Raw genomic sequence first — 144,179 nt, forward strand, 5'->3', positions numbered from 1 at the left:
GGAGATAAGACACATGTCAGACTAATTTGAAATGGATTGCCACGTCCGTGAGATAAGACACATGTCAGACTAATTTGAAATGGACTGCCACTACCGGGAGATAAGACACATGTCAGACAATTTTGAAATGAACTGCCACTACCGGGAGATAAGACACATGTCAGACTAATTTGAAATGGACTGCCATGACCGGGAGATAAGACACATGTCAGACCAATTTGAAATGGACTGCCACTACCGGGACATAAGACCCATTGCAGACTAATTATAAATGGACTACCACGACCGGGAGATATGACACATGTCAGAATAATTTGAAATGGACTGCCACTACCGGGAGATAAGACACATGTCAGACTAATTATAAATGGACTACCACGACCGGGAGATAAGACACATGTCAGACTAATTTGAAATGGACTGCCACTACCGGGAGATAAGACACATGTCAGACTAATTTGAAATGGACTGCCACTACCGGGAGATAAGACACATGTCAGACTAATTTGAAATGTACTGCCACGACTGGGAGATAAGACACATGTCAGACTAATTTGAAATTGACTGCCACTACCGGGAGATAAGACACATGTCAGACTAATTTGAAATGGACTGCCACGTCCGTGAGATAAGACACATGTCAGACTAATTTGAAATGGACTGCCACTACCGGGAGATAAGACACGTCAGACTATTTTGAAATGGACTGCCACTACCGGGAGATAAGACACATGTCAGACTAATTTGAAATGGATTGCCACGTCCGTGAGATAAGACACATGTCAGACTAATTTGAAATGGACTGCCACTACCGGGAGATAAGACACATGTCAGACAATTTTGAAATGAACTGCCACTACCGGGAGATAAGACACATGTCAGACTAATTTGAAATGGACTGCCATGACCGGGAGATAAGACACATGTCAGACCAATTTGAAATGGACTGCCACTACCGGGACATAAGACCCATTGCAGACTAATTATAAATGGACTACCACGACCGGGAGATATGACACATGTCAGAATAATTTGAAATGGACTGCCACTACCGGGAGATAAGACACATGTCAGACTAATTTAAAATGGACTGCCACTACCGGGAGATAAGACACATGTCAGACTAATTTGAAATGGACTGCCACTACCGGTAGATAAGACACATGTCAGACTAATTTGAAATGGACTGCCACTACCGGGAGATAAGACACATGTCAGACTAATTTGAAATGGACTGCTACTTCAGGGAGATAAGATACATGTCAGACTAATTTGAAATGGACTGCCACTACCAGGACATAAGACACATGTCAGACTAATTTGAAATGGACTGCCACTACCGGGACATAAGACACATGTCAGACTAATTTGAAATGGACTGCCACTACCGGGAGAGAAGACACATGTCAGACTAATTTTAAATGGACTGCCACTACCGGGAGATAAGACACATGTCAGACTAATTTGAAATTGATTGCCACTACCGGGAGATAAGACACATGTCAGACTAATTTGAAATGGACTGCCACGACCGGGAGATAAGACACATGTCAGACTATTTTGAAATGGACTGCCACTACCGGTAGATAAGACACATGTCAGACTAATTTGAAATGGACTGCTACTTCAGGGAGATAAGATACATGTCAGACTAATTTGAAATGGACTGCCACTACCAGGACATAAGACACATGTCAGACTAATTTGAAATGGACTGCCACTACCGGGACATAAGACACATGTCAGACTAATTTGAAATGGACTGCCACTACCGGGAGAGAAGACACATGTCAGACTAATTTTAAATGGACTGCCACAACCGGGAGATAAGACACATGTCAGACTAATTTGAAATGGACTGCCACTACCGGGAGATAAGACACATGTCAGACTAATTTGAAATGTACTGCCACGACCGGGAGATAAGACACATGTCAGACTAATTTGAAATGTACTGCCACGACCGGGAGAAAAGACACATGTCAGACTAATTTCAAATGGACTGCCACTACCGGGAGATAAGACACATGTCAGACTAATTTGAAATGGACTGCCACGTCCGTGAGATAAGACACATGTCAGACCAATTTGAAATGGACTGCCACTACCGGGAGATAAGACACATGTCAGACTATGTTGAAATGGACTGCCACTACCGGGAGATAAGACACATGTCAGACTAATTTGAAATGGACTGCCACGACCGGGAGATAAGACACATGTCAGACCAATTTAAAATGGACTGCCACTACCGGGAGATAAGACAAATGTCAGAATAATTTGAAATGGACTGACACTACCGGGACATAAGACACATGTCAGACTAATTATAAATGGACTACCACGACCGGGAGATATGACACATGTCAGACTCATTTGAAATGGACTGCCACGACCGGGACATAAGACACATGTCAGACTAATTTGAAATGGACTGCCACTACCGGGACATAAGACACATGTCAGACTAATTTGAAATGGACTGCCACTACCGGGAGAGAAGACACATGTCAGACTAATTTTAAATGGACTGCCACTACCGGGAGATAAGACACATGTCAGACTAATTTGAAATGAACTGCCACTACCGGTAGATAAGACACATGTTTGACTAATTTGAAATGTACTGCCACGACCGGGAGATATGACACATGTCAGAATAATTTGAAATGGACTGCCACTACCGGGAGATAAGACACATGTCAGACTAATTTGAAATGGACTGCCACTACCGGGAGATAAGACACATGTCAGACTCTTTTGAAATGGACTGCCACTACCGGTAGATAAGACACATGTCAGACTAATTTGAAATGGACTGCCACTACCGGGAGATAAGACACATGTCAGACTAATTTGAAATGGACTGCCACTACCGGGAGATAAGACACATGTCAGACTAATTTGAAATGTACTGCCACGACCGGGAGATAAGACACATGTCAGACTAATTTGAAATGGACTGCCACTACCGGGAGATAAGACACATGTCAGACTAATTTGAAATGGACTGCCACGTCCGTGAGATAAGACACATGTCAGACTAATTTGAAATGGACTGCCACGACCGGGAGATAAGACACATGTCAGACTAATTTGAAATGGACTGCCACTACCGGTAGATAAGACACATGTCAGACTAATTTGAAATGGACTGCCACTACCGGGAGATAAGACACATGTCAGACTAATTTGAAATGGACTGCTACTTCAGGGAGATAAGATACATGTCAGACTAATTTGAAATGGACTGCCACTACCAGGACATAAGACACATGTCAGACTAATTTGAAATGGACTGCCACTACCGGGACATAAGACACATGTCAGACTAATTTGAAATGGACTGCCACTACCAGGACATAAGACACATGTCAGACTAATTTGAAATGGACTGCCACTACCGGGACATAAGACACATGTCAGACTAATTTGAAATGGACTGCCACTACCGGGAGAGAAGACACATGTCAGACTAATTTTAAATGGACTGCCACTACAGGGAGATAAGACACATGTCAGACTAATTTGAAATGGACTGCCACTACCGGGAGATAAGACACATGTCAGACTAATTTGAAATGTACTGCCACGACCGGGAGATAAGACACATGTCAGACTAATTTGAAATGGACTGGCACTACCGGGAGATAAGACACATGTCAGACTAATTTGAAATGGACTGCCACGTCCGTGAGATAAGACACACGTCAGACTAATTTGAAATGGACTGCCACGACCGGGAGATAAGACACATGTCAGACTAATTTGAAATGGACTGCCACTACCGGTAGATAAGACACATGTCAGACTAATTTGAAATGGACTGCCACTACCGGGAGATAAGACACATGTCAGACTAATTTGAAATGGACTGCTACTTCAGGGAGATAAGATACATGTCAGACTAATTTGAAATGGACTGCCACTACCAGGACATAAGACACATGTCAGACTAATTTGAAATGTACTGCCACGACCGGGAGATAAGACACATGTCAGACTAATTTGAAATGGACTGCCACTACCGGGAGATAAGACACATGTCAGACTAATTTGAAATGGACTGCCACGTCCGTGAGATAAGACACATGTCAGACCAATTTGAAATGGACTGCCACTACCGGGAGATAAGACACATGTCAGACTATGTTGAAATGGACTGCCACTACCGGGAGATAAGACACATGTCAGACTAATTTGAAATGGACTGCCACGACCGGGAGATAAGACATATGTCAGACCAATTTAAAATGGACTGCCACTACCGGGAGATAAGACAAATGTCAGAATAATTTGAAATGGACTGACACTACCGGGACATAAGACACATGTCAGACTAATTATAAATGGACTACCACGACCGGGAGATATGACACATGTCAGACTCATTTGAAATGGACTGCCACGACCGGGAGATAAGACACATGTCAGACTAATTTGAAATGGACTGCCACTACCGGGACATAAGACAAATGTCAGACTAATTTGAAATGGACTGCCACTACCGGGAGAGAAGACACATGTCAGACTAATTTTAAATGGACTGCCACTACCGGGAGATAAGACACATGTCAGACTAATTTGAAATGGACTGCCACTACCGGGAGATAAGACACATGTCAGACTATTTTGAAATGGACTGCCACGTCCGTGAGATAAGACACATGTCAGACTAATTTGAAATGGACTGCCACTACCGGGAGATAAGACACATGTCAGACTATTTTGAAATGGACTGCCACTACCGGGAGATAAGACACATGTCAGACTAATTTGAAATGGACTGCAAAGACCGGGAGATAAGACACATGTCAGACCAATTTGAAATGGACTGCCACTAAAGGGACATAAGACCCATGTCAGACTAATTATAAATGGACTACCACGACCGGGAGATATGACACATGTCAGAATAATTTGAAATGGACTGCCACGACCGGGAGATAAGATACATGTCAGACTAATTTGAAATGGACTTCCACTACCGGGAGATAAGACACATGTCAGACTAATTTGAAATGGACTGCCACTACCGAGAGATAAGATACATGTCAGACTAATTTGAAATGGACTGCCACTACCGGGACATAAGACACATGTCAGACTAATTATAAATGGACTACCAAGACCGGGAGATATGGCACATGTCAGACTAATTTGAAATGGACTACCACGTCCGTGAGATAAGACACATGTCAGACCAATTTGAAATGGACTGCCACTACCGGGAGATAAGACACATGTCAGACTATTTTGAAATGGACTGCCACTACCGGGAGATAAGACACATGTCAGACTAATTTGAAATGGACTGCCACGACCGGGAGATAAGACACATGTCAGACCAATTTGAAATGAACTGCCACTACCGGGAGATAAGACAAATGTCAGAAAAATTTGAAATGGACTGCCACTACCGGGACATAAGACACATGTCAGACTAATTATAAATGGACTGCCACTACCGGGAGAGAAGACACATGTCAGACTAATTTTAAATGGACTGCCACTACCGGGAGATAAGACACATGTCAGACTAATTTGAAATGGACTGCCACTACCGGGAGATAAGACACATGTCAGACTAATTTTAAATGTACTGCCACGACCGGGAGATAAGACACATGTCAGACTAATTTGAAATGGACTGCCACTACCGGGAGATAAGACACATGTCAGACTAATTTGAAATGGACTGCCACGTCCGTGAGATAAGACACATGTCAGACTAATTTGAAATGGACTGCCACTACCGGGAGATAAGACACATGTCAGACTACTTTGAAATGGACTGCCACTACCGGGAGATAAGACACATGTCAGACTAATTTGAAATGGACTGCCACGTCCGTGAGATAAGACACATGTCAGACTAATTTGAAATGGACTGCCACTACCGGGAGAGAAGACACATGTCAGAATATTTTGAAATGGACTGCCACTACCGGGAGATAAGACACATGTCAGACTAATTTGAAATGGACTGCCATGACCGGGAGATAAGACACATGTCAGACCAATTTGAAATGGACTGCCACTACCGGGACATAAGACCCATTGCAGACTAATTATAAATGTACTAACACGACCGGGAGATATGACACATGTCAGAATAATTTGAAATGGACTGCCACTACTGGGAGATAAGACACATGTCAGACTAATTGGAAATGGACTGCCACTACCGGTAGATAAGACACATGTCAGACTAATTTGAAATGGACTGCCACTACCGGGAGATAAGACACATGTCAGACTAATTTGAAATGGACTGCTACTTCAGGGAGATAAGATACATGTCAGACTAATTTGAAATGGACTGCCACTACCAGGACATAAGACACATGTCAGACTAATTTGAAATGGACTGCCACTACCGGGATTGAAGACACATGTCAGACTAATTTGAAATGGACTGCCACTACTGGGAGATAAGACACATGTCAGACTAATTTGAAATGTACTGCCACGACCGGGAGATAAGACACATGTCAGACTAATTTGAAATGTACTGCCACGACCGGGAGATAAGACACATGTCAGACTAATTTGAAATGGACTGCCACTACCGGGAGATAAGACACATGTCAGACTATTTTGAAATGGACTGCCACTACCGGGAGATAAGACACATGTCAGACTAATTTGAAATGGACTGCCACGACCGGGAGAGAAGACACATGTCAGACTAATTTTAAATGGACTGCCACTACCGGGAGATAAGACACATGTCAGACTAATTTGAAATGGACTGCCACTACCGGGAGATAAGACACATGTCAGTCTAATTTGAAATGTACTGCCACGACCGGGAGATAAGACACATGTCAGACTAATTTGAAATGGACTGCCACTACCGGGAGATTAGACACATGTCAGACTATTTTGAAATGGACTGCCACTACCGGGAGATAAGACACATGTCAAACTAATTTGAAATGGACTGCCACGACCGGGAGATAAGACACATGTCAGACCAATTTGAAATGGACTGCCACTAAAGGGACATAAGTCCCATGTCAGACTAATTATAAATGGACTACCACGACCGGGAGATATGACACATGTCAGAATAATTTGAAATGGACTTCCACGACCGGGAGATAAGATACATGTCAGACTAATTTGAAATGGACTGCCACTACCGGGAGATAAGACACATGTCAGACTAATTTGAAATGGACTGCCACTACCGAGAGATACGATACATGTCAGACTAATTTGAAATGGACTGCCACTACCGGGACATAAGACACATGTCAGACTAATTATAAATGGACTACCAAGACCGGGAGATATGACACATGTCAGACTCATTTGAAATGGACTGCCACTACCGGGAGATAAGACACATGTCAGACTAATTTGAAATGGACTGCCACTACCGGGAGATAAGACACATGTCAGACTAATTTGAAATGGACTGCCACTACCGGGAGATAAGACACATGTCAGACTAATTTGAAATGGACTGCCACTACCGGGAGATAAGACACATGTCAGACTAATTTGAAATGGACTGCCACTACCGGGAGATAAGACACATGTCAGACTAATTTGAAATGGACTGCCACTTCCGGGAGATAAGATACATGTCAGACTAATTTGAAATGGACTGCCACTAACGGGACATAAGACACATGTCAGACTAATTTGAAATGGACTGCCACTTCCGGGAGATATGACACATGTCAGACTAATTTGAAATGGACTGCCACTACTGGGAGATAAGTCACATGTCAGACTAATTTGAAATGGATTGCCACTACCGGGAGATAAGACACATGTCAGACTAATTTGAAATGGACTGCCACTACCGGAAGAGAAGACACATGTCAGAATATTTTGAAATGGACTGCCACTACCGGGAGATAAGACACATTTCAGACTAATTTGAAATGGACTGCCATGACCGGGAGATAAGACACATGTCAGACCAATTTGAAATGGACTGCCACTACCGGGACATAAGACCCATTGCAGACTAATTATAAATGTACTAACACGACCGGGAGATATGACACATGTCAGAATAATTTGAAATGGACTGCCACTACCGGGAGATAAGACACATGTCAGACTAATTTGAAATGGACTGCTACTTCAGGGAGATAAGATACATGTCAGACTAATTTGAAATGGACTGCCACTACCAGGACATAAGACACATGTCAGACTAATTTGAAATGGACTGCCACTACCGGGAGAGAAGACACATGTCAGACTAATTTTAAATGGACTGCCACTACCGGGAGATAAGACACATGTCAGACTAATTTGAAATGGACTGCCACTACTGGGAGATAAGACACATGTCAGACTAATTTGAAATGTACTGCCACGACCGGGAGATAAGACACATGTCAGACTAATTTGAAATGTACTGCCACGACCGGGAGATAAGACACATGTCAGACTAATTTGAAATGGACTGCCACTACCGGGAGATAAGACACATGTCAGACTATTTTGAAATGGACTGCCACTACCGGGAGATAAGACACATGTCAGACTAATTTGAAATGGACTGCCACGACCGGGAGAGAAGACACATGTCAGACTAATTTTAAATGGACTGCCACTACCGGGAGATAAGACACATGTCAGACAAAATTGAAATGGACTGCCACTACCGGGAGATAAGACACATGTCAGACTAATTTGAAATGTACTGCCACGACCGGGAGATAAGACACATGTCAGACTAATTTGAAATGGACTGCCACTACCGGGAGATTAGACACATGTCAGACTATTTTGAAATGGACTGCCACTACCGGGAGATAAGACACATGTCAAACTAATTTGAAATGGACTGCCACTACCGGGAGATAAGACACATGTCAGACCAATTTGAAATGGACTGCCACTAAAGGGACATAATTCCCATGTCAGACTAATTATAAATGGACTACCACGACCGGGAGATATGACACATGTCAGAATAATTTGAAATGGACTTCCACGACCGGGAGATAAGATACATGTCAGACTAATTTGAAATGGACTGCCACTACCGGGAGATAAGACACATGTCAGACTAATTTGAAATGGACTGCCACTACCGAGAGATAAGATACATGTCAGACTAATTTGAAATGGACTGCCACTACCGGGACATAAGACACATGTCAGACTAATTATAAATGGACTACCAAGACCGGGAGATATGACACATGTCAGACTCATTTGAAATGGACTGCCACTACCGGGAGATAAGACACATGTCAGACTAATTTGAAATGGACTGCCACTACCGGGAGATAAGACACATGTCAGACTAATTTGAAATGGACTGCCACTACCGGGAGATAAGACACATGTCAGACTAATTTGAAATGGACTGCCACTACCGGGAGATAAGACACATGTCAGACTAATTTGAAATGGACTGCCACTTCCGGGAGATAAGATACATGTCAGACTAATTTGAAATGGACTGCCACTAACGGGACATAAGACACATGTCAGACTAATTTGAAATGGACTGCCACTACCGGGAGATATGACACATGTCAGACTAATTTGAAATGGACTGCCACTACTGGGAGATAAGTCACATGTCAGACTAATTTGAAATGGACTGCCACTACCGGGAGATAAGACACGTCAGACTAATTTGAAATGGACTGCCACTACCGGGAGATAAGATACGTCAGACTAATTTGAAATGGACTGCCACTACCGGGAAATTAGACACATGTCAGACTAATTTGAAATGGACTTCCACTACCGGGAGATAAGACACATGTCAGACTAATTTGAAATGGACTGCCACTACCGAGAGATAAGATACATGTCAGACTAATTTGAAATGGACTGCCACTACCGGGACATAAGACACATGTCAGACTAATTATAAATGGACTACCAAGACCGGGAGATATGGCACATGTCAGACTAATTTGAAATGGACTACCACGTCCGTGAGATAAGACACATGTCAGACCAATTTGAAATGGACTGCCACTACCGGGAGATAAGACACATGTCAGACTATTTTGAAATGGACTGCCACTACCGGGAGATAAGACACATGTCAGACTAATTTGAAATGGACTGCCACGACCGGGAGATAAGACACATGTCAGACCAATTTGAAATGAACTGCCACTACCGGGAGATAAGACAAATGTCAGAAAAATTTGAAATGGACTGCCACTACCGGGACATAAGACACATGTCAGACTAATTATAAATGGACTGCCACTACCGGGAGAGAAGACACATGTCAGACTAATTTTAAATGGACTGCCACTACCGGGAGATAAGACACATGTCAGACTAATTTGAAATGGACTGCCACTATCGGGAGATAAGACACATGTCAGACTAATTTTAAATGTACTGCCACGACCGGGAGATAAGACACATGTCAGACTAATTTGAAATGGACTGCCACTACCGGGAGATAAGACACATGTCAGACTAATTTGAAATGGACTGCCACGTCCGTGAGATAAGACACATGTCAGACTAATTTGAAATGGACTGCCACTACCGGGAGATAAGACACATGTCAGACTACTTTGAAATGGACTGCCACTACCGGGAGATAAGACACATGTCAGACTAATTTGAAATGGACTGCCACGTCCGTGAGATAAGACACATGTCAGACTAATTTGAAATGGACTGCCACTACCGGGAGAGAAGACACATGTCAGAATATTTTGAAATGGACTGCCACTACCGGGAGATAAGACACATGTCAGACTAATTTGAAATGGACTGCCATGACCGGGAGATAAGACACATGTCAGACCAATTTGAAATGGACTGCCACTACCGGGACATAAGACCCATTGCAGACTAATTATAAATGTACTAACACGACCGGGAGATATGACACATGTCAGAATAATTTGAAATGGACTGCCACTACCGGGAGATAAGACACATGTCAGACTAATTTGAAATGGACTGCCACTACCGGTAGATAAGACACATGTCAGACTAATTTGAAATGGACTGCCACTACCGGGAGATAAGACACATGTCAGACTAATTTGAAATGGACTGCTACTTCAGGGAGATAAGATACATGTCAGACTAATTTGAAATGGACTGCCACTACCAGGACATAAGACACATGTCAGACTAATTTGAAATGGACTGCCACTACCGGGAGAGAAGACACATGTCAGACTAATTTGAAATGGACTGCCACTACTGGGAGATAAGACACATGTCAGACTAATTTGAAATGGACTGCCACGACCGGGAGATAAGACACATGTCAGACTAATTTGAAATGTACTGCCACGACCGGGAGATAAGACACATGTCAGACTAATTTGAAATGGACTGCCACTACCGGGAGATAAGACACATGTCAGACTATTTTGAAATGGACTGCCACTACCGGGAGATAAGACACATGTCAGACTAATTTGAAATGGACTGCCACGACCGGGAGAGAAGACACATGTCAGACTAATTTTAAATGGACTGCCACTACCGGGAGATAAGACACATGTCAGACTAATTTGAAATGGACTGCCACTACCGGGAGATAAGACACATGTCAGTCTAATTTGAAATGTACTGCCACGACCGGGAGATAAGACACATGTCAGACTAATTTGAAATGGACTGCCACTACCGGGAGATTAGACACATGTCAGACTATTTTGAAATGGACTGCCACTACCGGGAGATAAGACACATGTCAAACTAATTTGAAATGGACTGCCACGACCGGGAGATAAGACACATGTCAGACCAATTTGAAATGGACTGCCACTAAAGGGACATAAGTCCCATGTCAGACTAATTATAAATGGACTACCACGACCGGGAGATATGACACATGTCAGAATAATTTGAAATGGACTTCCACGACCGGGAGATAAGATACATGTCAGACTAATTTGAAATGGACTGCCACTACCGGGAGATAAGACACATGTCAGACTAATTTGAAATGGACTGCCACTACCGAGAGATACGATACATGTCAGACTAATTTGAAATGGACTGCCACTACCGGGACATAAGACACATGTCAGACTAATTATAAATGGACTACCAAGACCGGGAGATATGACACATGTCAGACTCATTTGAAATGGACTGCCACTACCGGGAGATAAGACACATGTCAGACTAATTTGAAATGGACTGCCACTACCGGGAGATAAGACACATGTCAGACTAATTTGAAATGGACTGCCACTACCGGGAGATAAGACACATGTCAGACTAATTTGAAATGGACTGCCACTACCGGGAGATAAGACACATGTCAGACTAATTTGAAATGGACTGCCACTACCGGGAGATAAGACACATGTCAGACTAATTTGAAATGGACTGCCACTTCCGGGAGATAAGATACATGTCAGACTAATTTGAAATGGACTGCCACTAACGGGACATAAGACACATGTCAGACTAATTTGAAATGGACTGCCACTACCGGGAGATATGACACATGTCAGACTAATTTGAAATGGACTGCCACTACTGGGAGATAAGTCACATGTCAGACTAATTTGAAATGGATTGCCACTACCGGGAGATAAGACACATGTCAGACTAATTTGAAATGGACTGCCACTACCGGGAGAGAAGACACATGTCAGAATATTTTGAAATGGACTGCCACTACCGGGAGATAAGACACATTTCAGACTAATTTGAAATGGACTGCCATGACCGGGAGATAAGACACATGTCAGACCAATTTGAAATGGACTGCCACTACCGGGACATAAGACCCATTGCAGACTAATTATAAATGTACTAACACGACCGGGAGATATGACACATGTCAGAATAATTTGAAATGGACTGCCACTACCGGGAGATAAGACACATGTCAGACTAATTTGAAATGGACTGCTACTTCAGGGAGATAAGATACATGTCAGACTAATTTGAAATGGACTGCCACTACCAGGACATAAGACACATGTCAGACTAATTTGAAATGGACTGCCACTACCGGGAGAGAAGACACATGTCAGACTAATTTTAAATGGACTGCCACTACCGGGAGATAAGACACATGTCAGACTAATTTGAAATGGACTGCCACTACTGGGAGATAAGACACATGTCAGACTAATTTGAAATGTACTGCCACGACCGGGAGATAAGACACATGTCAGACTAATTTGAAATGTACTGCCACGACCGGGAGATAAGACACATGTCAGACTAATTTGAAATGGACTGCCACTACCGGGAGATAAGACACATGTCAGACTATTTTGAAATGGACTGCCACTACCGGGAGATAAGACACATGTCAGACTAATTTGAAATGGACTGCCACGACCGGGAGAGAAGACACATGTCAGACTAATTTTAAATGGACTGCCACTACCGGGAGATAAGACACATGTCAGACAAAATTGAAATGGACTGCCACTACCGGGAGATAAGACACATGTCAGACTAATTTGAAATGGACTGCCACTACCGGGAGATAAGACACATGTCAGACTAATTTGAAATGGACTGCCACTACCGAGAGATAAGATACATGTCAGACTAATTTGAAATGGACTGCCACTACCGGGACATAAGACACATGTCAGACTAATTATAAATGGACTACCAAGACCGGGAGATATGACACATGTCAGACTCATTTGAAATGGACTGCCACTACCGGGAGATAAGACACATGTCAGACTAATTTGAAATGGACTGCCACTACCGGGAGATAAGACACATGTCAGACTAATTTGAAATGGACTGCCACTACCGGGAGATAAGACACATGTCAGACTAATTTGAAATGGACTGCCACTTCCGGGAGATAAGACACATGTCAGACTAATTTGAAATGGACTGCCACTACCGGGAGATATGACACATGTCAGACTAATTTGAAATGGACTGCCACTTCCGGGAGATAAGATACATGTCAGACTAATTTGAAATGGACTGCCACTACCGGGAGATATGACACATGTCAGACTAATTTGAAATGGACTGCCACTACTGGGAGATAAGTCACATGTCAGACTAATTTGAAATGGACTGCCACTACCGGGAGATAAGACACGTCAGACTAATTTGAAATGGACTGCCACTACCGGGAGATAAGATACGTCAGACTAATTTGAAATGGACTGCCACTACCGGGAAATAAGACACATGTCAGACTAATTTGAAATGGACTTCCACTACCGGGAGATAAGACACATGTCAGACTAATTTGAAATGGACTGCCACTACCGAGAGATAAGATACATGTCAGACTAATTTGAAATGGACTGCCACTACCGGGACATAAGACACATGTCAGACTAATTATAAATGGACTACCAAGACCGGGAGATATGGCACATGTCAGACTAATTTGAAATGGACTACCACGTCCGTGAGATAAGACACATGTCAGACCAATTTGAAATGGACTGCCACTACCGGGAGATAAGACACATGTCAGACTATTTTGAAATGGACTGCCACTACCGGGAGATAAGACACATGTCAGACTAATTTGAAATGGACTGCCACGACCGGGAGATAAGACACATGTCAGACCAATTTGAAATGAACTGCCACTACCGGGAGATAAGACAAATGTCAGAAAAATTTGAAATGGACTGCCACTACCGGGACATAAGACACATGTCAGACTAATTATAAATGGACTGCCACTACCGGGAGAGAAGACACATGTCAGACTAATTTTAAATGGACTGCCACTACCGGGAGATAAGACACATGTCAGACTAATTTGAAATGGACTGCCACTACCGGGAGATAAGACACATGTCAGACTAATTTTAAATGTACTGCCACGACCGGGAGATAAGACACATGTCAGACTAATTTGAAATGGACTGCCACTACCGGGAGATAAGACACATGTCAGACTAATTTGAAATGGACTGCCACGTCCGTGAGATAAGACACATGTCAGACTAATTTGAAATGGACTGCCACTACCGGGAGATAAGACACATGTCAGACTACTTTGAAATGGACTGCCACTACCGGGAGATAAGACACATGTCAGACTAATTTGAAATGGACTGCCACGTCCGTGAGATAAGACACATGTCAGACTAATTTGAAATGGACTGCCACTACCGGGAGAGAAGACACATGTCAGAATATTTTGAAATGGACTGCCACTACCGGGAGATAAGACACATGTCAGACTAATTTGAAATGGACTGCCATGACCGGGAGATAAGACACATGTCAGACCAATTTGAAATGGACTGCCACTACCGGGACATAAGACCCATTGCAGACTAATTATAAATGTACTAACACGACCGGGAGATATGACACATGTCAGAATAATTTGAAATGGACTGCCACTACCGGGAGATAAGACACATGTCAGACTAATTTGAAATGGACTGCCACTACCGGTAGATAAGACACATGTCAGACTAATTTGAAATGGACTGCCACTACCGGGAGATAAGACACATGTCAGACTAATTTGAAATGGACTGCTACTTCTAATTTGAAATGGAGATACCAGGATACATGTCAGACTAATTTGAAATGGACTGCCACTACCAGGACATAAGACACATGTCAGACTAATTTGAAATGGACTGCCACTACCGGGAGAGAAGACACATGTCAGACTAATTTGAAAAATGGACTGCCACTACTACCGGGAGATAAGACACATGTCAGACTAATTTGAAATGGACTGCCACGACCGGGAGAGAAGACACATGTCAGACTAATTTTAAATGGACTGCCACTACCGGGAGATAAGACACATGTCAGACTAATTTGAAATGGACTGCCACTACCGGGAGATAAGACACATGTCAGTCTAATTTGAAATGTACTGCCACGACCGGGAGATAAGACACATGTCAGACTAATTTGAAATGGACTGCCACTACCGGGAGATTAGACACATGTCAGACTATTTTGAAATGGACTGCCACTACCGGGAGATAAGACACATGTCAAACTAATTTGAAATGGACTGCCACGACCGGGAGATAAGACACATGTCAGACCAATTTGAAATGGACTGCCACTAAAGGGACATAAGTCCCATGTCAGACTAATTATAAATGGACTACCACGACCGGGAGATATGACACATGTCAGAATAATTTGAAATGGACTTCCACGACCGGGAGATAAGATACATGTCAGACTAATTTGAAATGGACTGCCACTACCGGGAGATAAGACACATGTCAGACTAATTTGAAATGGACTGCCACTACCGAGAGATACGATACATGTCAGACTAATTTGAAATGGACTGCCACTACCGGGACATAAGACACATGTCAGACTAATTATAAATGGACTACCAAGACCGGGAGATATGACACATGTCAGACTCATTTGAAATGGACTGCCACTACCGGGAGATAAGACACATGTCAGACTAATTTGAAATGGACTGCCACTACCGGGAGATAAGACACATGTCAGACTAATTTGAAATGGACTGCCACTACCGGGAGATAAGACACATGTCAGACTAATTTGAAATGGACTGCCACTACCGGGAGATAAGACACATGTCAGACTAATTTGAAATGGACTGCCACTACCGGGAGATAAGACACATGTCAGACTAATTTGAAATGGACTGCCACTTCCGGGAGATAAGATACATGTCAGACTAATTTGAAATGGACTGCCACTAACGGGACATAAGACACATGTCAGACTAATTTGAAATGGACTGCCACTACCGGGAGATATGACACATGTCAGACTAATTTGAAATGGACTGCCACTACTGGGAGATAAGTCACATGTCAGACTAATTTGAAATGGATTGCCACTACCGGGAGATAAGACACATGTCAGACTAATTTGAAATGGACTGCCACTACCGGGAGAGAAGACACATGTCAGAATATTTTGAAATGGACTGCCACTACCGGGAGATAAGACACATTTCAGACTAATTTGAAATGGACTGCCATGACCGGGAGATAAGACACATGTCAGACCAATTTGAAATGGACTGCCACTACCGGGACATAAGACCCATTGCAGACTAATTATAAATGTACTAACACGACCGGGAGATATGACACATGTCAGAATAATTTGAAATGGACTGCCACTACCGGGAGATAAGACACATGTCAGACTAATTTGAAATGGACTGCTACTTCAGGGAGATAAGATACATGTCAGACTAATTTGAAATGGACTGCCACTACCAGGACATAAGACACATGTCAGACTAATTTGAAATGGACTGCCACTACCGGGAGAGAAGACACATGTCAGACTAATTTTAAATGGACTGCCACTACCGGGAGATAAGACACATGTCAGACTAATTTGAAATGGACTGCCACTACTGGGAGATAAGACACATGTCAGACTAATTTGAAATGTACTGCCACGACCGGGAGATAAGACACATGTCAGACTAATTTGAAATGTACTGCCACGACCGGGAGATAAGACACATGTCAGACTAATTTGAAATGGACTGCCACTACCGGGAGATAAGACACATGTCAGACTATTTTGAAATGGACTGCCACTACCGGGAGATAAGACACATGTCAGACTAATTTGAAATGGACTGCCACGACCGGGAGAGAAGACACATGTCAGACTAATTTTAAATGGACTGCCACTACCGGGAGATAAGACACATGTCAGACAAAATTGAAATGGACTGCCACTACCGGGAGATAAGACACATGTCAGACTAATTTGAAATGTACTGCCACGACCGGGAGATAAGACACATGTCAGACTAATTTGAAATGGACTGCCACTACCGGGAGATTAGACACATGTCAGACTATTTTGAAATGGACTGCCACTACCGGGAGATAAGACACATGTCAAACTAATTTGAAATGGACTGCCACGACCGGGAGATAAGACACATGTCAGACCAATTTGAAATGGACTGCCACTAAAGGGACATAATTCCCATGTCAGACTAATTATAAATGGACTACCACGACCGGGAGATATGACACATGTCAGAATAATTTGAAATGGACTTCCACGACCGGGAGAGAAGATACATGTCAGACTAATTTGAAATGGACTGCCACTACCGGGAGATAAGACACATGTCAGACTAATTTGAAATGTACTGCCACGACCGGGAGATAAGACACATGTCAGACTAATTTGAAATGGACTGCCACTACCGGGAGATTAGACACATGTCAGACTATTTTGAAATGGACTGCCACTACCGGGAGATAAGACACATGTCAAACTAATTTGAAATGGACTGCCACGACCGGGAGATAAGACACATGTCAGACCAATTTGAAATGGACTGCCACTAAAGGGACATAATTCCCATGTCAGACTAATTATAAATGGACTACCACGACCGGGAGATATGACACATGTCAGAATAATTTGAAATGGACTTCCACGACCGGGAGATAAGATACATGTCAGACTAATTTGAAATGGACTGCCACTACCGGGAGATAAGACACATGTCAGACTAATTTGAAATGGACTGCCACTACCGAGAGATAAGATACATGTCAGACTAATTTGAAATGGACTGCCACTACCGGGACATAAGACACATGTCAGACTAATTATAAATGGACTACCAAGACCGGGAGATATGACACATGTCAGACTCATTTGAAATGGACTGCCACTACCGGGAGATAAGACACATGTCAGACTAATTTGAAATGGACTGCCACTACCGGGAGATAAGACACATGTCAGACTAATTTGAAATGGACTGCCACTACCGGGAGATAAGACACATGTCAGACTAATTTGAAATGGACTGCCACTTCCGGGAGATAAGACACATGTCAGACTAATTTGAAATGGACTGCCACTACCGGGAGATAAGACACATGTCAGACTAATTTGAAATGGACTGCCACTTCCGGGAGATAAGATACATGTCAGACTAATTTGAAATGGACTGCCACTAACGGGACATAAGACACATGTCAGACTAATTTGAAATGGACTGCCACTACCGGGAGATATGACACATGTCAGACTAATTTGAAATGGACTGCCACTACTGGGAGATAAGTCACATGTCAGACTAATTTGAAATGGACTGCCACTACCGGGAGATAAGACACGTCAGACTAATTTGAAATGGACTGCCACTACCGGGAGATAAGATACGTCAGACTAATTTGAAATGGACTGCCACTACCGGGAAATAAGACACATGTCAGACTAATTTGAAATGGACTGCCACTACCGGGAGATAAGACACATGTCAGACTAATTTGAAACTGACTGCCACTACCGGGAGATAAGACACATGTCAGACTAATTTGAAACTGACTGCCACTACCGGGAGATAAGACACATGTCAGACTAATTTGAAACTGACTGCCACTACAGGGAGATAAGACACATGTCAGATTAATTTGAAATGGACTGCCACTACCGGGAGATAAGACACATGTCAGACTAATTTGAAATGGACTGCCACTACCGGGAGATAAGACACATGTCAGACTAATTTGAAATGGACTGCCACTACCGGGAGATAAGACACATGTCAGACTCATTTGAAATGGACTGCCACTACCGGGAGATAAGACACATGTCAGACTAATTTGAAATGGACTGCCACTACTGGGAGATAAGACACATGTCAGACTAATTTAAAATGGACTGCCACTACCAGGAGATAAGACACGTCAGACTAATTTGAAATGGACTGTCACTACCGGGAGATAAGACACATGTCAGACTAATTTGAAACTGACTGCCACTACCGGGAGATAAGACACATGTCAGACTAATTTGAAATGGACTGCCACTACCGGGAGATAAGACACATGTCAGACTAATTTGAAACTGACTGCCACTACCGGGAGATAAGACACATGTCAGACTCATTTGAAATGGACTGCCACTACCGGGAGATAAGACACATGTCAGACTAATTTGAAATGGACTGCCACTACTGGGAGATAAGACACATGTCAGACTAATTTAAAATGGACTGCCACTACCAGGAGATAAGACACGTCAGACTAATTTGAAATGGACTGTCACTACCGGGAGATAAGACACATGTCAGACTAATTTGAAATGGACTGCCACTACTGGGAGATAAGACACACGTCAGACTAATTTGAAATGGACTGCCACTACCGGGAGATATGACAAATGTCAGACTAATTTGAAATGGACTGCCACTACTGGGAGATAAGTCACATGTCAGACTAATTTGAAATGGACTGCCACTACCGGGAGATAAGACACGTCAGACTAATTTGAAATGGACTGCCACTACCGGGAGATAAGACACGTCAGACTAATTTGAAATGGACTGCCACTACCGGGAAATAAGACACTTGTCAGACTAATTTGAAATGGACTGCCACTACCGGGAGATAAGACACATGTCAGACTAATTTGAAACTGACTGCCACTACCGGGAGATAAGACACATGTCAGATTAATTTGAAATGGACTGCCACTACCGGGAGATAAGACACATGTCAGACTAATTTGAAATGGACTGCCACTACCGGGAGATAAGACACATGTCAGACTCATTTGAAATGGACTGCCACTACCGGGAGATAAGACACGTCAGACTAATTTGAAATGGACTGCCACTACTGGGAGATAAGACACATGTCAGACTAATTTAAAATGGACTGCCACTACCAGGAGATAAGACACGTCAGACTAATTTGAAATGGACTGTCACTACCGGGAGATAAGACACATGTCAGACTAATTTGAAACTGACTGCCACTACCGGGAGATAAGACACATGTCAGACTAATTTAAAATGGACTGCCACTACCGGGAGATAAGACACATGTCAGACTAATTTGAAAATGACTGCCACTACCGGGAGATAAGACACATGTCAGACTCATTTGAAATGGACTGCCACTACCGGGAGATAAGACACATGTCAGACTAATTTGAAATGGACTGCCACTACTGGGAGATAAGACACATGTCAGACTAATTTAAAATGGACTGCCACTACCAGGAGATAAGACACGTCAGACTAATTTGAAATGGACTGTCACTACCGGGAGATAAGACACATGTCAGACTAATTTGAAATGGACTGCCACTACCGGGAGATAAGACACATGTCAGACTAATTTGAAACTGACTGCCACTACCGGGAGATAAGACACATGTCAGACTCATTTGAAATGGACTGCCACTACCGGGAGATAAGACACATGTCAGACTAATTTGAAATGGAATGCCACTACTGGGAGATAAGACACATGTCAGACTAATTTAAAATGGACTGCCACTACCAGGAGATAAGACACGTCAGACTAATTTGAAATGGACTGTCACTACCGGGAGATAAGACACATGTCAGACTAATTTGAAATGGACTGCCACTACTGGGAGATAAGACACACGTCAGACTAATTTGAAATGGACTGCCACTACCGGGAGATATGACAAATGTCAGACTAATTTGAAATGGACTGCCACTACCGGGAGATAAGTCACATGTCAGACTAATTTGAAATGGACTGCCACTACCGGGAGATAAGACACGTCAGACTAATTTGAAATGGACTGCCACTACCGGGAGATAAGACACGTCAGACTAATTTGAAATGGACTGCCACTACCGGGAAATAAGACACATGTCAGACTAATTTGAAACGGACTGCCACTACCGGGAGATAAGACACATGTCAGACTAATTTGAAACTGACTGCCACTACCGGGAGATAAGACACATGTCAGACTAATTTGAAACTGACTGCCACTACAGGGAGATAAGACACATGTCAGATTAATTTGAAATGGACTGCCACTACCGGGAGATAAGACACATGTCAGACTAATTTGAAATGGACTGCCACTACCGGGAGATAAGACACATGTCAGACTCATTTGAAATGGACTGCCACTACTGGGAGATAAGACACGTCAGACTAATTTGAAATGGACTGTCACTACCGGGAGATAAGACACATGTCAGACTAATTTGAAACTGACTGCCACTACCGGGAGATAAGACACATGTCAGACTAATTTGAAATGGACTGCCACTACCGGGAGATAAGACACATGTCAGACTAATTTGAAACTGACTGCCACTACCAGGAGATAAGACACATGTCAGACTAATTTGAAACTGACTGCCACTACAGGGAGATAAGACACATGTCAGATTAATTTGAAATGGACTGCCACTACCGGGAGATAAGACACATGTCAGACTAATTTGAAATGGACTGCCACTACCGGGAGATAAGACACATGTCAGACTAATTTGAAACTGACTGCCACTACAGGGAGATAAGACACATGTCAGATTAATTTGAAATGGACTGCCACTACCGGGAGATAAGACACATGTCAGACTAATTTGAAATGGACTGCCACTACCGGGAGATAAGACACATGTCAGACTCATTTGAAATGGACTGCCACTACCGGGAGATAAGACACATGTCAGACTAATTTGAAATGGACTGCCACTACTGGGAGATAAGACACATGTCAGACTAATTTAAAATGGACTGCCACTACCAGGAGATAAGACACGTCAGACTAATTTGAAATGGACTGTCACTACCGGGAGATAAGACACATGTCAGACTCATTTGAAATGGACTGCCACTACCGGGAGATAAGACACATGTCAGACTAATTTGAAATGAACTGCCACGACCGGGACATAAGACACATGTCAGACTAATTTGAAATGGACTGCCAATACCGGGAGAGAAGACACATGTCAGACTAATTTGAAATGGACTGCCACTACCGGGAGATAAGACACATGTCAGACTAATTTGAAATGGACTGTCACTACCGGGAGATAAGACACATGTCAGACTCATTTGAAATGGACTGCCACTACCGGGAGATAAGACACATGTCAGACTAATTTGAAATGAACTGCCACGACCGGGAGATAAGACACATGTCAGACTAATTTGAAATGGACTGCCACTACCGGGAAATAAGACACATGTCAGACTAATTTGAAATGGACTGCCACTACCGGGAGATAAGACACATGTCAGACTAATTTGAAACTGACTGCCACTACAGGGAGATAAGACACATGTCAGATTAATTTGAAATGGACTGCCACTACCGGGAGATAAGACACATGTCAGACTCATTTGAAATGGACTGCCACTACCGGGAGATAAGACACATGTCAGACTAATTTGAAATGGACTGCCACTACTGGGAGATAAGACACATGTCAGACTAATTTAAAATGGACTGCCACTACCAGGAGATAAGACACGTCAGACTAATTTGAAATGGACTGTCACTACCGGGAGATAAGACACATGTCAGACTCATTTGAAATGGACTGCCACTACCGGGAGATAAGACACATGTCAGACTAATTTGAAATGAACTGCCACGACCGGGACATAAGACACATGTCAGACTAATTTGAAATGGACTGCCACTACCGGGAGAGAAGACACATGTCAGACTAATTTGAAATGGACTGCCACTACCGGGAGATAAGACACATGTCAGACTAATTTGAAATGGACTGTCACTACCGGGAGATAAGACACATGTCAGACTCATTTGAAATGGACTGCCACTACCGGGAGATAAGACACATGTCAGACTAATTTGAAATGAACTGCCACGACCGGGACATAAGACACATGTCAGACTAATTTGAAATGGACTGCCACTACCGGGAAATAAGACACATGTCAGACTAATTTGAAATGGACTGCCACTACCGGGAGATAAGACACATGTCAGACTAATTTGAAACTGACTGCCACTACCGGGAGATAAGACACATGTCAGACTAATTTGAAACTGACTGCCACTACAGGGAGATAAGACACATGTCAGATTAATTTGAAATGGACTGCCACTACCGGGAGATAAGACACATGTCAGACTAATTTGAAATGGACTGCCACTACCGGGAGATAAGACACATGTCAGACTCATTTGAAATGGACTGCCACTACCGGGAGATAAGACACATGTCATACTAATTTGAAATGGACTGCCACTACTGGGAGATAAGACACATGTCAGACTAATTTAAAATGGACTGCCACTACCAGGAGATAAGACACGTCAGACTAATTTGAAATGGACTGTCACTACCGGGAGATAAGACACATGTCAGACTCATTTGAAATGGACTGCCACTACTGGGAGATAAGACACATGTCAGACTAATTTGAAATGAACTGCCACGACCGGGACATAAGACACATGTCAGACTAATTTGAAATGGACTGCCACTACCGGGAGAGAAGACACATGTCAGACTAAATTGAAATGGACTGCCACGACCGGGAGATAAGATACATGTCAGACTAATTTGAAATGGACTGCCACTACCGGGAGATAAGACACATGTCAGACTATTTTGAAATGGACTGCCACTACCGGGACATTAGACACATGTCAGACTAATTTGAAATGGACTGCCACGACCGGGAGATAAGACACAAGTCAGACCAATTTGAAATGGACTGCCACTACCGGGACATAAGACACATGTCAGACTAATTATAAATGGACTACCACGACCGGGAGATATGACACATGTCAGACTAATTTGAAATGGACTGCCACGACCGGGAGATAAGATACATGTCAGACTAATTTGAAATGGACTGCCACTACCGGGAGATAAGACACATGTCAGACTATTTTGAAATGGACTGCCACTACCGGGACATTAGACACATGTCAGACTAATTTGAAATGGACTGCCACGACCGGGAGATAAGACACAAGTCAGACCAATTTGAAATGGACTGCCACTACCGGGACATAAGACACATGTCAGACTAATTATAAATGGACTACCACGACCGGGAGACATGACACATGTCAGACTAATTTGAAATGGACTGCCACGACCGGGAGATAAGATACATGTCAGACTAATTTGAAATGGACTGCCACTACCGGGAGATAAGACACATGTCAGACTAATTATAAATGGACTACCACGACCGGGAGACATGACACATGTCAGACTAATTTGAAATGTACTGCCACTACCGAGAGGTAAGATACATGTCAGACTAATTTGAAATGGTCTGGAACCTATTAGACACCCTAGGTCAGAGATGGAGATTCAGGTCTGGATCCCATAAGACACCCTAGGTCAGAGAGGGAGATTCAGGTCTGGAACCCATAAGACACCCTAGATTCTGACCCCAGTCGACCGTAGAGAGGTATTCTGACCCCAGTCGACCGTAGAGAGGTATCCTGACCCCAGTCGACCGTAGAGAGGTATTCTGACCCCAGTCGACCGTAGAGAGGTATCCTGACCCCAGTCGAACGTAGAGAGGTATCCTGACCCCAGTCGACCGTAGAGAGTTATCCTGACCCCAGTCGACCCTAGAGAGGTATCCTGACCCCAGTCGACCGTAGAGAGGTATCCTGACCCCAGTCGACCGCAGAGAGGTATCCTGACCCCAGTCGACCGTAGAGAGGTATCCTGACCCCAGTCGACCGTAGAGAGTTATCCTGACCCCAGTCGACCCTAGAGAGGTATCCTGACCCCAGTCGACCGTAGAGAGGTATCCTGACCCCAGTCGACCGTAGAGAGGTATCCTGACCCCAGTCGACCGTAGAGAGGTATCCTGACCCCAGTCGACCGTAGAGAGTTATCCTGACCCCAGTCGACCCTAGATAGGTATTCTGACCCCAGTCGACCGTAGAGAGGTATCCTGACCCCAGTCGACCGTAGAGAGGAATTCTGACCCCAGTCGACCGTAGAGAGGTATCCTGACCCCAGTCGAACGTAGAGAGGTATCCTGACCCCAGTCGACCGTAGAGAGTTATCCTGACCCCAGTCGGCCCTAGAGAGGTATCCTGACCCCAGTCGACCGTAGAGAGGTATCCTGACCCCAGTCGACCCTAGAGAGGTATCCTGACCCCAGTCGACCGTAGAGAGGTATCCTGACCCCAGTCGACCGTAGAGAGGTATCCTGACCCCAGTCGACCGTAGAGAGGTATCCTGACCCCAGTCGACCGTAGAGAGTTATCCTGACCCCAGTCGACCCTAGATAGGTATTCTGACCCTAGTCGACCGTAGAGAGGTATCCTGACCCCAGTCGACCGTAGAGAGGTATCCTGACCTCAGTCGACCCTAGAGAGGTATTCTGACCCCAGTCGACCGTAGAGAGGTATCCTGACCCCAGTCGACCGTAGAGAGGTATCTGAACTTGTTGGAGTTGAGCATCACCAGAAACGACTTTGAGTTCAATGGGAAGTACTCCAGATACATGGTACTGCCACGCCCTGACCTTAGAGAGCCATTTTATTTCTCTATTTGGTTAGGTCAGGGTGTGATTTGGGTGGGCATTCTATGTTTTCTATTTCTTTGTTTGTGGCCGCGTGTGGTTCCCAATCAGAGGCAGCTGTCTATCGTTGTCTCTGATTGGGAATCATACTTAGGAAGCCTTTTTCCCACCAATGTTGTGGGTAATTATTTCTATTCTGTGAGTGTTTGTGTGCGCGCCATGGTTGGTTTGTTGGTTTTGTGAAGGTTTCACTTGGATTAAAAGATGTGGAGTTACTTGCACTCTGCGCCTTGGTTCATTTATGACAGGGAGTTTGAAGACAGCGAATGTGACAGGTACAGCCATGGGAAAGAATGTTTTGCAAATGTGTATACATGTTTTTGGGAAGAAACTGCTTTCATCAAATGTAAGGCCTTACCATTGCTGTACCTTAGGTATCTTGATGATATTTTTGGACTGTGGGGAGGCTCCACCTCTGAATTCAGGGAATTATTAAACATTTTAAACTCGCATCACAGAATCTGTTGTTATAGAGGAGGCCACAAGAACACTCTTCTCAGTCTTAAGGCCCAGGGGTTACTCCAGGAGGTTCCTGAGAGAGCTTAGGGTTGAGGTCAATCAGACCTTCCAGACCCATGGAACATAGAAGGTAGAGCGGGATAACCCTGTGGTTCCATTTGTGGGGACTTATTCTCAGGCTCTGGTGCGGTTCAACTCTGAACTTAAATCTCATTTTCAACAGACTCAGAATGATTGTGAGGCCTTGAAAAATGTCAGGGTAATCTCAGCCTTCAGGAGAAATAAGAACGTTAAGGACATTCTAGTCCATTCAAGCCTGAAAAAGAAGAAACTGATATAGAATAAATATTTTACTCAAAGTTTCTGTCCAATATGTATTTGGGCTTGGGGGCTCCAATCAGGCATAAAATCCAACTGGATACTGGAAATGTGTTTTTTGTGATTGAGTGCCTTGTTTGTCATAAACTCAATATTGAAGAGACACAAAACACACTAGAATGCAGACTTAAACAACATCTATACCACACTCAGAAGGGTGATCGATCCACTATGTTGTATGTCCACTTTTGGCCTCATACAGAGAAGAACCTTATAATTTTTGTCCTGGAGACCAATATGGGGTGGTGGAAAACTCAAAGACAGAGATGCCTGAGCGACAATGGATTACAACAGAAGGAACCATTAATCCTCTCTAGGCCTTAATGGGAAATACTAAGCCACCGAGTAATTTGTCTCCATCTTGTGGCTGTTTTAGACACTTGGCGTCTGGGATTTCTGAATTGGTTTAGGATAAAGCTGCAGATCTAGTGTACCTATCATGATGATTATTATCATTATTTTTAATGAGCTGGATCCTTGTATAATTATGTGTTATAAATGGTGTGATGGAAACCATTCTTTATATACCTTTTTTAGTTTAAATCTGAATATTTATAGGAATTGAAATGTTCCTCCCTCTTTTAGGGATTGAAAGCACTTCTGATTCATCATTCTTATTTAATATTTGTTGGTGTGTTTCTAAACATACATGTATAGGTCTTGTAGCTATCACTGGCCTAGTAGATAGAACTCTCCTTTTGATGGACTGTTGTCTGGAACTATTCTAACCCTACTCATTCCTGAGGCCTGAGTCCTAACCCTAACCTTTCTGGCAACTATACCAAACCCTACCAACTATACCAAACCCGACTCATTCCTGAGGCCTGAGTCCTAACCCTAACCTTCCTGGCAACAATACCAAACCCTACCAACTATACCAAACCCGACTCATTCCTGAGTCCTAACCCTAACCTCCTTGGTTCTCATGCCTAACCCTAACCCCTTGGGAGATCCAGTCCCCTTCCCCACATGATACATTTAATTGATGCTTTTATTTTATATATTTTTTGTATAAACATTTTTAATATATGGCTGTTTTGTTACAGTAACCCTCCCCCTCCCACTTTTATTTTTCTTGTCTTTATTTCATTTTTTTCATTTTGAAGGGATGGTCATGATATCAAATCAAATCAAATCAAACTTTATTTGTCATGTGCCGAATACAACAAGTGTAGACTTTACCGTGAAATGCTTACTTACAAGTCCTTAACCAACAGTGAAGTTCAAGAAGAGTTAAGAAAATATTTACCAAGTAAACTAAAGTAAAAAGTAATAGTAAAAAGTAAGACAATAAGAATAACAATAACGAGGCTATATACAGGGGGTACCGGTACAGAGTCAGTGTGCAGGGGTACCGGTTTGTTGAGGTAATTTTTACATGTAGGTGGGGGTGATGAGGTGACTATGCATAGATAATAAACAGTGAGTAGCAGCAGTGTACAAAAGGGGGGGTCAATATACATTTTCCGGTGGTGATTTTATTAATTGTTCAGCAGTCTTATGGCTTGGGGGTAGAAGCTGTTAAGGAGACTTTTGGTCGTAGACTTGGCGCTCCGGTACCTCTTGCCGTGCGGTAGCAGAGAAAACAGTCTATAACTTGGGTGACTGGAGTCTCTGATAATTTTATGGGCTTTCCTCTGACATCGCCTATTATATAGGTCCTGGATGGCAGGATGCTTGGCCTCAGTGATGTACTGGGCCGTTCGCACTACCCTCTGTAGCGCCTTAAGGTCAGATACCGAACAGTTGCCATACCAGGCGGTGATGCAACCGGTCAGGATGCTCTCGATGGTGCCGCTGTAGAACCTTTTGAGGATCTGGGGACGCATGACAAATCTTTTCAGTCTCCTGAGGGTGAAAAGGTTTTGTCGTGCCCTCTTCACGACTGTCTTGGTATGTTTGGACCATGATAGTTCGTTGGGGATGTGGACACCAATGGAACTTAAAACTCTCAACCCGCTCCACTACAGCCCCGTCAATGTTAATGGGGGCCTGTTCGGCCTGCCTTTTCCTGTAGTCCACGATCAGCTCCTTCTCCACTCCTCCTGTGTGTGTGTGTGTGTGTGTGTGTGTGTGTGTGTGTGTGTATTGTGTGTGTGTGTTCAGTGCGCCAATGAATCCCAACTGAAGATGACCTCTTCACTTAAACCTAACCCTCTACTCATCAGCCTTAAACCTAACCCTCTACTCATCAGCCTCATCAGTCTTAAACCTAACCCTCTACTCATCAGTCTTAAACCTAACCCTCTACTCATCAGCCGTAAACCTAACCCTCTACTCATCACCCTTAAACCTAACCCTCTACTCATCAGCCTCATCAGCCGTAAACCTAACCCTCTACTCATCAGCCGTAAACCTAACCCTCTACTCATCAGCCTCATCAGTCTTAAACCTAACCCTCTACTCATCAGTCTTAAACCTAACCCTCTACTCATCAGCCGTAAACCTAACCCTCCACTCATCACCCTTAAACCTAACCCTCTACTCATCAGCCTCATCAGCCATAAACCTAACCCTCTACTCATCAGCCGTAAACCTAACCCTCTACTCATCAGCCTCATCAGTCTTAAACCTAACCCTCTACTCATCAGTCTTAAACCTAACCCTCTACTCATCAGCCGTAAACCTAACCCTCTACTCATCACCCTTAAACCTAACCCTCTACTCATCAGCCTCATCAGCCGTAAACCTAACCCTCTACTCATCAGCCGTAAACCTAACCCTCTACTCATCAGCCTTAAACCTAACCCTCTACTCATCAGCCTTAAACCTAACCCTCTACTCATCAGCCTTAAACCTAACCCTCTACTCATCAGCCTCATCAGCCTTAAACCTAACCCTCTACTCATCCGTTTTAAACCTAACGCTCTACTCATCAGCCTTCCCAACGTGCTGATATGTATGGTGACCTGTGGGATGAGATTTCATTTTGAAGGAATGTTCATGATATTTACAGTGCCTTGCAAAAGTATTCATGCATTCCAACCTGTAATTTAAATAGATTTTTATTAGGATTTCATGAAATGGACAAACACAAAATAGTCCAGATTGATGAAGTAAAAACAAAATAATTGTTTAATAATAAAACTGAAAAGTGGTGCGTTCATATGTATTCACCCCTTTGCTATGAAGCCCCTAAATAAGATCTGGTGCAACCATATCTGTCCATAGGACCACTTTAAGCCGTACACTCCACAGAGCTGGGCTTTACAGAAGAGTGGCCAGAAAAAAAGTAATTGCTTAAAGAAGAAAATAACCAAACACGTTTGGTGTTCGCCAAAAGGTATGTGGGAGACGGTACTCTGGTCAGATGAGACTAAAATTGAGCTTTTTGCCCATCAAGAAAAACACTATGTCTGACTCAAAACCAAAACCTCTCATCACCCTGAGAACACATCCCCAAAGTGAAGCATGGTGGTGACAGCATCATGCTGTGGGGAAGTTTTTCATCGGTAGGGACTGGGAAACTGGTCAGAATTTAAGGAATGATAGATGGCGCTAAATACAGGGAAATTCTTGAGGGAAACCTGTTTCAGTCTTCAAGAGATTTGAGACTGGGACGGGGGTTCACCTTCCAGCAGGACACTGACCCTAAGCATACTACTAAACCAACACTTGAGGGGAAACATTTAAATGTCTTGGAATGGCCTAGTCAAAGCCCAGACCTCAATCCAATTGAGAATCTGTGGTATGACTTAAAGATTGCTGTACATCAACGGAACCTATCCAACTTGAAGGAGCTGGAGCAGTTTTGCCTTGAAGAATGGGCAAAAATTCCAGCAGCTAGATGTGCCAAGCTTATAGAGACATACCCCAAGAGACATGCAGCTGTAATTGCTTGGGGCGGCAGGTAGCCTAGTGGTTAAAGCGTTGGACTTGTAACCGAAAGGTTGCAAAATAAAATCCCAGAGCTGACAAGGTTCTGCCCCTGAACAAGGCAGTTAACCCACTGTTCATAGGCCATCATTGAAAATAAGAATTTGTTCTTAACTGACTTTCCTAGTTAAATAAAGGTAAAATAAAAAAAAGTGGCTCTACAAAGTATTGACTTTGGGGGGTGAATAGTTATGCATGCTCAAGTTCAGTTTTTTTGTCTTATTTCTTGTTTGTTTCACAATAAAATATTTTGCATCTTCAAAGTGGTAGTCATGTTGTGTAAATCAAATGATGCAACCCCCCCCCCCCAAAAAAACTATTTTAATTCCAGGTTGTAAGGCAACAAAATAGGAAAAATGCCAAGCGGGTGAATACTTTCGAAAGCCACTGTGGGATGAGTTTTAATTTTGAAGAGAGGGTCATGATATGTACGGTGTGCTGTGCCAGCTGGACATCTACGGATGTTAAGTGTACAGTCCACTAACCTAACACTCTACCAAGGTCTAACCCCTAATACTGACCACTACAAAGGTCTAAACCCTAACCCCTGCCAAGGTTTAACCCCTAACAAGGTCAAACCCCTAACCCTAACCTCTACCAAGGTCTACACACAGCTAGCCCACTTGTGTGTATGTATGTATGTATGTATGTATGTATGTACAGTGCCTTGCGAAAGTATTCGCCCCCCTTGAACTTTGCGACCTTTTGCCACATTTCAGGCTTCAAACATAAAGATATAAAACTGTATTTTTTTGTGAAGAATCAACAACAAGTGGGACACAATCATGAAGTGGAACGACATTTATTGGATATTTCAAACTTTAACAAATTAAAAACTGAAAAATTGGGCGTGCAAAATTATTCAGCCCCCTTAAGTTAATACTTTGTAGCGCCACCTTTTGCTGCGATTACAGCTGTAAGTCGCTTGGGGTATGTCTCTATCAGTTTTGCACATCGAGAGACTGACATTTTTTCCCATTCCTCCTTGCAAAACAGCTCGAGCTCAGTGAGGTTGGATGGAGAGCATTTGTGAACAGCAGTTGTCAGTTCTTTCCACAGATTCTCGATTGGATTCAGGTCTGGACTTTGACTTGGCCATTCTAACACCTGGATATGTTTATTTTTGAACCATTCCATTGTAGATTTTGCTTTATGTTTTGGATCATTGTCTTGTTGGAAGACAAATCTCCGTCCCAGTCTCAGGTCTTTTGCAGACTCCATCAGGTTTTCTTCCAGAATGGTCCTGTATTTGGCTCCATCCATCTTCCCATCAATTTTAACCATCTTCCCTGTCCCTGCTGAAGAAAAGCAGGCCCAAACCATGATGCTGCCACCACCATGTTTGACAGTGGGGATGGTGTGTTCAGCTGTGTTGCTTTTACGCCAAACATAACGTTTTGCATTGTTGCCAAAAAGTTCAATTTTGGTTTCATCTGACCAGAGCACCTTCTTCCACATGTTTGGTGTGTCTCCCAGGTGGCTTGTGGCAAACTTTAAACAACACTTTTTATGGATATCTTTAAGAAATGGCTTTCTTCTTGCCACTCTTCCATAAAGGCCAGATTTGTGCAATATACGACTGATTGTTGTCCTATGGACAGAGTCTCCCACCTCAGCTGTAGATCTCTGCAGTTCATCCAGAGTGATCATGGGCCTCTTGGCTGCATCTCTGATCAGTCTTCTCCTTGTATGAGCTGAAAGTTTAGAGGGACGGCCAGGTCTTGGTAGATTTGCAGTGGTCTGATACTCCTTCCATTTCAATATTATCGCTTGCACAGTGCTCCTTGGGATGTTTAAAGCTTGGGAAATCACAACAGTATCTCGGACCTGCCTGGTGTGTTCCTTGTTCTTCATGATGCTCTCTGCGCTTTTAACGGACCTCTGAGACTATCACAGTGCAGGTGCATTTATAAGGAGACTTGATTACACACAGGTGGATTGTATTTATCATCATTAGTCATTTAGGTCAACATTGGATCATTCAGAGATCCTCACTGAACTTCTGGAGAGAGTTTGCTGCACTGAAAGTAAAGGGGCTGAATAATTTTGCACGCCCAATTTTTCAGTTTTTGATTTGTTAAAAAAGTTTGAAATAGCCAATAAATGTTGTTCCACTTCATGATTGTGTCCCACTTGTTGTTGATTCTTCACAAAAAAATACAGTTTTATATCTTTATGTTTGAAGCCTGAAATGTGGCAAAAGGTCGCAAAGTTCAAGGGGGCCGAATACTTTCGCAAGGCACTGTATGTATGTATGTATGTATGTATGTATGTACTGTATGTGTGTGTGCTCAGTGCACCAATGAAACCCAACTGAAGATGACCTCTTCACTTAAACCTAACCCTCTACTCAAATTTCAAAAACAAGAAAATGGTGCCGTCTGCTTTGCTTAATATAAGATATTTTAAATGATTTATACTTTTACTTTTGATACTTAAGTGTCAAGAGTAAATTTAATTGCTAAAAGATACTTAAGTATATTTAAAACCAAATACTTTTAGACTTTTACTCAAGTAGAATTTTACTGGCTGACTTTCACTTTTATTTGAGTAACTTTCTATTAAGGTATCTTTACTTTTACTCAAGTATGACAATTGATGATATAGCATAGGACATATACACTTTTATCAAATAAAGTACACATTATTCAAGTACACATTACTTTACCCGTGCAGTGTAACGCCTGAAAGCTAAAGACATGTTGTGTGTTGATGGGCAACATTTAAAAGATATTACAAAACTTTCTTCCAAGCATAATGGCAAACGACAAAGAGAGGAGGATACTGCTAACTTTAAAGACGGTACTTGGCGAGAGTTGTGTATCTGTTTTTGCAAAAAGGTTCATCTTAGCTACGCGGCTGAAAGTAGGCGACCGCTAGAGTCCCCTTTCAGACACAACAAATATCTCCCTCGTTCTTTTATTTTAAGACTTATATTGGAACTTTCAATGAAGTTACAATTAAATATGGAAGTTTATTTTGTCAAATCTTATAAATATATTTAAAATGTTGACTTCTATGGCAGTACAACAATATTTTTATTCAGGCATCTGATAACGCACCAACATCGACGCCATCTATGTTCTTAAAGGCCCATTTCCAGTTTGCAAGAAGTGAAAGTAAATGGGAATTTATTACAACCAAAACACTCTGAAAGTGGTTGATTGAACATTAATTAAGCTGTTTCATTCTCAACACACATGATGTTTGTCGCGGCAGAATGCACCCCAACGTCTTTTAAAGGCTTTACCCTGATTATGGTGAGTTAACTGCCATGCTTACTCTGTATTTATGCTCTATCATTGTGTCTAATTGGTTTCAACGTGTGCTGCACGCTTCTACTACAGTGTCTATTCTACTGTATTGTATCTAACCAAATGCCACATTGTCTGTCTACAGCCAGCAATCTCTGTTGGAAATGTGGGGCAGCTGGCAGTGGACCTGATTGTTTCTACGTTCAACATGTGTCGAGTCGGATACATCCACACTGACTGTCTCATCCCTATGGCAGGGAACAACCCTTATGCTACATTCGCTGAGAACGCCAACGACCTCAGTACCAATGCAGAAGGTACACTAAATATACAAAACAGTGGAGGCTGGTGGGAGGAGATATGAGGACAGGCTCATTGTTATGGCTGGAATGGATTAAATGTAAAGATATCAAACATGGAAACCACATGTTTGACTCTTCCATTGATTCCATTCCAGCCATAACAATGAGCCTGGCTTCCTATAGCTCCTCCCACCAGCCTCTGCTAAAAAATATGTGGACACCCCTTCAAGTTAGTGGATTTGGCTATTTCAGGCACTATAAAATCGGCACACAGCCATGCAATCTCCATAGAGAAACATTGGCAGTAAACTGGCAGTAAACCGTCATAGGATGCCACCTTTCCAACAAGTCAGTTCATCACATTTCTGCCCTGCTACATCTGCCCTGGTCAACTGCATCCCACTGCTGGCTTGCTTCTGAAGCTAAGCAGGGTCTTGGTCAGTCCCTGGATGGGAGACCAGATGCTGCTGGAAGTGGTGTTGGAGGGCCAGTAGGAGGCACCCTTTCCTCTGGTCTAAAAAAATATCCCAATGCCCCAGGGCAGTGATTGGGGACATTGCCCTGTGTAGGGTGCTGTCTTTTGGATGGGATGTTAAACGGGTGTCCTGACTCTCTGTGGTCACTAAAGATCCCTTAGCACTTATTGTAAGAGCCCGGTGTCCTGGCTAAATTCCCAATCTGGCCCTCATACCATCATGACCACCTAATCATCCCCAGTTTACAATTGGCTCATTCATCCCCCTCCTCTCCCCTGTAACTATTCCCCAGGTTGTTGCTGTAAATTAAAATGTGTTCTCAGTCAACTTATCTGGTAAAATGAGGGTTAAATAAATAAAAAGTGCTGTTATTGTGGAGTGGAAATGTCTAGGAGCAACAACGGCTCAGTGGCAATGTGGTAGGCCACAACTTCCACCGAGTGGTGAAGCGTGTAAAAATTGTCTCTCATCGGTTGCAAACCTCCCTACCGATTTCCAAACTGCTTCTGAAAGCAACGGCAGCACAATAACTTTTCATCAGGAAAAGTTATTGAAATGGGTTTCCATGACCAAGCAGCTGCACACAAGCCTAAGATCACCATGCGCAATGCCAAGCGTCGGCTGGAGTGGTGTAAAGCTCGCCGCCATTGTACTCTGGAGCAGTGGAAACATGTTCTCTGGAGTGATGTATCACACTTCACCATCTGGCAGTCCGACAGATGAATCTGGGTTTGGCGGAGTGCCAACTGTAAAGGTGGAAATAATGGTCTGGGACTGTTTTTCATGGTCCGTGCTTGGCCACTTAGTTCCAGTGAAGGGAAATCTTAATGCTACAGCATACAATGACATAGATGATTCTGTGCTTCCAACTTTGTGGCAACAGTTTGGGGAAGGCCCTTTCCTGTTTCAGCATGACAATGCCCCTTGCACAAAGCGAGGTCCATACAGAATTTTTTTGTCAAGATTGGTGTGGAAGAACTTGACTGACCTGCAGATAGCCCTGACCTCAACCCCATCAAACATATTTGGGATGACTTGGAATGCTGTCTGCGAGCCAGGCCTAATCGCCCAACATCAGTGCCCGACCTCACTAATGCTGTTGTGGCTGAGTGAAAGTAAGCCCCCGCAGCAATATTCCAAAGTAGTGGAAAGCCTTCCCAGAAGAGTGGAGACTGTTATAGACGCAAAGGGTGGACCAGCTCTATATTGGGGCTCCCGAGTGGCGCAGTGGTCTAAGGCACTGCATCTCAGTGTTAGAGACGTTACTACAGATACTGGTTCGATTTCAGGCTGTATCACAACCGGCTGTGATTGGGAGTCCCATAGGGCGGCGCACAATTGGCCCAGCATTGTCCGGGTTTGGCTGGGGTAGGCCGTCATTATAAGTAAGAATTTGTTTTTAACTGACTTTCCTAGTTAAATTAAAGGTTAATGTCCATGATTTTGTTCGACAAGCAGGTGTCCACATACTTTTGGTCTTGTAGTGAAATAGGGTAGTTGTCTATGTAACACTACTGTTAATGATCATAATGTACAATAGTCATCGCTTCAGTCACATTGACATGGAATGAGATTCTCTCCTCTCTTGAACAGTGTACTCTTCTCCAGAGTTGAGGTTGGCAGTTCTTCAGATCAGAACCCCAATTATCCAGGTAATGTAACAGAGGTCGGCTTCATTTAACCCATTCTATTTGTAACCGAGTTAAGCCTTAAAGGAGAAGCTCACCCAAAAACACTTCTGGGCCCTTTATAACACTTGCCTGGCTGTTTGTCAGTACCCCAGACTGTTTTTAGGTTCATTGTTTGAGTATTTAGATTTCTGTATTTTTATATCAACATGCTGAATTTCTACAATCACCTAAAATGCTTTGAATACTGTGTATTTATTGTTACATAAATAACGATTGGTGTCTCAGCATTGAATTGCCAAATAAATGTGTATAATGTAAGAATTATTTAAAAAAACAAAGACCTACTTTGTGCGCAAAAGTCTTCCATATAAATCTGGTAAAAACTCTTCTTCATGGTTCTAAAATTGATAATTATAGGAGGCGGGACGAAGGAGTGTCTTACTATTGGTCTTCAAGAAAGGAAATCAGAACGAAGGGAAGTTAACGAAGATGGTAGCTAGCTAGGCTAGCGGTTAGTAGTCTGATGTAAAGTAAGGCTAGTGGTTAGTAGTCTGATGTAAAGTAAGGCTAGTGGTTAGTAGTCTGATGTAAAGTAAGGCTAGTGGTTAGTAGTCTGATGTAAAGTAAGGCTAGCGGTTAGTAGTCTGATGTAAGGCTAGCGGTTAGTAGTCTGATGTAAAGTAAGGCTAGCGGTTAGTAGTCTGACGTAAAGTAAGGCTAGCGGTTAGTAGTCTGATGTAAAGTAAGGCTAGCTAGGCTAGCGGTTAGTAGTCTGATGTAAAGTAAGGCTAGTGGTTAGTAGTCTGACGTAAAGTAAGGCTAGCTAGGCTAGCGGTTAGTAGTCTGTAAAATAAGGCTAGTGGTTAGTAGTCTGATGTAAAATAAGGCTAGTGGTTAGTAGTCTGACGTAAAGTAAGGCTAGCTAGGCTAGCGGTTAGTAGTCTGACGTAAAGTAAGGCTCGTGGTTAGTAGTCTGACGTAAAGTAAGGCTAGCGGTTAGTAGTCTGACAAAGTAAGGCTAGCGGTTAGTAGTCTGACGTAAAGTAAGGCTAGCTAGGCTAGCGGTTAGTAGTCTGATGTAAAATAAGGCTAGTGGTTAGTAGTCTGATGTAAAGCTAGCTGGGCTAGCGGTTAGTAGTCTGGCGTAAAGTAAGGCTAGCTAGGCTAGCGGTTAGTAGTCTGATGTAAAGTAAGGCTAGTGGTTAGTAGTCTGACAAAGTAAGGCTAGTGGTTAGTAGTCTGACAAAGTAAGACTAGACTAGTGGTTAGTAGTCTGACGTAAAGTTTTTTATTATTTTTATTATTTTTTTTATTTTACCTTTATTTAACCAGGCAAGTCAGTTAAGAACAAATTCTTATTTTCAATGACGGCCTGGGAACAGTGGGTTAACTGCCTGTTCAGGGGCAGAACGACAGATTTGTACCTTGTCAGCTCGGGGGTTTGAACTCGCAACCTTCCGGTTACTAGTCCAACGCTCTAACCACTAGGCTACCCTGCCGCCCCAAGTAAGGCTAGTGGTTAGTAGTCTGATGTACGGCTAGCGGTTAGTAGTCTGATGTAAAGTAAGGCTAGCTAAGCTAGCGGTTAGTAGTCTGATGTAAAGTAAAGCTAGCGGTTAGTAGTCTGACGTAAAGTAAGGCTAGCGGTTAGTAGTCTGATGTAAAGTAAAGCTAGCGGTTAGTAGTCTGACGTAAAGTAAGGCTAGCGGTTAGTAGTCTGATGTAAAGTAAGGCTAGCGGTTAGTAGTCTGATGTAAAGTAAGGCTAGTGGTTAGTAGTCTGACGTAAAGTAAGGCTAGTGGTTAGTAGTCTGATGTAAAGTAAGGCTAGCGGTTAGTAGTCTGATGTAAAGTAAGGCTAGTGGTTAGTAGTCTGACGTAAAGTTAGGCTAGCTAGGCTAGCGGTTAGTAGTCTGATGTAAATTAGGGCTAGTGGTTAGTAGTCTGACGTAAAGTAAGGCTAGCTAGGCTAGCGGTTAGTAGTCTGATGTAAAGTAAGGCTAGTGGTTAGTAGTCTGACGTAAAGTAAGGCTAGCTAGGCTAGCGGTTAGTAGTCTGACGTAAAGTTAGGCTAGCGGTTAGTAGTCTGATGTAAAGTAAGGCTAGCGGTTAGTAGTCTGATGTAAAGTAAGGCTAGCGGTTAGTAGTCTGATGTAAAGTAAAGCTAGCGGTTAGTAGTCTGACGTAAAGTTAGGCTAGCGGTTAGTAGTCTGATGTAAAGTAAGGCTAGCGGTTAGTAGTCTGATGTAAAGTAAGGCTAGCGGTTAGTAGTCTGATGTAAAGTAAGGCTAGTGGTTAGTAGTCTGACGTAAAGTTAGGCTAGCGGTTAGTAGTCTGATGTAAAGTAAGGCTAGCGGTTAGTAGTCTGATGTAAAGTAAGGCTAGCGGTTAGTAGTCTGATGTAAAGTAAGGCTAGCGGTTAGTAGTCTGATGTAAAGTAAGGCTAGTGGTTAGTAGTCTGACGTAAAGTTAGGCTAGCTAGGCTAGCGGTTAGTAGTCTGATGTAAAGTAAGGCTAGCGGTTAGTAGTCTGATGTAAAGTAAGGCTAGTGGTTAGTAGTCTGACGTACAGTTAGGCTAGCTAGGCTAGCGGTTAGTAGTCTGATGTAAAGTAAAGCTAGCGGTTAGTGGTCTGACGTAAAGTTAGGCTAGCGGTTAGTAGTCTGATGTAAATTAGGGCTAGTTATCGGTTAGTAATCTCTGAAGTAAAGTAGTCGAATGACATTAGTAGTCAAGTAGCTGAGTGACGTTGGTCAAAATGAAGTGCATTAATGTTCCAGGTCTGATACAAATGCATTACACATTTTCCAATCTTTTCCTGATCTCTGGAGCTTTGTGTCAGGCATGGCAGCAGGCCATCCCACATCCTATGCTTGTTCTGGTTGGTAAGTTGTCAAGGAGGGTGGTCATGTGTGTTTGATTAGACAGCCACCGGTTGGAGCCCACACCCTATGCAAACATAGCAACGGAGCGTTGTATACAGTCCGCTCCAAAGTAGGTAAACAATGCTGCGTAAAGGGAACAGTGTAGCAGCCTTAAGGGAACAGTGTAGCAGCCTTAAGGGAACAGTGTAGCAGCCTTAAGGGAACAGTGTAGCAGCCTTAAGGGAACAGTGTAGCAGCCTTAAGGGAACAGTGTAGCAGCCTTAAGGGAACAGTGTAGCAGCCTTAAGGGAACAGTGTAGCATGAGAAGCTGTTTGGATATGGTTATGCTGTTATGGTTTTTAACTTGGGAGAGGAGAACTATCATATAGGTCCTTTCTGTTGCAGACAAAGTCCAAGAAGTTCTGTAAGCTGATGGTGTCTTGGATCAAAGCCAGTGGTTTCTCCAGGACTGTCGTGCTGTCCAGCAGTCATGCTTACCAGAGGGATGACCAACAGCTACTGGGGTACAGAACTGCTGTCTACCAGAATTACTATGTTCAACTAGATTTTTTTGTTCCATTCCACTTGTCACATAAATGGCAGAGAGCTCTGACTGACAAATCATACATAAAATATATAAAAAGTATTTTGCTATCATTGTCCATGTTCCGATATTCCACTAATGAACGTGATGACAGATGAACGTGATGACAGATGAACGTGATGACAGATGAACGTGATGATAGATGAATGTGTTGATAGATGAACCCCTTCCTTGCTCGCAGGTCTCCCCTGCGTTACCTGCAGACTCCCTCCATGCAGAAGGTGACTGGTGACCGGCTGAAGGAGATGGATTGGAAGGAGATGGAGACAGTATCTACCTTCCCTGGGGTTACTGACTCAGAGCAGCGCCTCTATATACCTGGAGGGGGCGCCACTAAAGGCCTCTTCACTGACAGGTACAGGAGACTGACAGTGGGTGTAGGTAGAAGTCACCTCTGAACACTGATACAGGATCATATTTGTTTTTACTGGCTATATTATCCTCACACATGCAGTGTGGAACGCTGAACACTACATCTGATAAAGAGGAATATGTTTACCTTGCACAAAAAGTTCACTTAGGTGCACTATGCAGAAATCGCCATTTCCTGGTTGCTAAAATTCTAATAGTTCTCATAATTTCAGTTTGTGTCAAAACAAGCGAATACGGTGTAGAGAATCATTGTACCATCTAAACCGCTGTGAAATTGCTTTTCCATATCCATATTGTATTTTCAGATGTTTGAGGCTGGTGTACCAAACAGAAAGTAAAAGATGCAAAAACTACATTTAAGAATGGGAAGTATAGAGATCTGTACCGCGTCTTAGACTGGCTTTCAATGAGGCTTTAAGGTTTTCTCCATGGTGTTGTCTCTGTGTTCCAGCTGTGCTGAGGACATTCCTCTTCGTGGTTTTGTCTCTGTGTTCCAGCTGTGCTGAGGACATTCCTCTTCGTGGTGTTGTCTCTGTGTTCCAGCTGTGCTGAGGACATTCTTCTCCATGGTGTTGTCTCTGTGTTCCAGCTGTGCTGAGGACATTCTTCTCCATGGTGTTGTCTCTGTGTTCCAGCTGTGCTGAGGACATTCTTCTCCATGGTGTTGTCTCTGTGTTCCAGCTGTGCTGAGGACATTCTTCTCCATGGTGTTGTCTCTGTGTTCCAGCTGTGCTGAGGACATTCTTCTCCATGGTGTTGTCTCTGTGTTCCAGCTGTGCTGAGGACATTCTTCTCCATGGTGTTGTCTCTGTGTTCCAGCTGTGCTGAGGACATTCTTCTCCATGGTGTTGTCTCTGTGTTCCAGCTGTGCTGAGGACATTCTTCTCCATGGTGTTGTCTCTGTGTTCCAGCTGTGCTGAGGACATTCTTCTCCATGGTGTTGTCTCTGTGTTCCAGCTGTGCTGAGGACATTCTTCTCCATGGTGTTGTCTCTGTGTTCCAGCTGTGCTGAGGACATTCTTCTCCATGGTGTTGTCTCTGTGTTCCAGCTGTGCTGAGGACATTCTTCTCCATGGTGTTGTCTCTGTGTTCCAGCTGTGCTGAGGACATTCTTCTCCATGGTGTTGTCTCTGTGTTCCAGCTGTGCTGAGGACATTCCTCTGGTGGTGGTGCTGATCTTCTGCTCTGAAGGAGACAACATCCCAGACGCCTTCACTCTCCTCAACCACCTCAACACCTGGCTCCACCTAGTGGACGCACCTGTAAGTGCTACTGTATGAGTACAGCCATATGATGTTATTGCTTGTGTATGTATTTACATTTGAGTTGTTAAGAAGACACTCTTGTCCAGAGCAACTTAGTCAGTGCATTCAACTAAGTTAAGTAGGGAAAACAAGTACATGTCACATTCATTACAAGTACACCCTTTGAAATAGTCACTAACCTCTAGTTGCATGTGACATGCTGGTAGAAATTACGTATAAAAATTGAAGTTTCCCTGAATTAAAGTCCCCGGCCTCTAGGAGCACCGCATCTGGGTGAGCATTTTCTTGTTTCCTTACGGCCTTATACAGCTGGTTGGTGGTAAATAGACAGCTACGAAGAATCTAGATGAACTCTGTTGGTAAATATTATGGTCTGCAGCTTATCGTGAGGTACTCTACCTCAGGTGAGCAAAACCTTGAGACTTCCTTTATATTAGAGATTGTGCACCAGCTGTTGACAGAGATGCACACCACCCCCTCCCTGATCTTACCGGAGGCTGCTGTTCTGTCTTGCCAAGGCACAGAAAAAACAGCTAACTGTATATAATCCATGTCGTTGTTCAGCCATGACTCTGAAACACAGGATGTTAGTTATTCATGTCCCGTTTATACATGCCTATTCCATCCTTCATAGGCCCAGACGCAGCCAAAGTGGAGGATACCAGCATCATGGAGGCTTCTCTTTGGCAGTGGCATCCCCCCTGCACTCTTCTAAATCACCCAGTGGAATTTCCCCTGCCCCAACTCTCCTAAATCACCCAGTGGAATCTCCCCTGCCCCAACTCTCCCCTGCCCCAACCGGTGTTATGAGTCCAGGTTTATAGTCCTGAAGTGTGCCTAGTGGTTATCATTACCTACCCTGGTGATGAGAATCAATATTTACTCTACGGTTATTAAAATTATTAAATCATCTCTGGTGTTCAGTGTCAGTTAATGCAGTCTTTGTAGAGAATGTGTGAACCCCTATATACAGTGGGGCAAAAAAGTATTGTCAGCCACCAATTGTGCAAGTTCTCCCACTTAAAAAGATGAGAGGCCTGTAATTTTGATCATAGGTACAATTCAACTATGACAGACAAAATGAGAAAAAAAATCCAGAAAATCACATTGTAGGATTTTTTTATGAATTTATTTGCAAATTATGTTGGAAAATTATCTCAATACTTTACTATATACCCTTTGTTGGAAATGACAGAGGTCAAATGTTTTCTGTAAGTCTTCACAAGGCTTTCACACACTGTTGCTGGTATTTTGGCCCATTCCTCCATGCAGATCTCCTCTAGAGGAGTGATGTTTTGGGGCTGTAGCTGGGCAACACGGACTTTCAACTCCCTCCAAAGATTTTCTATGGGGTTGAGATCTGGAGACTGGCTAGGCCACTCCAGGACCTTGAAATGCTTCTTACGAAGCCACTCCTTCGTTGCCCGGGCGGTGTGTTTGGGATCATTGTCATGCTGAAAGACCCAGCCACGTTTCATCTTCAATACCCTTGCTGATGGAAGGAGGTTTTCACTCAAAATCTCACGATACATGGCCCCATTCATTCTTTCCTTTACACGGATCAGTCGTCCTGGTCCCTCTGGATCATCCAAATGCTCTCTAGCAAACTTCAGACGGGCCTGGACATGTACTGGCTTAAGCAGGGGGACACGTCTGGCACTGCAGGATTTGAGTCCCTGGCGGCGTAGTGTGTTACTGATGGTAGGCCTTGTTACTTTGGTCCCAGCTCTCTGCAGGTAATTCACTAGGTGTGGTTCTGGGATTTTTGCTCACCGTTCTTGTGATCATATTGACCCCACGGGGTGAGATTTTGCGTTGAGCCCCAGATCGAGGAAGATTATCAGTGGTCTTGTATGTCTTCCATTTCCTAATAATTTCTCCCACAGTTGATTTATTCAAACCAAGCTGCTTACCTATTGCAGATTCAGTCTTCCCAGCCTGGCGCAGGTCTACAATTTTGTTTCTGGTGTCCTTTGACAGCTCTTTGGTCTTGGCCATAGTGGAATTTGGAGTGTGACTGTTTGAGGTTGTGGACAGGTGTCTTTTATACTGATAAAAAGTTCAAACAGGTGCCATTAATACAGGTGGAGGACAGAGGAGACTCTTAAAGAAGTTACAGATCTGTGAGAGCCAGAACTATTGCTTGTTTGTAGGTGACCAAATACTTATTTTCCACCATAATTTGCAAATAAATGTATTAAAAATGCTACAATGTGTCATAGTTGAAGTGTACCTATGATGAACATTACAGGCCTCTCTCATCTTTTTAAGTGGGAGAACTTGCACAATTGGTGGCTGACTAAATACTTTTTTGCCCCACTGTATATAGGGGTTCACACATTGTCTACTGTAGGGCACTACTTTTGACCTGGTCTATAGGGAATATGGTGCTATGTGACCTGGTCTATAGGGAATATGGTGCTATTTGACCTGGTCTATAGGGAATATGGTGCTATTTGACCTGGTCTATAGGGAATATGGTGCTATTTGACCTGGTCTATAGGGAATATGGTGCTATTTGACCTGGTCTATAGAGAATATGGTGCTATTTGACCTGGTCTATAGGGAATATGGTGCTATTTGGGATAGATCCTTTGTTCATTCGTGAAGCTCGTGTTGACACCCATGAAAAATGATATAACAAATAGGTTGAAAAAAAGAGATTCATTGGCCTTGGTTCATTTTCATGGAGTGTACATTTACACATTTATATTGTGTGTGTGGGTGAAAACAAGTCAAATGGAACAAAGGTTTGCTGTGTTCCTTCACTGTCTTCCTCCTCCCTGGAGGACTGTTTCAACACAGCACCAAGAACCTGTGTCTCCCTCTTTTCTCCCGCTCTTTACCCTTTTGCAGTGTGTGAAACTACACAATGTCTTGCAGGAACCTGCAATGTTATTACAATACATTTTTTGATACATAAAAAAAGCAGTATTTTCCCAGACTACCCTAGCCATGTACAACAAATAAATAGCTTTCCATGTGTAGCTCTTTACCACACTCAATCATGGCAAAAATAATCTCTACTCAGAGGGCCTTAGAAATATTTTTTGCAGAGCGACGCTACTGTGGAAGGAGCATCATCCACTTTGGAAGATTAAGAAATTGGTCTTCTTGCCAAAGGAATGAGCCAGGATGCAACCAGGGCCGACACAGATGGTGGGTACTCATGTGCAGGACAGTCTTCTTTTGTACTGTTCATCCCAGACACCATCCAGAAAATCATTCTGCACTAATTTGGAGGGTGTGTTTTTGGAGAGAGATGGACCATACTTTTGGGTTCTTATCCTTGCTGGTGTTTTCAGATCCAATGGGTAATCTCCAGAATCCCTGTGAGATGCAGAAACTGTCATAACTTTTCTGTGCAAAAAAGCTTCCACATTATTTCCAGGATTATCCGCATCGATAAGACACCAGCTCGGCGAGATGAGCTACCTGTAATCAGGTCAGTGCAGAGAGACAAGCTAGCTGCAATCAGATCACTGCAGAGACAAGCTAGCTGCAATCAGACAAGTAGGTGGACTGCCTGCCCGTTTTACAACCCTGGGCCCAACGTTAACGTTACTGTTGATGAGAAGCTTATGCCATTTAGGGGCCGCGGCTTCTACAGCCGTCATTAGGAGGGTTCAGGAGGATGCTGGTGCTCCATCTGCCCGACCCACAGGACCAACAACTCCAATACCGGAAGTGTGAGTGATGTTGCATGTGTGTGTGTGTGTCTGACTCTCCTACCTTGGCCTGATGAAACTATATATGTGAGTGAGATGTTAGTAAAATTCCTGAACTGTTTATCATTCTAGATTGCAGCCGGTAGCAACAAGAAGAAGCACTGTGATGTGTGTGGACCCAAGAAGGACATGAAGACAGTGCACATGCATCAAGTGCAATAAATACATTTGCAACACACACAGTAAAACTCTGTCCCTCATGTGGTGTGAAGACCGGCCTTAATGTGTTCAATGGGGCTCATTTATCATTTCCATAATATACTGTATGTAAACTCTGTCCAGTTCAGTTCAAAGCAATAAACATCAATAGAGATGAACACCTTGTTTCATTTATATTTGTTCAAGATAAACATGATTTATTCCACCCATGTCTTGATTATAATTGATTTCTGTTTACAACACGAGCCACGGTAAATTTCAAGTATTAACTATGTATGCTGTCTATATTGCTTGTAACGGATCTAAGCATTTTTTACATACATTGTTATGGCTGTATTGTTTTAAAAAATCAATGTTGTGGGTCCATCAGACCTGCGGACATTGGGTGAATAACAAAAAGACCACACAAGGGTTAAGAGAAAGGGCTTGGCCAGTTGCTACTGTGTTCCGGGCAGCATTGTAACCCGACACAGTCCTAGATTGCAGGGTTTATGGGGAAAGACAGCATTGGAATTCACTGATGCATGCATGGTAAGCCAAGGTGTTTCCCAGATTCTGGTCATGGATGTGAACGTTACTAAAACATTTGAACCCTGGAGTGTAGTCTGATGGTTGAAATAGACATTTAAAAAAGCTTGTTGCTGTGTAGCCAATACAAGAGTAATTTAACTTAAAACAAAGTCAAATGTTATTAAATCATTTAAGGAAACTACATAAAACCAGTTTATTCTTAGATTACACTTTTACATAAAGGAATTGTATACTTGACAATTTCATTCAAAATAAACTGGTCATGAAATTTTGTTTTGTTGTTTAAACCAAATACAATGCCTGTTTCCATTTTTGTACAATGAAAAATATTTTTCCACTTCTTAAAAAGTACAGTATGTACATCATGGAAACATTTCAAGTCATTTCTTATAAAAAATATAACATTTAATTTTGCCCTCTGAAAACAGATGAACAGCATTACAGATTGGCAATGCATAGCAGGCCTAGTTCAGATCTCTGCCTTTTCAACGTGGATGCAAAGCAAAATAGAATGGACAACGTAACAAGAGGCTAAAACTATAAAACAACCAAACTGCTGATGCATTATTGTGACTCCATTCCACTATGGGGTAGCGGAGGCTGTCATAGCTGGTGTTTTAGAGGGGAGGATAGAGAGGGAGGGGGAGAGGGATATAGAGAGGGAGGGGGATATAGACAGGGAGGGGGAGAGGGATATAGAGAGGGAGGGGGAGAGGGATATAGAGAGGGATGGGGATATAGACAGGGAGGGGGAGAGGGATATAGAGAGGGAGGGGGATATAGACAGGGAGGGGGAGAGGGATATAGAGAGGGAGGGGGAGAGGGATATAGACAGGGAGGGGCATATAGACAGGGAGGGGGAGAGGAATATAGAGAGAGAGGGGGATATAGAGAGAGGGAGGATATAGAGAGAGGGAGGATATAGAGAGAGGGAGGATATTGAGGGAGGGAGGATATAGAGGGAGGGAGGATATAGAGGCAGGGGGATATAGAGGGAGAGAGGGGGGATATATAGAGGGAGGGGGATATAGAGGGAGAGAGGGGGGATATATAGAGGGAGGGGGATATAGAGGGAGAGAGGGGGGATATAGAGGGAGGGGGATATAGAGGGAGAGAGGGGGGATATATAGAGGGAGGGGGATAGAGGGAGAGAGAGAAAAGGGGGATATAGAGGGAGGGGGATAGAGGGAGAGAGAGAGAAGGGGGATATAGAGAGAGAGGGAGATGTGGGGATTTAGAAGGAGGGGGGTATAGAGAGAGAGGGAGGGAGGGAGGGAGCTATAGTGGGGGGGGGGGGGGGGGGGGGGGGGGGGATTCCTGTCAACGTCATCTCAGCAGCCAGATCAGGAGGAGGCTGGAGCCACGGTGGAGTCAGTTAGCGGTCACTGGTTCTCGGCCTGTCACAACAGAGAGAGGATGTTGATTTCAGAAGAACACAGTATAAGGACATGCCATTTGACAGACCACAAGAACAGATGTACTGGATGTAGAACCAATGTGCCTGCTTTAGTTCCACAACCACAGACTGCTGTGCTTACAGGTGATGTAATACTGGGATTGAAATGAGAGCTCTGTTACAACCAACCAGGTACAGTAGTTCTATAGCCTGGCTCCAGATCTGTTGATGTACTCTTACCAACTCCACCGCTGTCCTTGGCGTGACAATGAGGGATAGCACAAACAGACTGGCACTCGGGCTAGTAGTTTGAGGGATTTGAAATGGAAGTACATGTATAGGTCTACTGTCATCATCATCATCATCATCATCATCATAGATGAAACAGGGAGCAGTAAGCAGCTGTTCTGGTTTAAAAAGCAGGTACTACCGTCTGGAGTAGCCTGGTTTGGTGATATGGGGACCCAGATAAGTAACTGATGTCTGTTTGTCTATCCACATTTCCACAACTAAAACAATACTTTTTTACCTTTTTACCCAAATGACTTGTAGCTGACGTTTGTAACGGTAACAAGTTCTAACGGCACACAGGTTGCGTAAGACATGATGACCAGGCTTTATCCTGACAACATCCATGCTGAACAACAGAAACCTGCAGGCCTTTGAGGGAAGAAGTCACATGATGCTGAACAACAGAAACCTGCAGGCCATTGAGGGAAGAAGTCACATGATGCTGAACAACAGAAACATGCAGGCCATTGAGGGGAGAAGTCACATGATGATACATTGCAGTGTCTCTTTCTATAATCAAGTCATTACACTCAGTCACGCAGAGTAGAGGAGCACAGATCTGGAACCAGGCTAGGATGACTAGGAAGAGTAGAGGAGCACAGATCTGGGACCAGGCTAGGATGACTAGGAAGAGTAGAGGAGCACAGATCTGGAACCAGGCTAGGATGACACATGCCCACCTCTGGAGTAACAGCAGACCAACTGACAGGCACAAACACAGTGACACAGCATGCAGAGGTAACTCCACAAGACATACCAACAGACCGGCATAAACAAACTCCACAAGAAAAGCAATCACAGAAACCTGATGTTACATAAAACCAAACCAGCACTGTTGACCTGAACAGATCAGACACAAGCTGGGATCTTTACAATGACGTACAAGTTGGGGTGTTCTTTTTACATCTGGTAGTGAACTTCTTTGTGTTATAGAATCATCTTATCGGTAGGTACGGAAGTGGGGGTTGCTGTCACAAGAGGACAGTTACAGCGCCCCCAACAGGCCAGCACAGCAGCAGCCTGCACCACTTTGATGTCATGTACAGCAAATGCAGCCAAAACGGTCCAATAGAGGTTTAGGCCAGACATAAGGAAATACAGTGCCTTTGGAAAGTATTCAGACCCCTTGATTATTTTCACATGTTGTTGCGTTATAGCCTTTTTCTAAAATGCATTGAAAAAAAATAATATCTTCAGCAATCTACACACACTACCCCATAATGACATCACACTACCCCATAATGACATCACACTACTCCATAATGACATCACACTACCCCATAATGACATCACACTACCCCATAATGACATCACACTACCCCATAATGACAAAATGAAAACAGGTCTTTAGAAATTTGTGCACATTTGTTTTTTTAAATAAATGTAGTTAAATAAGTAGTCAGACCCTTCGCTATGAGACTCGAAATTGAGATCAGATTAATTCTGTTTCCATTGATCATCCTTGAGATGTTTCTACAACTTGATTGGAGTCCACCTGTGGTTAATTCAATTGATTGGACATGATTTGGAAAGACCTGTCTATATAAGGTCCCACAGTTGACAGTGCATATCAGAGCAAAAACCAAGCCATGTGGTCGAATGAATTGTCAGTGGAATCCGAGACAGGATTGTGTTGAAGCACAGATCTGGGGAAGGGTACCAAAATATTTCTGCAGCATTGACGGTCCCCATCATTCTTAAATGGAAGAAGTTTGGATCCACCATGACTCTTCCTAGAGCTGGCCGCCCGGCCAAACTGAGCAATCGGGGGACAAGGGCCTTGGTCAGGGAGGTGACCAATAACCTGATGGTCACAAAGACAGAGCTCCAGAGTTCCTCTGTGGAGATGGGAGAACCTTCCAGAAGGACAACCATCTATGCAGCATTCCACCAACCAGGCCTTTATGGTAGAGTGGCCAAACGGATGCCACTCCTCAGTAAAAGGCACATGACAGCCAACTTGGAGTTTGCCAAAAGGCATCTAAAGGACTGTCAGACCATGACAAACAAGATTCTCTGGTCTGATGAAACCAAGATTGGACTATTTGGCCTGAATGCCAAGCGTCACGTCTGGAGGAAACCTGGCACCATCTCTACAGTAAAGCATGGTGGTGGCAGCATCATGCTGTGGGGATGTTTTTCAGCGGCAGGGACTGGGAGACTAGTCAGGATCCAGGCAAAGATGAACGGAGCAAAGTACAGAGTGATCCTTGATGAAAACCTGCTACAGAGCGCTCAGGACCTCACACTGGGGCGAAGGCTCACCTTCCAACAGGACAACGACTCTAAGACCAGGCTCTGTCGTAACCGGCCGCGACCGGGAGGTCCGTGGGGCGACGCACAATTGGCCTAGTGCCGTCCGGGTTAGGGAGGGCTTGGTCGGTAGGGATGTCCTTGTCTCATCGCGCACCAGCGACTCCTGTGGCGGGCCGGGCGCAGTGCGCACTAGCCAAGGTTGCCAGGTGCACGGTGTATCCTCCGACGCATGGTGCGGCTGGCTTCCGGGGTGGATGCACGCTGTGTTAAGAAGCAGTGCGGCTGGTTGGGTTGTGTATCGGAGGACGCATGACTTTCAACCTCCGTCTCTCCCAAGCCCGTACGGGAGTTGTAGCGATGAGACAAGATAGTAGCTACTACAACAATTGGATACCACGAAATTGGGGAGAAAAAGGGGTAAAAAAAAAAAAAAAAATTTTTTTTTTTTTTTTTAAGTCTTTGAATGTCCGTGAGTGGCCCAGCCAGAGCCCGGACTTGAACCCGATCGAAACATCTCTGGAGAGACCTGAAAATAGCTGTGCAGCGACACTCCCCATCCAACCCTACAGAGCTTGAGAGGATCTGCAGAGAAGAATGGGATAAACTCCCCAAATACAAGTGTGCCAAGCTTGTAGCGTCACACCCAAGAAGACTTGAGGCTATAATCGCTGCCAAAGGTGCTTCAACAAAGTACTGAGTAAAGGGTCTGAATATTTCTGTAAATGCGATATTTCCGATTTTTTTATGCAAAAATGTTCTGAAAACCTTTTTTTTATTTGTCATTATGGTGTATTGTGTGTAGATTGAGGGGAAAAAACGATCTAATCAGTTTTACAATATGGCTGTAACGTAACAAAATGTGTAAAAAGTCAAGGGGTCTGAATAGTTTCCAAAGGCACTGAAATCTGTCAGACACTGTACAGTCATGGCCAAAAGTTTTGAGAATGACAAATATTAATCTTCACAAAGTCTTCTGCCTCAGATGGTATAATTGCAATTTGCATATACTCCAGAATGTTATGAAGAGTGATCTGATGAATTGCAATTAATTGCTTCAGGGCCCCAAGAAAGTCCAGCAAATATCAGGACCGTCTCCTAAAGTTGATTCAGCTGCGGGATCGGGGCACCACCAGTACAGAGCTTGCTCAGGAATGGCAGCAGGCAGGTGTGAGTGCAGTGAGGCAAATACTTTTGGAGGATGGCCTGGTGTGTCAAGAAGGGCAGCAAAGAATCCACTTCTCTCCAGGAAAACCATCATTCACAGACTGATATTCTGCAAAAGGTATAGGGATTGGACTGCTGAGGACTGGGGTAAAGTCGTTTTCTCTGATGAATCCCCTTTCCGATTGTTTGAGTAATCCGGAAGAAAGCTTGTCCGGGCGGAGAAGACAAGGTGAGCGCTACCATTAGTCCTGTGTCATGCCAACAGTAAAGCATCCTGAGACCATTCATGTGTGGGGTTGCTTCTCAGCCAAGGGAGTGGGCTCACTCACAATTTTGCCTAAGAACACAGCCATGAATGAAGAATGGTACCAACATCCAGGAACAGTTTGGTGACGAACAATGCCCTTTTCCAGCATGATGGAGCACCTTGCCATGAGGCAAAAGTGATAACTAAGTGGCTCTGGGAACAAAACATTGATTTTGGGTCCATGGCCAGGAAACTCCCCAGACCTTAATCCCATTGAGAACTTGTGGTCAATCCTCAAGAGGCGGGTGGACAAACAAAAACCCACAAATTCTGACAAACTCCAAGCATTGATTATGAAAGAATGGGCTGCCATCAGTCAGGATGTGGCCCAGAAGTTAATTGACAGCATGCCAGGACAGATTGCAGAGGTCTTGAAAAAGAAGGGTCAACACTACAAATATTGACTCTTTGCATCAACTTCATGTAATTGTCAATAAAAGCCTTTGACACTTATGAAATGCTTGTAATTATACTTCAGTATTCCATAGTAACATCTGACAAAAATACCTAAAGACACTGAAGCAGCTAACTTTGAGGAAATTTATATTTGTGTCATTCTTAAAACTTTTGGCCACGACTGTATAGTCAGTCAGACACTGTAGAGCAAGAAATATATTCTGGTTTAGGCTTAGACTACACGCCCTTCAGGCTACACGCCCTTCAGGCTACACGCTGACTGAAAGTCGCTTTGGATAGAATCATCTGCTAAATGGAATATATTATATATACATACAGTAGATATACACTGAGGATACCAAACACTAGGAAGCTGCTATCTGGAGACATTATACCAAACACTAGGAAGCTGTTGTCAGGAAACATAATACCAAACACTAGGAAGCTGCTGTCTGGAGACATTATACCAAACACTAGGAAACTGCTGTCAGAGACATTATACCAAACACTAGGAAGCTGCTGTCTGGAGGCATTATACCAAACACTAGGAAGCTGCTGTCTGGAGGTATTATACAAAACACTAGGAAGCTGCTGTCTGGAGGCATTATACCAAACACTAGGAAGCTGCTGTCTGGATGTATTATACAAAACACTAGGAAGCTGCTGTCTGGAGACATTTATACCTTTTAACCACGGATCTTATTTATGTTCCAGTAACAGGAATAAACTGGAGGCTTCATGTGTGTATAGTACAGTGGGGCAAAAAAGTATTTAGTCAGCCACCAATTGTGCAAGTTCTCCCACTTAAAAAGATGAGGCCTGTAATTTTCATCATAGGTACACTTCAACTATGACAGACAAAATGAGGGAAAAAAATCCAGAAAATCACATTGTAGGATGTTTTATGAATTTATTTGCAAATTATGGTGGAAAATAACAAAAGTTTCTCAATACTTTGTTATATACCCTTTGTTGGCAATGACAGAGGTCAAACGTTTTCTGTAAGTCTTCACAAGGTTCACACACATTGTTGCTGGTATTTTGGCCCATTCCTCCATTCAGATCTCCTCTAGAGCAGTGATGTTTTGGGGCTGCTGCTGGGCAACACAGACTTTCAACACCCTCCAAAGATGTTCTATGGGGTTGAGATCTGGAGACTGGCTAGACCACTCCAGGACCTTGAAATGCTTCTTACGAAGCCACTCCATTGCCCGGGCAGTGTATTTGGGATCATTGTCATGCTGAAAGACCCAGCCACGTTTCATCTTCAATGCCCTTGCTGATGGAAGGAGGTTTTCACTCAAAATCTCACGATACATGGCCCCATTCATTCTTTCTTTTACACGGATCAGTCATCCTGGTCCCTTTGCACAAAAACAGCCCCAAAGCATGATGTTTCCACCCCCATGCTTCACAGTAGGTATGGTGTTCTTTGGATGCAACTCAGCATTCTTTGTCCTCCAAACACGACGAGTTGAGTTTTTACCAAAAAGTTATATTTTGGTTTCATCTGACCATATGGCATTCTCCATATCTTCTTCTGGATCATCCAAATGCTCTCTAGCAAACTTCAGATGGGCCTGGACATGTACTGGCCTAAGCAGGGGGACACGTCTGGCACTGCAGGATTTGAGTCCCTGGCGGCGTAGTGTGTTACTGATGGTAGGCTTTGTTACTTTGGTCCCAGCTCTCTGCAGGTCATTCACTAGGTCCCTCCGTGTGGTTCTGGGATTTTTGCTCACCGTTCTTGTGATCATTTTGACCCCACAAAGAATCTTGCGTGGAGCCCCAGATCGAGGGAGATTATCAGTGGTCTTGTATGTCTTCCATTGCCTAATAATTGCTCCCACAGTTGATTTCTTCAAACCAAGCTGCTTACCTATTGCAGATTCAGTCTTCCCAGCCTGGTGCAGGTCCACAATTTTGTTTCTGGTGTCCTTTGACAGCTCTTTGGTCTTGGCCATAGTGGAGTTTGGAGTGTGACTGTTTGAGGTTGTTGTTACTGTAATTTAGTTATTCCAATATGTTTTCATTAATTGAAAACCCTTAATCTATTTTATGAGAATTTGTAAGAGTCTTGTTTGCATAAAATAGACGGAGACCAGTCTTATCAATAATAGGTAACAGAATTTATTCTCGGAGCGCGCTGCCACGTTACCACGAGCAACAGTTTACTTACAATAACATGACGTCATTTAATTGCTTCTGGAATGAATCCCCTCCTCCCGACCTAGAATTAAGTGAGTTTAAAAGTTCATTCCAACTCATTAACACACTCACAGGTCACAACATAACTGAATTAACTCTTGACCCCTCACCATTATCGATCACCACTTAGCTGACAGTTCTAATTAACAGAAAATCTAGGAATGTACTCACTGCCTTATCTAAAACACCCCAGAGCTCTGTTTGGTTTTCGTTATATTGAATTACTCCTTGTTCATGCCACATAATCCCTTCTTATGAACTCATATTGTTAATCAGATATAATAAAACAGAGTATAAGTTTACTTAGTTATTACAGTTCCATTTAAAATGAGAATATTGTTTAGTCATTTATTCCTAACAGTTGTGGACAGGTGTCTTTTATACTGATAACAAGTTCAAACAGGTGCCATTAATACAGGTAACGAGTGGAGGACAGAGGAGCCTCTTAAAGAAGAAGTTACAGGTCTGTGAGAGCAAGAAATCTTGCTTGTTTGTAGGTGACCAAATACTTATTTTCCACCATAATTTCAAATAAATTCATTAAAAATCCTACAATGTGACTTTCTGGATTTTTTTCTCATTTTGTCTGTCATAGTTTAATTGTACCTATGATGAAAATTACAGGCCTCTCTCATCTTTTTAAGTAGGAGAACTTGCACAATTGGTGGCTGACTAAATACTTTTTTGCCCGACTGTATATAATATCATTGTGTATGTGTGCCATTCAGAGGGTGAAGGGGCAAGACAAAAGTTTTAAGTGCCTTTGAACGGGGTATGGTAGTAGGTGCCAGGCGCACCAGTTTGAGTGTGTCAAGAACTGCAAAACTGCTGGGTTTTTCATGCTCAACAGTTTCCCATGTGTATCAAGAATGGTCCACCACCCAAAGGACATCCAGCCAACTTGACAACTGTGGGAAGCATTGGAGTCAATACGGGTCAGCATCCCTGTGGGGCGCTTTCGACTCCTTGTAGAGTCCACGCCCCAACGAACTGAGGCTGTTCTGAGGGCAAAAGGGGGAGATGGGCATGTGTCTGTCTGTCTGTGTAGGGTGAAGATCCCCCTAGATGCTGAACTTCAGTCAGTTTTGTATTTTCCCCACTAATGGTTATGGTTAGGATATGGGGAGGGGAAGCTGATCCTAGATCTGTACGTAGGGGAAACTGGAGAAGTGGGTGGTTGTTTAGCTATCAGATGAAGCAGCAGCTTACAGAGTAATAAGAAGTAGTATTTTACCATCTCATCTCCCCAGCACCTAGTCTGCTTGTTGGAGCCATTCCAGAACTAGCACACCTGATTCCACTACTAAGGGATTGATGGTTAGTTAGTTGACCAATTAAAATCAGGTGATACTCGTCCAGAAATAGATCAGATATGTGGGATGGCTCATGGTACTGGAGGAGAGGTTTGGGAAACACGACAAGAGAAATTACATTTATTATCCCAAAGAAGCAGCTACGTTATGTTGAGGTGATAGTAGAAATATAGTCTACATGTTTTACACACAAACTATTACCCTTTAACACAGGAAGTTCTAGCGAATAGAAAAACAATAAAACAAATTAATCACCTTTCAATACAGACATGTTTGGATCCAAAACGATATCCTGGTTATTTCATGTGATAAAGATCATTTAGTTAATGGTACAGTGAGTGTAATGATTATGTATTTTAAAGGTGCAGTGGACAGATGAATCCTCACCTTTTTCTTTTCTTTTCAGAGTCTGTTATGCTGGGCTTCGTCTGCTTGGGGTCTGTGATCTTGGGGGTCCAGTTAGACACCCTCTCATCGCGCGGTCTCTTGCGAGCACTGTGACAAAAGCAGCAAAAATGGATGCAAGTCAATCAAACCTTTTTGCCACTAAGTTTAGCACCAGCACTCTGATCAGAAAAGAGGCAATCAATAAAGGAAGCTTCTCCTTACATCCCCAGACTCTTTGGGACAGTTTCCGGTATAAAAAATTAATTCATGTCAAAAAATGATTGAATATGTTTTAGTCAAGGAATACACTTAATCTGTGTCCAGGAAACCAGCCCTTAGAGAAGAGAAACACTGCAAATACAACCAGCTAAAAGTAGCAGTATCTCTTCTCTTACAGCACCTCGTCCCCCCACAACCAGACAGACAGTCTCTCTCCACTATATCCCCCACTACCAGGCAGCCCGGCCTCCACACTACCAGGCAGCCCGGCCTCCACACTACCAGGCAGCCCGGCCTCCACACTACCAGGCAGCCCGGCCGCCACACTACCAGGCAGCCCGGCCGCCACACTACCAGGCAGCCCGGCCGCCACACTACCAGGCAGCCCGGCCGCCACACTACCAGGCAGCCCGGCCGCCACACTACCAGGCAGCCCGGCCGCCACACTACCAGGCAGCCCGGCCGCCACACTACCAGGCAGCCCGGCCGCCACACTACCAGGCAGCCCGGCCGCCACACTACCAGGCAGCCCGGCCGCCACACTACCAGGCAGCCCGGTCGCCACACTACCAGGCAGCCCGGCCTCCACACTACCAGGCAGCCCGGTCGCCACACTGCCAGACTGCCCGTCTCCACACTACCAGACAGTTTGTCTCTACTACACCAATACTCACTTAGCTGTGCTCTCGTCCACATCCTGTTCCTTATTTGGTGACTCTGTCCCCGTCGTTCTCTCCCCCAGCTCCGCGTCCCCTCCCTCTTTCCCCAGGGACACCCGGCTGCCATTGTATTTCTCCAGGGGACACTTGGAGGGTGGCTGGGTAGGAAGAAGGGATTCAGAATCAGACACTGGGTCCTGGTCCTCTTTAGATAGCTCACGCCACATTTTCTGGAGGAAACAGAGAAAGAGGGGAGAGAGAGAGATTAACTAAAATAGAACTTTAATGAAATGACTTGGACTCTGAGCCAGCCGCCCCACAGGTGCTCTACTTGTACTAGAGAGGAGTCCCACATGATGTACTTGGCTCCTTACAGCTAGATAGGTGCGTTAGCCGCCTGTAGCTAGGTGCGTTAGCCGCCTGTAGCTAGGTGCGTTACCCGCCTGTAGCTCGGTGCGTTACCCGCCTGTAGCTCGGTGCGTTACCCGCCTGTAGCTCGGTGCGTTACCCGCCTGTACAGAGCAGTCTCCCATGATGTTCTTGGCTCCCTCCAGCTAGCTAGGTGTGTGGTTAGGGTTAGCTTTGTTACCTGTACAGAGCAGTCCCCCATGATGTACTTGGCCCCCTCCAGGACGGCCCTGTAGGAGAAGCGTAGCTGGTCAGGAGTCTGGATCAGACCCATACGGTACTTCCTCATGTCCAGCAGCACAGCTTTGATGTCCACAGACGATGGGTCTTTCCTCTTGTCCATCTGACACCACAGAGACAGACAAAGACACCACAGGTTCAGTGGTTGAGAGCTGAAGACGTATTTGTTGGCTGTGAACATTCCTTTTGCTAAAAAAAATCATCATGCTTATTCCATTTAATATAATTCAATACAACTATTTATTCCCCAATTGGCAATTAAGAAAGGCAATTTAGGTTAGAAAAATATCCACATATAATACAGTACAGAGACATCACTCTCACATAGTGTTTATAGCATGGGTGTCAAACAAGAACATGTGTAGAAATGATAATGAACCTACATGTTGTCTCTTCACTCTCCCCAGCTAGCTAACGGACCTACACTCTCCCCAGCTAGCTAACGGACCTACACTCTCCCCAGCTAGCTAACAGACCTACATGTAGTCTCTTCACTCTCCCCAGCTAGCTAATGGAACTACACTCTCCCCAGCTAGCTAACAGACCTACATGTAGTGTCTTCACTCTCCCCAGCTAGCTAACAGACTGACATGTAGTCTCGTCACTCTCCCCAGCTAGCTAATGGAACTACATGTAGTCTCTTCACTCTCCCCAGCTAGCTAACAGACCTACACTCTCCCCAGCTAGCTAACAGACCTACATGTAGTCTCTTCACTCTCCCCAGCTAGCTAACAGACCTACACTCTCCCCAGCTAGCTAATGGAACTACTCTCCCCAGCTAGCTAACAGACCTACATGTAGTCTCTTCACTCTCCCCAGCTAGCTAATGGAACTACACTCTCCACAGCTAGCTAACAGACCTACATGTAGTCTCTTCACTCTCCCCAGCTAGCTAATGGAACTACACTCTCCACAGCTAGCTAACAGACCTACATGTAGTCTCGTCACTCTCCCCAGCTAGCTAACGGACCTACATGTAGTCTCGTCACTCTCCCCAGCTAGCTAATGGAACTACACTCTCCCCAGCTAGCTAATGGAACTACACTCTCCCCAGCTAGCTAACGGACCTCCATGTAGTCTCGTCACTCTCCCCAGCTAGCTAACAGACCTACATGTATTCTCTTCATTCTCCCCAGGTAGCTAATGGAACTACACTCTCCCCAGCTAGCTAACGGACCTACATGTCATCTCTTCACTCTCCCCAGCTAGCTAACGGTCATCGTAACAAACAGTCAGGGAGAATCTAAAATTCCAAAAGGGATGCATAGAGGATTATTATATATGTTTTTTTATTTTAATAGCAAAGATATACAGTGCAGTCGGACCCCTTGACTTCTTCCACATTTTGTTATGTTACAGCCTTATTCTTTCTTTGGGGAAAAAAACAAATCTAAACACAATACCCCATAATGACAAAGCAAAAACAGGCTTTTAGACATTTGAGAAAAAAAATGAAATATCACATTCACATAATTATTCAGACCCTTAACTCAGTACTTTGTTCCAGCACCTTTGGCAGCGATTACAGCCTTGAGTCTTCTTGGGTATGACGCTACAAGCTTGGCACACCTGTATTTGGGGAGATTCTCCCATTGTTCTCTGCAGATCCTCTCAAGCTCTGTCAGGTTGGATGGGGAGCGTCACTGCACAGCAATTTCCGGGTCTCTCCACAGATGTTTGATCGGGTTCAAGTCTGGGCTATGGCTGGGCCACTCACGGACATTCAGAGACTTGTCCCGAAGTCACTCCTGCATTATCTTGGCTGTATGCTTAGGGTCGTTGTCCTGTTGGAAGGTGAGCCTTCACCCCAGTCTGAGGTCCTGAGTGCTCTGGAGCAGGTTTTCATCAAGGATCTCTGTACTTTGCTCCGTTCATCTTTGCCTGGATCCTGACTAGTCTCCCAGTCCCTGCTGCTGAAAAACATCCCTACAGCATGATGCTGCCACCACCATGCTTCACCGTAGAGATGGTGCCAGGGTTCCTCCAGACGTGACGCTTGGCATTCAGGCCAAAGAGTTCGGTCTTGGTTTCATCAGACCAGAGAATCTTGTTTCTCATGGTCAGAGTCCTTTAGGTGTCTTTTGGCAAACTCCAAGCAGGCTGTCATGTGCCTTTTACTGAGGAGTGGCATCCGTCTGACCACTCTACCATATATGCCTGATTAGTGAAGTGCTGTAGAGATGGTTGTCCTTCTGGAAGGTTCTCCCATCTCCACAGAGGAACTCTGACTCTGTCAGAGTCATCATTGGGTTCTTGGTCACCTCCCTGTCCAAGGCCCTTCTCCCCTGATTGCTCAGTTTGGCCGGGCGGCCAGCTCTAGGAAGAGTCTTGGTGGTTCCAAACTTCTTCCATTTAAGAACGATGGAGGCCACTGTGTTCTTGGGGACCTTCAATGCTGCAGAAATGTTTTCGTAATCTTCCCCTGTGCCCTGACACCATGTCTCGGTGCTCTACGGACAATTCCTTCAACCTCACGGCTTGGTTTTTGCTCTGACAGGTTCTGTCACTCTGGGACCCTATATAGACAGGTGTGTACTTTTCCAAATCATGTCCAAGCTATTGAATTTACCACAGGTGGACTCCAATCAAGTTGTAGAAACATCTCAATGATGATTAATGGACATGATGCACCGGAGCTCAATTTTGAGTCTCATGGCAAAGAGTCTGAATACTTATGTAAATAATGTATTTCAGCTTATTTTTAATAAATGTGCAAACATTTCTGTAAGGCTGTTTTCACTTCGTCATTATTGGGCATTGTGTGTAGATTGATGCAATTTTTTTTTTTAAGATAAGGCTGTAACGTAACAAAATGTGGAAAAAGGGAAGGGGTCTGAATACTTTCCGAACACCTGGACCTTGGTGAAGACCGAATGTGGTCCACGGGGAAAAAGTTTGACATCACTGGTTTATAGTGTTAACTATAAGTGTGAGGGGGCAGGGCTTACCAGGACCAGACAGGTGTCAACCAATGAGAGGGTCCCTGAGCGGCCAATTCCAGCGCTGCAGTGCACTACCGCCGGTCCGTGATCCGCCCCCAACGAGCCAGACTCCCGCACCTTGAACAGGAAGTTGAGGAAGGACGCCGGCGATTCTGGGACACCAAAGTCAGGCCAGGTGGTGTAATGAAAGTGATAGATCTCTCTCTTCTCCCCTGTCTGGAAGACACAAGAGAGGACAAAACACATTGCTTGTGTCCCAAATGGCACCCCTATTCCCTAGTACATTACTTTTTGTCCGAAATGGCACCCTATCCCCTAGTGCATTACTATTGACCAGAGCCCAGTGGGCCCCGGTCTAAACTGCACCATAAATGGAATAGGGTGCCAGGTCCTACAGTACAAATGGACAGGAGCAGGATTGGACTCAATTCCATTTAAATTCAGGAAACAAACTGAAATTCCAATTCTCATCCTTGAAAATAATAGTGGACCACTGCATTGACCCTAACCCTGGAGATAGTAGAACACTGTACTTCCCTGGGGAGGAAGGGAGGGGATAATAGATAGAGATTGAAGCTTGGACGATAAACTGAAAGTTACCGACACTGACATTTCCCTCTTCTAACCAAAGCAATTTTACTGACGTCCGTAATTTCGATGATTAGGCTACACAACGTTCCTGCAGACATTTTTGGTTCTAAAACCATTATTTGCCCTAAACCTGCTTCTTGCATCAAAAGTATCTGCCCTCACTCCCTCTCCCCCTTTGCACACGGAGTGAAGGGAGGGCTGCATTTACTGTTGTTAAAAAAAGAGGAGTCTCTAAGCTTTATGAGAGTATAGAAAGTATTTCTCAACTCTCAATGTTAAGGAAATAACACCACTTTACTGAGTATGTAATTGAGATGATGCGCCAGCAGTACGAAGTGTAGCCATTTGTTTATTTGTTGGACAATACATGTACTGTTAGATGAATTGCATGGCTATTTAGCAACAGCTATATGCTACACAATTCACCACCTGAGGAAGTGGGAACTCAAAACACATGAGTTCTCACTTCCTCAGGTGATGAATTATGTAGTATATAGCCTTGGCCAGCAATATGCACAGAAACAGGCAGGCACATGAAATAGCTAACTTAGGGTAAGTTCCTAGCTAGCATTCAACTTATCTCATAAAAAAAACAATCAATCTTAACATAATCACTAGTTAACTACACATGGTTGATGATATTACTAGTTTATCTAGCTTGTCCTGCGCTGCATATAATCGAATCACAGCCTACTTCGCCAAACGGGTGATGATTTAACGGCATTCGCGAAAAAAGCACTGTTGTTGCACCAATGTGTACCTAACCATAAAAATCTGTCTTTCACAATACACAAGTATACATTTTTAAAACTGCATATTTGGTTAATATTGCCTGCTAACATGAATTTATTTTAGCTAGGGAAATTGTGTCACTTCTCTTGCGTTCTGTGCAAGCAGTCAGGGTATATGCAGCAGTTTGGGCCGCCTGGCTCGTTGCGAACTGTGTGAAGACCATTTCTTCCTAACAAAGACTAATTCATTTGCCAGAATTGTACATAATTATGACATAACATTGAAGGTTGTGCAATATAAACAGCAATATTTAGACTTAGGGATGCCACCCATGAGATAAAATCCGGAACGGTTCCGTATTTCACTGAAAGAAAAAATGTTTTGTTTTCGAAATGTCCGTTTCCGGATTTGACCATATTAATGACCCAAGGCTCGTATTTCTGTTTTATTATATTATAATTAAGTCTATGATTTGATAGCGCAGTATGACTGGGCGGTGGTAGGCAGCAGCAGGCTCGTAAGCATTCATTCAAACAGCACTTCCTGCATTTGCCAGCAGCTCTTCGCTGTGATTCAAGCATTCCACTGTTTATGACTTCAAGCCTATCAACTCCTGAGATTAGACTGGCAATATTAAAGTACCTATTAGAACATCCAATAGTCAAAGGTATGTGAAATACAAATCGTATAGAGAGAAATAGTCCTATAATAACTACAACCTAAAACTTCTTACCTGGGAATATTGAAGACTCATGTTAAAAGGAACCACCAGCATTCTCATGTTCTGAGCAAGGAACTTAAACGTTAGCTTTTTTACATGGCAAATATTGCACTTTTTACTTTCATCTCCATCACTTTGTTTTTGCATTATTTAATCCATATTGAACATGTTTAATGATTTATTTGAGACTAAATAGATTGTATGTATTATATTAAGTTAAAATAAAAGTGTTCATTCAGTATTGTTGTAATTGTCATTATTACAAATATATATATAAAAATAGGTAGATTAATCGGTATCGGATTTTTTTGGTCCTCCAATAAATCAGTATCGGTGTTGAAAAATCATAAATCGGTCGACCTCTAGTAACAGCAGAGGTGTACAGTAGGCATCCTGATAAATAAGAATATGCCTTTCCCCTTATATCCCAGCACATAAACCAAGAAGGCAATTTTCTTATGTTGAATTGTACTTTACATGGTGAAAAATACACATTGATTTCATTGTATCAGGGGCAAATCTAGATCACATCCACACAGGAAGTATTATTTTAGCAGGTGACCTAAATCATACATTCGATAAGATTAACAGACGTAGCAATGAAAAAGGCCCATTTAGGGAGCCTCCAAAGAGGCAAAACATGTAATCTCTACAAATAATTTATAGGACACATAGAGATTACTATTCCCAACTCCAAAAGACTATTCCTTCTTTTCTCAAAAGGTAGAAAAACTATTTAAGAATTGACTAAATTTTTTCCTCTCCAAAAATTCACTCAACAATTTACTGGATAAAAAAAAAAAAATAGATGATATAGTGATATCGGATCATTCTCTAGCATCGTGCTTAATTACACCAGGAGAAAATAATCTCCTGGACCCAAAATTGTATAAATAGATAAACAAATGTAGACAGAGAAAAGCCGACCCCTGATACAATTTGGGATGCTTTTAAGGTGTACATTAGGGGAATGATCATTTCATACTCGCCAAAAGTTAAATCTGATTTAGAAATTGAAATGAAAGAAAATCACTATCTTAGAAAAAGCCCATAAATCTTTACAAGGTAAAGAAGAAAATACAATTTCTGAACTTAAGCAGGAATACAATCTTTTACTTTTGAAGACAGCCAACAGGTTAAACTCAAATAAAGCATACTACTTAATGGAAAATAAACCTGGTAAATATCTCGCAGCTCTCATGAAATTAACACATGGTAAACAAATTAGATATATTTTTAAACTAAGATACAAAAGTGGTCATTAGAAACAGTGCGATTAATTACTATTTTAAAAGCTTCTATGAAAATGTATATAAATCAGAATTAAACAGTTTGACGGATCCTATAACCTTCTTAGACTCAACAAGTCCGAAGCAAATATCAGCCGACAAAAAAAAAAGATTAAAACTGTAAACACCCAAGAAGAAATATTAGATACTGTTAAAACATTTGCATGGAGGAAATCACCAGGAATGGATGGCTTCCCAAAGAATTCTATTCAACATTTTGGGACAATGTAGCCCCCCCTATTTACACAAATGACAACACACACGTCACACAATTCAGTACTTCCTAGTTCCATGTATCAAATAGTTATTTTCAGTTAAATTGAAACCAGGAAAATCTGGAGAGTCCCCTGCTGATTATAGACAAATTCAATAAATTGTGACAAAATTATAACAAAGCTTATAAGCAATAGAATGGCAAACGTCTTACCAGACTTGTTATATATCAAACAAATGTTTCAGTTTAATACAATATGCAAAAAAACCAGGACATATATTATTCAATTATGGCTGTTGATGCCAAAAAGGCTTTTGATCGTCTTGAATAGCCTTCTGTATTCAAAACTTTTGACACTTTCAACTTTCCAGCTGAAATATTACATTTAATAAAACATATTGAATAAATGTTCTAAAGGAAAAATATACACAAATAATATATTATCTGATGAATGCTTTAGAAAGGGGGACAAGACAGGGATGTCCTCTCTCCCCCTTCCTGTTTCCACTGGCAATTGAACTGCTTGCAGAAATAATTAGACAGGACACAAACTTAACAGGTATCAGTATTGGTAAACATGAAAATAAACTAAACTTATTTGCAGATGATCTCCTGAAATACCTGACAAATATTGAAAACTTAATGTCCAACATTGAAAACCCAATGCCCAACATTGAAAACCCAATGCCCAACATTGAAAACTCAATGCCTTGCTAAGAATATTTTCAGAATACTCAAATCTCAGGATACAGAAAAAACAGCAATCCTTTCAGGAGACCACAAAAAATATGAACTACATAGGATGCTTAATAAGTGACAAACAACAATTATATCAGATAACTTTACTCCATTACTCAACAATATGAAAGCAGATCTAACTAAATTGAATAATCTTCCCATAAATCTTACAGGTACAATAAACCTCTAGAATGGCTGCTAAAGTTTTGGTATTTATTTTCGATATTACTAATTACCCCACAAAGACATCTAATTAAATGGAATCACCTTCCCATACATCTACAGGTAGAATAAATGTATTTATAATGGCATTGCTGCTAAAGTTTTGGTATTTATTTTCGGTATTACTAATTACCCCACAAAGACATTCTTTAAAAAAGTTTACTTGGTCATAAGACTTTATATCGGACAAATAAAATTCATAGAATAAAAGAGGGAAGTTTAACATCTTCCTATGTCTGAGGGTGGTTTTAACCTTCCAGATTGTAATTGTATCAACTCACTACCCAAGGCTTTTACTTGTGACATATAGTTAAATGTCCTAAATAGGAAGAATGGGTACATAATTCAAGATGCGCATCCCCAAAATCTTTTTCTGTGTCTATTTTCAAAAGATAAAGCTAAGAACATTAACAATTACATAGTTAAGAACACTATAAACATGTTCTACAAGAACCAATATCAGTCCCTATGGAACAACCCTTGGATAGCTTTCCAGAATTCACAGATACATTGGAAAACAGATTTCTTTACATGATAGTTTCAAATACATACAACTTAAAAGTTACATTTTGATTTGAAATATGTTAGACAGAGCATCCTCAAAGAAATCTTATTTGAGTCAGAAAAGGATGTTCATATGATAGGGAAGATATACAAATCCTTGAAGAGAGCATATCCAACTGACAATCTTTTAGAAAAAAATCTTGGAACCAGGACTTAAAAAGAACTGATGTTTGGACAAGATGGAGGGAAAGTTGGAGAATAACTAACGAAATTACAGTTAAGAAAAATGTACGTTAAATCCGGTATAAACTAATGTATAGAATGTATTATACAAGAGACAAAATGCATACATTCTACAGCACAATGGCAGTCATGTCTTAAGTGTAAAACTAAAAATTACCTTCTGGGAATGCGACAAAGTCCCAAAGTTATGGGCGGAGCTAGAAAGTTGGCTGTCAGACGTTTTACAACGTAAATGTACTTTAAATACATCTGTCTGTATATTTCAAGACGTGGCATATGGGGGCGTAGTGAGATACCCAATGGACTGGACGATTCTCTTATCACTCATCTTGGAAAAAAAGTATGCTAAAAACTTGGACATCAATCATGGAAAATTGTCAGTCTAGAGCCCTGCCACAAACGGAAAAGTCTGTATTTTATCACAATATCGCAATTATTGTCCATATCGCCCAGCTCTAATAGAGATGTGTGGAAATAATCTCTAATGCATCATATTCACACCATTTTAGATATATGGCTCGTTAGCATTCTGCTACCCCAGCACCTTGATCAAGCATCAATTTTAAATCACACTGAATAAGATCACAGAGGAGACCTGAGACAAAGCATTACATGGGCTTGCTCCTACCCATCTTTCTTATTTGGTCCTGCCGTACATACCTACATGTATGCCATGGTCACAAGACGCAGGCCTCCTAATTGTCCCTAGAATTTCTAAGCAAACAGCTGGAGGCAGGGCTTTCTCCTATAGAGCTCCATTTTTATGGAATGGTCTGCCTACCCATATGAGAGACGCAGTCTCAACCTTTAAGTCTTTACTGAAGACTTATCTCTTCAGTAGGTCATATGATTGAGTGTAGTCTGGCCCAGGAGTGTGAAGGTGAACGGAAAGGCTCTGGGGCAAAGAACCGCCGTCGCTGTCTCTGCCTGGCCGGTTCCCCTCTCTCCACTGGGATTCTCTGTCTCTAACCCTATTACAGGGGCTGAGTCACTGGCTTACTGGTGCTCTTCCATGCCATCCCTAGGAGGGGTGTGTCACTTGAGTAGGTTGAGTCACTTACGTGATCTTCCTGTCTGGGTTGGTGCTCCCCCATGGGTTGTGCCGTGGCAGAGATCTTTGTGGGCTATACTCGGCCTTGTCTCAGGATGGTAAGTTGGTGGTTGAAGATATCCCTTTAGTGGTGTGGGGGCTGTGCTTTGGCAAAGTGGGTGGGGTTATATCCTGCCTGTTTGGCCCTGTCCGGGGGTGTCCTCGGATGGGGCCACAGTGTCTCCTGACCCTTCCTGTCTCAGCCTTCAGTATTTATGCTGCAGTAGTTTATGTGTCGGGGGGCTAGGGTCAGTTTGTTATATCTGGAGTATTTCTCCTGTCTTATCCGGTGTCCTGTGTGAATTTAAGTATGCTCTCTCTAATTCTCTTTCTTTCTCTCTCTCTCTCTCTGAGGACCTGAGCCCTAGGACCATGCCTCAGGACTACCCGGCATGATGACTCATTGCTGTCCCCAGTCCACCTGGCCGTGCTGCTGCTCCAGTTTCAACTATTCTGCCTGCGGCTATGGAACCCTGACCTGTTCACCAGACGTGCTACATGTCCCAGACCTGGTGTTTTCAACTCTCTAGAGACAGCAGGAGTGGTAGAGATACTCTCAATGATCGGCTATGAAAAGCCAACTGACATTTACTCCTGAGGTGCTGACTTGCTACACCCTCGACAACTACTGTGATTATTATTATTTGACCCTGCTGGTCATTTATGAACATTTGAACATCTTGGCCATGTTCTGTTATAATCTCCAACCCGGCACAGCCAGAAGAGGACTGGCCACCACTCATAGCCTGGTTCCTCTCAAGGTTTCTTCCTAGGTTTTGACCTTTCTAGGGAGTTTTTCCTAGCAACCGTGCTTCTACACCTGCATTGCTTGCTGTTTGGGGTTTTAGGCTGGGTTTCTGTACAGCACTGAGATACAGTGCCTTGCGAAAGTATTCGGCCCCCTTGAACTTTGCGACCTTTTGCCACATTTCAGGCTTCAAACATAAAGATATAAAACTATTTTTTTGTGATGAATCAACAACAAGTGGGACACAATCATGAAGTGGAACGACATTTATTGGATATTTCAAACTTTTGTAACAAATCAAAAACTGAAAAATTGGGCGTGCAAAATTATTCAGCCCCCTTAAGTTAATCTTCATTCTACCCCCTCCTTTTTCGAACATTCTGTTAAAAATCGCACAACTTTTCAGCGTCCTGCTACTCATGCCAGGAATATAGTATATGCATATGATTAGTATGTGTGGATAGAAAACACTCTGAAGTTTCTAAAACTGGTTAAATCACGGCTGTGACTATAACAGATCGTGTGTTTCATCGAAAAGCGCAAGAAAAACTGCTCACTGAAAGCTAAAAATAATATCCATGCGTCAATTTCATGGATTGTTAGAAGGGCACAAAATTAATTATGGACCTGCATGCAATTCCTACAGATTCCACACGATGTCGCCATTGTCGTCATTTTCCGGGAGTTTTTTGTTGGTAAATCCAACTAACTGGATTCAATTTCTTCCGGTCTCCGCCAGGATGTTTTGAAGTGCACATTTTCAGCCATTGATTTGAAGACGAGGAGCTATTGAATACACATCGCCCTGTAATCATTTTGATAGATTATAAACGTTTACTAATACCTAAAGTTGGATTACAAAAGTATTTCGAAGTGTTTTGTGAAAGTTTATCGTCGACTTTTTTAATTTAAAAAAATGACGCTGCGTTTTAAAACTATGTTTTTTTCTGAATTACACAGCTTCCATAGAAAGCTATTTTGGGTATATATGGACCGATTTAATCGAAAAAAAGACCCAATAGTGATGTTTATGGGGCATATAGGAGTGCCAAGAAAGAAGCTCGTCAAAGGTAATGAATGTTTTATATTTTATTTCTGCGTTTTGTGTAGCGCCGGCTACGCTAAATCTTTGTTTACGTCAAATTCAGGCATTTTGGGGTGTTGCATGCTATCAGATAATAGCTTCTCATGCTTTCGCCGAAAACCATTTTAAAAATCTGACTTGTTGGCTAGATTCACAACGAGTGTAGCTTTAATTCAATACCCTGCATGTGTATTTTGATGAACGTTTGAGTTTTAACGAGTACATTTAGCATTTAGCGTAGCGCATTTGCATTTCCAGGTGCCTACTTGAGACATCTGCGTCTCAAGTAGGAGCAAGAAGTTAATACTTTGTAGCGCCACCTTTTGCTGCGATTACAGCTGTAAGTCGCTTGGGGTATGTCTCTATCAGTTTTGCACATCGAGAGACTGACATTTTTTCCCATTCCTCCTTGCAAAACAGCTCGAGCTCAGTGAGGTTGGATGGAGAGCATTTGTGAACAGCAGTTTTCAGTTCTTTCCACAGATTCTCGATTGGATTCAGGTCTGGACTTTGACTTGGCCATTCTAACACCTGGATATGTTTATTTTTGAACCATTCCATTGTAGATTTTGCTTTATGTTTTGGATCATTGTCTTGTTGGAAGACAAATCTCCGTCCCAGTCTCAGGTCTTTTGCAGACTCCATCAGGTTCTCTTTCAGAATGGTCCGGAATTTGGCTCCATCCATCTTCCCATCAATTTTAACCATCTTCCCTGTCCCTGCTGAAGAAAAGCAGGCCCAAACCATGATGCTGCCACCACCATGTTTGACAGTGGGTATGGTGTGTTCAGGGTGATGAGCTGTGTTGCTTTTACGCCAAACATAACGTTTTGCATTGTTGCCAAAAAGTTCAATTTTGGTTTCATCTGACCAGAGCACCTTCTTCCACATGTTTGGTGTGTGTCCCAGGTGGCTTGTGGCAAACTTTAAACAACACTTTTTATGGATATCTTTAAGAAATGGCTTTCTTCTTGCCACTCTTCCAAAGGCCAAATTTGTGCAATATACGACTGATTGTTGTCCTATGGACAGAGTCTCCCACCTCAGCTGTAGATCTCTGCAGTTCATCCAGAGTGATCATGGGCCTCTTGGCTGCATCTCTGATCAGTCTTCTCCTTGTATGAGCTGAAAGTTTAGAGGGATGGCCAGGTCTTGGTAGATTTGCAGTGGTCTGATACTCCTTCCATTTCAATATTATCGCTTCCACAGTGCTCCTTGGGATGTTTAAAGCTTGGGAAATCTTTTTGTATCCAAATCCGGCTTTAAACTTCTTCACAACAGTATCTCGGACCTGCCTGGTGTGTTCCTTGTTCTTCATGATGCTCTCTGCGCTTTTAACGGACCTCTGAGACTATCACAGTGCAGGTGCATTTATACGGAGAATTGATTACACACAGATGGATTGTATTTATCCTCATTAGTCATTTAGGTCAACATTGGATCATTCAGAGATCCTCACTGAACTTCTGGAGAGAGTTTGCTGCACTGAAAGTAAAGGGGCTGAATAATTTTTCCACGCCCAATTATTCAGTTTTTGATTTGTTAAAAAAGTTTGAAATATCCAATAAATGTCGTTCCACTTCATGATTGTGTCCCACTTGTTGTTGATTCTTCACAAAAAATACAGTTTTATATCTTTATGTTTGAAGCCTGAAATGTGGCAAAAGGTCGCAAAGTTCAAGGGGGCCGAATACTTTCGCAAGGCACTGTATCAGCTGATGTAAGAAGGGCTATATAAATAAATGTGATTTGATCCTAGATTACACTCCTGCATTACTCAGACTTCCACTATGTGAAAGAGACTCACCTTATCATTTTGCAGCTCCAGCACTCTGGTTGTGTAGTAGGACTTGACGTCTTCTGAAACCAGCGTTATCAGGAAATGTGTATCTCTGAACGACATCTCATGCTCATCCTGCGTTGGCCAATACTGAGCACACTTTTCCTGTCAGGCGGGAAATACAGAAGACAGTCAGTCAGCCAGCCAGTCAGTCACCTTAGTTGAACGGTGAAGTTATGACAGAAAAGAGAAGTGTTTCCAGTCTTAATAATATTCTGAATAAGCACTATCAGTCCCATGTTTTATGATTATGATTAATATTATCAAAGTATGTGTAGCCCAGCATTCTACTTAATGCAGTGACAGTCCCTATAAAGACTAAAGCTACAAGGTTTCACTACATTTGATAAAGTTAATCATTCATTTTCTACAAGTCCCTCTAAAATATGGACAACCAGGTTACGTAATGTCATGCTATTAAAAGGCATCTGTTGGCCGTAACAAGACTGAATAGAACCTCATGACACCAATATTCACCCCTGGCTCCTCCTCTTCCAGGAAGGGAAACTAAACTCATGATCCAACACCTACTGCTGCTACTTTGACACAAGATGACATGAAGGGGAGGTCGGCTCAAGTAGCATCTGAGGCATAAAGCCTGTGCTTGGGGAACTGTCAGGTCCCCTCTCACAGACCTACAGTAGTACAGACCTAACTGCCATCTCAACACCTCCCACCACCAAGCATCACCAGACCAGGAATTCACTCTCTAAACCACACAGAGTAGGAGGAAATACCCCTCCACAGAAAGTGGCTTTTCACTCCCCCACCTTAACAAAAATAGTGTGATCTGTGTACCACATGCAGGCAATACTAGAAGATAGTAGTTATGTACTCACTGATCCCTTCTCTATGACTCTGTTCAGCATGATGACAGCCTTGGTATTCTGTTCCCAGATCATCAACCAGAAGTGACCACAGGTGTTCCTCAGAGGACCCTGTGGATGACGCACAGACACAAGCCCATTAGCTAACCAAGATTACACATTGGGAAATGTAAGTGCATTTGGGGGTTAGTAAAGTAATAAATAATACAAGATATCAACAGTTCTATTTGTAACTTTTCAGGCTTAGAAACATCATTCATATAATATCAAACCACCAGGTCAGAGTGCAAACAGATTGTTTTAGTCAATGTGGTAACATTTAGTTCCTCCCATCAAACCCTTCATCCATTTCCTGTTTTCCAGTCATTGCTCTGTAACACCACCACTGTGGCTGTTGTTAAACAGAACCTTCATAACAACCAGTAACAACACCCCTGTGGTTAACCAAAACCGTCATAACAACATCACTGTGGCTAAACAGAACCTTAACGTGTGTGTTCTGTGATTTACTCACTATTAATCAAGTGTTCTATTAATCAGTGTTTTGTTAACAAAGTGTTAGTAATGTTAAATCCGTGTTTTGTTAACCTTTCTAGGGCAGGCGTTCCGCTAGCGGGACCCCTCGACAACATTCGGCTGAAAAGGCAGCGCGCAAAATGTAAAAATATTTTTTTGAAATATGTAACCCTAACCCAAGTCCAATACAGCAAATGAAAGATAAACATCTTGTTAATCTACCCATTTTGTCCGATTTCAAAAAAACTTTACAGCGAAAGCACAACATATTATGATTATGTTAGATTATAGATTATGTTAGGTCAGAGTCAAGTCAAAAACACACAGCCATTTTCCAGCCACAGAGAGGAGTCACAAAAATCAGAAATATAGATCAAATGAATCCCCAACCTTTGATGATCCTCATCAGATGACACTCATAGGACATCATGTTACACAATACATGTATGTTGTGTTCGATAATGTGCATATTTATATAAAGAAATCTCAGTTTACATTGGCACGTTACGTGCAGTAATGTTTTGATTCCAAAACATCCAGTGATTTTGCAGAAATACTCATAATAAACACTGATAAAAGATACAACTGTTATTCACAGAATTAAAGATAGACTTCTCCTGAATGCAACTGCTGTGTCAGATTTCAAAAGCATAATCTGAAAACGGGGCTCAGAACCCAAAACAGCTAGAGGAATATCCGCCATTTTGGAGTCAACAAGGTTAGAAATTACACCATAAATATTCACTTACCTTTGATGATCTTCATCAGACGGCACTCCCAGGAATCCCAGTTCGACAATAAAATGACTGATTTGTTCCATAAAGTTCCATAAAGTCCATACATTTTGTCCAAATAGCCACTTGTTGTTAGCGTGTTCAGCCCAGTAATCCATCTTCATGAGGTGCAGGCACTTCGTCCAGACAAAAACTCGGAAAGTTCCGTTACAGTTCTTTAGAAACATGTCAAACGATGTATGGAATCAATCTTTAGGATGTTTTTAACATAAAACATCAATAATGTTCCAACCGGAGAATTCCTTTGTCTGAAAAAAAGCATTGGAACGAAAGGTAATTCTGTCGGGAGCGCGCGTCATGAGACCAAGGCACTCTGCCAGACCACTGACTCAGAGGTCTCATGAGCCCCTCCTTTATAGTAGAAGCCTCATTCAAGTTTCTAAAGACGGTTGACATCTAGTGGAAGCCGTAGGAAGTGCAACTTTATCCATCTCAATGTGTATTCGGTAGGCCAAGCTTTGAAAAACTACAAACCATAGATGTCCCACTTCCCGGTTGGATTTTTCTCAGGTTTTCACCTGCCATATGAGTTATGTTATACTCACAGACATCATTCAAACAGTTTTAGAAACTTCAGATTGTTTTCTATCCAATACTACTAATACTATGCATATATTAGCATCTGGGACAGAGTAGGAGGCAGTTCACTCTGAGCACGCTATTCATCCAAAAGTGAAAATGCTGCCCCTTATTCCAAAAAGGTTTTAACCAAGGGTTCTGTTATTTAAGGGTTCTGTTAATCAAGTGTTCTGTTAATCAAGTGTTCTGTTAATCGTTAGTTTGGTTAATCAAGTGTTCTGAGAACCAAGTGTTCTGAGAAGCAAGTGTTCTGTTAATCGTTAGATTGGTGAATCAAGTGTTTGCTCTGTTAATCATGTGTTACATTTTTCAAGTGTTCTGTTAATTGTTACATTGGTTAATCAAGTATTCTGTTAATCAAGTGTTAGTTCTGAAATTCTTCGGGAACAGTGTCCCTTCCATGGGAAAGTTGAGCTAACATAGGCTAATGCGATTAGCATGAGGTTGTAAGTAACAAGAACATTTCCCAGGACATAGACATATCTAATATTGGCAGAAAGCTTGACACAAAAGTTGGAACAGAAATGCAATGATTCATTGGATCAGTCTAAAACTTTGCACATACACGGATGTCATCTAGTGGCCAAAATCTAAATTGCATCTGGGCTGGTATAATACACTATGGCCTTTCTCTTGCATTTCAAACATGATGGTACAAAAAGATACAAAAGAACGGTTCATTTTTTCTTTGTATTATCTTTTACAAGATCTATTGTGTTATATTCTACTACATTCCTTTCACATTTCCATAAACTTCAGTGTTTCCTTTCAAATGGTACCAAGGATATGCATATCCTTGATTCAGGCAGTTAGATTTGGGTATGTAATTTTATGGGAAAATTTAAAAAAAGGGTCTTGTTCTGTTAATCAAGTGCTTGTTCTGTTAATCAAGTAATCTGAGAATCAATTATTCTCTTCATCAAGTGTTCGTTGTGTTCATCAAGTGTTACTTCGGGTTCATCAAGTGTTCTGTAAATTAGTGTCCATTCTGTTAATTAGTGTCCATTCTGTTAATCAGTGTCCATTCTGTTAATCAAGTGTTCTTTTCATCAGTGTTAGTGCTGTTCATCAGTGTTGCTCATCAAGTGTTGGTGCTGTTCATCAAGTGTTGGTGCTGTTCATCAAGTGTTGGTGCTGTTCATCAAGTGTTGGTGCTGTTCATCAAGTGTTGGTGCTGTTCATCAAGTGTTGGTGCTGTTCATCAAGTGTTGGTGCTGTTCATCAAGAACTGATATAGAAGTTAGACGTAGTTGGAAAGAAACAATACAAAGAGGAAAACATACTAGAGGGCTGTAGATGGGTGCAATAAAAACAAAATAGGCAAAAACTGAACGGACAATAAGAAGAGAACAGACAACAATAACAACAGAATGGACAACAATAACAACAGAATGGACAAGTCACCTGAGTTAAAATGTAGCTCCTCTGGGCCTCCTCCATGACCACCAGGCTGGCGTTGATGTAGTCGTTCTCTGTGTTCTCCAGTTTAACTCTGCTGTGATCAACTACACAGTCAACAACAGAGGAGAGAAGTAATATATGAACAACATATCCAAGTGAAAGACAAGTTCATGTATGTATTGTATTGGTGCAAAATTAACTGCCTCATTGAGGACAAAGTTTTCTGAATCTGAAGTTGGTATCATACTGCAGTCAATGTGGTACGGTTCAAGACAACAACGAAACCTTTTAAAGAACAAGATATAAAGGAGTATGAAGTCACTTACATGGACTGACATCTCTGTATCGGTTCCGGTTGCGATTTTCTGGATATTTAGCAACTTTTAAAGGACATTCATGGGACTGATTCCGTATTTCCTGCAAACAAACGGTTTAGTCATCACGGACTAATAGACTATGAATTGGTCCTCTATATACCTACTGTACCATGAGGTTTCTGAAGACACACAAGGTCAGACTACTTTAGATATTCACAGAATCAGACCATGTTTAGCTACTGTAGATCCTTTGGTCACACTTGCTGATAGGGTGGAGGATGCTGTGGGAACTCAATGGAGCCTTGTGTATTACTGGTAGGATAATGGTTTAGGTTTGGGGGACTATTTTAGTAGTTTATGAACAGTGGATGACAGAAGAGCAGAAATTCCTTATGGATCAGGAATAATCTCATCCCTAAAAATGATCATGACATAAAGGCAGGTTTCATCAGCACAACTGACTGGTCTGTAACAAGGAGGGGAAACAAACTTACGGAGAAAGGCAGTTCATCTTTAGGAGTGTCGTTAAACAAATTAAACACAGCGGATTACGATCAAATCATGATAACACAATTTGCCACACTAGGCAGCAACCAATGGATGTTAAAAAGGTTAAACCCGTTGACCAACAAATGCAGGAAATAGTTGTAATCTGCGATTCCCCAAATAAACACTTGTGTTAACTAGTTGGCACCACCAGCAAGGGTTTGAAGCTGTTGACAAACGATGTGTTTGTAGCTGTCAATCTAATCTTACTATGGATAAGAGAACAACCGTCAGCCAAATAGCTAGCTAGATAAACCTCTTAGCGAGGATATCGTTAGTAACCGCATGTATGAGCACGCTAAAAACTCCGCTGGCACTCGGCTTTGGAGTCTGGCTGAGTATTGTTGTGCGCCATCGCCGAAAAGACATGTCTAAAGACAGCAAAGTAAAAGGCAACAAGATAACTAAGCAATAAACATCTGTGCGTATTTCTACAAATAGCTGCTATTTGCGTGCGTAAATAGCAGCTGACACTGGTGCTGCTAGCTGCATCAGCTAAGCTAACAGACAGGCCAACAGCTAGCTAACTTACTATGTATAAATTCTGCCACCGGCCCTCTGAATCCATGTCCTTAAAGTCCTGGTCCATTTTTAAACTGTTCTTTTATCAATATGGATGATAACTATAAATTATTTAAGTCATTACTTGTTTTAAAACAAAGCCATTCGCCCCAAAAAAAAAAAAAAAAAACCCGATTACAGACTTTGTCAGTGGAGTTGACGTCTTATACGGGCGTAATGTGCGCGTGCGCCAAACAGGGTCCTTCGGTATCGGGTTTCCCTACTTACCACAGTCATAAACTCCGCCTATTTCTTCAACTACTCATTTTAAACTGTGATTTTGAATCTAGCCTAAACCAAACTGCTAACATTATGCCTAACCGGAAATTAAGACCGGAAATATATTTATTTGTATGCATTTTTACGTTAAAGACTTTGTGGCTGTGGTAACTAGAGGAAACCTTCGGTATCTTTCAAAAACAAAGATTTTTTATGTCATTCGAGATAATAAATGCTCACTTTTAAGGCACATAGTGACTGCGACCTGGTTTCGAGAGAATAATTAATTCATATAGTTTGGGACTATGATATAGTTTGCATCGGCACAATTGGGCAGTCAAATATTATGAAGATAGAGGTGGCGTATTTCAACGACTTTTTATAAAAATGGCGTCGACCAATGCAACCTGTCCCATAGTATAGTAAACTCACATGTAACGTGGTATATTTGTTGCTACATTTATCGAGCAGACTTTACCCCAAACAGAAATGTTTGTCGCTCGAAGTATTGCAGCGGACCACAAGGATCTTATTCATGATGTTTCATATGATTTCCATGGCCGGAGAATGGCAACTTGCTCTAGTGACCAAAGTGTCAAGGTAAAGTAAAGAAAGCTCTGAACTAGTTAGCCAGCTAACAACAACAAACCAATCCTTTTGAATCCCCTGGTCTTACGTTTACTTTATAAGAACAAGCCAGCTAGTTAGTTCTTCCTGGCAAAGCCATCTGTTTGAAATAACCCTGTCTCTTCTATCCATCATTTAAGGTGTGGGACAAGAGTGACAACGGAGAGTGGAACTGCACTGCCAGCTGGAAGGTAATGTTTCTATTCTCTTTCACTACCAGTTGGAAGGTAATGTTGTATTCTCTTTCACTGCCAGTTGGAAGGTAATGTTATTTTCTCTTTCACTGCCATCTGGAAGGTAATGTTTCTATTCTCTTGCACTGCCAGCTGGAAGGTAATGTTTCTATTCTCTTTCACTGCCTGTTGGAAGGTAATGTTTCTATTCTCTTTCACTGCCTGTTGGAAGGTAATGTTTATATTCTCTTTCACTGCCTGTTGGAAGGTAATGTTTCTATTCTCTTTCACTGCCAGCTGGAAGGTAATGTTTCTATTCTCTTTCACTGCCAGCTGGAAGGTAATGTTTCTATTCTCTTTCACTGCCAGCTGGAAGGTAATGTTTCTATTCTCTTTCACTGCCTGTTGGAAGGTAGCTAGCTAACGCTTCTGTTCATTTTCAGTTTATCAGTATGACCATCACTATTAGACTAGGGATGCACCAATATGACATTTTGGCCGATACCGATACCCAATATTTTGCTTGCCAAAAAAACGATACCAATAACTGATTTGAATTTTATTTTTATTTTTTAATGTGTGGCCTTTTAAGCATTGTCGTACAGTTAAATAGTTGAAACACACAGGGACCAAAAAGTTATTTTGTTGGTCATTTATGCATGTCCCCATTACCAGTAAAACTGTCACTGTGTCCGTTTCCATATTGTCCAGCTATGTCTAACATTTCATGTAAACCCTGTTTCTTGTCTGCATCAAAGTAGCAGTCCTTGTACCTAGCATCGAGCATGGTGGCGACCCAGTAAAGAGGCTCAGAGAGAATGCCACCAACTCGCTTGTTCACAGCCTTCAGTACTTTTGCAAGTTTTAACCCCACGGTCTGTGTGGGCAGTTTTGTTGAGCAGGCGTTTTAATGCCATGACCGAGGGTATCACGTCTGCTGCAGAAGCAGCTCATGAGCTTATTTCTCCAGTCAGTTGTTCAAATGGAGCTAGGTGTGTGTTCCTGTTTCCAATGAGAGTCCACTGGTTTGTGCTGATTGTTGCAGGTTGCGTAAATGCCAAGCACTCGTTTTTGTTCCAGCAGGCTCTCCATGTAAAACGTACTGTTCCAGCAGGCTCTCCATGTAAAACGTACTGTTCCAGCAGGCTCTCCATGTAAAACATACTGTTCCAGCAGGCTCTCCATGTAAAACGTACTGTTCCAGCAGGCTCTCCATGTAAAACGTACTGTTCCAGCAGGCTCTCCATGTAAAAAGTACTGTTCCATCTGTTGGAAACGTCTCGCTTAAGCCTTTTGGTTTTCACTCCAAGCTGCTCCTGTATACAGTGCCTTGCGAAAGTATTCGGCCCCCTTGAACTTTGCGACCTTTTGCCACATTTCAGGCTTCAAACATAAAGATATAAAACTGTATTTTTTTGTGAAGAATCAACAACAAGTGGGACACAATCATGAAGTGGAACGACATTTATTGGATATTTCAAACTTTTTTAACAAATCAAAAACTGAATAATTGGGCGTGGAAAAATTATTCAGCCCCTTTACTTTCAGTGCAGCAAACTCTCTCCAGAAGTTCAGTGAGGATCTCTGAATGATCCAATGTTGACCTAAATGACTAATGATGATAAATACAATCCACCTGTGTGTAATCAAGTCTCCGTATAAATGCACCTGCACTGTGATAGTCTCAGAGGTCCGTTAAAAGCGCAGAGAGCATCATGAAGAACAAGGAACACACCAGGCAGTTCCGAGATACTGTTGTGAAGAAGTTTAAAGCCGGATTTGGATACAAAAAGATTTCCCAAGCTTTAAACATCCCAAGGAGCACTGTGCAAGCGATAATATTGAAATTGAAGGAGTATCAGACCACTGCAAATCTACCAAGACATGGCCGTCCCTCTAAACTTTCAGCTCATACAAGGAGAAGACTGATCAGAGATGCAGCCAAGAGGCCCATGATCACTCTGGATGAACTGCAGAGATCTACAGCTGAGGTGGGAGACTCTGTCCATAGGACAACAATCAGTCGTATATTGCACAAATTTGGCCTTTATGGAAGAGTGGCAAGAAGAAAGCTATTTCTTAAAGATATCCATAAAAAGTGTTGTTTAAAGTTTGCCACAAGCCACCTGGGAGACACACCAAACATGTGGAAGAAGGTGCTCTGGTCAGATGAAACCAAAATGGAACTTTTTGGCAACAATGCAAAACGTTATGTTTGGCGTAAAAGCAACACAGCTCATCACCCTGAACACACCATCCCCACTGTCAAACATGGTGGTGGCAGCATCATGGTTTGGGCCTGCTTTTCTTCAGCAGGGACAGGGAAGATGGTTAAAATTGATGGGAAGATGGATGGAGCCAAATACAGGACCATTCTGGAAGAAAACCTGATGGAGTCTGCAAAAGACCTGAGACTGGGACGGAGATTTGTCTTCCAACAAGACAATGATCCAAAACATAAAGCAAAATCTACAATGGAATGGTTCAAAAATAAACATATCCAGGTGTTAGAATGGCCAAGTCAAAGTCCAGACCTGAATCCAATCGAGAATCTGTGGAAAGAACTGAAAACTGCTGTTCACAAATGCTCTCCATCCAACCTCACTGAGCTCGAGCTGTTTTGCAAGGAGGAATGGGAAAAAATGTCAGTCTCTCGATGTGCAAAACTGATAGAGACATACCCCAAGCGACTTACAGCTGTAATCGCAGCAAAAGGTGGCGCTACAAAGTATTAACTTAAGGGGGCTGAATAATTTTGCACGCCCAATTTTTCAATTTTTGATTTGTTAAAAAAGTTTGAAATATCCAATAAATGTCGTTCCACTTCATGATTGTGTCCCACTTGTTGTTGATTCTTCACAAAAAAATACAGTTTTATATCTTTATGTTTGAAGCCTGAAATGTGGCAAAAGGTCGCAAAGTTCAAGGGGGCCGAATACTTTCGCAAGGCACTGTAGGTTGCAGGTGGCTGTATGCGAGCTGTGAGTGTTTAAAATGACCCACTATCTTCCTACCTGTTGCCACTGTGTCAGATATGCTGCGTTGGGCCAAAACACCTTCATTCACAGCCAGTTGCAATGTGTGTGTCATGCATGGCAAACTAGCCACTCCGCATTGTTCCAAAGCCTTTGTCATGTTCCATGCATTATCACGTAGCACAGCGTGTACTTTGTTCTTGAAGATTTTCCAAGTTTTAAACATGTTCTCAAATGCCATTGAAATGGCAGCAGCGGTATGAGAACCAAGCACATTCTTGAGCAATACGGCTTTCCTCAGTATGAAATCCTGGTCGACCCACTGTGCTGTCAGTCTCGGCATGCTCATGGGGCTGACATCGCTGGTCCAAATGTCATTCGTGAAGCTAATAGCAGTGATGCCCATAGCAAGTAGCTCACGGATGTGCGTTTCAACAATACTGTGTAACTCTATTAGGGTAACATCTGAAAAATAGCGCCTACTTGGTAGTGTGTACTGGGGCCCGAGGTGCTCAACCAGTCGGCTTAAGCCAACATCATCCACGACAGAGAACGGTTGATTGTCAAGGGCAATGAATTCCATTATCTTGCCGTTAATGGATTTTGCCTTAAAGTTGTCCTGCTGAAATTTTCTTTCGCTTTCAAATGACTGCTCGACTTGAACTTGTTTAGTTGTTGGAAGTGTGCGCTTTTGTTATAAGTAGTTGCTGAATGTCTGGATGGGATGCACTTTCAAATGAGTAATTAGGTTTGTGGTATTGAAATATTTCATTTTCTCCCCTCGTGAAATAATAGCAGCACAAACGTTGCATATGGCCTTTTTGTTATCTTCCTTTGAAATTAACAAAATATCCCACTATGTCTGCTGTATGGATCTAAGTTAGGAATGCTGTGCAGCGTCATTATGTCATCTACCTACGTTATACAGGTATGCATGTCAGCTTCAACATCGGTTTTGCACATCGGCGTTAAAGAATACAGGGAGCCGATGCCGATTTTGGCATTGTTAGTTAATATCGGCCAATTCCGATATGCTTACCGACTATATCGTGCATCCCTAAATTGGACACATTTCACAAGAGACAAACGCAGTATAATTTTTCTGCTGAAGAAAAGTCTGAACTAATTAGACTACATAAAGACAAATGCTTTTGCTTTATTGTATGTTCAAAGCGGAGGTGGTGGAGGTAGAGCTGTTGATGACATCTTTATTCTCTCTGTCCAGACCCATAGTGGATCAGTGTGGAGGGTGACCTGGGCCCATCCAGAGTTTGGTCAGGTGCTGGCCTCCTGCTCCTTCGACCGGACCGCTGCTGTGTGGGAGGAGATCGTTGGGGAGTCCAATGACAAACAACGAGGACTCAGTCACTGGGTGAGAATTGAGAAGGAAAGAGCCAGTTAGAGGACAAGTTTACCCAAAATCCAGAAACTGCAAAGTGATTCCATACATTTAAACTAGTTTAAGTGGAGTTTTCACCCTCTTTATTTTATTTAACCATCCGGCCAGTTGAAAACAAGTTCTCATTTACAACTGCGACCTGGCCAAGAGAAAGCAAAGCAGTGCGACACAAACAACAGAGTTACACATGGAATAAACAAACGTATAGTCAATAACACAATAGAAAAATGTATTTACAGTGTGTGCAAATGTAGTAAGATTAGGGAGGTAAGGCAATAAATAGGCCGTGGATGCAAAGTAATTACAATTTAGGATTAACACTGGAGTGATAGATGTGCAAGTAGAGATACTAGTGCAAAAAAGAGCATAATAAATAACAATATGGGGATGAGGTAGTTGGGTTGGCTATTTACAGATTGGCTGTGAACATTGATTGGTAAGCTGTTCTGACGGCTGATGCTTAAAGTTAGTGAAGTCTCCAGCTTCAGTGATTTTTGCAATTCGTTCCAGTCATTGGCAGAAGAGAACTGGAAGGAAAGGCGGCCAAAGGAGGTGTTTGCTTTGGGGATGCCCAGAGTTTTCCCTCTCTCTCCCTGTAGTGCTGTATTGAAACAGCTGATGTTGCTGGATGTAGGCCTCGCTCTGCTCCGTTGCCAGTGATTTCATGATTCAGAAATCCGTGAAGTATGGACAAATTGTTGTTTTATTGAAAGCATACGGCCGAATTAGCTATTTTTGTCAAAAGTACTATCAGTTTGGAGTCAGGAAATGTGTACTTCTCCACCTAAAACATTTGTGGTTATTTGATATCATTATTTTATGTAGCCGACTGCTACGGTAGCAGAAATGAAGTGTGTATATGCACCCTCGTGGGGGTAAGCCTGTTGCGGAGATCTTTGGGGGGAGAAGGAGCTGGTGCAAAAGTTGATAGTTAGGCATATAGCAGGTAAAGTTAGATACCCGTGGTGGAGAAAGAGATGACAGTAAGAACTAGCTAGTTTCCTGGTCCCTGCTGCACTTTATACAGGACAATAAGGGAAGAAGGCACCGACTTGCACTGTTTTCCGATAAAAGATACACAGAGATGCAGAAGATGGTTTGGAGCAATTAGAAATGGTAATTATGATGTAAATACTCCTGCAGCCAACCTTGCATCGCTGCGTGTGAAGCAAGCACTTGAACGACGAGGCATATGAACGAGCTATGCAATCTGAAATGACCAAAAAACGAAGGATACTGAAAGATACAGCTGTTGCTACTGTATGTCCATGTCTGGATCTGGAGCAGTGATACTATATGTCTGGATCTGGAGCAGTGTTACTATATGTCTGGATCTGGAGCAGTGATACTATATGTCTGGATCTGGAGCAGTGATACTATATGTCTGGATATGGAGCAGGGATGCTATAAGTCTGGATCTGGAACAGTGATACTATATGTCTGGATCTGGAGCAGGGATACTATATGTCTGGATCTGGAGCAGTGTTACTATATGCCTGGATCTGGAGCAGTGTTACTATATGCCTGGATCTGGAGCAGTGATACTATATGTCTGGATCTGGAACAGTGTTGCTATATGTCTGGATCTGGAGCAGGGATGCTATAAGTCTGGATCTGGAGCAGTGTTACTATATGTCTGGATCTGGAACAGTGTTACTATATGTCTGGATCTGGAACAGTGTTACTATATGTCTGGATCTGGAGCAGTGATACTATATGTCTGGATCTGGAGCAGGGATACTATATGTCTGGATCTGGAGCAGTGTTACTATATGCCTGGATCTGGAGCAGTGATACTATATGTCTGGATCTGGAACAGTGTTACTATATGCCTGGATCTGGAGCAGTGTTACTATATGCCTGGATCTGGAGCAGTGATACTATATGTCTGGATCTGGAACAGTGTTACTATATGTCTGGATCTGGAGCAGGGATGCTATAAGTCTGGATCTGGAACAGTGATACTATATGTCTGGATCTGGAACAGTGTTACTATATGTCTGGATCTGGAACAGTGTTACTATATGTCTGGATCTGGAACAGTGTTACTATATGTCTGGATCTGGAGCAGTGATACTATATGTGCTGATCTGGAGCAGTGATACTATATGTCTGGATCTGGAACAGTGTTACTATATGTCTGGATCTGGAGCAGTGATACTATATGTCTGGATCTGGAACAGTGTTACTATATATCTGGAGCAGTGATACTATATGTCTGGATCTGGAGCAGTGATACTATATGTCCATGTCTGGATCTGGAACAGTGATACTATATGTCTGGATCTGGAGCAGTGCCAAAATTCAAAGGTTTGCTTGAGAAGGCAACAAAGCAAGCGGACACTGCAGGGGTATGTTTCCCATCCTGATTCTTGATGTTGAGGTATGTAGCCTTGCCTGATTCTTGATGTTGAGGTATGTAGCCTTGCCTGATTCTTGATGTTGGAGGTATGTAGCCTTGCCTGATTCTTGATGTTGGAGGTATGTAGCCTTGCCTGATTCTTGAGGTTGAGGTATGTAGCCTTGCCTGATTCTTGATGTTGAGGTATGTAGCCTTGCCTGATTCTTGATGTTGAGGTATGTAGCCTTGCCTGATTCTTGATGTTAGAGGTATGTAGCCTTGCCTGATTCTTGATGTTAGAGGTATGTAGCCTTGCCTGATTCTTGATGTTAGAGGTATGTAGCCTTGCCTGATTCTTGATGTTAGAGGTATTTAGCCTTGCCTGATTCTTGATGTTGAGGTATGTAGCCTTGCCTGATTCTTGATGTTGGAGGTATGTAGCCTTGCCTGATTCTTGATGTTGAGGTATGTAGCCTTGCCTGATTCTTGATGTTGGAGGTATGTAGCCTTGCCTGATTCTTGATGTTGAGGTATGTAGCCTTGCCTGATTCTTGATGTTGGAGGTGTTATTACCATTACACCATATCATGTACACATAGAGGCCTAGGATTTTTAAGGGCCTAAGGTGCTGATTCTATGTAGCAGGGATTCCCCCCAGAGGTTGCACATTAGCAGTTGTTACCCATCTCCACTGCTGTGGCTGTCGGCTACATAAAACATTTCTATAAAATAATCACACATGTTTTAGGTGGGAAAGTACACGTTTTCTGACTCATAGTACTTTTCTTATTTTTTTGACAAAAATAGTTCATTCGGCTGTACCCTTTCAATAAAACAACAATTTGTCCACACTTCAGGGATTTCTGAATCATGAATTCACTGGCAACGGAGCAGAGCGAGGCCTGCATCCAGCAACAGCAGCTGTTTCAGTACAGCACTACATGGGGGAGGGCAAACTCCACTGAACTAGTTTCAATGTATGGAACCACTTAAGAGTTTCTGGATTTTGGGTCAACTTCTCCTTTAACAGAGAGGACTCAGTCACTGGGTGAGAAATGTGGAGAAGGAGAGAGTAGCTCGGTGAACAGAGAGGACTCGGTAACCGGGTGAAAGGTGGAGTCTAGATCAGTTAAGAGACAACCCAGCCCAGAGTGTCGACTGGCCCGGCCCCGGGGGGCAACTAATCCTTACCCAGCACTGGTGTCCCTCTCCCTGTGCGTCTCCCCCTCACACTCCTGTCTCTTTCCAGATCAAGAGGACCACTCTGGTGGATAGCAGAACGTCGGTGACTGACGTGAAGTTTGCCCCTAAACACATGGGTCTGATGCTGACCACGTGCTCAGCAGATGGGGTTATGAGGGTCTACGAGGCTCCAGACGTGATGAACCTCAGCCAGTGGTCCCTGCAGCAGGAGATCTCCTCTAAACTCAGCTGCTCCTGTATCTCCTGGAGCCCCTCCAGGTTGAGCCCTCCTATCATTTAGCAAACCATACTCAGATTTATCAGAACTAACTTGCATTCAACACATGGGTATGTTCAAGATATGTGGGCAGTACCGACCCAACAGACCCATTGTTTCTCTGTGTAGACCTGTGTGGAAATGAGGACAGTAGTGAGTGGTCTGAGCACAGAACATTGTTCTGACCACTAGGTGGTGGTCAACACCACAGTAGTTCTGTTTCTTGTTGCTATGTTAAGAAGCAGGAAGGAGTGGAAGTTCCCAGGCTCCATTGTGGCTGCATGTTGAAACACAAAAGTGCTTGAGCCAATCATCAGAGGTGATTGTTAGTTTATAGAGTATAACTGTGTGGCTGCATGTTGAAACACAAGGAAGAGACAAACCTGCTGTACCTAGAACATCATCATCATCCAATGGTTGTGCTTGCAGCTCCCGTGCCCACGCCCCCATGATAGCAGTGGGCTCTGATGACAGCAACACAGCATACAGCGGGAAAGTTCACATCTATGAATACATTGAAAACACAAGGTTTGTATCATGGTAGCACCACCTCTCCTCATCCCATTTCACACATCTGTGCCTAACCTAATGGCATTGCTATCTAACAGCTACCTACACCTTGCCCTGACGCATGGCTGGAGACCTAGGCTGTGTCTCAAATTTCACCTAGTGTCCCTATGGACCCTGGTCAAACAGGGTGCCATTTGGTACTCCACTATAGGAGCCATGTCTCAGGATAAACAACCCGAGACTCCACTATAGGAGCCATGTCTCAGGGCAGACTGCCACCATGTTGTGATTGAATACATGGAGTCTGAATAGCTTCTTCTTATGGTCTGTTGTAGAAAGGAAGTAAATGAATCCCATGTTTTATTGATTATTCTCTTTTATCAGGAAGTATGCTAAGGCAGAAAATCTGATGACGGTGACAGATCCAGTCCATGACATTGCCTTTGCTCCCAACTTGGGACGCTCTTTTCACGTGCTCGCCATCGCCACCAAAGACGTACGCATCTTCAAGCTGATACCACTGAGGTGAGTTTATTTAAAGGACATGCTCCTACACGCATCCAGTAGCAAGATCTCTTCTAAGACAGGATTCACAACCAGCCAGGTCACAGTGGAGCATCTTCATGCTGGTTAGTGTTTGCAGTGCAAGTCATTTCCAGGCTGACTCGGTGTGAGTTCTTAACTGATGTTTCGGAAGTGACCATTGTATCTTTTGTCACCCCTAAACATATATCCTACTTGATTGTCTGGTGTCCCGATCACATCCCTGTTCTACAGGAGAGAGGTCACAGCATCCTCCGATCCCACTAAGCTGGAGGTCTTGGCCCAGTTTTACCCTATCTTCTAACCCTATCCTGCTGGTCTCTGTGTTTCTACAGGAAAGAGTCTGCAGCGGGGTCGTCTGGTCCCACTAAGCTGCAGGTTCAGATTCTGGCCCAGTTTGACAACCACAACTCCCAGGTGTGGAGAGTCTCCTGGAACATCAGCAGCACCCTGCTTGCCTCCTCAGGGGATGATGGCTGTGTCCGGCTCTGGAAAGGTAGAGTGGATAGACCTGGTGTAGACCTGGTGTTAGTGTAGACCTGGTGTTAGTGTAGACCTGGTGTTAGTGTAGACCTGGTGTTAGTGTAGACCTGGTGTTTAGTGTAGACCTGGTGTTAGTGTAGACCAATTTATCCGTGGAGCTACAATCCAATTTTTTGTTGTGTATCGTCTGCATAGCAGTAAATCAATGCTGTGCTTTCTGATAACACAGCCAAGGGGTAACATGTATAAACTGAACAGAACCGGACCCCAAATCAAACCTTTTGGAACGCCACTTGTGATATGTATTTTCTCTGAGTTATGTTCAGCATGGGTGACAAACTCTCGACCTGTTAAATTGGTCCTAAACCAATTTAGAACTGGACCGCGTAGGTCAACTCACTTCTCAAGTCTGTCCAGAACGACATTATGGTCAACTGTGTGAAAGGCAGGACTTAAATCCAAGAGTACAAGGACAGAGAGCTGTTTGGAATCTGTGTTGGCTCAAATAATTGACCACTTTAACTAAGGCTGTCTCTGTGCTGTGGCGGGCACGTAAAACTGATTTTGAAATGTTTCTAATATACAGGTGGCACTTTAAAAAAAAATGTAGCTTTTTGAACACCAATTTCTCCAGAATTTTGCTTAAGAATGAAAGGTAAAAAATGTCTAAGCGCTAAAGAATCTAGATGACTTTTCTTCAGGAGTTTCACCATAGCAGTTGTTAGTGCAGAAAATTCCTGTGGACCGGGAGGGATTAACAATGATTTGCACTGCTTCATATATGCAATAAAAACTGTTTTGCAGAAGGTGGTGGGGATAGGATCAATAAGGCAGGTAGAAGTCTTAAGTTGTGATGTCACTTTCCTGAGCATGTCAACCAGGGAAAATAAATCCATAGTGCCTTTGTGGTAGGCTAGGGCACATATCAAACTTCTCATCAGGTCTTGCTTGACTGATACACAGCCTAATGTTTGTTATCTGATCTCTGAAATATGCCGCAAATTCATCACATTTTAATGTGGAGTAAAGTTTACATATGTTTGAGGGGGTATGATTTATCAGGCCATGAATGGTCAAGAAGAGCACTCTAATTATTCTGATTTAATAGTAATGAAGGTAGAAATGCAAGACATGCTCATGTTGCTCTAAAAGAATATCAAAATGGACCTGCAACTTTGACTTTCTCTACTTCTGCTCTGCCTTTCTGAAATTTCTCTTTAAATGATTAGTTTCCTCACTCATCCAATGGGCTCTCTGTTTGGATGTGTCCTTTTTCAACCGTACTGGAGTTATGGCATCAATGGTTGCCCTTAATTTAATACTAAAGTTGTTTACTAAATCATCACAAGAGGAAGGCAGAATAGGTGGTGGAGTATTGTTCATACACTCAATAAAATCTGCAGCAACTTCAGAGGTCAGATGGTGTTTCTTAATATTGCGTTCAGTATTACCCTGAGCTAAGGTAGTACAAGGTAGTAAAACATCCACAGTGGTGATCAGATAAAGCAACATCAACAATAGAGGATATGTCAATAGAAAGCCCCTTGGTAATAACCAGGTCCAGTAGAAAGCCCCTTGGTAATAACCAGGTCCAGTAGAAAGCCCCTTGGTAATAACCAGGTCCAGTAGAAAGCCCCTTGGTAATAACCAGGTCCAGTAGAAAGCCCCTTGGTAATAACCAGGTCCAGTAGAAAGCCCCTTGGTAATAACCAGGTCCAGTAGAAAGCCCCTTGGTAATAACCAGGTCCAGAGTATTTGTTTGGTTATGGGTGGGCCCAGTAGAAAGCAGTATAAGCAGTATATAGTATAACAGTATAATTTTAGACCGTCCCCTCGCCCATACCCGGGCGCGAACCAGGGACCTTCTGCACACATCAACAACTGACACCCACAAAGCATCGTTACCCATCACTCCACAAAGGCCGCGGCCCTTGCAGAGCAAGGGGAACTACTACTTCAAGGTCTCAGAGCAAGTGACGTCACCGATTGAAACGCTATTTAGGGCGCACCGCTAACTAAGCTAGCCGTTTCACATCCGTTACACTCACCCCCCTTTTGACCTTCCTCCTTTTTCCGCAGCAACCAGTGATCCGAGTCAACAGCATCAATGTAACAGTACAACGTTAAACCGTCCCCTCGCCCATACCCGGGCGTGAACCAGGGACCCTCTGCACACATCAACAACAGTCACCCACGAAGCATCGTTACCCATCGCTCCACAAAAGCCGCGGCCCTTGCAGAGCAAGGTCTCAGAGCAAGTGACGTCACCGATTGAAACGCTATTTAGCGCGCACCGCTAACTAAGCTAGCCGTTTCACATCCGTTACACATTGGTGGCCTATACAGGGATATGGCCAGCACTGTAGTCTGGAGGGAGGCTTCAATAAGAGCGGCATTACAGTATGAAGACAGCCATGTTTCAGTGAGAAACATGAAATCAACTTCGCGCTCAGCAATGATTTCATTCACGGGAAAGGTTTTATTACATTTTAAAATATTCAATGTGTGGGCCACCCTGCCCCTGGGGCATCTGCCTAGATGTAACCAACGGAATAACAAAAACATAATTAATGTTACGACCACATTTTCTGACCGTATCGAATCGAACAACAGTTTGTATAGACTCACCAGAAGGAAGAGTTAAAGGAACAAACATTAGGGTATTAGTCCTCTGTTGGTTATTCTGACACTGGAGCACTACCTGACCCTGTCTGTCAATCTCTAAAACAGTTGTGATGTTGATGGACATAATCCTGGAGCCCCTGTGGTTATGGTGTATCCTGTCTCTTAAAAAGTGCTGGTTGTTCCCACCGCAAATCAATTTTGTCACTAAAAGAGACTTTCCTGTCGTTGTAAAGTTTCTTTGGGTACTCGGTCAGGGCAAAGAGTTAGCTGAAACGTTCCGAACCCCTTATTTTTCGCTGTGCTAGCGAGGGTGTTTAAAAATAATATTTGTCGTCCTCCCTCAGTTCCTCAGATTGCATAAAATGAAGGTTGTTTAAACCTAATTGAGTGACAATGGTGTCAATATTGGAGTAGTTGACCAGAACCGTGGGCAGGGGGGGGCTGTGTGTGTGTATATATACTGAACAGGTGTGTGTGTATATATACTGAGATCATGTGACACTTAGATTGCACACAAGTTGACTTTATTTAACTAATTATGTGACATCTGAAGGTAATTGGTTGCACCAGATCTTATTTAAGGGCTTCATAGGAAAGGGGTGAATACATACACACACCACTTTTCAGTTTTTTGTGGTTTTTTTTAAACTTTTTTTTTCAATTCACTTCTTCACGAATTTGAACTGTTTTGTTTTGAAATCCAAATAAGTAAATAAAAAACATTTAAATTACAGGTTGTAATGGAACAAAAAGGAAAAACGCCAAGGGGATGAATACTTTATATACTTAGTAGTGTACAGTTAAAGACTGAAGTTTACATACACTTATGTTGGAGTCAGGGGGCACGGGGTCGATACAGCCCTGGGGGCGCAGATTTCATATAAGTGTAGCTCAGTTGGTAGAGCATTGTACTTGCAACAACACAATCGTGGGTTTTATTCCCAGGAACATCCATACTTTAAGAAAAATGTATGCCCACATGACTAAATTGCTTTGGATTAAATTGTCTGATAAATGGCATATATTATATAAGACAAAAAAAGTGAATAGTTTACATTCACAGTATACAGTAGTTCTCATATAAACAGTATACAGTAGTTCTCATGTATACAGTAGTTATCATATAAACAGTATACAGTAGGTGTCTCAGATGTCAGCCTTCTCATCCATCCTTTTGACTCTGCTCTCTCTCTTTCTCCCTGTCCTTCTTCATCCATCCTTTTGACTCTGCTCTCTCTCTTTCTCCCTGTCCTTTGTCATCTCCGTGTCTATCTCTCTCCCCAGCCAACTACATGGATAACTGGAAGTGTACAGCCATCCTGAGAGGAGATGGTAGCCCAGTGACGGGCTCTTCCAGTCAGGCTGCAGTCCCCAGCACAGCAGGGGGACCACAACATGTCCTGCTGCAAGCGTCCTCCGCTGGAAGGTAGGGTCTGAATGATTTGATTTGGAGAAGGCTGCTCCAGCCTGAGACAACACATTGCTTAAAAAAAATCCTGGAGGATAAAAACACAATAGAGCTGGAAGGGTTATTTCCATTGTGGTCCTCTAGGTTCATCCAAGCATATTACACAATATTAACAGTAATAAATTAATAATTTATATAAATGATCAGAGCATTCTAGGAAGTCCTTGAGGCTTTCCAAGAACTGACATTTGCATTCTGTTTGGTTTCCTCTGTTGTGAGTCATTTGTATGGAGAGGAATGTACCGTGTATAGATCTAGAGTAATGAATTATGAAGGTCTAGTTTGGATAATAGACAACTGTGAAGTGTCTGGTCATTAGTTGCGTCAATTCTTTGACTATAGACTCTCATTGTTTAATTTTTTATTGACACGTTCAAGTAATACTTGGAATTAATCTCTGTTAGTAAAATACCTGTGAGTCAGAACATGACTTTCCTGTGTAAAACCATGTCTGACTGATAGATGATTGGTTTGCTTTTCTTGTGTTTCCTTTAACAGAAAGAAAGCTCAGCTGATACCTGGCTAACAGAGTGGCTTGATGCTGCTGCTTGTTGCATGAACACACACACACACACACACACACACACACACACACACACACACACAGGAATGGAAAGGGAACTCCCTCACCCTGCAGACCAACCTCCCAGAAACACCTCTGAACCCTTTTTTATGCTAATCAAGAACCACACTGACTCCTAGATCAGGGTTCTAGATCAAAGTTCCAGGGTGGGTTTTATGTCAATATTGACTGTTATGCTACTGAATGAAGTATCCTTTTGGGGTGTATCTGACTGGTTGGGGCATTATGGGGGGTCTGATATTTTGCTGTAGAACTACATGGGAGTATGGGTTTAGGTGTGGTGAGAGAGAGAGAGAGGGAACCACTGGTGACATTGCGGTGGGTTCTAAGACATAATGGGTGGGTTTAGGTGTGGTGAGAGAGGGAACCACTGGTGACATTGCGGTGGGTTCTAAGACATAATGGGTGGGTTTAGGTGTGGTGAGAGAGGGAACCACTGGTGACATTGCGGTGGGTTCTAAGACATAATGGGTGGGTTTAGGTGTGGTGAGAGAGGGAACCACTGGTGACATTGCGGTGGGTTCTAAGACATAATGGGTGGGTTTAGAGTAACTTTACAAAAATGTCTCGGTTTCCCAGAAATCCAGGTTGGAACATTCCTGGAATTAGGAGAGAATAAGCAGGAAATCCCAGAACCTTTTTTTTCCTTGAAAACCAGGGAACTTGCAACCCTAAGTTTTGGAACCCCAGAGTTTTGCAACCCTATGTGGGTTCTAGTGAGTTCTAGGTAATATTTTGGAGGGTTCTGCATAATGTAAATTACCCTGTGGTTCTGCCTGGTGGATAAGGTAGTTCTGCCTGGTGGATGAGGTAGTTCTGCCTGGTGGATGAGGTGGTTCTGCCTGACTGACTGACTGACTGGTGGATGAGGTGGTTCTGCCTGACTGACTGACTGACTGGTGGATGAGGTGGTTCTGCCTGACTGACTGACTGACAGGTGGATGAGGTGGTTCTGCCTGACTGACTGGTGGATGAGGTGGTTCTGACTGGTGGATGAGGTGGTTCTGCCTGGCTGACTGGTGGATGAGGTGGTTCTGACTGACTGACTGACTGGTGGATGAGGTGGTTCTGCCTGACTGACTGACTGGTGGATGAGGTGGTTCTGCCTGGATGACTGGTGGTTGAGAAGACGACGTCTGAGACTAACGTTAAAATCTTTGGGGCGATGAATAATTTATGAAAAACTATTAATTCTGTATAATAAAGTTTGTTTAATCCAGTGTTTTCACAGTCTCTTGGTGCATGGTGTTCAACTGGGTTGGTGGTCAAGTGTACACTGATGTTTCATACTCATTTGCATTTAATTTTTCATTCACCTATTCATTCAATCTTTTTTATAAAAACGTGAGAAGTGGGCATTGGTCTGAAACTGTTTTTTTTTTCAGCAGCTTTGACCTACTACAGTAGCTATGTTGATCTAATGTACTCCAAACTATGTGTAGGCAGGTTGCTTAGGTTTCAAACCTTCTCAAACAGCCTAATTCATAGTCTTAGAGGAGGTGCTCCCACAATCATGTGATTTGTTCCCCATACAAGGTAAAACTGCACTATGACCCAGTAAAGACTACCACCACACTGTGACTGCACTATGACCCAGTAAAGACTACCACCACACTGTGCCTGCACTATGACTCTGTAGACTCCACCAACACACTGTGACTGCACTATGACCCAGTAGACTACCACCACACTGTGACTGCACTATGACCAAGTAAAGACCACCACCACACTGTGCCTGCACTATGACTCTGTAGACTCCACCAACACACTGTGACTGCACTATGACCCAGTAGACTACCACCACACTGTGCCTGCACTATGACTCTGTAGATTCCACCACCACACTGTGACTGCACTATGACTCTGTAGATTCCACCACCACACTGTGACTGCCCTATGACCCAGTAAAGACTACCACCACACTGACTACACTATGACTGTCGACTCCACCACCACACTGTGACTGCACTATGACCCAGTAGACTACCACCACACTGTGACTGCACTATGACTCTGTCGACTCCACCACCACACTGTGACTACACTATGACCCAGTAAAGACTACCACCACCACACTGTGACTGCACTATGACCGAGTAGACTACCACCAGACTGTGACTGCACTATGACCCAGTAGACTACCACCACCACACTGTGACTGCACTATGACTCTGTCAACTCTACCACCACACCGTGACTACACTATGACTCTGTAGACTCCACCACTACACTGTGACTACACTATGACTCTGTCGACTCCACCACCACACTGACTACACTATGACTCTGTCGACTCCACCACCACACTGTGACTGCCCTATGACTTTGTCGACTCCACCACCACACTGTGACTGCACTATGACTCTGTCGACTCCACCACCACACTGTGACTGCACTATGACTCTGTCGACTCCACCACCACACTGTGACTGCATTATGACTTCGCTGCATTATGCCACAATTAGTAACAGAAGTGTTAATTACATTTTGCTAAGGAGAAAGCTTGATGGTGTCTACTCTCTCCTCATATTCACCATCTTCTGCTGTATTATGTTACTGTTTTGTCTGAGTGGTTCAAGATTTGTCTTCTGGGTCGATTGGTCCTTGCCCTCTTTCCCTCCCCTCTCTTCCTTAATACCTCCTTCCCGCTCTCTCTCTCTCCCTCCCTCCTTCCCTCCCAGTCTTCCTCTCTCTCTCCCTCCCACCTTCCCACTCTCTCTCTCTCTCTCTCTCTCCCACTCTCCCTCCCACCTTCCCTCCAGTCTCCATCCCACCTTCCCACTCTCCCTCTCTCTCCCTCCCACTCTCCCTTTACCTGTCTCTTCCTCACCCTTCCCCCGCTTCCCATCTCTGATGTTGGGAAATTAGGCCTGGGTCAGTCTTCTTCTCAATTCATCCAAAAGGTGTTAGATGGAGTTGAGGTCAGGGCTCTGTGCAGGCCAGTCAAGTTCTTCCACACCGATCTCGACAAACCATTTCTGTATGGACCTTGCTTTGTGCACAGGGGCATTGTCATGCTGAAACAGGAAAGGGCCTTCCCCAAACTTTTGCCACAAAGTTGGAAGCACAGAATCATTTAGAATGTCATTGTATGCTGTAGTGTTAAAATTTCCCTTCACTGGAACTAAGGGGCCTAGCCCGAACCATGAAAAACAGCCCCAGACCATTATTCCTCTTCCACCAAACTTTACAGTTGGCACTATGCATTGGGGTAGGTAGCGTTCGCCAAACCCAGATGATTCGTCCATCGGACTACCAGATGGTGACGAAAGATTCATCACACCAGAGAATGCGTTTCCACTGCTCCAGTGTCCAATGGCGGCGAGCTTTACACCACTCCAGAAGACACTTGGCATTGCACATGGTGATCTTAGGCTTGTGTGCGGCTGCTCAGCCATGGAAACCCATTTCACAAAGCTCCCGAGGAACAGTTCTTGTGCTGATGTTGGAACTTGGTTGTGAGTGTTAGTGATGATTTTTATACGCTTCAGCAGTCCTGTTCTGTGAGCTTGTGTGGCCTACTTCACGGCTGAGCCTTTGTTGGCCTGAGACATTATCACTTCACAATAAAAGCGCTTACAGTTGACCAGAGCAGCTCTAGCAGGGCAGAAATTTGACAAACTGACTGGTTGGAAAGGTGGCATCCTATGACAGTACCACATTGAAAGTCACTGAGCTCTTCAGTAAGGCCATTCTACCGTGGTGTAGAAATTCTATCCAAAAGGAAGAGATTGCAGATTCTTCAAAACAACTTTTTATTATAAGATGTGCAAATCTGGAGCTGGTGAACAATCACTCAACAGTGCAGCGCTAAGAGCCCAACGAACAGAGTTGGGTCTCAGCTTTTATAACCTTTGTCAACATGTCAGTTTAGCAGGTGTGTGAGATCATGATGGGAACAGAGCGTACAAACAGGTGATAACGCCAGTTTTGTTACTCCTTTCTGCTGATAGAATTCTCGCTGGTGCTCAAGCTAGCCTCTTCTCTTTTCTCCACACAGCTTTTTCTGAAAGAAACGAAAAGAACAGGATGGGCCAAAAACTGGTCTCAGACGGCCCTTTGTCTTTAGCCACGTGACTAAGTTACTCAGAAACAAAAGAGGAAAAACACAAAGTGGAAATGTACAGCTTTAAGGCTCATGTGCATAAGTATATTTTTTTCCACCATAACTGTCAATGTTTGTCTATGGAGATTGCATGGGTGTGTGCTCGATTTTATATACCTGTCAGCAACAGATGTGGCTGAAATAGCTGAATCCACTCATTTGAAGGGGTGTCCACATACTTTTGTATATACAGTGTACCTTCCACACCCGTCAACACACAGCCAGACTATGATTTGGCCTGTCATTCCAAATAATGCCCCTCAGCCAAAAAGTCCCCACCCGCATCACAATGGGATTTGATAAACTATTAGCGTCCGTTGCTATATCAATGGTGTGATGACCTAATGACTTGAATTTTGGAGCTCATTCTTTTCATCCCCACTATGCAAAAAAGGCTGATTTCTGTGACAATTTCGCTGTTTAAACACGTTTTGTTTAGCTAATCGAATTTAAACATGGCTTCGTACTACTTCTGGGTAACTTGTTGACATTACAACATCAAATCCATGTCTTAAACATTGCAAAGAAAACAGCTTGACACATTATTGTTACTTACCTTACAGATCAGGAAGACCTCTAATCTCCGCTCCATTCATATGCAAATGTATTTGATTCATACACTGCCTTGTCTGGCTGTCATGTAACCTACCCTTCCCTTATCTACACTGACATAATATAATTTCAGTAGTCCTCAATTTGGATTTATTTTTATTTTTATCTCGCATAGCTCATTAGTACACCCTTGTGGTTGAATATATATGTGCAGTAACTATTGTAGATCCTCAGATACAACAATGAACTATGTGGAACTAATAAATAGACAGACCGTTCTCTCTGCTACCTCACAGCAAGCAGTACCGATGCACCAAGTCTGGAACCAACAGGACCCTGACCAGCTTCTACCCCCAAACCATAGACTGTTCTCTCTGCTACCTCACAGCAAGCAGTACCGATGCACCAAGTCTGGAACCAACAGGACCCTGACCAGCTTCTACCCCCAAACCATAGCAGAGAGAACAGTCTACCGCACAGCAAGCAGTACCGATGCACCTTGTCTGGAACCAACAGGACCCTGACCAGCTTCTACCCACAAGCCATAAGACTGCTACATAGTTAGTCTGGGTAGCTATTTGTTAACTACTTAAATATCCATACTGAACAAACATTTATTCTGGATCCAAACTAGCTGCTGCCAAAGCAAAATTAAGGCAGTTTATACAATTTTAAAAACATTACAATACATTCACAGATTTCACAACACACTGTGTGCCCTCAGGCCCCGTCTCCACCACTACCACATTTCTACAGTACTAAATCCATGTGTATGTGTGTGCATAGTGCGTATGTTATCGTGTGTGTATGCATGTGCCTGTGCCTATGTTTGTTGCTTAACAGTCCCCGCTGTTCCATAAGGTGCTTTTTTAATGTTTTTTCAATCTAATTTTACTGCTTGCGTCAGTTACTTGATGTGGAATAGAGTTTCATGTAGTCATGGCTCTATGTAGTACTGTGCGCCTTCCGTAGTCTGTTCTGGACTTGGGGACTGTGAAGAGACCTCTTGTGGCATGTCTTGCGGGATATGCATGGGTGTTTGAGCTGTGTGCCAGTAGTTTAGACAGACAGCTCGGTGCATTCAACATGAAAATACCTCTCATAAATGAAACTAGTGATGAAGTCAATCTCTCCTCCACTTTGAGCCATGAGAGATTGACATGGATATTATTAATATTAGCTCTCTGTGTACATCCAAGGACCAGCCGTGCTGCCCTGATCTGAGACAATTGCAATTTTCCTAATTCCTTTTTTGTGGCACCTGACCACACGACTGAACAGTAGTCCAGGTGCAACAAAACTAGGGCCTGTAGGACCTGCCTTGTTGATAGTGTTGTTGAGAAGGTAGAAACTAGGGCCTGTAGGACCTGCCTTGTTGATAGTACTGTTGAGAAGGTAGAAACTAGGGCCTGTAGGACCTGCCTTGTTGATAGTACTGTTGAGAAGGTAGAAACTAGGGCCTGTAGGACCTGCCTTGTTGATAGTACTGTTGAGAAGGTAGAAACTAGGGCCTGTAGGACCTGCCTTGTTGATAGTGTTGTTAAGAAGGTAGAAACTAGGGCCTGTAGGACCTGCCTTGTTGATAGTGCTGTTAAGAAGGTAGAAACTAGGGCCTGTAGGACCTGCCTTGTTGATAAGAAGGCAGAGCGTCGCTTTATTATTATCGACAGACTTCTACCCGTCTTAGCTACTACTGCGTCAATATGTTTAGTCATCTCAATTTCCGCATTATTTATTACAAGATTTAGTTGAGGTTTAGGGTTTAGTGCTTTTAGTTTTAGAAATATTATTAGGGCAAATGTATTTCTTGCCACCTACTCTGAAACTAATTGCAGCTCTTTGAGTGTTGCAGTCATTTCAGTCGCTGTAGTAGCTGATGTGTATAGTGTTGAGTCATCTGCATACATAGAAACTCTGGCTTTACTCAAAGTCAGTGGCATGTCATTATAAATGCAACATGCAACAATTTCAAAGGTTTTACTGAGTTACAGTTCATATAAGGAAATCAGCCAATTGAAATAAATTCATTTGGCCCTAATCTATGGATTTCACATGACTGGGAATACAGAAATGAATCTGTTGGTTACCGATACATTAAAAGAAGGTAGGGACATGGATCAGAAAACCAGTCAGTATCTGGTGTGACCACCATTTGCCTCCTGCAGCATGACACATCGCCTTCACATAGAGTTGATCAGGCTGTTGATTGTGGCCTATTGTCCCACTCCTCTTCAGTGGCTGTGCGAGGTTGCTGGATATTGGCGTAAACTGGAACAAGCTGTTGTACATGTCAATCCGTAGCAGCCCACACATGCAATTGGTGACATTTTTTTAGCCATTATTTTACCAGGTAAGTTGACAGAACACGTTCTCATTTACAGCAACAACCTGGGGAATAGTTATAGGAGGGGGATGAATGAGCCGATTGGAAACTGGGGATGATTAGGTGACCGTGATGGTTTGAGAATTTAGCCAGGACACCAGGGTTAACACCCCTACTCTTACCATAAGTGCTATGGGATCTTTAAAGAGTCAGGACACCCGTTTAACATCCCATCTGAAAGACAGCACCTGACACAGAGCAGTGTCCCCAATCACTGCCCTGGGGTATTGGGATATTTTTTTAGACCAAAGGAAAGAGTGCCTCCTACTGGCCCTCCAACACCACTTCCAGCAGCATCTGGTCTCCCATCCAGGGACTGACCAGGACCAACCCTGCTTAGCTTCAGAAGCAAGCCAGCAGTGGTATGCAGGGTGGTATGCTGCTGGCTATAAATGACAGGTTAGTATGCAGGCCAGTATGCAGGCCATGAAAGAACTGGGACAGTTTCAGCTTCCAGGAATTGTGCACAGATCCTTACATTTTAGAGTGGCCTTTTGTTGTCCCAAGCACAAGGTGCAGCTGTGTAAGGATCATGCAGTTTGATTAATCAACTTCTTGATATGCCAACCCTGTCAGGTGGATTGATTATCTTGGAAAAAGAGAAATGCAAACTAAAAGGGATGTAAACATATTTGTGCACAAAATTTGAGAGAAATAAGCTTTTTGTGTGTATAAAACATTTCTGGGATTTTTTTTCAGCTCATGAAACATTGGACCAACACTTCACATGTTGTGTTTACATTTGTGTTGATACTTTTTGCACTAACTCTTGACTCATCACATACGCTGCTGTTACTGGTTATGATCTATCCTGTTGCCTAGTCACTTTATCCCTACCTATATGTACATATCTACCTCAATTACCTCGTACCCTTGCAAATCGACTCAGTACTGGTACCGTGTGTATACAGCCATGTTATCATTGACTCAGTACTGGTACCCCGTGTATACAGCCATGTTATCATTGACTCAGTACTGGTACTCCGTGTATACAGCTATGTTATCATTGACTCAGTACTGGTACCCCGTGTATACAGCAATGTTATCAGTGACTCAGTACTGGTACACCGTGTATACAGCCATGTTATCAGTGACTCAGTACTGGTACACCGTGTATACAGCCATGTTATCAGTGACTCAGTACTGGTACACCGTGTATACAGCCATGTTATCAGTGACTCAGTACTGGTACACCGTGTATACAGCCATGTTATCAGTGACTCAGTACTGGTACACCGTGTATACAACCATGTTATCGTTACTGATTGCATATTTATTCCTTGTTATTATTTCTCTCTGCAATGTTGGGGAAGGCCCGTAAGCATTTCACTGTTAGTCTACATCTGTTGTTTTAAGAAGCATGTGACAAATAATATTTGATTTGAATGTAATGGTGGTGTACTAAAAGCAAAAGAAAAGATCAGTTTGACATTAAGGCTTCCTACTCCAAACGTCACCATCATGGTTAAGACTGTACCAATAACACATTTATATTTGAGTATTTCAGCTGAAATCAAACCTAGAAAACCATGTAGCACATCTTACTGTGAACAGTTCAGTTTTAATTGGAAAGCCAATGGACGACAAGTACTTTTTAATATTTCAGATACAGCTCTCAATATAACATTGTAAAAACAACAATAACCTTCTTGTAACATGAGCCAGTGTGAATGTTGTGGTTGTGACTGACTGGGGACATTAAGTGTTTAATAGTCTACTTCTGCAGTGAAACAATTCAAAGCCCACTCCTCTACCACACATACCATGTTCTTCTGGAATCACTCCTTCATCCAAATATTTCCCAGAAAATATAGCACCCATTTTTCAACATATGTATTTTTCCTACTTTTAACTTCATTTAACTTTTTCTCTTTACTTACCAGATGCATTGTAACCTTTGCTATTTGAGCAGGTGCAGCAGCCTACTATTTGCAATCAAGCAGACGTGGAGGTGAGAAGAGAAATGCTTAGATGTTATGAGTATGTGGTGTCTGATGAAGTCAGTTTAGGGCGATGTGTCCACCCATCCTTTTGAAGGGCTATAGTGGCCATATGAACATCTACTTAATTATATCCAGGAATTAACATGATATCTACTCCGGCTTCTTTCTGAAAGACACTTTGTCTTTGGTCTCTTGGAGTTTCTCTGCCAACTTGTCCTTGTTATCCCCAATCCTCCCCGACAGACGATCTCTGGTCTCTTCCATCTTCTCAGAGAACCTGTCCTTGGTCTCCTCCATCTTCTCAGAGAGGCGTCCCCTGGTCTCCTCCATCTTGTCCTGCAGATACTCCTTAACAGGCGGTGGGGTGGTCATGTGGCCATGTTTACGGAGGTACCTGATCGAGAGGGATGTCCCCCCTAATGTCACGGTGTACCTGGCTGGGGTGGCAATCTGGCAATAAACAACATGGACATTGTGTTTAATGTGATTTGTATGATGCGTTTAGATGAATGTGGTGATTTAGCTCTGGGCCAACACTCAAAAGAACTGCCATAGTTCAACATGCAGTCCAAACGTGTAATGAGATGAGCATTCTTACCTTGTACATGGCATACGCAGTCAGTGCATAGCCACTCTGGGAATGCTCCAACAGCTTAACAAGCTTCTCCGGGAATCCAACATACTCCAGAAACGGAACCACATTTATACCCCTAAATGGTTAATTTAATATGGTTAATTTTCTATGACACATCAAGTCAGTCAAGTGTCAACAACTAAAATAATGACCATCACTGGGCCCAGCCTAGTCTGAGCCAAAATAAAGCAGGCCAGGTATACACTATTCTGATTAAACAATCAGGGTTGTCTATCTAAATGAGACTCAGCTGTGTCTGTGTCAGCCAGTAACCTCAGGTTGACCGGGGGATGGAGAAAAGCCCATTATCACTACTGCCCATATAGAGAGGAGTAACAGAAACAGCCTCAGAAAAACATCTCACATTGTACATGAATGTTTATGGGTTTGTCTTTGTCCCTTCCTCTCATTTCAGTTTGCAAAGTAATATTTTGATATTGCTGTACAACTTTATTACTCGTAACTTTCTGCATGGCAGCGTAGCATAGAACTGTTTGTTATAATATCGTGTTCCTTATTATGTACTTTGAATTTCATGCTGCATTTTTGTGATACAGAGCTCCCTTGCAAAAGAGACATTGGGACTTCCCTACATAGATAAAGATTAAATCAAACTTACTGCATGGCAGCATAATAAAATGTCCCGAACCACATGGAAGAGGTGATGAGGTGAAGGGGAATCATGACCTTCCCATACTGCTTTAGAGTTCTCCTGAACCTCTGGACCAGCCCAATGGACCGGTCCCCCAGGATATCCTCCTGGCCTGGGTCAGCCTGGCTATGGCCTTCTTCCGTGGTGGACTTACGGGGTGCTGTGGTCCACACTGCTCCTGATGTGCTCACCCAGCGTGGGCTGGGGATGAGGCAAGAGTTCCTGAGGAAGTAGGAGGCCATCCGTGGACCCAAGATAGTGGACGGCTGCAAGGTAACTGGGCCCAGAAGCATGGAGCGCAGGGCAGCTGATTGCCACAACGCTCTCTGGTTAAAGAGATGCTGCATCTTCTTACTGTTGCTGCCAAGTCCACCCTCTGTAGCAAAACAACACACACTTGGTTCCAATGAGCGTTTTTGTATTCACACGTTTTATTCAACAACATAGCTAAAAACCAATCATTATTGATGGATGACATTAACGCGACTAGTGTAATACTTGGTGCATGTTGAATGTGTAAAACAGAACAATGCCATAGCTACCTTAGTTGAATAACGGTTCAGTAAAGTTGATCCAGTTGCTGAAATGGAAGACAAGCAAACTTAAGCTAGTTATCTAGGATAACCATCCAACTCAATGTTCTATCACTCACTCATGTTCAATGAACTTCTTTCTATCTTGGTATTGAACCACAATTTAATGTAGCTAGCTCGCTGATCGCTACACAAATCAAAGCATGGATTGCATTAATAGTTTAAAGATAAGCAACACCTTGACCAATTCTGCAATCAAACTTTTTTATTTGTGCAACAACAGTTCATCATTCACCATTTTCTACGATTTCTGTTCAAGTCTACGCCTACAATTGGATGCATACTTCCGATTACACAGAACGCACTGCAATTGCTTCTGCAACCCAATACTGCAAGGCGAACGCAGCGTTCCATTGGACTTGTGTACCAAAACTCAATGATCGAGGTACGCACGTCGTTGGCTAACTAGCCGTAGGGGTTAGTTAGCAACATTTTAATTTCATTTAACCTTTACTTAACTAGGCAAGCCAGTTAAGAACTAATTATTATTAACAATGAAGGCCTACCCGGGCCAACCTCTCCCATAACACGGACGACGCTGGGCCAATTGTGCTATGTCCTATGGGACTCCCGGTCGGTTGTGATACAGCCCAGGATCGAACCAGGGTCTGTAGTGACGCCTCTAGCACTGAGATGCAGTACCTTAGATCGCTGTGCCACTCGGGAGGCCCCAAACATCGCACAACGTTGATGGCAACACACAATGTAAGCCACCAACAAAACGTACATTTATCATCATATACTTAAATGAACGTACTTGACAATCCGACATGGTGTTTCGTTCTTTCAACCCAGGCTAAAGTTTCGATTTGTCCTTCTGGCATTCAGCAGAAAATCCTCACGTCGCATAAATATTGCGTCAAGTGATAGGCCCGCAAGGATTTGTGGGAAGAGTAGTCCAGACATCCGGCAGCTCTGCACCACCAAACACGCCACTGACGTTTGTTGCGTTTTCTACAAAAATTGAAAGCATCACTTGATCACACAAAACACAATGAAAGCATGTTGATTTTCTTCACCTATTACATCATGTGTTCCCCTATAGCTAACAGATAATGTGAGAAAAAGTAATGTTACATAACAGCAGTCAGTCATCAAAAAGCATCCATCACACTCCGGGCCAGTAGGGTGCGGGATACCGTATATTTTGGTGTTGGAAACTACAAAATGACGACCGTCGCAAACGCTTAATGGCGGAAAACTCAAGTGAGTGTGAACACTGTGGTTTTTAACATTGTTATGCGGTCTTGTAGCTAAATGTACAGTGCCGTTCGTTAGCTAGCTTTTTTTCCCCATAATGTTTTCAACACGTTTAAATAATTACATTGTACTTTGCTCTTTGCACCAAGCGACTTGTAAAGTGTGTTTTTCATATGTGCAAATGATGCTATCCAGGATGAAATATTCTTAGCCAGTTAGCTTGCTACTGTAACCAGCTAGCTGGTGCTACTTCCACTCAAACTAAGTTACACATTGTTGTTATTGATCTTTTTCCAGTTCAGAAGCTGCTCATCTCATATACAGAACACAAACAGCTTTCAACTGGCACTTTCATACTGTCTAACTAGCTAAATAATTTAGATACATTTGAAAAACCAAGTACCAGTAATGTTAGCTTAGAAGATGCATTTCACTAGCATATAACCTTAGCTACCTTGTTCTGTGAAAGTAAATAACATCTCTTGATTTTACAAATTATTTGCAGAAATTTACTGAAGTTGAACGTGCCATTGCAATTATTTTGACAAAACACTCCTGCCAAAGTTGACTCTTCTCTGACCAGTGGAGATGGCAGAGGTTGATCAGGCTGTGGACCTGTCCAAGACAGAGACAGGAGAGGGTGGGAATGGGCATCTGTCTTCCAGTGCAGACCGAAACAGTGGGTCCAGTACAGGACAGAAGTCTACCACCAAGAGGAAGCATGACGATGAGGAAGAGGATGACTGCTCTCCAACTAAGACACAGGTAAGAAATGGATGAATTAGAAAGGATCTGAACTGATTAATTAGATAACTATTGAATGAGATATCAGTGAATCATCTCCCTCTCTCGATCTCTCCCCCCCACCCCATTTACCAGCATGGTCATGGAGAGAAGGTGGCGACCCACTACAACACGCTCCAGGAGACCGGCCTCGCTGCCAGGAGCCAGAGCAGAATATTCTACATGAGGAATTTCAACAACTGGCTTAAAAGTGTTCTAATTGGTGAGATTCTAAATTACTATTAAAAATGTTTCCACTGTTCATCTGCTAGCTGATTTAAATACAGAAGATTCCTCCGGGCGAGTTTGCACTCAGTTAGTCTTTATCTTTGTGGTTATGATATCTTGTAAACTAGTGGTCCCTCCCATCCTCCCAGGTGAGATCCTGGACACGGTACGTCAGAGCCGCAGAGAGCTGTCTGTTCTGGATCTGGGCTGTGGGAAAGGTGGAGACCTGCTCAAGTGGAGGAAAGGACACATTAGCCGGTTGGTCTGTGCAGGTAGGGACAGGACAATATTTAGCCATTTTTTTCTGTCTGAGTAACAGTCAGCATGATTACAAAAAGCTTGTTCCCAACCACATCTAAGATCTTTCTCAGTCTTCCCTCGATTGCTTGTGTCCTCTCCTCGCTGGTGTTCTGAGCAGTAGGTACAGAGGACATGAGAAATGGGGGAAGGCCTGTTGAAAAGAAGCCTTGGGGTGAACTACTGTTTATTTTTCATGTTGTGTTCTCAGACATAGCAGCAGTGTCAGTGGAGCAGTGCCAGGTTCGTTATGAGTATATGAGGAAGAGGGGTCATCCTAACGAGCGTATCTTCTCTGCAGAGTTCATCACAGCCGACTGTACCAAGGTACACACAGACACAGCCTCTCTCTACACATACAACACAAAGTGGTCATTTGTTTTGGTCTGTAAAAACTAGAAAATCAGAATATCACAATGTTCTGTGTGCAGAAATAAATGTAACTTTCACTCATACATTATCCCAGTGTAGAGGCACCGTGTCACATTGCCCAGTGTAGAGGCACCGTTTCACATTGCCCAGTGTAGAGACACCATGTCACATTGCCCAGTGTAGAGACACCATGTCACATTGCCCAGTGTAGAGACACCATGTCACATTGCCCGGTGTAGAGGCACCGTGTCACATTGCCCGGTGTAGAGGCACCGTGTCACATTGCCCGGTGTAGAGGCACCGTGTCACATTGCCCGGTGTAGAGGCACCGTGTCACATTGCCCGGTGTAGAGGCACCATTCATTCACAACATTCTTCCAACCTCTTGATACCACCAACATTGCATGGTGGTATTTAATCTGTTTCCCCTCTTTCTTCAGGAGCTGCTGACAGACAAGCTGAAGGATCCTAAGATGGAGTTTGATGTGACCAGCTGTCAGTTTGTGTACCACTACTCCTTTGAGACTCAGCAGCAGGCGGACCTGATGTTGAAGAACGCCTGTGAGAGGCTGAGACCAGGAGGATACTTCATAGGCACCACACCAGATGCATATGAACTGGTGTAAGTAGATACTTCATAGGCACCACACCAGACATATTTGAAATGGCTGTGCGTGATGACATAGTGCACATAAAAAATTACTTTTACGTTTAATTTCAGTACCAAAAACAAATGTTATGGGTTTCCATTGCATTTTCAAATTGAGACAACTGATGCTTTTGTCACAAATTTAGTTTGATTATATAGCGTGTGTGCCAACGGCTGGCAGAGGTTGGGAAGGATACCTACATGATATTATGGCCATTTATATTAGTCAAACGGCAGTCAAGCATCGCTCATCATGTCACCAGAATAAGACCCTCAATATTTATTGGAAAGAAGCATCTAGCTCATCACCAGGAACTTTCACCACCCTGTGAAGTTCATCTCAACTTGTTTCATCTGTAGCCTTGTAAACTGCATGGTTTCCTGACGAGTCATAGTGGGAGGACTACACAACATATCCCGTGACTCCCAAGTTTACTTCAATTAAATGCTTATTATCAATGTTTGCCCGTAAAAGCAGTTCCACCACTATTTCTCGCATAATTCATTTTAGAGACAAAAAGTGTATTTTGTTTGGTCGACATTTGGAAAGTTTACCGACGTGCTCTTTCTGAGGCCTATCGTGACATTTTATTCTTCCAACATACTTTACTCGCATTAAAGGGTTGGTGGAAACCTGGTTAGTAGTGTGTGTGGTGTGTTTTAAAAAAAATATATATATATGGGCATTTGCACCATATACATGATACCAATTTCAGCTTCAAGATGCCGGCAATTTGAAAAAAACTAAAAGGTAGCTTGTGCTGATATATTGGCACATTTGAACCATGTCGCACACTGTAGCTTACGAACTCGGTGGGTAGTGCTAAAACAATGGCATCTGAATTCTGACTTTTTTTTGCACGTTCACCATTGAGCCATTCTGCGTAGATTATTAGATCTCTCAATGCCTTGAGCAGTGTTTAATGTCTCAGGAACCACTTTACTGTATGTAGTGATACTCACAGCCTTTGACTGAGGATATTGTCAGTGGCTTGATGACATATCTACCTGCTGGTCTGATGGTTACTGTCAGTGGCTTGATGACATCGTATCTACCTGATGGTTACTGTCAGTGGCTTGGTGACATGATATCTACCTGATGGTTACTGTCAGTGGCTTGGTGACATGATATCTACCTGCTGGTCTGATGGTTACTGTCAGTGGCTTGATGACATCGTATCTACCTGATGGTTACTGTCAGTGGCTTGGTGACATGATATCTACCTGATGGTTACTGTCAGTGGCTTGGTGACATGATATCTACCTGATGGTTACTGTCAGTGGCTTGATGACATGGTATCTACCTGATGGTTACTGTCAGTGGCTTGGTGACATGATATCTACCTGATGGTTACTGTCAGTGGCTTGATGACATGGTATCTACCTGATGGTTACTGTCAGTGGCTTGGTGACATGATATCTACCTCATGGTTACTGTCAGTGGCTTGATGACATTTCAACCTGCTGATCTGATGGTTACTGTCAGTGGCTTGATGACATGGTATCAACCTGCTGGTCTGATGGTTACTGTCAGTAGCTTGATGACATGGTATCAACCTGCTGGTCTGATGGTTACTGTCAGTGGCTTGATGACATGGTATCAACCTGCTGGTCTGATGGTTACTGTCAGTGGCTTAATGACATGGTATCTCCCTGATGGTTACTGTCAGTGGCTTGGTGACATGGTATCAACCTGCTGGTCTGATGGTTACTGTCAGTGGCTTGATGACATTTCAACCTGCTGGTCTGATGGTTACTGTCAGTGGCTTGATGACATGGTATCAACCTGCTGGTCTGATGGTTACTGTCAGTAGCTTGATGACATGGTATCAACCTGCTGGTCTGATGGTTACTGTCAGTGGCTTGATGACATGGTATCAACCTGCTGGTCTGATGGTTACTGTCAGTGGCTTAATGACATGGTATCTCCCTGATGGTTACTGTCAGTGGCTTGGTGACATGATATCTACCTGATGGTTACTGTCAGTGGCTTGATGACATGGTATCAACCTGCTGGTCTGATGGTTACTGTCAGTGGCTTGATGACATTTCAACCTGCTGGTCTGATGGTTACTGTCAGTGGCTTGATGACATGATATCTACCTGCTGGTCTAATTGTTACTGTCAGTGGCTTGATGACATGGTATCGACCTGATGGTTACTGTCAGTGGCTTGATGACATGATCTCTACCTGCTGGTCTGATGGTTACTGTCAGTGGCTTGATCACATGATCTCTACCTGCTGGTCTGATGGTTACTGTCAGTGGCTTGATGACATATCAACCTGCTGGTGTGATGGTTACTGTCAATGGCTTGATGACATGATATCATCCTGATGGTTACTGTCAGTGGCTTGATAACATGGTATCAACCTGATGGTTACTGTCAGTGTCTTGATCACATGATCTCTACCTGCTGGTCTGATGGTTACTGTCAGTGGCTTGATGACATATCAACCTGCTGGTGTGATGGTTACTGTCAATGGCTTGATGACATGATATCATCCTGATGGTTACTGTCAGTGGCTTGATAACATGGTATCAACCTGATGGTTACTGTCAGTGTCTTGATGACATGATATCAACCTGACGGTTACTGTCAGTGGCTTGATGATATGGTATCAACCTGCTGGTCTGATGGTTACTGTCAGTGGCTTGATGACATGGTATCTACCTGCTGGTCTAATGGTTACTGTCAGTGGCTTGATGACATGATTGATAGACTTGATGGCTTGTGTTCTTTTCCCCTTCAGGAAGCGTGTGGAGACCTTAGACTCTAACTCCTTTGGTAACGAGGTGTTCAGCGTGACGTTTCAGAAGAAGGGAGACTACCCTCTGTTCGGTTGTCAGTATGACTTTAATCTGGAGGGGGTGGTCAATGTCCCAGAGTTCCTGGTTTACTTCCCTCTGTTTGAAGAGTAAGTGTTGTGACATTTTGGTCAAGTGAATCCACTTGCTTGTGAAAATTGAATGTCTTTACCAGGGGTTGGAACTGATTCATTTCCAATCGTTTCATTCTGAACAGAACCACCATTTGGTTTGGCCTTTACACTGTTCCGACCAGCAAAATAAAGTTCTGGACCTGTTCAAACCCCCCCCAAAAAGTACTGGTGTATATTAACCTGTGAAATTACGTTTTTTACAGTTACCTTGTTAAATTACTTCACCAATCAGTGCGGATAGAGAAGGCAAGCTAGTTGTTTACATGTGTGTTGAACAGAAGTGTAGCCTATGGCGCAAGATGCGACTGAAACTTTGCGGATGGGAAGAGAGTGAGAGCGTGTTGAGGAGGAGGCTTGAAGTGCTGGGCATGTTATGACATGCATTATCTGAATTAGGACCTACAGAGGAGCAGCTTCTTTGGAGGAACTTTGAATGTCCTTTGAGCTAGCTATCTAACAAGCTACAGCTATCTAACAAGCTGCAGCTATCTAACAAGCTACAGCTATCTAACAAGCTACAGCTATCTAACAAGCTACAGCTATCTAACAAGCTACAGCTATCTAACAAGCTACAGCTATCTAACAAGCTACAGCTATCTAACAAGCTACAGCTATCTAACAAGCTACAGCTATCTAACAAGCTACAGCTATCTAACAAGCTACAGCTATCTAACAAGCTACAGCTATCTAACAAGCTACAGCTATCAAACAAGCTACAGCTATCAAACAAGCTACGGCTATCAAACAAGCTACGGCTATCAAACAAGCTACGGCTATCAAACAAGCTACGGCTATCAAACAAGCTACGGCTATCAAACAAGCTACGGCTATCAAACAAGCTACGGCTATCAAACAAGCTACGGCTATCTAACAAGCTACGGCTATCTAACAAGCTACGGCTATCTAACAAGCTACGGCTATCTAACAAGCTTGTGTATGCAGAGCGGCACCAGAATTAAAAACACGTCTTACCTTTTTAATAATAATAATCCAACATAAAATGTGAACTAGGCCTATAGTATCTTTAACTAACATTGAAAAAGTGAATCCATTCTACTCTAGCTAATACTCTAGCTAATAATGAAGCTTGTAACGTCAGTACAGTAGCCTGGGCTTCAGAGGGGGGGGGGGGGGGGGCTACAGTAGCCTTAACACCACACATACTAGAGCAGATGTTCAGACTGCGGACACTAGAATATGTTTCTCAGTGAGACGGCGAGGGCTTTTTTGGGGGGGACTAGAAAAACATTTATGGAATGTAAAATATCGGAATTAACAGGTTCCCATGCTTGTAAAATATCGGAATTAACAGGTTCCCATGCTTTTAAAATATTGGAATTAACAGGTTCCCATGCTTTTAAAATATCGGAATTAACAGGTTCCCATGCTTTTAAAATATTGGAATTAACAGGTTCCCATGCTTTTAAAATATTGGTATTAACAGGTTTCCATGCTTTTAAAATCACGGTATGGATGACTTTCATTCCAAGTTCTGTTTCACTTCCTTAAACATTTTATTTTTCGTTTTTCTGTTCTGTTCCCTGAACTGGTAACCGGTTCCAACCCCTGGGCATAACATTTGTTTTTAACATTTTGTAGGAAGGCAGGGAACTGTCTTGACTTGGTATTTTAGTCATATTGTAATATTAGAAGATACCAGAAGATGGTGGACAAAGTATGACATGGAATCAGTCATGCACCTGGCAAAACTTGACCTCACAAAAATAATGCTTACATTGATAACGTCTTTATATTCAATGGTAAATAAATGTTGTAGTTGTTCTATGTTATGATCCCAAGTGTCACAATGTCTGAGATTCTTGTAAATATACTTTGTAATATCACCAGAGAGCTAAACTAGTGTGTTCTATTGACAGGATGGCCAAGAAGTACAACATGCGTCTGGTGTTTAAGAAAACGTTCTCCCAGTTCTTTGAGGAGCACATAAAGAACGACCAGCACAAGATGTTGATGCAGAGGATGCAAGCGCTGGAGGTGGGGATCAATATACACTACCAGTCTAAAGTTTGGACACCTAGTCATTCAAGGGTTTTTCTTGACTTTTTCTTGACTATTTTCTACATTGTAAAATTAATAGTGAAGACATCAAAACTATGAAATGGCACTCATGGAATCATGTAGTAACCAAAAAACTGTTAAACAAATGGAAAATATATTTGAGATTCTTCAAAGTAGCCACCTTTTGCCTTGACAGCTTTGCACACTCTTGGCATTCTCTCTACCAGCTTCACCTGGAATTATTTTCTAATAGTCTTGAAGGAGTTCCCACATATGCTGAGCACTTGTTGGCTGCTTTTCCTTCACTCTGCGGTCCAACTCATCCCAAACCATCTCAATTGGGTTGTAGGGTGACTGTGGAGGCCAGGTCATCTGATGCAGCACTCCATCACGCTCCTTCTTGGTAAAATAGCCTGGAGGTGTGTTGGGTCATTGTCCTGTTGAGAAACTGTTGAAAAACAAATGATAGTCCCCCTAATCGCAAACCAGATGGGATGGCGTATCGCTGCAGAATGATGTGGTAGCCATGCTGGTTAAGTGTGCCATGAATTCTAAATTAATGACTGACAGTGTCACCAGCAAAGCACCATCACACCTCCTCCCTGCTTCACGGTGGGAACCACACATGTGGAGATAATAATTTAAACTTCTCTGCTTCTCACATAGACATGGCTGCTGGAATCAAATCCCAAATGTGGACTCATCAGACCAAAGGACAGATTTCCACCGGTCTAATTGCTTGTGTTTCTTGGCCAAAGCAAGTCTCTTCTTCTTATTGGTGTCCTTTAGTAGTGGTTTCTTTGCAGCAATTTGACCATGAAGGCCTGATTCACGCGGTCTCTTCTGAACAGTTGATGTGTCTCTTACTTGAACTCTGTGAATCATTTATTTGGGATGCAATCTGATGTGCAGTTAACTCTACTGAACTTATCCTCTGCAGAGGTAAATATGGGTCTTCCTTTCCTGTGATGGTCCTCATGAGAACCAGTTTCATTATAGCGCTTGATGGTTTTTGCGACTGCACTTGAAGAACCTTTCAAAGTTCTTGATATTTTCCAGATTCACTGACCTTTTTCCTAAAGTAATGATGAACTATAGTTTCTCATTGCTTATTTGAGCTGATCTTGTCATAATATTTTACCAAATAGACCTATCTTCTGTATACCATCCCTACCTTGTCACAACGCAAATGATTGGCTCAAACGCATTAAGAAGGAAAGAAATTCCACAAATGAACTTTTACCAAGGCAGACCTGTTAATTGAAATGCATTCCAGGTGACTACCTCATAAAGCTGGTTGTGAGAATGCCAAGAGTGTGCAAAGTTATCAAGACAAAGGGTGGCTACTTGAAGAATCTCAAATATAAAATGTATGATGACTCTCAGGTACAGACACACCAGTACCTCTGTTAATGATATGGCTCTCTCTGGTACAGACACACCAGTACCTCTGTTAATGATATGAAGTGAAGGTAACACAGTTCCAATCTGGACAGAAAAGCTGTACTTTAGGTGAATGCAATACAAAGGTCACACTAATTTATTAAAGCAAACTTTTTATGTTTCAATGATGTCCCATAGCTGTTGACATGAGGATTAGTTCGTTCTTCAGATAGCGTGTGTCTGTGTAGCATCTGGAAACAAGATCAAGTCTTCACTAGCCTGGAGCGACAGCCTTCAAATTGATCATGTCCCTGTTTAGGACCTCCGCAGAGAAAGAGGTGTTCTTAACATCAGTAACCAAGGACAAGTCTCTTCATGTATCCGGAGTGTATTATAGACCCGCAGAGTCTACGGCCACACGTTGTGACTCAACCTGGCTCAATAGAACTTGGAAGTTGCTGTAATTGTGTTGTTGTGTCAGTCTTTCCCGACAGACAACAAGAACAAGTCATCCTCAGACAACCTTGATGATTATGATCACGCCAAGGAGAAGGCTGACAGCCCTAATGTCAGGCTGCCGTTGGTAAGAGAATGAATGTCTGGGGACCTGTTTTCATATTGACAAGCACAACTCCATGACTACAATAGATATTTAGATGCAGTGTTTTCAGTGTAAACTTAAACCACCAAAGTATGTAGAAAAGATAACGGAACAATATATTTTTCAATATGATCATCTTCAAGAACTAACAATCACCAAAATAAAAGACAGTCAGGGAGAGTCTATAAAACACATTTCATGGCATCCATTGATTTATTGAAAATGTTTGAGTCACTCAGACAGCATAAGAACACTGCAAAATGTGTACAATTGCAGTAAATTTGTTTTAAAACATTACAATTTCATCTCCGCAGCCAAGAGGGCCTCTAAAACCATGCCATTCCCCCCCCCCCCCCCCCCCTCCCCTACGGCAACTATGTCTCTGCTGCTAAAATAAATCTTAGGGGAAGCTAAGATTACCATGAGATATCACTTTGAACCTTTTAGCTTTTGTGAAACTACTTTATTTAAAGGGGCAATCTGCTATTTAAATACATATTTGGACTGTTAAATTAATGCTATAACCATTGATTCTTGAAGAATATAACATATAAATGCCTCATGAGATTAGTTCAACTGTCCTACCCCATCAGAACCCAAAATACTGCCTTGTTTTCTCTAAGGTAAATAATGAAATTGTCAACAAACACACTATAGCCCCCAAACCTGGTTAAAACTATACTTTTGATCTCATGGATGATCAGCCCTTGGATCCATAGATCTGTCTCTTTTTGTGGTTACTTTTCTCCAGCCCCATCCCTCATATTTTTACCAAAACAAGTGGAGGGATGGGCTTTGTTGTTGTTGTTGGAAGTGCAGATTGCCCCTTAAAGAAATGTTAATGATGCAGTCAGTGAAAGTTTACACACATTTAATAGATGCATTTCTAATCAAGAGTCTTTCATGGTACCTAAGGACAGTGTTTTAGAATGAACATTATACTATCTAATACTTGACCATGTTCAGAAACATTAGAATATTCAATACTTGATCATGTTCAGAAACAGCCGTGTGACCATTCTGTATTGCCTCTTGTCTGTTCTGTACAGGGAACATTGAGCAAGTCTGAGTGGGAGGCAACAAGTATGTACCATGGGTTTGGTTTCTAACCTGTCCTGTTAACTGCTTCTACTAACAGTATTAGTCATTAGTTCAGGATATAATTCTAAGTATTAATCTACTGTTTCTAATCTAATTTTACAGTGTAATAAATGTCAGTAAAGGCTGAAATGTATTGTTTCACAGCTAGAGATGTAAAGATGAATGTATATTACATAATGTTTACTTCAATAGTCTTTCTGGTTTAGAGACAACGCAGTGGTGTTATTAATTGTTAGCTTGGTCGTGGATATTAGGCATAGTACTGTCATAATGATTTCTCTACAGAATCTCGTATAGGACAATATAAAACTTTAAAGGCCCAGTGCACTCAAAAATGTCACTTTCATATATATGTCCACACTGAGGTTGGAGTGATACTGTGACATTGTGAAAAGTATATGGTATAAGAGCTGTTTGAAAAGACTGCTTGAAATTTCAGCCTGTTTTGGCGGGGTGGCATTTTGGCCTGGTGATGTAGTGGGGTCATCTTTGATATGTGTATATTATATAACTCACATATGACCCATGAATCGACTATCCAATTAATATAATTAAAGTCTATCTGATTCCTTTTAACATTATAGTAAAACCATGCGCATTCAAGTATTATGCTTTTGCCGACAAAGATCAAGAAATGGTCATGAGAAGCAAATATCAAAGCTTTGTATTATTTAATAACTTAGTCAAATGAATGGATACACATACAAAGCATATTTATAGACATATACACTGAACAAAAATATGAACACAACATGTAAAGTGTTGGTACCATGTTTCATGAGCTGAAATAAATTATCCCAGAAATGTTCCATATCCACAAAAAGCTGATTTCACTCAAATTTTGTCCACAAATTAATTTACATCCCTGTTAGTGAGCATTTCTCCTTTGCCAAGATATGACACACCTGTCAGCTTCTTGATAATCCATCCACCTAATTAAACAGAATGATTATTACACAAGTGCACCTTGTGCTGGGGACAAGGCCACTAAAATATACAGTTTTGTCACAACACAATGCCACAGATGTCTCAAGTTTTGAGGGAGTGTGCAATTGGCATGCTGACTGCAGGACTGTCTACCAGAGCTGTTGCCAGAGAATGGAAGGTTAATTTCTCTTCCATAAACTGCCTCCAATGTCTTTTTAGAGAATTTGGCAGTACGTTCAACCGGCCTCACAACCTCAGACAGTGTGATTGGCGTTGTGTGGACGAGCGGTTTGCTGATGTCAACGTTGTGAATAGAGTGTTCCATGGTGGCGGTGGGGTTGTTTTATGGGCAGGCATAAGCTACGGACAACAAACACCTTTGCATTTTATCGTTGGAAAAGTGAATGCTCAGAGACACCGTGACGAGATCTGGCCATTCATCCGCCGCCATCACCTCATGTTTCAGCATGGTAATGCATAGTCCCATGTTGCAAGGATCTGTACACAATTCCTGGAAGCTGAAAATGCCCCAGTTCTTCCATGGCCTGCATACTCACCAGACATCTCACCCATGTTTGGGATGCTCTGGATTGACGTGTAAAACCGCTTGTTCCAGTTCCTTTCGCACATTAAAGAGGAGGGGGACAAGAGGCCACAATCAACAGCCTGATCAACTCGCTATGTGGAGATGTCACGCTGCATGAGGCAAATGGAGGTCACGCCAGATACTGACTGGTTTTCTGATCCACGCCCCTACTTTTTTTTTAAGGTGTCTGTGACCAACAGATTCATATCTGTTTTCCCAGTCATGTGAAATCTATAGATTAGGGCCTAATGAATTTATTTCAATTGACTGTTGAGTGTAACTCAGTAAAAAAAAATCATTGTTGCGTGTTGTGCTTATATGTTCAGTATAGGTCCTAGGTTAACTTACAAGACCAAGCATGAAAAATGAGATGCCTAATAGGCCAAAAGACCTAGGAAATGAGAATTCCTGGATGGATACGATAAGAGACAGAACACTGGGGTTTCATTCCATTTAGAACATTTGAAGGTGTAACTTTTCAACCCAAATAGAAGTGTATGAAACAAACCTAGGCTACTGTATATAAATAGCTATATGGTGGTAGTCAAGCTGAGGTTAATCAATGAACATTTTTGATTAGCTAGGTTGGCTAACGTCAGAGGGTGGGATGGCTGACTGGTCCTTGGCCATGCGGCCAGAGGTGACCGAGAGCACTTAAATTAGGGCTGAGCCAACAGTAACATCACCAGCCGGTAAATTAATTTATAGACCAATAAGAGTTCCAAACCTCTCTGCCAATAACAGCTAGTTTTTGGTTTTCCCCTCCCCACTCAGATCACTAACAGACAGTCATAGCAAAATTCTTGCTTGAGAAATTGCTCTTGCTAAGAAGCTATTTTTGTTTCTTTGTTTTCAATTAAATTGGTCAAAATCGCAGTAAGGTACACTATATATACAAGTATGTGGACACCCCTTCACATTAGTGGTTTCTGCTGTTTCAGCCACACCAGTTACTGACAGGTGTATAAAATCGAGCTCACAGCCATGCAATCTCCATAGACAAACATTGCCAGTGGAATAGTCATCTGTAAGTGCTGTTATTGTGAAGTTGAAACGTAAAAATGGTCTGTCCTCGGTTGCGACACTCACTACTGAGTTCCAAACTACCTCTGGAAGCAACGTTAGCACAAGAACTGACATCGCCGCCATTGCACTCTGGACCAGTGGAGGCGCGTTCTCTTGAGTGAAGAATCACGCTTCACCATCTGGCAGTCCAATGGATGAAGCAGGGTTTGGCGGATGCCAGGAAAATGCTACCTGACCAAATGCATAGTGCCAACTGTAAAGTTTGGTGGAGGAGGAATAATTGTTTGGGGCTGTTTTTCATGGTTCGGGCTTGGCCACTTAGTTCCAGGGAAGGGAAATTTCAACGCTACAGCATACAATGACATAGACGATTCTGTGCTACCAGCTTTGTGGCAACAGTTTGGGGAAGGCCCTTTCCTGTTTCAGCATGACAATACCCCCATGCACAAAGCGAGGTCCATACAGAAATGGTTTGTCGAGATCGGTGTGGAAGAACTTGACTGGCCTGCCCAGAGCCCTGACATCAACTCCATCGAACATCTTTGGGTTGAATTGGAAGGCTGACTGCGAGCCAGGCCTAATTGCTCAACATCAGTGCCAGACCTCACTAATGCTTTTGTGGCTGAATGGAAGCAAGTCCCTGCAGCAACGTTCCAACATCTAGTGGAAAGCCTTCCCAGAAGAGTTGAGGCTGTTATAGCAGCAAAGGGGGGACCAACTCCATATTAATGCCCATGATCTTGGAATGAGAGGTTCGATGTGCAGATGTCCAGATACTTTTGATCATGTAGTGTACTTAATCGTTACCCAGAAATTATTTGCTATTGAGATTAAAGCGGCTGCAATGAACCTTTTTAATATTGTTGCTTTTTTAAATTCTACGATGTAGGACAGGGTAAAAATAAAAAGCCTTGATTGAGGTTAGTGTCCAAACCTTTGACTGGTACTGCATATCTACAGAAATAGGACCCAACCTGCTTCTGTTTGAGTGAGTGTTTAATAGCCTACTGATTCTGTGAGCCTCAAGCAACCACATGTCAGATGAACAATTTCACAAATTGGTCTGTTGTTTTAATATTTTCTGTAGTAAAGGCTTCACACGTTTTGTTTCTGCTACTCTGTTTACAGTTTGACAATACATGTATGTGGTAGCTAACTGGCTTGTTAATTGGATAATCTTTGAGGCTTTGAGTGTTCTTCTACTATGATCTCAAAGAAAGAAAGTTGATATGAAAACCAATAGAACAGGAGATAAATGCTGGGATTGTCTTTTATAAATGAATCGCTTTAATTATGAGTTGAGCTTGAGAAATAAAAATAGTACCTCTTAAATCGTGACCATCAAAACAGTTTTTAACATACATTTAGAATTATTTGTTGTGCATTGACTGTGCTTAAAAGCACATGTTTAACACCAGTACCAGCATTTTAAGGAGTTGCTATCACGCTGTCTGACAGGTGCTCCTCAAACTAGGCTGTGTATGCTGTTTGATAAACAAGAATCATGAAGACTAATGAAAATACACGCGCGCCAATTTAATTCCACTAAATTATGCAAATGAACACTATAGACTGACCGGTGTAATGTATTTTCAGCAGCTAACCAATTAACGGTTAAACGTTAACATCCCATAACCTTACTGTGATTGTTACTTCATGACCATTTGAATAAAAACTAAAAATAGTTTCTTAGCAAAGAGCAATTTCTCAAGCAAGAATTTAGCTAGGATTGTTTGGGAGTGGTCTGAAAACTGAAAACTAGCTGTTATTGGCAGAGGGGTTTGGAACTCTCTTATTGGTCTATTAACTAATTCACTGCCAGGTGATGGCACCAGGCAGGTCAAAACTCCATCCCACCTAAACAGGCTGAAATTATAGGCAGTCTTTTCAAACAGCTCCTAAACTAAAAGGGCCTTTATCATTTTCGCAGTATTATTCCATCCTCAGTGTGGACATACAGTGCAATCGGAAAGTATTCAGACCCCTTCACTTTTTTTTCACTTTCTTACGTTGCAGCCTTATTTTAATATGTATTAAATTCATGGTTTTCCTTCATCAATCTACACACAATACCCCATAATTACAAAATCGAGAACAGATTTTGGGACATTTTTGCACATTTATTACAAATAAACAGACCTTATTTACGTATTCAGACCCGTTGCTATGAGACTCCAAATTGAGCTCAGGTGCATCCTATTTCCATTGATCATTCATGAGATGTTTCTACAACCTGATTGGAGTCCACCTTTGGTAAATTCAATTGATTGGACATGATTTGGGACACCTGTCTGAGGTTCCACAGTTGACAGGTCATGTCAGAGCAAAAACCAAGCCATGAGATTGAAGGAAATGTCCGTAGAGCTCCGAGACATGATTGTGTCGAAGCACAGATCTGGGGAAGGGTACAACAAAATGTCTGCAGCATTGGCCAAGGATGTGTCTTGGAACCCGATCATGACAGAGGTCCTCTGTGGAGATGCGAGAACCTTCCAGAAGGACAATTTCTGCAGCACTCCATTAATCAGGCCTTCATGGTTGAGTGGCCAGACTGAAGCCACACCTCAGTAAAATGACCGCACGCTTGGAGTTTGCCAAATGGCACATAAAGGACTCTGACCATGAGAGACAAGATTCTCTGGTCTGATGAAACCAAGTTTGAACTCTTTGGCCTGAATGCAAAGAGTCACGTCTGTAGGAAAACAGGCACCGCTCATCACCTGGCCAATACCATCCCTACAGTGACTCATGATGGTTGCGGCGTTATGCAGTGGGGATTTTTTTCAGTGGCACGGACTGGGAGACTAGTCAGGATGAGGGAAAGATGAATGGAGCAAAGTACAGAGGTCCTTGATGAAACCTGCTCCAGAGTGCTCAGGACCTCAGACTGGAGTGAAGGTTCACTTTCCAACAGGACAATGACACTAAGCACACAACCAAGAGAATGCAGGGGTGGCTTCGGGACAAGACTCTGAATGTCCTTGAGTGGCCCAGCCAGAGCCCGGACTTGAACCCGATCAAACATCTCTGGAGAGACCTGTAAAAAGCTGTGTCCAACCCTACAGAACTTGAGAGGATCTTCAGAGAAGAATAGGATACACTCCCCAAATACAGGTGTGCCAAGCTTGTAGTGTCATACCCAAGAAGACTTCAAAGTACTGAATACTTGTGTAAATATAATACTTACGTTTAAAAACAACAACAAAAATCAATTTACAAACATTTCTACAAACCTGTTTTTGCTTTGTCATGATGGGGTATTGTGTGTAGATTGATGAGGGGGAAAAACAATGTAATCCATTTTAGAATAAAGCTGTAACGTAACAATGTAGAAAAAATGAAGCAGTCTGAATATTTTCTGAATGCACTGTATAAATAAAACACAGCTAAATCATGTTTTTGACTGCACTAGGCCTTTTAATCAAGAACATGTAAGTCAATATTTTTGGTTGGACCAAATTCTTCTGCTCTGAGTTGAGGTTGTGACACTGCAGTGGCCTGTCTGCTAATGAGTTGTTTTAATTATGTTTGATTAATATCTCTCTTTAATACTCTTCCTGCACTAGCTAATGAGGACCCTGTTAAATTTAACTCTTTCTTCCATCTCTCTCTCTTCATCTCTCTCTCTAAGGCATATACCTGGTGTTTGCATTTGAGAAAATGTCCTGAATGCCAGAGAAGAGAACCCCAGGTTGACTCGTCAATATTACACTGTTTTTTTGTTTGGTATGTTTGGGGGGGGGATTTTTTTTAAGAAATGACTTGCTGCCCACTGCAGAGCATGGTAAAAAAAATGTAGTTTTAATGTTTTCCTGTTGTGAAATATTATTGGTTTGAGTAAGCTTGTCTTGCCTATCCATCCATCAATCTATCCTCTGGTTCTTATTATATCAGCTACAGCCAGACTGTTGTCGTCATCTGTAGCTCATATCTGTCCAGTTTTTACTTCACCTTTATCCTGGTCATTTAACCTAGTGATGTCTTTTAACTGGAGTGATGTGTATTATACAACGGGTGGGTCTAATCCTGAATGCTGATTGGTTAAAAGCGCATTCCAGCCGGTGTCTATTCCACAAGTTACCACTGGCTAAATCTATGACGTTAAAATGCTTATTTACTCCGTTCCATCTGACTGCACAATCCTGTCTCATCAGCCCAGCCAGGCCATTTATAACCTTGATCTCCACTATAAAAAGTATCTAGACATTATCTCACTTTTTTTAGACTAACTTTTAGTTTTCAACAGTCCTTTAAGAGTTTCAATAACATCCTATTTATTATTTAAGTGATAATGCCCTTAAAGCTGGTATTTTGAAGGTATATTGGCACGGTTTGCTGGCCTGAGACAACACACTCATGCCAATATATCCTCCAAACACTGCCTTTGAGGGCATTATCACTTAAATAATAAATAGGGTGTTACTTACTCTTAAATGACATTTAAGGATGCATAGCACAGGCATCAAAGTAGTCATACATTTTCACATTTCAGAATTGCAAATGATGGGCAGCTTTGGGTACTGGCTCCAACACACATTTCTACCAGATTTGGACTATTTCCAGGTAGAAGCCTATTTCTCTGCAGTCCAGTCTCACTGCTGAATTGATTCTTCAAGAGGATTAGATCAGTGGATCAATGCATGTTCGAAGTAAGATGACCTTGTAGAGGTATTTTAAGGCTCAACTAGGATTCAGGTAATCACCCTGATCAACACATCAAACCTTTATGTAACCCTATGTTGATTACCTGGTGTATGTGTTCTGTCTATTCTCTATCTTGTGCACTACTATTGACCAGGGCCCATTGGCCCCCCCAAGGAATTTACCTAAAATGAGTTGAATTGAGGAAACCTGTTCCAAAGTATTCCCACAAATAAAATAACATGTGATCGTCTCTCAATGTAATCAAGGTATGAAATGATTGTCATGTTCAATTACAATGTATTTTTGGGCCCGCGGCTAAATCTAGTTGTCTACCCCTGATGATGCAGTATATTGCGACATCAGAATTTGAAATTGTGAAAGGAGTTCGCTATTCATGTTATCATATTAATTTAGCGGTCAATATTTGACCAAAGCACTGGTTCCAGTCCAAGTACCTATGCGATCTAGCAAACCCCAGACATTTGTTGGATGACATGAAAATAGAGCCCTTTGGCCACACACACTAGTGGCGGGTTTGTCGTCAAAATGAGAATGCATGAGCATAAAATAATCCCATACCTATTGGAAAATATGGTGGGGTGGATCTTTGATTTTAAGGGGTTATTTTGCTTCTGCTGGTCCTGGGGCCCTTTTTAAGATCAACTATATAATGAACAGCATCATGAACTTTACCCAGTACACGGACATTTTAGCCAAAAAACCTGGTTGCCTCTGTCAGGAGGCTGAAACTTGGCCGCAAGAGGATCTTCCAGCAAGACAAAAACCTCAAGCTCACAAAATACACAAAGAAATTGTTTATTGGCCACAAAATCAACAGCAATTGACAACTTAGTCTCCAGACTTGAACCCCATTGAAAACCTGTGGTTTGATTTGAAGGGGGCAGTCCATAAGTACTGACGAAGGACATCAAGGACCTGGAAGGAGTCTGTAAAGAGGAATGGTCTCAGATCCCTCCCAATGTGTTCTCCAACATAAAACATTTTAGAAAAAGGCTCAGGGCCGTTATCCTCCCACGGCGAGGTATTGAAAACGGGTGTTTCCTTGAATGCTCTTCATGCATCCATGAACCAACCATGAAAGCCCTCTGTAATAGTCACTGCATTCCTCATCTACTTCAAACATAGACATAAACATTTACAGTGCATTCGGAAAGTATTCAGACCCCTTGACTTTTTCCACATTTTGTTACATTACAGCCTTATTCTAAAATCGATTAATAAAAATATCTTCCTCAATCTACACACATTTCCTCATAATGACAAACTGAAAACAGGTTTTTAGAAATGTTAAATTAAAAACAAGTATTCAGACATTGCTATGAGACTCTAAAATTAAATATATCAAATGTATTTATACAGCCCTTCTTACATCAGGTGATTTATCAAAGTGCTGTACAGAAACCCAGCCTAAACCCCAAACAGCAAGCAATGCAGATGTAGAAGGCAGGAACCTAGGAAGAAATGTAGAGAAGAAGCAGGCTATGAGGGGTAGCCAGTCCTCTTCTGGCTGTGCCGGTTAGAGATTATAAGAGTACCTCGCCATTTAAGGCCAGATTGTTCTGGACTCAATAAAACTATTTTTTTTCAACCACTCCACAAATGTCTTGTTAACAAACTATAGTCATTTTTCCAACAATTGTTTACAGACAGATTATTTCACTTATAATTCACTGTATCACATTTCCAGTGGGTCAGATGTTTACATACCCTAAATTGACTGTGCCTTTAAACAGCTTGGAAAATTCCAGAAACGGATGGCTTTAGAAGCTTCTGATAGGCTAATTGACATCATTTGAGTCAATTGGAGGTGTACCTGTGGATGTATTCCAAGGCCTACCTTCAAACTCAGTGCCTCTTTGCTTGACATCATGGGAAAATCAAAAGAAATTAGCCAAGACCTGGTTCATCATTGGGAGCAATTTCCAAATGCCTGAAGGTACCACATTCATCTGTACAAACAATAGTACACAAGTATAAACACCATGGGACTATGCAGCCGTCATACCACTCAGGAAGGAGACATGTTCTGTCTCCTAGAGATGAACGTACTTTGGTGCGAAAAGTGCAAATCAATCCCAGAACAACAGCAAAGGACCTTGTGAAGATGCTGGAGGAAACGGGTACAAAGTATCTATATCCACAGTAAAATGAGTCCTATATCGACATAACCTGAAAGGCCACTCAGAAATGAAGAAGCCACTGCTCCAAATCCGCCATAAAAAAAAGCCAACTGCACATGGGGACAAAGATCGTACTTTTTGGAGAAATGTCCTCTGGTCTGATGAAACAAAAATAGAACTGTTTGGCCATAATGACCATTTATGTTTGGAGGATAAAGGGGGAGGCCAAATGGACAATGACCCCAAGCATACTTCCAAAGTTGTGGCAAAATAGCTTAAGGACAACAAAGTCAAGGTATTGGAGTGGCCATCACAAAGCCCAATCAATCCTATAGAAAACTTGTGAGCAGAACTGAAAAAGTGTGTGCAAGCAAGGAGGCCTACAAACCTGACTCAGTTACACCAGCTCTGTCAGGGGGAATGGGCCAAAATTGACCCAACTTATTGTGGGAAGCTTGTGGAAGGCTACCCAAAACGTTTGACCCAAGTCAAACAATTTTAAAGGCAATGCTACCAAATACTAATTGATTGTATGTAAACTTCTGACCCACTGGGGATGTGATGAAATAAATAAAAGCTGAAATAAATAATTTTCTCTACTATTATTCTGACATTTCACATTCTTAAAATAAAGTGGTGATCCTAACATACCTAAGACTGGGAATTTTTTACAAGGATTAAATGTCAGGAATTGTGAAAAACTAAGTTTAAATGTTTAAATGTAAGGTGTATGTAAACTTCCAACTTCAACTGTATATATACACACAGTACCAGTCAAAAGTTTGCACACACCTACTTATTCAAAGTGTTTTCTTTATTTTGACATATGGAATCATGTAGTAACCCAAAAAGTGTTTAACAAAAAAATTATATTTGAGATTCTTCAAAGTAGCCACCCTTTGCCTTGATGATAGCTTTGCACTTTCTTGGCATTCTCTCAACCAGCTTCATTAGGTTGCCACCTTGAATGCTTTTCTGACAGTCTTGAAGGAGTTCCCACATATGCTGAGCACTTGTTGGCTGCTTTTCCTTCAGTCTGCGGTCCAACTCATCCCAAACCATCTCAATTGGGTTGTAGGGTGATTGTGGAGGCCAGGTCATCTGATGCAGCACTCCATCACTCTCCTTCTTGGTAAAATAGCCCTTACACAGCTTGAGGTGTGTTGGATCATTGTTCTGCTGAAAAACAAATGATAGTCCCACTAAGCACAAACCAGATGGGATGGCGTATTGCTGCAGAATACTGCAGTGTGCCTTGAATTCTGAATAAATTACTGCCAGGGTCACCAGCAAAGCACCATCACACCACATCCGCCATACTTCAGAGTTGGAACCACACATCTGGAGATCATCCATTCACCTATGCTGCGTCTCACAAGGACACAGTGGTTGGAACCAAAATTCTCAAATTTGGACTCATCGACCAATGGACAGATTTCCACCAGACTAATGTCCATTGCTCGTGTTTCTTGGCCCAAGCAAGTCTCTTCTTATTATTGGTGTCCTTTAGTAGTGGTTTCTTTGCAGAAATTTGACCTTGAATAGGAAGTCTAGAGCTCTGTCAGAGTGACCATTGGGTTCTGATTGGACATGATTTGGAAAGGCAGACACCTGTCTATATAAGATCCCACATTTGACAGTGCATGTCAGAGCAAAAACCAAGCCATGAGATCGAAGGAAGTCTGTCGAGCTCCAAATCATGTCCAATCAATTGAATTTACCCCAGGTGGACTCCAATGAAGTTGTAGAAACATCAAGGGTGATCGATGAAAACAGGATACACCTGAGCACGATTTCAAGTCTGAATACTAAGTTTATTTATTTTTAATTATTATGTTTAAACATTTATTTTTAAACATTTGCAAAAATGTCTACAAACCTGTTTTCGCTTTGTCGTTATGGGGTATTGTGTGTAAATTGATGAGGAATAGAGGCGGCAGGGTAGCCTAGTGGTTAGAGCGTTGGACTAGTAACAGAAGGTTGCAAGTTCAAGCTGACAAGGTACAAATCTGTCGTTCTGCCCCTGAACAGGCAGTTAACCCACTGTTCCTAGGCAGTCATTGAAAATAAGAATTTGTTCTTAACTGACTAGTTAAATAAAGGTAAAATAAAAAAATGTTTTTATTTAATCCATTTTAGAATAAAGCTGTAACGTAACAAAAAAAAACAATTTTAAGTAAAGGGGTCTGAATACTTTCCGAATGCACTGTATATAGGTTGATACACGTGTATTCATCCAGGACATGAGACGTTAATAGATTTTTTTGAACTTTTGAATCAAACTCTGTGTTGATAAGGTCTGCTTGTTTAAGTGACCACGGTAGTTAGCCTGTTCTTAACATTTTTACCATGAAAAAGTTCTTATTTTGTAACACTATTTTTTATAAACGTTTAGCATTCTTAGTTCTTCTGTCTGAAATAACGTCATTGAGAACTGGATCGATTTGTGGGGATTTATTTGCCACCTACAGAGTTGACAAAAACAGATTGCAGTGTCAGCTCTTGTGCACATGCTCTGGCGCAGTTGTCAGCAAACCACTAAGTACATGGAAACAATGCACCACCATACTCTACAGGCTGCGCTGCTAACCTAGCTAGCTAGCTAAATAAATGTTTTAAAATGCTCTTGTGCATGGCAAATATAATTCTATACAAAGACAATTACTACAACATATATTAATACAAATGAAAATTAATATAAAATAACATATTGACATGTTTCACAGTTAAAAATAGAGGAGCAACAGGACAACATACCATCTCTCGGGGATAGGCAGATGAGAGAGGACGATAAAAGGTGAAGCAACAAGTTACCAAACAATTGGACCAAACCAACCAAGGGTGCACTATCAAACCTGACAATATAAACCTGACCTGACTTTTTTAAACATGAGATAATACAGTTTTACATACATTTAAATGACAGCAACCTAACTGATGAAATAATATGCATACATTGGAATGTAAATTAATACAGAAATAAGTGTATCACCCATTGCCCAAGTCCTCTCTGCTCTATCAAACTAAGTGCTGAACTGACATGTGGAATTGTATTAAGGTGGTCATACTAATGATCATTTAGCATTTGATATTGAATTTTAAGGCCCCTTCAGGTGTAAAACATTGAATTTTGGCATTTACTAACAGAGAAACACATTGAATAACACTTCCAACACTGGAACTCTTCTAAGTCAAGGTAAGCTTTTGGTTTTATTGATTTATTGCCACCTGGGCCCGCCAGTGTAACTGCTAAACTGCTAGCTGACTACACTGTACTGTGGTTTTACTAACACATTAGTCTTAATAGCTATGTTGATTTTGTTAGCTAATATGACGACAATGATGTAGGCTGTGTGTAGCGGTTATGATATGGTTATTTTTTTCCTGGTCACAGACATCTGATGTGACAGAGTTAGATGCGAGAAGGAATTATACAACAAGCAAGTGATCATGCTGTTTGTATGTGGCTGCTATGAAAGTGAACTGTGTTTGCGTGTGATCAAGGGTATATTTATTCCGCCAATTGTATTGAAAAGCATTTCTTAAACAGAAGCAAATGGAATGAAACAGGCAAACTGTCATTTGCAACTGTTGGACTAATGATTACACCCTAGATCAGCTAGATGCAGGCAAGAGTGTATAAGGTGGTATTGAATGTCACTGTCTGTCACCTTGATTACTGACATTTTTCTCTCGACCTGTGCACCTACATTGTAAAATGTAATTCCTATGCCAGATTGTAGCAACCTCATGATGGGTACAGGGAAAAGTCGAGGATCATGTAGTAGCATAAACCTATTGATGTTACATTGAGCTGGTGAATGGAATATGAATGTCATCCAATATGCAGTAATAGAAGTAAGGCCATGCTCATAAAAAAATGTATCGTCCTCCCTCATCTTAAACGCCACCAACCCCCACTGCAAGACTGCCAGGGTATTTTTAAATAGGAGGGTTCCAGTTCTAACACATCAGTCAACTAAATGGAAGACCATGATTCGTTTAATGAGATGCTAGGCAGGAATAACATGCACACAATTCCATCCCCTGGGGCAAGGTTGCAAAAATCCAGTAACTTTCCCAAAGTCTCCAGGTTTTCCAGACATCCTGGTTGGAGGATTCCAGATTTCTTGCTTATTCCCTACTGATTCCAGGAATATTCCAACTGGGATTTCTGGGAAACCAGGGAATTTCTGGAAAGTTACCAGATTTTTGCAACTACCTGGGACAGATGTCGCCCATGTCTGTATTATAGAATGAGCTCCCTAAGTAACAGTGAGATGACAATTCTGCACGATGTAGACAATAACGTGGAGATCTACAGGTAATTGCCTAAATGTAAGAAACACCAACATAAAGTGTCTGCTTTCAATATACTTTGTTTCCCTCATTTACTTAAGTGTTTCCATTGTTTTGGCAGTTACCTGTATTTTTATCTAACATGTTGCACTTTCATGAATAAACTCCAGAATAAACCTCAAGAACAAGGAGATTTTTATCTAGATAGCTCTTCCTAACGGCCTTTTTTTATAATCTTTATAGATAACATAAAAATATTCATTTTCCCCTTCAAATCAAATGTTATTAGTCACATGCGCTGAATACAACAGGGAGACCTTACAGTGAAATGCTTACTTACGAGCCCCTAACCAACAATGCAGTTTAAATGCAGTTTAAAAATAGTAAAATAACAATAGCGAAACTATATACAGGGGTGTACCGGTACAGAGTCAATGTGCGGGAGAACCGGTTAGTTGAGGTATATGCACATGTAGGTAGAGTTATTAAAATGACTGCATAGATGATAACAGAGTAGCAGCAGCGTAAAAGAGGAGGGGGGGCAATGCAAATAGTCTGGGTTGCATTATCTGTGGATCTGTTGGGGTGGTATGCAAATTGAGGTGGTATGCAAATTGGAGTGGTTCTAGGGTTTCTGGGATAATGGTGTTGATGTGAGCCATGACCAGCCTTTCAAAGCACTTCATGGCTAAAGACGTGAGTGCTATGGGTCGGTAGTCATTTAGGCAGGTTACCTTAGTGTTCTTGGGCATAGGCACTATGGTGGTCAGCTTAAAACATGTTGGTATTACAGACTCGGGCAGGGAGAGGTTGAAAATGTCAGTGAAGACACTTGCCAGTTGGTTAGCGCATGCTTGCAGTACACGTCCTGGTAATCCGTCTGGCCCTGCGGCCTTGTGAACGTTGACCTGTTTAAAGGTCTTACATCAGCTGCGGAGAGCGTGATCACACAGTCTTCTTGGAACAGCTGGTGCTCTGATGCATGTTTCAGTGTTATTTTCCTCGAAGTGAGTATAGGAGTAGTTTAGCTCGTCTGCTAGGCTTGTGTCACTGGGCAGCTCTTGGCTGTGCTTCCCATTGTAGTCTATAATGGTTTGCAAGCCCTGCCACATCCGACGAGCGTCAGAGCCGGTGTAGTACAATTCTTTGCCTGTTTGATGGTTCGTCGGAGGGCATAGCAGGATTTCTTATAAGCTTACGGGTTAGTCCCGCTCTTTGAAAGCGGCAGCTCTAGCCTTTAGCTCGGTGCGGATGTTGTCTGTATTAATAGTTTCTGGTTGGGAAATGTACGTATGGTCACTGTGGGAACGATGTTGTCAATGCACTTGATGGAGCCGGTGACTGAGGTGGTGTACTCAATTCCATTGGATAAATCCCAGAACATATTCCAGTCTGTGCTAGCAAAACAATCCTGTAGCTTAGCATCTACTTCATCTGTCCACTTTTTTATTGACCGAGTCGCTGTTTCTTCCTGCTTTAATTTTTGCTTGTTAACAGGAATCAGGAGGATAGAATTATGGTAAGATTTGCCAAATGGAGGGTGAGGGAAAGCTTTGTATGTGTCTCTGTGTGTGGAGTAAAGGTCATCTAGAGTTTTTTTTTTCTTCCTTCAGTTGCACATGTGACATGCTGGTAGAAATGAGTTAAAACGGATATGTTTGCCTGCATTGAAGTCCCCAGGCCACTAGGAACGCCGCTTCTGGATGAGCATTTTCTTGTTTGCTTATGGCCTTACACAGCACGAGTGCGGTCTTAGTGCCAGCATCGGTTTGTGGTGGTAAATAGACGGCTACGAACAATATATATGAGAACTTTCTTGGTAGATAGTGTGGTGTACAGCTTATCATGAGGTATTCTACCTCAGGCGAGCAATACCTTGAGATTTCTTTAATATTAGACATCACGCACAAGCAGTTATTGACAAAAAGACACACACCCCCACCCCTGGTCCAGACATAGCTGCTCTGTCCTGCTGATGCACAGAGAAGTCAGCCAGCTCTATATGATCTGTGTTGTCGTTCAGACATGTCTCACTGAAACACAAGATATTACAGTTAATGTCCCGTTGGTAGGAGTCTTAATCGTAGATCATCCAGTTTGTTTTCCAATGATTGCACATTGGCCAATAATACTCGTCAGCTAATTTTTTTAAAGGCACCCTGCCCTCCTCCTTTTCTTCACGCTGATGATGGGGATTTGGGCCTTGTCAAAGCAGGATATCCTTTGCGTCGGACTCATTAAAGAAAAAAATCTTTGTCCAGTTCGAGGTGAATAATCGCTGTTCTGATGTCCAGAAGCTCTTTTCGATCATAAGAGACGATAGCATCAACATTATCTACAAAATGAGTTACAAACAATGCGAAAAACAAACAAAATAGCACAGTTGATTTGTAGCCCGTAAAATGGTAGCCATCCCCTCCGGCACCATTATGGATGTATTGATTGTTAGCTTGTGGTGGCTAAGATTAGTTGAAGTTTGTAGTGGCTGTTTAAAAGAAAACTGAACATTAGATTACAGTCCATCGACAACTTTGAGGGTGAGCAACCATCTAACATCAAGTTGTATAATAGTGAACTGCAAGTCCTAAACATTCTACAAAGCAATACAAATATTAACAAATGTCAATTAGAGGCTTAGAATGTCTGAATATAAACTTCAGGTTATAACATGTGGCCCATGTAATAAACATCAAGTATCATAACTACAGCAAAAAGAGAAGAACGAGAAAGACAATGTGAAGAAGTGTAACGGATGTGAAACGGCTAGCTTAGTTAGCGGTGGTGCTAGTGTAACGGATGTGAAACGGCTAGCTTAGTTAGCGGTGGTGCTAGTGTAACGGATGTGAAACGGCTAGCTTAGTTAGCGGTGGTGCTAGTGTAACGGATGTGAAACGGCTAGCTTAGTTAGCGGTGGTGCTAGTGTAACGGATGTGAAACGGCTAGCTTAGTTAGTGGTGTGCGCTAAATAGCGTTTCAATCGGTGACGTCACTTGCTCTGAGACCTTGAAGTAGTAGTTCCCCTTGCTCTGCAAGGGCCACGGCTTTTGTGGAGCGATGGGTAACGATGCTTCGTGGGTGACTGTTGTCGATGTGTGCAGAGGGTCCCTGGTTCGCGCCCGGGTATGGGCGAGGGGACGGTCTAAAGTTATACTGTTACATTGGTGCCGTGACCCGGATCACTGGTTGCGGCGGAAAAGGAGGAGGTCAAAAGGGGGGTGAGTGTAACGGATGTGAAACGGCTAGCTTAGTTAGCGGTGTGCGCTAAATAGCGTTTCAATCGGTGACGTCACTTGCTTTGAGACCTTGAAGTAGTGGTTCCCCTTGCTCTGCAAGGGCCGCGGCTTTTGTGGAGCGATGTTGTTGATGTGTGCAGAGGGTCCCTGGTTCACGCCCGGGTATTAGGGAAAATAAAAGTTCATTCATTTATCAAGACCAGTCCCCATGCTTGTCTCAGTGGTCATATGACATGCGCAAGAAACAGTGGTCATATTCATCCTTTTAGAGACTATAATACATGGTATCCAGGTCAGGATAATCAAAACATTTTAAAGACTCAAAGAATATTGGTACTTATTTTGATCCAAAGCCATGAATGAGTGAGTCACTCAGCTTTATGTAGGTGCCGAGGCTATATGACTGCGCCATCAACTTCATTATTTAGCAGACATCACTTGCTGCTTATATTCAGTCAACACATATCTTAAGAACATCATGGAATATAATTTAACATTTTTGTTTATCTTAGAATAAAAACTTTAGTGTAACAGTTTCAGTAATTAATACTGACGAGTAGATGCAAAAATGTTATGGACGCCTCTTGGAGGGAACGCAACACCCTGCTACACTCAACTCCCCGTGGAGTGAAAGAGGTACAGTGGGGCAAAAAAGTATTTAGTCAGCCACCAATTGTGCAAGTTCTCCCACTTAAAAAGATGAGAGAGGCCTGTAATTTTCATCATAGGTACACTTCAACTATGACAGACAAAATGAGAAGGAAAAAAATCCAGAAAAATCACATTGTAGGATTTTTAATGAATTTATTTGCAAATTATGGTGGAAAATAAGTATTTGGTCAATAACAAAAGTTTCTCAATACTTTGTTATATACTCTTTGTTGGCAATGACAGAGGTCAAACGTTTTCTGTAAGTCTTCACAAGGTTTTCACACACTGTTGCTGGTATTCTAACACTATTGTTCTAAATTCCTTCACCTTCTTCATCCTCATCATTCAATTCATTGAATCAATTCATTTTTCAATTATCAGTTTCTATTTGGTTTATGTTGCCCATTCATTGTCAGTTAGAGACACATTAGCGCCTTGGGACACAAAGGCATAATTGGTGTTTTAACTTCCCCTTGTGGTGGTCTGGAGCAATGAAGCAGTGACGCAGGGCACCGTACTGAACCACAGTTCTGTCTCTGGGCTCTACGGACAATTCCTGCGACCTCGTGGCTTGGTTTTTGCTCTAACATGCACTGTCAACTGTGGGACCTTGTATAGACAGGCGTGTCTATATGGGGTTAAGATGGCGCCGAAGAGGGTGGCTGACGTTTTATTTACTCATTCAAGGGTTTTTCTTCATTTTTACTATTTTCTACATTGTAGAATAATAGTGAAGACATCAAAACTATGAAATAACACATATGGATTCATGTAGTAACCAAAAGAGGTGTTCCTTCTTAAAGTTAATTTGTGGAATTTATTTCCTTCTTAATGCGTTTGAGCCAAACAGCTGTGTTGTGACAAGGTAGGGATGGTATACAGAAGATATCCCTACTTGGTAAAATATCAATATCATATTATGGCAAGAACAGCTCAAATACGCAAAGAGAAACGACAGTCCATCATTACTTTAAGACATGAAGGTCAGTCAATATGGAACATTTCAAGAACTTCTAAAGTTTCTTCAAGGGCAGTCGCAAAAACAATCAAGTGCTATGATGAAACTGTCTCTCATGAGGACCACCACAGAAAGGAAGCCCCAGAGTTACTTCTGCCGCACAGGATAAGTACATTAGAGTTAACAGCCTCAGAAATTGCAGCCCAAATAAATGCTTCATAGAGTTCAAGTAACAGACACGTGTGGTGTGAACGAATGATCCCCGCATGTGTATTTCCCACTGTAAAGCATGGAGGAGAAGGTGTTATAGTGTGGGGGTGTTTTGCTGGTGACACTGTCTGTGATTTATTTAGAATTCAAGGCACACTTAACCAATATGGCTACCACAGCATTCTGCACTACGTCATCCCATCTGGTTTTGGCTTAGTGGGACTATCATTTGTTTTTCAACAGGACAATAACCCAATACACCTCCAGGTTCTGTAAGGGCTATTTTACCAAGAAGGAGTGTGGTGGAGTGCTGCATCAGATGACTTGGCCTTCACAATCACCCGACCTCAATGGTTTGGGATGAGTCGGACCACAGAGTTAAGGAAAAGCAGCTCCTTCAAGGCTGTTGGAAAGCATTCCAGGTGAAGCTAGTTGAGAGAATGCCAAGAGTGTGCAAAGCTGTCTATTTGAAGAATCTCAAATATCAAATATATTTTGATTTGTTTAACACTTGTTTAGTTACTACATGATTCCATATGTGTTATTTCATAGTTTTGATGTCTTCACTATTATTCTACAATGTAGAAAATAGTAAAAATGAAGAAAAACCCTTGAATGAGTAATTGTTCTAAAACTTTTGACCGGTAGTGTATTTTGCACATAATGTTGCTGCTACCGTCTCTTATGACCAAAAATAACTTCTGGACAGCAGAACGAGTCCGACGAGAAAGATATCCTGCTCTCCCAGGAACTGGCCCAGATCCCTGTCATTTGTGTGAAGGAAAGACGGAGCAAAAGGCTGCCTTTTGAGAATCCGTAGGCAAGCGAATAGACTTCGACTGCCATTCATTCTACTTGCTAACATGCAATCATTGGAAAATAAAATGGATGATCTACAATTGCGATTATCCTACCAATGGAGCATTAAAACTTTCATGCATGTTTCAGGGTTACTTACCTTGAAGCGAGCATTGAAGTAATTTAGCTCGTCTGGTAGGCTCGTGTCACTGGGTATCTCGCGGCTGTGCTTCCCTTTGTAGTTTATAATAGTTTGCAAGCCCTGCCACATCCGACCAGCGTCGGAGCCAGTTATGTACGATTCAATCTAGAAGCCATGTATTACAGGCAACATCCACACTGAGCTAAAGGGTAGAGCTACCACTTTCAAGGAGTGGGACACTAACCTGGAAGCTTTTAAGAAATCCCGCTATGCCCTCCGACGAACCATCAAACAGTCCTGTAGCTTAGCATCTTCTTCACCTGCCAGCTGTATGTTTTTTATGTTGTCGTTCAGCCACGACTTGGTGAAACATAGGATATTACAGTTTTTAATGTCCCATTGGTAGGATATACGTGATAGTAGTTTGTCTATTTTATTATTGATTGATTGTACGTTGGCTAATAGGACAGATGGTAAAGGTAGATTACCCTCTCGGCGACGGATCCTCACAAGGATCTTCATCCACGATACCTCCATCTCTTTCTCCTGCGAATTACGGGGATGAGGGCCTTGTCGGGCATCTGAAGTAAATCCTTCCCGTCCAACTCGTTGAAGAAAAAGTATTCCTCCAGTATGGGGTGAATAATCGCTGTCCTGATATCTAGAAGCTCTTTTCACAGAGGCAGAAACATTATGTAGAAAATAACCTACAAATAACGCGAAAAACCTTCATAAACTCTTCAAAATTCTCAAATGAAAACTAGTTTGATAATGTAATAACATTCTATGAATAAGAGGTGTATGTTTCTGAATTGCTTTTGCAGTCATGGCTAGAAGGGATCCAGCTTTTGTAAAATGAATGTCAAAAGTAAAAAGAATTTCTTCATTTTAGATAACCCTAACCCTTATCCTAACCTTAACCTAACTATCCAAACCTGCTGCATAAATTCTCCTAATCTGCTACGAAAATTGAAATGTGATGTTAATTTGGCAAAAGCTGGATCCTTCTAGCCACGACCGTTTTTTGCCTGACATGTTTATCGAACTCCTTCAGCACTAACCAGAGCAATGTTGTTTGTTTTTCCTCCCCTTTCCCGCAATGGAATTTATTTTTCTTGTTCAATGCCCTGCACAGTAGGTGGCGGCAGTTCACCATTAAACCTCAAAGAAGAAGAATACGGTACAACCTTAATGTTTAGAGGTGTTGCCTGAGGGACTGAAAGGGGACCCATGTAACATGCTGGATTGATTGAGTTGCTGAGACTGCTTAGCCTTGTTCAGGAGGAGGTCTGACATGGAAGATGATTTCCATTGTGGCTTTAGCATTGTAGGTCCCGTTCTGGCTCTTGTAGTGAGAAAGGAAGAATGCAGAAAGGGAAGAAGATGTAGTCCGTAAAGCGTAAAAACAACAGATCTCCATCTCCCAAAGCAGGGTTTGATAGAGCAGGTAGTGAAGTCGATGATTTTTGCTATCTGGGAACTTTAGGACATCCCTAACCCATTGAAGTTGAAATCTAAAATGGTTAAGGTCAGGGTTAGGTTAAGGGTAGGGGATAAGTTAGGTTTAAGGTAGGGACGTCCCAAGGATTCCGGATATCACTGACCGGGGATCCATTGGTTGTGAGAGAGGAAGGGTTAGGGTTAGGCAATAGAAGATTAGAAGATGGCATAAAGCATTAAAAAGTCTTTAAGTACAGATCTTCATCTCCCAAAGCATGGTCCGATAGTAAAGTCGTGAGAGTGAGGGGGAATGAGGTGTGGTGGCAGGTGGTTTGAAGATCCGTGGGTCTTGTCCTGATGGTTATGATGATGATGATGATGATTTTGGCACAGTGGGAGTGAGATTCTTGGAGAAAATGGATCCTTGACTTTTGGTTGTGTGGAGAAGAAGTTGGGTACTGTTAAATTGGTGTAGGCAACTCGAAGTGGACATGTGATGTTTCTTCCATACCTTAAGGGAACATTTCGGCATTTCGTGTATGATCAGTGAGAAAGTCCATATTGCAAATGTACGGTCCCTTACTAGACGTCCGAAATCGTTTGTAAAATTCGCGGTCGGCGTCGGGCCGTGCGGTAGGGCCAGACCTACCGGGAAGTCATCAAATGAACTTTGTCGGACATTCGGTTTCCGTTTTATAAAATAAACAAGTTTTTGAGCGTTTTTCCGCTATCCCGGAATTTCCCACAAGAGGGCATACGGAATCATATGGCAATTTGGCAAAACATCACGAATCACGACGGGGCCTTATCTCGAAAACGGAAAATATTTCGAAGCCGAAACTCGGTGAGCGTAGGTTTGGCATAATGGGCAGTTGGCCCCGAACAAGATGGCGTCTAGGCCTCAACGGTTTTTGAGTTATGGCCGTTTTTCTGGGATTAAAGGTCCTAAATGGAAATAGAGAAATTATTTTTCCACTTCAGGTCAAAGTCAAGGAGCCTCCGGTGTCAATAAAAAAAGAACCAGCCATTTATCTATCGTCATTTAAGAGAAACGGAACAATGACAACTTGGCAATGGTCACAAATAGGCGTTTTTTTTTTTCAACGGTTACAGATCCAGTTGCAGGGTGTTCATACGAATCTTTTTAAAGTGTGCTGCGGAGCTCTGCGAGATTTCTGTGATTTTCTATGATTTTCTGAAATAACACACACATACTAAACCCTCCGTAAATAACTCAGTTGTTAACGTAAAGACTTAAAACTCAGGATTCTGTAACAGCATACCCCAATGAGGATATGTGGTGATTTATAGCTTCCTGTGCCAACCGGAAGTGCCATAATTGGTGTCTCAGGGGCTGTTTCAAAGGGTTAAAAAAGTCTGATCTGTCCAAAACTTCATATATGTGATTAGGCAACCCCCATGAAGTTTCCCCAAAAAATTCAAAGGAAAAAAAAATCACACTAAAACACAACTTGAATGGAGGGACGTATTGGGGTGCGTAGAGACAGACAGTGGCTGCAATAGTTAGCTTTGTTCGAGCTAAAAAAGAACCGTCAGACCTAGAGTTCCGAAACTTTAGAAACCTGTTCTAGACCTCCGGTCGATGGTGCGTGGTGAGTTACGTGGCTCTAGACGGTTCTCGGACCGAGAAACAGCCTCGTACATTTGCAATACCTTCAATTCATTTTGACCATTACGAAAATGACGACGTTTAGAAAAGTCTCAGAGACGCAAGGCTAGGTGCATTGAAACCGGCTCGGCCCATAGAGACAGACCCCGACGTTTCTGTCCGATAGCTCGTTCAAGGACCCCGTAGCAAGGCATGGAAAAAAGTGGATTTTCAGCACCAATTAGGGTTTTTCTCGGACACCAAATGACCTATCGAGCCGAAACTCGGGATTCGGGGTCGCCTCACATAGGACTTCACATAATGTCCGAACTGGACCCGCAGCTAGAACGTAACTATGTGTTTTACCTTTTTATTATGTTTTAAACTAAAGGCGCTGTGAATTATGGGACTGCTCTGACATATGTGATAGTTGGCTTCTAAATGAGTAGTAAAAAGTGGGTTTGGTGTCATAATGACATCTAATTGACTGATGGACACTGACTTGCTAGTTGACTTTTGTGCATTTGCAATATGTTTAAACGGAGAGGGACCATCACCAAAATGGCATTCTGAAATCAACACAAAAAATGGCATCACCATAGTCTCCAGACTGTGCTGAGTTCAACGAGCTATCCCGCTTGACCGTAGCTCGCTCGGTCTAAGCGCAACGACCATTAGAAAAGTAGGCCCAAAATGAAGCCTGCCCCACAATGTCATTTGCTTTTGAGTGACAGTGAGAGAACCGTTAGGGTGAGAAGAAAAATTCCACCACATGAATGTTCCTAAGGTCCTCCCGATCTGTACAAGCCTAACCTTGACCGTGTGGCATTAACCCTTAAGAGTAAAACAGTGTTTTTTGATCTCACAGATTACAGTGTCATCTCTCCCCATAGGAATACATTGCCTGCACCCCTAATTTCAACCTGAAGTCTATATGGGTTATGAATGCCGTATGAACCTGTCTTCGGTACCAGTCCATCAGGCCACTATGAGGTCTACCTGTGTTGATTCTGAGCTTCCTGGACCAACCGGAAGTGGTTAAAATGCCCCTAAAAGTGTTTACCCATACCTGCCTGCAGTTTGACAGACATAGTGCATTCAACCCTGTGTAAATCAGTCAGTTCTTAACGTAAGGACTTAAAACTCAGGATTCTGTAACAGCATACCCCAATGGGGATATGTGTTGATTTATAGCTTCCTGTGCCAACCGGAAGTGCCATAACTGGTGTCTCAGGGGCTGTTTCGAGGGGTTAAAAAAGTCTGATCTTTCCAAAACTTCATATGTGTGATTAGGCAACCCCCATGAACTGTAAATCAGTCATTTTTCCCAAAAAAAATCAAAGGAAAAAAAAATCACACTAAAACACACCTTGGATGGAGGGACGTATTGGGGTGCGTAGAGACAGACAGTGGCTGCAATAGTTAGCTTTGTTGGAGCTAAAAAAGAACCGTCAGACCTAGAGTTCCGAAACTTTAGAAACCTGTTCTAGACCTCCGGTTGATGGTGCGTGGTGAGTTACGTGGCTCTAGACGGTTCTCGGACCGAGAAACAGCCTCGTACATTTGCAATACCTTCAATTCATTTTGACCATTACGAAAATGACGACGTTTAGAAAAGTCTCAGAGACGCAAGGCTAGGTGCATTGAAACCGGCTCGGCCCATAGAGACGGACTCCGACGTGTCTGTCCGATAGCTCGTTCAAGGACCCCGTAGCAAGGCATGGAAAAAAGTGGATTTTCAGCACCAATTAGGGTTTTTCTCGGACACCAAATGACCTATCGAGCCGAAACTCGGGATTCGGGGTCGCCTCACATAGGCCTTCACATAATGTCCGAACTGGACCCGCAGCTAGAACGTAACTATGTGTTTTACCTTTTTATTATGTTTTAAACCGAAGGCGCTGTGAATTATGGGACTGCTCTGACATATGTGATAGTTGGCTACTAAATGAGTAGGAAAAAGTGGGTTTGGTGTCAATTGATATCCATTTGGTGTCATAATGACATCTAATTGACTGATGGACACTGACTTGCTAGTTGACTTTTGTACATTTGCAATATGTTTAAACGGAGAGGGACCATCACCAAAATGGCATTCTGAAATCAACACAAAAAATGGCATCACCATAGTCTCCAGACTGTGCCGAGTTCAAGGAGACGCCCCGCTTGACCGTAGCTCGTTCTGAGTGCAGCAAACTTGAAAAAAAGAAGGCCCAAAATGAAGCCTGCACCACAATGTCATTTGATTTTGGGTGGCAGTGAGAGAACCGTTAGGGTGAGAAGCACAATTCCACCACATGAATGTTCCTAAGGTCCTCCCGATCTGAACAAGCCTAACCTTGACCGTGTGGCATTAACCCTTCACAGTAAAACAGGGTTTTTTGATCTCACAGATTACAGTGACATCTCTCCCCATAGGAATACATTGCCTGCACCACAAAATTCAACCTGAAGCCTATATGGGTTATGAATGCCGTATGAACCTGTCTTCGGTACCAGTCCATCAGGCCACTATGAGATCTACCTGTGTCGAATCTAAGCTTCCTGGAGCAACCGGAAGTGGTTAAAATGCCCCTAAAAGTGTTTACCCATACACTGCCTGCAGTTTGATAGACATGGTGCATTCAACCCTGTGTAGATCAGTCAATTCTTAACGTAAAGACTTAAAACTCGGGATTCTGTAAGTGGCTATGTAAATCAAGACATGTGTTTACTTATAGCTTCCTGTGCCAACCGGAAGTGCCTTTAATTGGGTCACACTCTCTGTTTCGAAGGGTTAAAAAAGTCACATCTCTCCAAAACTTCATATGTGTGACTAGGTAACCCTTCTGAACTGTAAATCAGTCATTAATCCCAACAGATGTCAAAGAAAAGCTCCCTCACACACACACAGGAAGGATGGAGTGATAAAGTGCGGTGCTTAAAGACACAGAGAGCAGGAAATGGCATTACCATTATCCCTAGGCCGTACCGAGTTCAGCGAGATATCCCGCTTGACCGTAGCTCGCTCGGTCTAGGCGCAGCGAGCATTAGAATAGTAGGCCCAAAATGAAGCCTGCACCACAATGTCATTTGCTTTTGGGTGACAGTGAGAGAACCGTTAGAGTGAGAAGAAAAATTGCACCACATGAATGTTCCTAAGGTCCTCCCGATCTGAACAAGCCTAACCTTGACCGTGTGGCATTAACCCTTAACAGTAAAACAGTGTTTTTTGATCTCACAGATTACAGTGTCATCTCTCCCCATAGGAATACATTGCCTGCACCCCTAATTTCAACCTGAGGCCTATGTGGGTTATGAATGCCGTATGAACCTGTCTTCGGTACCAGTCCATCAGGCCACTATGAGGTCTACCTGTGTTGATTCTAAGCTTCCTGGACCAACCGGAAGTGGTTAAAATGCCCCTAAAAGTGTTTACCCATACACTGCATGCAGTTTGATAGACATAGTGCATTCAACCCTGTGTAGATCAGTCAATTCTTAACGTAAGGACTTAAAACTCAGGATTCTGTAACAGCATACCCCAATGAGGATATGTGTTGATTTATAACTTCCTGTGCCAACCGGAAGTGCCATAATTGGTGTCTTAGGGGCTGTTTCGAAGGGTTAAAAAAGTCTGATCTTTCCAAAACTTCATATGTGTGATTAGGCAACCCCCATGAACTGTAAATCAGTCATTTTTCCCAAAAAAATTCAAAGGAAAAAAAAATCACACTAAAACACAACTTGGAAGGAGGGACGTATTGGGGTGCGTAGAGACAGACATTGGCTCCAATAGTTAGCTTTGTTGGAGCTAAAAAAGAACCGTCGGACCTAGAGTTCCGAAACTTTAGAAACCTGTTCTAGACCTCCCGTAGATGGTGCGTGGTGAGTTACGTGGCTCTAGAAGGTTCTCGGACCGAGAAACAGCCTCGTACATTTGAAATAACTTCAATTCATTTTTGCATCACGAAAATGACGACATTTAGAAATGTCCCAGAGTCGCAAGACTAGGTGCATTGCAAACGTCTCGGCCCATATAGACAGACCCCAACGTTTCTGTCCAATAGCTCATTCAAGGACCCCGTAGCAAGTCATGGAAAATAGTGGATTTTCAGCACCAATTAGGGTTTTTCTCGGACACCAAATGACCTATCGAGCCGAAACTTGGGATTCGGGGTCGCCTCAGCTAGGCCAACACATAACATAAGAAATGGACCCGCAGCTAGAACGTAACTACGTGTTTTATGGTTTTTTTATGGTTTGAACCGAAGGGGTTGTGAATTTTGGGCCAGCTCTGAAGTATGTAATAGTTGGCTACTAAACGAGTTGGAAAAAGTGGGTTTGGTGTCAGTTTGTATCAGTTTGGTGGTCAGAATGATATCTAATTGACTGATGGACTCTTGTCCACTTGACTCTTGTACATTTGCAATATGATCCTATAGTGAAAAAACATCACCAAAAGCGACATTCTGAAATCAACCCAAACGAGCGATTGAGATGACCCAGAATCACTGCAAAGCCATCCCGAGTTCATCGGGCCAGTCAATTTCACATTCCTGCAAGATTTTTATAGCATGACAAATTCGTGATGGTACCTGCCCTTTAAAACATATTGCAAATGCACAGTGACTTTGAAAAAGTAAGAAACAAAAAAAAATACATCTAAAAAATTTTGAGCATGACAAATTCGTGATGGTACCTGCCCATTGAAACATATTGCAAATGCACAGTGACTTTGAAAAAGTAAGGAAACATAAACAAAAAAAATCCAAAATTTTTATTTTTGGGTGACCAGTTGCACGTGCATTTGCAATATGATTCTATAGTGAAAAAACATATTGCAAATGCACAGTGACTTTGAAAAAGTAAGGAAACATAAAAAAAATCTAAATTTTTTGGGGGGGGATGACCAGTTGCATGTGCATTTGCAATATGATTCTATAGTGAAAAAACATATTGCAAATGCACAGTGACTTTGAAAAAGTAAGGAAAAATAAACAAAAAAAATCTAAAATTTTTTTGGGGGGATGACCAGTTGCACGTGCATTTGCAATATGATTCTATAGTGAAAAAACATATTGCAAATGCACAGTGACTTTGAAAAAGTAAGGAAACATAAACAAAAAAAATCTAAATTTTTTTTGGGGGGGATGACCAGTTGCATGTGCATTTGCAATATGATTCTATAGTGAAAAAACATATTGCAAATGCACAGTGACTTTGAAAAAGTAAGGAAACATAAAAAAAATCTAAAATTTTTTTGGGGGGATGACCAGTTGCATGTGCATTTGCAATATGATTCTATAGTGAAAAAACATATTGCAAATGCACAGTGACTTTGAAAAAGTAAGGAAACATAAACAAAAAAAATCATTTTTTTTTTTTTTGGGTGACCAGTTGCACGTGCATTTGCAATATGATTCTATAGTGAAAAAACATATTGCAAATGCACAGTGACTTTGAAAAAGTAAGGAAACATAAACAAAAAAAATCTAAAATTTTTTGGGGGGGATGACCAGTTGCATGTGCATTTGCAATATGATTCTATAGTGAAAAAACATATTGCAAATGCACAGTGACTTTGAAAAAGTAAGAAACAAAAAAAAATACATCTAAAAAATTTTGAGCATGACAAATTCGTGATGGTACCTGCCCATTGAAACATATTGCAAATGCACAGTGACTTTGAAAAAGTAAGGAAACATAAACAAAAAAAATCCAAAATTTTTATTTTTGGGTGACCAGTTGCACGTGCATTTGCAATATGATTCTATAGTGAAAAAACATATTGCAAATGCACAGTGACTTTGAAAAAGTAAGGAAACATAAAAAAAATCTAAATTTTTTTGGGGGGGATGACCAGTTGCATGTGCATTTGCAATATGATTCTATAGTGAAAAAACATATTGCAAATGCACAGTGACTTTGAAAAAGTAAGGAAACATAAAAAAAATCTAAATTTTTTTGGGGGGGATGACCAGTTGCATGTGCATTTGCAATATGATTCTATAGTGAAAAAACATATTGCAAATGCACAGTGACTTTGAAAAAGTAAGGAAAAATAAACAAAAAAAATCTAAAAATTTTTTTGGGGGATGACCAGTTGCACGTGCATTTGCAATATGATTCTATAGTGAAAAAACATATTGCAAATGCACAGTGACTTTGAAAAAGTAAGGAAACATAAACAAAAAAAATCTAAATTTTTTTTGGGGGGATGACCAGTTGCATGTGCATTTGCAATATGATTCTATAGTGAAAAAACATATTGCAAATGCACAGTGACTTTGAAAAAGTAAGGAAACATAAAAAAAATCTAAATTTTTTTGGGGGGGATGACCAGTTGCATGTGCATTTGCAATATGATTCTATAGTGAAAAAACATATTGCAAATGCACAGTGACTTTGAAAAAGTAAGGAAACATAAAAAAAATCTAAATTTTTTTTGGGGGGATGACCAGTTGCATGTGCATTTGCAATATGATTCTATAGTGAAAAAACATATTGCAAATGCACAGTGACTTTGAAAAAGTAAGGAAAAATAAACAAAAAAAATCTAAAATTTTTTTGGGGGGATGACCAGTTGCACGTGCATTTGCAATATGATTCTATAGTGAAAAAACATATTGCAAATGCACAGTGACTTTGAAAAAGTAAGGAAACATAAACAAAAAAAATCTAAATTTTTTTTGGGGGGATGACCAGTTGCATGTGCATTTGCAATATGATTCTATAGTGAAAAAACATATTGCAAATGCACAGTGACTTTGAAAAAGTAAGGAAACATAAACAAAAAAAATCTAAAATTTTTTTTGGGGGATGACCAGTTGCACGTGCATTTGCAATATGATTCTATAGTGAAAAAACATATTGCAAATGCACAGTGACTTTGAAAAAGTAAGGAAACATAAACAAAAAAAATCTAAACATTTTTTTTTTGGGTGAGCAGTTGCACGTGCATTTGCAATATGATTCTATAGTGAAAAAACATCACCAAAAGCGACATTCTGAAATCAACCCAAACGAGCGATTGAGATGACCCAGAATCACTGCAAAGCCATCCCGAGTTCATCGGGCCAGTCAATTTCACATTCCTGCAGGATTTTTATAGCATGACAAATTCGTGATGGTACCTGCCCATTAAAACATATTGCAAATGCACAGTGACTTTGAAAAAGTAAGGAAACATAGAATCAAATTATTTATTTTTGGGTTACCAGTTGCACATTTCAGATCACCAGTTGCACATTTCAGATCACCAGTTGCACATTTCAGATCACCAGTTGCACGGAGGAAAATCGTTACTTTTGACTTTGACTTTTGACTTCCTATGAAATCATATTCCAAATGGAGAAAACATATGCCTTATGCACTAGTAAAAAAAAAAAAAAATGATAATAAAGTATGACTAAAGTATGTTGATAAAGTTCTTATACATGTGTAATTGACATAAAAATTGAAAGAATTTTGAAAAACGGTCCAGAAAGCACTTTTTTAAGGATGTGTGAAGTTTTTTACCAAATTTTGACATTTTTGACTTTTGACTTTTGACTTCCTATGAAATCATATTGCAAATGGACAAAACATATGCCTTATGCGCATGTAATTAAAAAAAAAAAAATTTGATATCAAAATTGGACAAAAGTATATTCATACAGTTCTTACACATGTGTAATTGACAAAAAAAGCGAAAGAAATTCGAAAAAAGGCCCAGAAAGCAGTTTTTAAGGGGTAAAAAGTTTTTGAAAAAAATATCATTTTTTCAAAATTTTTCTTTTGGATGTTGACTTGGGTTGCATTTCCAATAT

General features: G+C 42.3%; 5 protein-coding genes across 12 annotated transcripts; 3 read left to right on the top strand and 2 right to left on the bottom strand.

The window, feature by feature from the left end:
• Positions 1-34,037: 34,037 nt before the first annotated feature.
• LOC139392054 (proteasome (prosome, macropain) assembly chaperone 2) lies at positions 34,038-42,635 on the top strand. 2 transcript variants are annotated; one of them, XM_071139714.1, is made up of 7 exons: positions 34,038-34,216; positions 34,356-34,527; positions 36,582-36,640; positions 39,888-40,006; positions 40,268-40,441; positions 41,600-41,720; positions 42,358-42,635. In XM_071139714.1, the coding sequence occupies exons 1-7, from the start codon at positions 34,157-34,159 to the stop codon at positions 42,436-42,438; spliced, it is 786 nt and encodes a 261-aa protein (XP_070995815.1). In that variant the 5' UTR covers positions 34,038-34,156; the 3' UTR covers positions 42,439-42,635. The 2 variants fall into 2 exon arrangements, with proteins under 2 accessions (XP_070995815.1, XP_070995816.1); XM_071139715.1 differs by lacking the exons at positions 41,600-41,720; positions 42,358-42,635 and adding an exon at positions 40,764-40,885 and having other exon boundaries at positions 34,041-34,216.
• Positions 42,636-45,775: 3,140 nt separating this feature from the next.
• On the bottom strand, positions 45,776-76,045 carry LOC139391811 (protein tyrosine phosphatase non-receptor type 2b). The gene is made up of 10 exons (XM_071139376.1): positions 75,856-76,045; positions 74,787-74,877; positions 74,464-74,564; positions 71,183-71,281; positions 70,311-70,448; positions 60,334-60,543; positions 57,327-57,488; positions 56,753-56,967; positions 55,860-55,967; positions 45,776-47,538 (listed from the first exon to the last, which is right to left on the bottom strand). Exons 1-10 carry the CDS (start codon positions 75,910-75,912, stop codon positions 47,517-47,519), a joined length of 1,203 nt encoding a protein of 400 aa, XP_070995477.1. The 5' UTR covers positions 75,913-76,045; the 3' UTR covers positions 45,776-47,516.
• Positions 76,046-76,115: 70 nt separating this feature from the next.
• Positions 76,116-92,513, top strand: LOC139392448 (SEH1-like (S. cerevisiae)). 7 transcript variants are annotated; one of them, XR_011629675.1, is made up of 11 exons: positions 76,116-76,703; positions 76,871-76,921; positions 81,104-81,250; positions 84,868-85,079; positions 85,507-85,605; positions 85,972-86,112; positions 86,466-86,626; positions 90,523-90,664; positions 91,205-91,638; positions 91,837-92,287; positions 92,386-92,513. XR_011629675.1 is itself a non-coding variant. In XM_071140440.1 (9 exons), exons 1-9 carry the CDS (start codon positions 76,593-76,595, stop codon positions 91,230-91,232), a joined length of 1,092 nt encoding a protein of 363 aa, XP_070996541.1. In that variant the 5' UTR covers positions 76,116-76,592; the 3' UTR covers positions 91,233-92,513. The 7 variants fall into 7 exon arrangements, 1 of the variants encoding a protein (XP_070996541.1); XR_011629676.1 differs by having other exon boundaries at positions 91,837-92,099; positions 92,160-92,513; XR_011629677.1 differs by lacking the exon at positions 92,386-92,513 and adding an exon at positions 92,352-92,382 and having other exon boundaries at positions 91,837-92,099.
• A 7,395-nt stretch (positions 92,514-99,908) lies between these two features.
• On the bottom strand, positions 99,909-103,016 carry LOC139392450 (family with sequence similarity 210 member Aa). The gene is made up of 5 exons (XM_071140443.1): positions 102,909-103,016; positions 102,101-102,138; positions 101,526-101,934; positions 100,871-100,982; positions 99,909-100,722 (listed from the first exon to the last, which is right to left on the bottom strand). The coding sequence occupies exons 3-5, from the start codon at positions 101,903-101,905 to the stop codon at positions 100,423-100,425; spliced, it is 792 nt and encodes a 263-aa protein (XP_070996544.1). The 5' UTR covers positions 101,906-101,934; positions 102,101-102,138; positions 102,909-103,016; the 3' UTR covers positions 99,909-100,422.
• A 235-nt stretch (positions 103,017-103,251) lies between these two features.
• LOC139392449 (RNA (guanine-7-) methyltransferase) lies at positions 103,252-121,158 on the top strand. The gene is made up of 11 exons (XM_071140442.1): positions 103,252-103,357; positions 103,857-104,116; positions 104,231-104,357; positions 104,512-104,634; positions 104,871-104,986; positions 105,472-105,653; positions 108,433-108,597; positions 110,499-110,616; positions 112,505-112,606; positions 113,674-113,707; positions 119,896-121,158. The coding sequence occupies exons 2-11, from the start codon at positions 103,940-103,942 to the stop codon at positions 119,931-119,933; spliced, it is 1,182 nt and encodes a 393-aa protein (XP_070996543.1). The 5' UTR covers positions 103,252-103,357; positions 103,857-103,939; the 3' UTR covers positions 119,934-121,158.
• The last annotated feature ends 23,021 nt before the right edge of the window (positions 121,159-144,179 follow it).

This window comes from Oncorhynchus clarkii, chromosome 32 (assembly GCF_045791955.1).
Source record: "Oncorhynchus clarkii lewisi isolate Uvic-CL-2024 chromosome 32, UVic_Ocla_1.0, whole genome shotgun sequence".
In the NCBI taxonomy this organism is placed as follows: domain Eukaryota; kingdom Metazoa; phylum Chordata; class Actinopteri; order Salmoniformes; family Salmonidae; genus Oncorhynchus; species Oncorhynchus clarkii.

Excerpts from the sequence above, each read along its gene's own strand:
- LOC139392054 (XM_071139714.1), top strand. The coding sequence starts at position 34,157 with ATGATGTTTGTCGCGGCAGAATGCACCCCAACGTCTTTTAAAGGCTTT. Across the intron at positions 34,528-36,581 it reads CCTCAGTACCAATGCAGAAG|TGTACTCTTCTCCAGAGTTG; the intron begins GTACACTAAATA and ends TCTCTTGAACAG. Across the intron at positions 36,641-39,887 it reads TCAGAACCCCAATTATCCAG|ACAAAGTCCAAGAAGTTCTG; the intron begins GTAATGTAACAG and ends TTTCTGTTGCAG.
- LOC139391811 (XM_071139376.1), bottom strand. The coding sequence starts at position 75,912 with ATGGACCAGGACTTTAAGGACATGGATTCAGAGGGCCGGTGGCAGAAT. Across the intron at positions 70,449-71,182 it reads GAGTCATAGAGAAGGGATCA|GAAAAGTGTGCTCAGTATTG; the intron begins GTGAGTACATAA and ends CCCGCCTGACAG. Across the intron at positions 55,968-56,752 it reads GTGGACGAGAGCACAGCTAA|TGCTCGCAAGAGACCGCGCG; the intron begins GTGAGTATTGGT and ends CTTTTGTCACAG.
- LOC139392448 (XM_071140440.1), top strand. The coding sequence starts at position 76,593 with ATGTTTGTCGCTCGAAGTATTGCAGCGGACCACAAGGATCTTATTCAT. Across the intron at positions 76,704-76,870 it reads CTAGTGACCAAAGTGTCAAG|GTGTGGGACAAGAGTGACAA; the intron begins GTAAAGTAAAGA and ends CCATCATTTAAG. Across the intron at positions 81,251-84,867 it reads AACGAGGACTCAGTCACTGG|ATCAAGAGGACCACTCTGGT; the intron begins GTGAGAATTGAG and ends GTCTCTTTCCAG.
- LOC139392450 (XM_071140443.1), bottom strand. The coding sequence starts at position 101,905 with ATGCAGCATCTCTTTAACCAGAGAGCGTTGTGGCAATCAGCTGCCCTG. Across the intron at positions 100,983-101,525 it reads TTTTATTATGCTGCCATGCA|GGGTATAAATGTGGTTCCGT; the intron begins GTAAGTTTGATT and ends TTAACCATTTAG. Across the intron at positions 100,723-100,870 it reads CTGCGTATGCCATGTACAAG|ATTGCCACCCCAGCCAGGTA; the intron begins GTAAGAATGCTC and ends GTTTATTGCCAG.
- LOC139392449 (XM_071140442.1), top strand. The coding sequence starts at position 103,940 with ATGGCAGAGGTTGATCAGGCTGTGGACCTGTCCAAGACAGAGACAGGA. Across the intron at positions 110,617-112,504 it reads AGAGGATGCAAGCGCTGGAG|TCTTTCCCGACAGACAACAA; the intron begins GTGGGGATCAAT and ends TTGTTGTGTCAG. Across the intron at positions 113,708-119,895 it reads GTCTGAGTGGGAGGCAACAA|GCATATACCTGGTGTTTGCA; the intron begins GTATGTACCATG and ends TCTCTCTCTAAG.